The 104612-nt window shown below is 46.8% G+C and overlaps 2 protein-coding genes across 3 annotated transcripts; both read left to right on the top strand.

The window, feature by feature from the left end:
• The first annotated feature begins 27059 nt into the window (after positions 1 to 27059).
• LOC100080880 (transmembrane protease serine 11G-like) lies at positions 27060 to 47665 on the top strand. Its single transcript, XM_029073694.2, has 8 exons — positions 27060 to 27198; positions 29269 to 29387; positions 32662 to 32729; positions 33757 to 33920; positions 40916 to 41093; positions 42805 to 43064; positions 44261 to 44403; positions 47504 to 47665. The coding sequence occupies exons 1-8, from the start codon at positions 27060 to 27062 to the stop codon at positions 47663 to 47665; spliced, it is 1233 nt and encodes a 410-aa protein (XP_028929527.2).
• Positions 47666 to 62499: 14834 nt separating this feature from the next.
• Positions 62500 to 101695, top strand: LOC100081021 (transmembrane serine protease 11A). Of its 2 annotated transcripts, XM_029074004.1 has the most exons (11): positions 62500 to 62651; positions 70643 to 70764; positions 72414 to 72532; positions 82588 to 82655; positions 83953 to 84116; positions 91366 to 91404; positions 92665 to 92836; positions 93843 to 94102; positions 96156 to 96298; positions 96715 to 96903; positions 101089 to 101695. In XM_029074004.1, the coding sequence occupies exons 1-10, from the start codon at positions 62641 to 62643 to the stop codon at positions 96874 to 96876; spliced, it is 1260 nt and encodes a 419-aa protein (XP_028929837.1). In that variant the 5' UTR covers positions 62500 to 62640; the 3' UTR covers positions 96877 to 96903; positions 101089 to 101695. The 2 variants fall into 2 exon arrangements, with proteins under 2 accessions (XP_028929837.1, XP_039769239.1); XM_039913305.1 differs by lacking the exon at positions 101089 to 101695 and having other exon boundaries at positions 96715 to 97023.
• Positions 101696 to 104612: the final 2917 nt, after the last annotated feature.

The following is a 104612-nucleotide window of genomic DNA, read 5'->3' as shown; positions in this document are numbered from 1 at the left end:
ACAGCGTGCGCACACACGCACCCAAACATACACACGTCACCTCTGATTACTCTCTAATGATGCTTGTAAGCTCTTTTCCTGCCTCAGAACAGCAGAGACGCTACTGGGATGGATCCAAGACTCCCTCTTCCCATCTACCACGCCCCAGTTCTTGTAGGACCAAACCCCCAACGCTTCCCAATTCTAGCAGCCCAACAACTGGCTCTCTTGGAAGCCCATTAGTGGACAGCGATCAGGTAGACAAACAACACCGTCCTCCATGGATCGAATGTGGAAGCTGAAAGCCGAGACCGAAATGAAACATGGCTTCAACCCTCGCGGTACCGACAGCACTTAACTTTCAGGACATGGAGATATTTAATTATTTGAAACTGTTCGTGTGATGCTGACGTGTTTGGTGTTTCCAAGACGGCTACCCCAGCAACCACCCACTGGTCTGAGGTGGCCAGCACTGGTCTTCTGCGATCATCCTTTCAGCTGGAAATGGGTTTTTGTACGGAACGTTCTCCTGGGCACTTTGCAATGCACTCCATCTGATCTCCTCCTTGCGGGTTGTACTCGGCAGGCACAACCGACGGAAGACGACTCTACAAGTGGCTCTGAGCAAACCGTTATCTCAAGAATCCACTCCACCCTGGCAGTTCTCAGTCTTCAGATTTTCGATACACGACTCTGTCGTCGCTGAAATCATTAGCGTGTTGTCAACACGTATTCGTTCCGCTCCGGTCTAGGGCTACATTCCTTCCTCTCAAGGATGAGCCCACATCCACTCAGACCCATCACGTCATCACTCGGAAGATTGCTGGAGGAAAAGAGAGTTGGTAGAGTGGGATAGTCACGAGGAAGAAGGTGCTCACGGCAGAAAGACCGAGAGGAAAGGAAAAGACCGAGGAGAGAGCCATAGATTGGCCAAGAGCCATTCTCAGAGATGTTCCTTACAATTGCCCACAGAGGGAATGACATTCTCCTTTTCCGTTGCTATATGGCGAGCAGATTGGGTGATAACCCCAGAATTCTCGGTTGAAGCTTGGGCTGCTATCGGTAACCGGGAACCCTGGGCAGGGCGGTCCAATCAACCTCTGCTTCCGATGGGATAGAGAGTTGGGTGGGGTCCAAGGGGCAGAAGCACTTTCCAGGACTATGGTACACCCTTCTAACTGCCACGACTGGGCCCACTTCATTCATTCAATAGTATTTACTGAGCACTTACTATGTGCAGAGCACTGTACGTACAATTCGGCAACAGGTAGAGACAATCGTTGCCCATTGACGGGCTTACAGTCTAATCGCGGGATGTCCCACCTTATGGTTGGCTACTCTGGGTGAGATGGGGGCCTTCCCCTTGGCCTAGATCCTGGGCAATTGCCCCCACCCATGCCTATTTGGGCCCTCCCATTTTGGCAGTCATGATCCAAGATGCCACTAATGTTCAGTGAATTTGCCGCCCCTTGCCAAGATCAGTAACCGTGGGAATGTTGGGCAGGTCACCTTCTTCTCGATTTTTCTGCCCCTCTCACACCCTTGAGAATCACCAGGTTCTTTCCAGGAAAATTCTATCCTTTGAAAGTGTGGCTTAAAGAAAGGATTTCTGTCAGATGGAGGGACAGAGGGACACTGCCACTTCAGTCCAGCCCTAAAGAGTTTTGGCTTGATAATCTTGGAAATGCAGTTATCTGAACAGTTATTCCCAAGGGGAATTTTAGATCTCTTTACTTTTTTTTGTTTATAAGTTGTGGCCCTTTCAAAAACGTTTAGATTGTTTGACATGGAAGTCTTTCCTCTTGTCAGCAGGAAGTCAGGTTGTGCGGAGCACCTGGATGCTGATTATTGTCTGGCCTAAATCTCGGTCCTGCAGCTCCCTCCCACCTCGTCCATGATGCCCGTTGCCATGGGGCAGTGTCCCGTCAAGTCTCTTCACCCTCCAGAGTGGGAACCTAGAAAGAAAGGCAGCTCTGCCCTCGTGCCTAACTCAGGGACTGATCTACTAAGCACGGTCATTTGGAGCTGGGAATTTCAGGTGAAGTGACAGACCGGTGTCTCTCTGTGGGAGTCTTCTCCTCCCAAAGAGGCTGGCGAAGCCGTAGACAATGGCCACAATGGGCCATGAAGGGGAGGTGAATATGAATCATATTTATTGAGTGCTGACCATGTGCAGAGCACTGTACTAAGCATTTGGGAGAGTACACTACGACGAAGTCGGTAGACACGATCCCTGATCGCAGTGAGCTTACAGTCTAGAGGACTGTAAGCTAGGTTGTGAAGTCTCTCCTTGGCGGGAGTGGAAAAAGAGGTCAGAGAGGGACAGCAACTCAGTCCACTAACGTACAATTTAGAGTCTCATTGAAGCTGCAGTGTACACAAAGATTCTTTAGAGACTAGAAAGGTTATCGTACTGACTTAGCTCCCAAATTACTGGTGGGAAGGGAGGGATTCAAGTGCATGAGTACTGGTATAATAATAATAATAATAAATGACCAAAAGAACTAAATTGGGAAATTGGATCATTTTAAAAGCATTGTATTCTACACATTCTCTATGCTGTAAGCTTCAGTTAATCGTGTTTATTCCGTGCTTACTATATACTGACCACTGTTTTAAATGCTTGGAAGAGTATGCCATAACAGAGTTGGTAGACATATTCCTTGCCCACAGTGCGCTTACAGTCTAGAGGGGAAGACAGACATTAATAGAAATAACTGAATTCTAGATATGTATATTGTACTCTTCCAAGCTCTTCATACAATGTCCTGCACCTTGTAGGTGCTCAATAAATACCACTGATTGACTTTCATCAGGAGGGTACTTTCACTACTTTCCATATTGAATACATAGTGACATTTTTGAGCTATTTCCTTGTGAACTGTGGCCTCTCTTTGTACCCCCAAGTTTTCCAACCGGGATTTTATATTGGTAAGATGTATGCAAGAAAACAACCCTATGGTGTTCCCAAAGAAACTTTGTCAGATGACGTTCAGAAGTTACTCAACAAATACCACCGGAAGGAGCAGAGCGAACAGAACATAGAAATCACAGAAATGCCTCCACTGTTTCTGGTGAGAAAAATCTTCAGGAAGTCTGAAACGTCGTTATCATCAGTCAGTGGAATTTATTGAGCATTTGCTGAATGCAGAGAATTGTACTAAGTGCTTGGGAGGGTATGATACGATGGAGTTGACAGACACATTCCTTGCACGTAACGAACTTGGTTTATTGATTGATCATTCAGTATCGTCCTTTGAACACCTGCTATGTGCAGACCACTTAGTGTTTGGGAGAGTAAACTTAAATTAGAAGACACAATCCTGCCCACAAGGAATTTCAGTAACAACAAATAACCCAGTCACTAAGCCACTCAGCCTGTGAGCCCCTCACTGAGACAGGGACGGTGTCCAATCTGGTTTTCTTGTATCTACCCCACAGAAAGCTCTCAAGAAAAGCAGCGTGGCTTAGAGGAAAGAGCCTGGGCTTGGGAGTCAGAGATCGTGGGTTCGAATTCCGGCTCTGCCACTTGTCAGCTATGTGACTTTGGGCAAGTCACTTAACTTCTCTATGCCTCAGTTACCTCATCTGTAAAATGGAGACTAACACTGTGAGCCCCACGTGGGACAACCTGATTACCTTGTATCTACACCCGTGTTTAGAACAGTGCTTGGCACATAGTAAGCGCTTAACAAATACCGCTATTAATGTATGAATGAATGAATATGTAGCCCAGAGTAAGAATTTAATGAATGTCACGATTATCATCCTTCTTAGAGCAGGCAAGAGGACTGTCTGTGGAAATCTCTATTTCCCCTGATTTCCATTCTGGGCAGTTCTGCTGGTTCTCAAATGAGGGCTTGTTTTCTCTCATCTCACTCTGGGATTCCACTTTTGAAAAATTCAAAATCCACCAATATGAGGAGGGAAGGTTTTCCATTTCAAAGTTTGTGAAACTAAGGACATTGATTTGCATCCTTCTAACCCATAAAGCAATGTAACACAATCCTCACTGGAAATGAAAGAAATGAAATTAAATTAAAGCAAATAAAAGGGAGCTTAAATCTAGAATGTAAGCTCATTAAGGGCAGGGAACGTGTCTGCTAATTCTGTTGTTCTGTACTCTCCCAAGCGCTTAGTACTGTGCTCTGCTCTAAGTGCTCCGTAAATACCACTGATTGCTTGATTGATAAATCTGAGGATTTCCAAGAGGTTTTTTTAAATTATTTCTATGGTATTTGTTAAGAGGTTGATTTAGGCTATCGTGATTTACACATCAGATTTCCGGTTTTGTCTCCGATTTATTAAGTGGAATTGTGCAAGCCATTTAATATCGCTTCACCTCAGTCTCACTCTCTGCCAGTGGGAATTATTGCTGAGCTACCTCATAGGATTTTTTTGAGGCTTTTTCTTATGTTTATTAATGGATGAAGGTCTTTGAGAGTTTGGAGGAAAAGGGACTCTGACATCCAAAGCAGAGAGGGCTCCTCCATGAGTCTGTGGCTTCAGGTTTTAGTGTTGGTTTGATACGGTGTCAACAATTTTTATTTCATCTGCAGTGCTGCTCTGTGTATTTTGCAAATGTATTTATGGAAATAAAACTGGGCTCTGCCTCTTGTGTAATGAGCACAGGAGTGATTATTCCCATTGTTGAATAAAAGTCCTGCTCAAATTCACTCTCTCTGTCATTTGTTCTGTAGACAGCATAGAGGGTTAATAATGATAATAATAATAATGGTAGTTTGTAAAGTGCTAACTATGTGCTAGGCACTGTACTAAGTGCTGGGATGGATAAAAGGAAATTGGATTGGTCATATTTCCTGTCCTAGATGGGGCTCACAGTTTTAATCCCCATTTTACATTAACTGAAGCACTGAGATCTGAAGTGCTTGCTCAAGTCACATAGCAGACAAGTGGCAGATACAGGATTAGAACCCAGGTCCTTGAAACTCTCAAGCCCATGCTCTATCCACCAGGCCATGCTGCTTCTGATTAGATGGTGATAAATGCAGTGAGAGCAGTGTGAGGTAGTGAAAAAAGCCAGGGGACTTGTAGAGAGTGAGGGAGTAGGATAGAAATAGTTAAAAAACCCTAAAAGTGAACAACTCATACTGCACACCAAGAAATCCAGGTAGTCAGGATACAAGGAACCCAACCTTCCCAGGAACCTCCTTTCAATGTAGAGAACATATATAGCTAAACAAATGAAATATTAATGCCTGCTTCCCATTCCAGACTGTAAGCTTGATGTGGGCAGGGAACATCTCTACCAACTCCGTTATATTGTTGTATTCACCCAAGTGCTCAGAATGGTGTTGAGTGAACAGTAAGCACTCAATAAATGCCGTCGGTTGAGAAATATCTATGACCTTTTGCTGCTTTTTTTTAAAAAAAAATGCCATTTATATTAAGCCCTCACTACGTGCCAGGCACTCTAATATGTACTATGTACAAGCAAATTTGACTGGACACAACCTCTGTTCCACAGGGGACTCACAGTCTTAATCCCCATTTTACAGATGAAGTAACAAAGGCACAGAGAAGTTAAGTGACTTGCCCAAGGTCCCGCAGCAGACCAGTAGCCGAGCGGGGGTTAGAACTCAGGTCCTTCTGACTTCCAGGCCCATGCTCTATCCATTAAGCCACGCTGCTTCTCTTTCCAATAGATCCCAAATGTAAGGAGACAGAGGTGGAGAAGAAAGCCTGGGAAGCAAGATAAAGTCAGGGAGTAAAGTGAGAGGAGAGTTAGAGAGCAAAGTTTGAAGGTGGAGGGCCAAACCCAATCACCATAGCCAGAAACGTTTGTGAACCTGGCACTTTTCCACTGTCCTGGCTGTAATAAGTCATAATTCTCTCAGAAGCTTTCCATACTCGGAGCCAGCTTCCCAGGACGGCAACTTTGTCGACAGTCTCCCCCTGTCCCTCTCCCTTCATCTTCATCCCGACTTGTTCCCTTCATTCATCCCCCCTCCCAACCACAACACATGTCCATATCTGTCATTTATTCATATTAATATCCACTCCCCCTCTAGACTGTGAGCTCATTTGGGGCAGAAAATGTGTCAGTACAGTACTCTGCACACCATAAATGCTCAATAACTATGATTGACTGATTTCTTAATAAGACATAATCTCTCTTAATCCTGTCTTGTTCTCCCTTCTGTGTCATCTACACACTTAGATCCTGGGGCTGGATATTTGATATTCACCCCAACCCCAACTCCACAACACCTATGTGCACATCTTTAAATTATATACATTATTCATATTAACGTCTGTCTCCCCCTCTAGACTATAAACTCACTATGGACACGGAATGAGTCTGCTAATCATGTTGTATTAAAGTCCCCAAGTGCTTAGTATAATTATCTGTACATAGTAAGAGCATTGATCGATGGAAATCATAATAATGAATAGTGGCCTCGGTTAGGCAACTACTATGTACCCAGCACTGTACTAACAACTGGGCTAGTGGAGAGATAATCAGGCCAGATGCAATCCCTGTCCCATTTGGGGCTGATGGTCTATTGAATCCTCCTTTCACTGATGAGGAAACTGAGGCACAGGAAAGTTTTGACCTGACCAATGTCACACGGCAGGCAAATGGCAGCTAGAACCCAGGTCGTCTGACTCGCAGTTGTCCTCTTTTCAACTGACCAGCTCCTTACATCTGCCAAGGGGGATCTTTGTACTACGCCAAAAAGTAATCACTTTAGCAAGTGCAATAAATAATAATAATTACAACAATAATAATAAGAGTAATAAAAAACATTGCTTGCTGGCTCTTGCATAGCATAATCCTGTTCACGCACCCAGAATATTATTGCCATGTTAGAGCTCAGTTGAAGTCATTTCATTACTGACTCATCTTGTTGACTCATTTCCTACTAGAGCTCTTGGCCTTTTTCGGGTGTAATTGTGCCCATCGAGGTTTGAGTTATTTGTTCGTGAACAGCTAGACACATGTTCCTACGGCATTTTAACGTGACTTTGTATGATCATTTGAATTTGATTTTTGTCTTCCAAAGAGCCCAGTGATCGCTGCTCTTTTCCAGGATCGGTGACCGCCACGGCGTTTGAAGAGGAGCTCTTCGGGAAAGTTCCTGGTAGTGCTGAGGATTTTACTATTCTGGGAAGACAAGGTGGCTATCCCCAGTTGTACTTCCAGTCGCACAACCATTGTATAAATCTGAGAAGACGAGGGAACCCCCCTACCCCCTCCAAGACCGAGCGGCACAAATCCGGCAGTCATCCGGCCGTGCCCATCTTTAGAACCTGTGTATATATATTCGGTTGTATTTCCAATATTTTGCTTTGTCTATTTGTCAACGTTTTCGTGTCTGTCTCCCAGCTTAAGCTCCTTGTGGGCAGGGAAAACCCCTCTTCTTTGTGACGTCCTTTTCGAAGCATTGGGTGCAGTGTACCATGACTACTGCTGCTCCTGTGGCAGTGATTTGCATTTGGATTTCTGCTCTAGGGAGTTCTCCAGATATATAATGACTGCCGCTCCCACCCCACCTCTGAATCCCACTCAGCTCTGGTGCTTGTATGTCAGCCCGGGGGGGGGGTCCCACTTCCTCTCAAAGTGAAGGCCGTCACCAAAGCCAGCTATTGCGTTGTTGTGGGTTTGTTGCAAAGGATTAGCAACCCCACCCAATTCAGTGTCGCTACAAGCGTGATGAGCAGACATTGTGTTAAGTTGTTCGTCGACATTGTTTTTTTGAACTGGCCCATCTGGATTTGGGGGAGGGAAGGAGTGCCCCCCACTGTGCCCCCCACAGTGATTTATTGGAGAATTGCAATGGGGATAGGGGGCTGGCAACTGAAGAGATGGGTGTGGCTAACTGAGACAACCTCTTCCCTGAAATCATGCCAGCACTATCAGCCCTATCCTCCTCTTCTCCTAGGCACTCCCCCACCTACTCATCCACTCTTGTTCCTGGTTGTGCCAACCCCTTTGCTTTTTCCCTATCTGCTGTTCCCTATCATCGCCTCTTCTCCATTCTCCTTAGCCCACACTGTAGATAGATGTTAGCTTAGGTCAGAGACTGAGCAACTTCCAAGTAGGCAAAGCCAAAAAAGATATACCTACTTCTCTCTCTTTAACAGCTTGGGGGGTTGGAATGGAGACTGAGAGGATATGAGAAGGTTGGAATATGAAAATATCTGAGAACTATTACTCCTCAGATAATTTTGCACAACTATTCTGTTCTGTATTTGTGCTTCACACAGCTCTCAGAAAATAGAACAGGAAGCAAAACCATGGTTTTCAATCAATCAGTGATATTTATTGGGCAACTACTGAGACGCATGAAATAATTGATCCATCAGTGGTATGTATTGAGTGCTTAGTGTGTGTAGGAACTGTACTAAGCACTTGGGAGAGTATAACAGAAGCTTGAGATGTGTCCCCTGCCCTAAGGGATACTTCAATCAAATAGGGTTTTTGTGGGCTGAGCTTGATAAAAATAATAACTACAGTATTCCATCAGTGCATGCTATGTGCCTACCATCTCTGTTGAAAAAACAGGATAGAAAAAGTATCGGTTCTTTTGAAATGTGGTGTTGTAGTAGGGTTTCGCGCATACCATGGGCCTCCCCAAAAAATGAACAAATGGATTTTGGAGCAAATTAAGCCCAAAAGGTCTTTGGAATGCCAAATGACTTAGATTAGCATATTTTGGACACAGAATCAGGAGGACTGATTCTCTGGAGAAGACACTAATGCTAGGAAAAGTCCAGGGAAACCGTGAAAGAGGCAGACCGGGATCTAGAGGGTTAGAGACCATGACAGCGCTAACAGAAGAACTGTTAGAAGGGTTATAGACTATGGTAGCACAGGACACTCTGGAGAAAATATATCCATAGAGTCTCTGTGAATCAGAAATGACTTGACAGCTCTTGATGATAATAATAATAATGTGCCACCTGTTATACTTGATATTGGGATAGATACTGGATATTTAGAGCGGGCATACTTCATCCCTGTCCCACATAATAATAATAATTATAGCCTTTATTAAGCACTCACTATGTGCCACACACTGTACTAAGCACTGGGATGGTTACAAGCAAATCGAGTTGGACACAGTCCCTGCCCCATGTGGGGCTCACAGTCATAATCCCCATTGTACAGATGAGAGAACTGAGGCACAGAGAGGTGAAGTGACTTGCCCAAGGTCACACTACAGACAAATGGGAAAGTAGAATTAGAACTCAGGTCCAATGTATGATGACAGAGCCCTGGGTGGTTAAGTTAGGGAAACACTTACTAGATGGGAGGGGCTTGAGGGAGGAAAGTACAGAGACAGGCAGAGACAGGACTGACCCAAGGAAGAGGAAGATAGTAGGGAATTGTATTTATTGAGCACTTAATAAATCAAATTAGTCAGGAGGAAATTCCAACAGAATTTCACACCAGCATTCACTGGACGGCAGCTAAAATGGTTCTAAACTATTTCCACTTAGGCCTAATCAATCATTCAATCAAATGTATTCATTCAATCAAATTTATTGGGTGCTTATGGTGTGCAGAACACTGTACTAAGTGCTTGGAAAGTACAATTCGGTAACAAAGGGTCTCTGTCAGCAGCAGAAAGAGGACCGATGTCCAACGAAGGGGATTTTGTGGCTCTTCTCTGCCTGGGGCTGCAGCCTGGTGGCAGATTCTATACTAATCTGATTCTCCCTCCCTCCCATTTCAGGGGGTCAAAGTTGATGCCGCTGCTGTGAATGGGTGACAGAGTTTCTGGATCTAGTATTCCAGCCCCCAGTCAATCAATCAATCAAGCAATCATATTTATTGAGAGTTTACCATAGGCAGAGCACTGGATAGATTGGCATTAGAGGAGCGAAGGGCTGAGTCAGAGTAGGAGGACAGAGAGGTAAGAAAGGAAGGGGCAAGGTTATCGAGTGATTTAAAGCTGATGATGAGGAATTCCTGTTTGATGAGGAGGTGGGTGGGCAACCACTGGAGGTTCTTGAGGAGTGGGGAAACATGGACTGAACTGTTTTGTAGAAAAATGATCAGGGCAGCAGAATAGAGACTTTGCATGATGGCCTGCCCCTGGTCACCAAAGCTCTATTACCATCCCGCTCAGCTGGACAGCTCAGTGCTATGAAGAGGTGTGAGGTATTTATTAAGCACCTACTAGATACCAAACACTGTGCTCAACGCGGGGTAAGGGCAAGCTACTCAGATTAGACCCAGCCATGGGGCTCATAATGTAAGCAGGAAGGAGGGCAGGGAGATTATTCCTTTTTTCAAGGGAGGAAACGGAGACCTAGAGAGTTTAGGTGGACATTTAGTTTAGCAGGACATTTGGAAGAGCTGGGATCCGAATTTGTGTACCTTGCTATCCAAGCAGACAAGCAATTTGACCTAGTGGAAGGAGCACAGACTGGAATTCAGAGAACCTGGTTTCTACTTCCAGGTCTGCACTTGCCAACTCCGGGACCATGGGCGGATCATTCAACCTCTCTGACCCTCAGTTTCCTCATCTGTAAAATGGAGATTGAAGGTCTGTTCCCCCTCCTTCTTAGACTGTGAGCCCCACGTAGGGCAGAGAGTGGGTCTGACCGATTACCTTGAAGCTGATTTGCTTGTATTCAACCCAGTGCTTAGTACAGTGCCTGACACGTAGTAGGTACTTGACAAATACCACGGATACCACGGGGGACAACCCGATTAACTTGTATCTATCCCAGCGCTTAGAACAGTGCTTGACACATAGTAAGCGCTTAACAAATGCCGTCATGATTATCATTAACTTCTCTGTGCCTCAGTTAAATCCGTAAAATGGGGATTAAAACTGGGAGTCCCACGTGGGACAACCTGATCACCTTGTATCCCCCCAGTGCTTAGAACAGTGCTTTGCACATAGTAAGCACTTAATAAATACCACCATTATTATTATTATCTGGTTCTTTTCCCTAATTGGCATCCTGAAAGGAAGGTTTACAGCTCCCTTTTCTTTGTAGTAGTAGGTCTCTCGATTTTAAAATTTCCTAGAGAAGCAGCAGGAGGTTAGTGGAAAGAGCACAAGCTTGGAGTCAGAGGAACTGGTTTTAATCCCAGCTCCGTCCCTTGCCCGCTGCGTGACTTTGGACAACTTCACTTCTCTGTGCCTCGGTTTCCTCATTTGTAAAATGGGACTCCAATACCTGTTCTCCCTCCTAATTAGACTGTGAGCCCCATTTGGGACCTGATCATCTAAGCCCCAGAGCTTAGTACAGGATTTAAAACAGTGTTTAAGAAAACAACAACAATAATAATGGTTATTATTATGGTTATTATTATCATTGTGTATTGAGAGCACATTGGCTGGGCAACACACTGCATTAAACACTTGGGAAAGAACACCTGGCCCATAATACTCAGCTGGGGGAAATAACCTGTCCATTCTTACCTCCCATCCAACTGCTGCAAACCCCCCTTCTAGAATGTAAGCCCCTTGTGGGGAGGGATTGTCTCTCTTTATAGCTGAATTGTACTTTCCGAGCGCTTAGGACAGTGCTCTGCACACAGTATGCGCTCAGGAAATATGATTGAATGAATGAAAGAACAACAGATAGAGGAGGTATGTTCCCTGCCCACAAGGAAGGAGCTTACGTGGTAATGGGGGAGACAGAAGTGTTTATGAATTGGGCAATCAGAATAAAGCATAGGTTGTACGTGACTATGAGTAGAGACGTGAGAAAAGGTAGCGAAGAAGGATATATGTGGATGCAGAAGTTTAAAATGGCTGTGAAATTGGAGTGACTCGGGTGGAATTTTTGAGGTAGTCTTCAGCACACGCTAAAGAAGATACTCATAAGCTGGCTTTTCCTCGTAAGCTACTTATGGTATTTCCGCAGCTTTTGTCTCCCTTGTTTCCAAGCACTAAGTACGGTGCTCTGAATGCAGCAGGAGCTCGGTGAATAGTATGTATTGTACATGGGGATGGATTGATTGATTGAGAAGTCATGAATCACATGTACAAAACTAAAAAGAAAGGCTTGGTAGATTTTCCCTATTTTGAAATCCAGGAAAAGTGTGGGTTTCTCCGTGATGATGAAGCACAGAGTAAACCTCCCTAAAATAATCCCAGTTTATTATAGTTCATAACTCAAAGGAAGCGTTCAGGCCCTGCCAACCGGAGGCTGGGCTTGGCCGGGAAATATTGGGCTCGGTGCCCAGTCCGGTCCCTGCCCATTTTTTCTCGGGACTGGGCCGGGTCAGCTAGGATCAGGGTGGACATTTGCTTTTTATGTTATTTGTTAAGTGCTCACTATGTACCAGGCACTCTACTAAACTCTGGGGTAGATACAAGTTGATCAGGTTGGACCTAATCCCTTTCCCACATTGGACTCACGGTCAATCCCCATTTTGCAGATGAGGGAACTGAGGCCCAGAGAAGTGAAGTGACTTACCCAAGGTCACATGGCCGACAAGTGGCGGAGCCGGGATTAGAACCCAGGTCCTTCTGACTCCCAGGCCCGTGCTCTATCCACCAGGCCAGGAATTGGGTAATCGACGAAGGAAGTGGTAAGGCCGTACATAGGAGAAGGCAGTTTTCAGCTGACCTGACCTCGGCCCGGTTCTGCCGTGGTGGTGGACATTTTCCTGCCTGTCACGCTCGCTTTCATCTCGCAGCCTCCTTCCTCTGTGGCTCCTATCTCTGACTTCCGTGGCTCACCTTTCCAGTTCCCCGGGACATGGCAGGGAAGCAAGAACACTCGAGAGCCAGTAGGGGTGTTGACCGCCCTCTCTCCCCACACCAAGAATGGTCATGGTTTGGGGGGACTCAAGAAGACTAAAAATCACTCGTCTTTACTGAGCGCTTACTATGCACAGAGCACTCTACTAAGCTCTGGGAGGGAGATTGACCCCAGAGAAACATGTGACATCATTTGTACTTGGTAGGGTGTCTGCATGTGGCATCACTGGCCACAAAACATCCAGATGTAAATTGGGTGGGGCCATGACCCTTGCCCGAGACTGGATGTTACAGTGGGTCAGTGGTCTATCCTAAATCCCCCCAAACACATCTGGCTTTTGCCGACCCAGTGCAAGTCCAAGGCCCTGTACCTCACACATACTTTGGCGGGAACCTCATTTCTTCACCCCTCCCCAGCGTGGCAGCATATATGTACGTACATAGAGAAGCGGCATGGCCTAGTGGATAGAGTATGGTCCTGGAATTCAGAAGGACCTGGGTTCTAATCCAGACTCCACCACTTGTCTGCTGTATGACCTTGGGCAAATCACTTCACTTCTCTGGACCTCAGTTACCTAATCTGTAAATTGAGGATTAAATTTGTGAGCCCTAAATGTGTGTCCAAGCTGATTAACTTACATTTATCCCGGTGCTTTGTGCAATACCTGGCACAGAGTAACTGCCTAACGAATGCCATAAAAAAAATGCATGTCCTTGTACTGGGTTGTTTTCTGTACCTGTAATTTATTTTAATTGTCCATCTCCCCAACTAGAATGTAAACTCCTCGAAGGCAGGGATCACGTCTACTCTTCTGTACTCTCAAGTGGTTAATGGAGTTCTCTAGATACAGTAGGCAATCAGCAAATGCCACTGACTGATTGATTGATTGATTGCTCTCGCAGAGCCCTCGGACTGAGTCTGGCAGGGAATGTGACTGTTTATTGTTGCACTGTACTCTCCCAGGCATTTAGTACAGTGCTCAACCCACAATAAGCTCTCAGTAATACGACTGAATGAATGAATGAATGAATGAACGCTTCCTGCACAGCACCATTTTGTTTTTCCCTAGTCAGGGAACTCAAATTCTCCTTCCAGTCTGTGTCCGGTTAAATGTGTTTTCTAAATCCTGATGGGGACTCTATTTCCACCAAACTTTAATGAATTTAGAAGCCGCGTGACCTGGCGGATAGAGCAAGGGCCAGGAAGTCAGAAGGATCTAGGTTCTAATTCTGGCTCTGCCATGTGTCTTGTGTGTGACTATGGACAAATCACTTCATTTCTCTGTGCCTCAGTTACCTCATCTGTAAAATGGGGAATGAGAATGTGAGCCCCATGTAGGACAGGGACCGTGTCCGATCTGAGTAACTTGTATCTTCCCCTCTCTGGCACATGCTCAACAAATACCATCGTCAACCCACTGAGAGAAATTAAAAATAGAGAGGGGCTAGAGGTAACATTCACCCAACCTCAGCAATACATCATCCCAGGTAAATGAAGAAATATCAGTTTAAGAATTATAGGTCCGAGGCAGAGAGGTTGAAGACAGCCAAGGAACAAACTGAATCCTCAATCTTTATCCCTGCCCTCATTTCCTCTTTAATGACTGCACGATCTGAGCCGAATGACTGAACAAGAGGAAGAAAAGAGCAAATGCCACAGAAGAGACGTCTATTATCTGTGAAGCTATTATTACTAATAATGGTATCCACTGAGGGCTTAGTAGGGGCCCAACACTGTGTTAAGTGCTGGGGTAATTAAACAATGATCCTAATGGACACATTCAGGCTTTATGAACCTTCCATAATTTGATCCAATGAGCCTCACCTTGGGAGAAACTAGTCCATGACCGGGCAGTGGGGACCCTAGACAGACGCTGACTCAGACCGGAAATAACTTCCCCTGAAACAGAAATATGTGACTTCCCGAAGCATCACAGGGTGTTTCTCTAAGGTCTTTCCTCAAAGTGGCGAGGGTTGTTTTCTCGTTCGTTGAGCCAATTAAGGCCAAAACAAAGAACTTCTTCCTCATCCGCCAAACTCTTATCATGAGATTTTTTTTCCCCCTTGAAGCACACACCGTAGTTGGCCATTTCAGACTCGTTCAACTAGTTTGATCTCAAATCCCTCTTAGGCTTACAAGCCTCAAATCGCCCATGAGGCTGCAGTTTGTTTGACTTGAAAGTTCAGCGCGGGACGTGGGTGGAGAAGAAGGCTTGTTCTCAGCAGAGAAGGATGTATCAGTAAGTCTCGTCTTGTTGAATTTCTCGGGGGTTGGTTGGCTGTGGACTACAAAGATGCACAAGACAGGAACCTTCTCCATCGCTGACCTCTGAAGGGAATTGGTTCTTTTGATGCTTTCCTGTGTGTTTTACGATTATTCTCCTGGAAAAGGATTCCCTGTCTCTCGATCTTGTTTCTGACTTCAGGAATTGGGGTCTGGAGTTTGATTATTGGACTTTGGAGTCCGGAATGTGGATGTGAGGAAAGGAGGGAGCAAGACATGAAGGAAAAGAATGGGGGAGAGGCTGCAAGGAAGAGAGAGAGAGGGAGAGAAAGTAAGAGAGAAGAGAAGCCTGAATTTGTGTGGGTGTGTGTGAGAGTGTGAGAAAACATGGGTCTGTGTGGGTGATAAAATGTTTGTGTTTGGGGAGAAAAGGAAGAAATGACTAGGATGAAAAATCTTTGACTTCTTTAAAGCACACTGGAGAACAATATCAATGGACTTGTGTGTTTTTGTCAAGAAATAGTCTCTTTCACATGCTGAAAATGATATGCAATGAGGAAAAGTTCAGTTATTTTAAATGTTGTTGCATCTTAATCTGTGTTCCATGATCCCAAACCATTATGGAACCTACAGACTCAATCAGTAAGCATCTAAGAAATACAGTGCCTTACGATAAGCACTTTGCTTTTAAAATTCCAGTCCTCAACAGCTACAAATATCGAATTCTTTTCAGCTCCAAAATTGGGAGAAAGAAAATTGTAAGCTCCTTGAGGGCAGGGATCCTTTCAACCTACTCTACTGCACTCTTCTCTGCACACAGTAAGTGCTCAATAAATACCACTGATTGAAAGGAAGAAAATGCTCCATTCTCCTCCCTCCATTTATAAAACCACTTAGAGGGAAACCTTTGAAATTCCTATTTGATGCTTCCCCAGCAGAACAAGAGGACTTAATTAGGAGTGACTTTAAGGAAGGGCAGGTCTAGGTTGCCTGGAGAAGGCACTCAAAAGAAACAACAAAAAAACAGATCCCTGATGACATCATCCGGCCGCCTTGTTTGCGAAGTTCCCCCGACTCCATCCAAATCTGCCTGAACCCAGCGTGCTTTCTCAGGTTACCCTGAGCCCCCGCAAACTGCTCCAGATCCATTGAGTTTCCTTTGCGGAAACCTTCGAAACCACCCGCCCCTTCCAGCCTGTAGAATTTGGTGGAATGAGTCAGTAATAATAATTTTGGTATTTGTTAAGCACTTACTATATGCTAGGCTCTGCACGAGGTGCTGGGGTGGATTCAAGCAAATCGGGTTGGAAACAGTCCCTGTCCCACGTGGGGCTCACGGTCTCCATCCCCCATTTACAGATGAGGTAGCTGAGGCTCAGAGAAGTGAAACGACTTGCCCGAGGCTACACAGAAAACATGTGGTGGAGCCGGGATTTGAACCGATGATCTTCTGACTCCCAGGCCCGTCTTTTGTCCGCTATACCATGCTGCTGCAACTCTAAGCAAAGGGGGAGAAGAGTTGTCTGGGTCCCTCTCCCACCTACGCTTGTCTTTCTACGCCCACTCACCACATTCCATGTTTATAGATAATCAATAGTATAACCGATATTTATTCTAATTACCTTATTTGTCAACATTGCCATCTAGACCGTAAATTCACTATGGACAGGGGGCATATCTGCTAATTCTGTTGTACTCTCCCAAGTGCTTAGTACAGTGCTCTGCACATGGTAAGTGTTGGAAGTCAGGGGACCTCAGTTCTCATCCCGGCTCCATTACTTGTCTTCTGGGTGGCCTTGGGAAAGTCTCGACTTCTCTGTGCCCCCGTTTCCTCATCTGTAAATGGGATTTGAAATCTGCTGCTTCTCAATATCAATAAACCATATTTACTGAGCGCTTTCTGTGTGCAGAGCGCTGCACTAAGCACTTGGGGCGGGTACAGTATAACAGAGTTGGTAGACGTTCCCTGGCCATGAAGAATTTATAGTCTAGAGGGGGAGCCAAACATTAATATAAATAAACACATTACGGATAGGAACATGAGTGCCGTGGGGCTGAGAGTGGGGTGGATAAAAGGTACAAATCCAAGAGCCATGGTGAAGCAGAAGGGAGAGGAAGGGGAAATGAGAGGTTAGTTGGGGAAGGCCACTTGGAGGAGATGAGATTTTAATACGGTTTTAAAGGAGGGGAGAGTGATGGTCTGTTGGATATGAAGGGAGAGGGTGTTTCAGACCAGGAGCGGGACGTCGGGGAGGGGTCGGCAGCGAGAGAGACAAGATCGACAGTGAGTAGGTTGGTATTACAGCAGCGGAGTGAATGTCCTGGGTTGTAGTGGGCAGCCGGCAAGGTAAGAGAGGAGGGGGCAAGGTGATTGAGTACTTCAAAGCCGATGGACAGGAATTTTTCCTTGATGTGGAGGGAGAGGGCAATTACTGGAGGTTGTTGAGGAAGCAGCATGGCTTACTGGATAAACCATGGGCTGGGATCCCAAAGGGTGTCGGTTCTGATCCCTGCTCTTCTACTTGTATGCTGCGTGATCTTGGTCGAGTCACTTCATTTCTCTGTGCCTCAGTTATCTCATCTGTAAAATGGAGATTAAGACTGCAAGCCCCTCGTGGGCCATGGACCTGCTTAGCTTTTCTCTACTCCAGCGCATAGTAAAGTGCCCGGCAGAGAGTAAACACTTGACAAATGCCATAAGAATTTGGAAACGTGGACTAAATCTTGTTTTACAAACCAATCGGGGCAGCAGAGTGAACTATGGATTGGAGTGCGGAGAGACAGGAGGCAGGGAGATCGGCAAGAAAGCTGATGCAGTAAGTCCAAGGAGGATAGGATAAGTGCTTGGATTAACATGGTAGCCATTTAGGGAGAGGAAAGGGTGGATTTTAACAATGTTCTGAAGGTGGAACCGACAGGATTTGGTGACAGATTAAATATGTGGATTGAATGAGGGAGCTGTGTCAAGGATAATGCCCAAGTTAAAGGCTTGTGAGTCAGAGAGCATGGTGGTGCTGTCTACAGTGAAGGTTTGGTCTAGTGGAAAAAGCACGAGCCTGAGAGTCAAAGGACCCAGGTTCTAGTCCAGATTCCTTCACTTACTTGCTCTGTGACCTTGGACAAAACACTTAAATTCTCTGTAACTCAGGTCCCTCATCTGTAAATGGGGATTTTTTTAATGGTATTTGTTAAGCGCTTACTCTGTGTCAGGCACTGTACTAAATGCTGGGGTAGATACGAGCTAATCAGGGTGGGCACAGTCCATGTCCCACGTGGGGCTGACAGTCTTAATTCTCATTTTACAGATGCGGTAACTGAGGACAGGAAAGTTAAGCGACTTGGCCAAGGTCACACAGCAGACAAGTGGTGGAGCCGGGATTAGAACCCAGATACCTCTGACCCAGGCCCATGCTCTATCCACTAGGCCAAGCTGCTTCTGTTGAGTCAATCCCTGTTCTCCTTCCTACTTAGACTGTGAACCTTGTATGGGACCTAAATATCTTATATGGATCCCAGAGCTTAGTACAGTGTTTGGCCCATAGGAAGTGCTTCACAAATACTACAGTACAGTAATAAGAACGTCAGGGAGAGGACGGGGCTTGGGTGGGAAGAGAAAGGGTTCCGTTTTGGACACGTTAAGCTTGAGGTATTGGTCGGACATCCAAGTAGAGTAGGTGTAAATAGGAGCTTGTGAAGAAAGAGAAAGATCAGGACTGGAGATGTAGATTTGGGAATCATCTGTTTAGAGTTGGTAGTTGAAGCTGTGGGAGTGAATGAGCTCTCCAAGGGACTGGGTGAAGATGGAGAGTCAAAGGGGGTTCAGAAATGAGCCTTAAGGGGCTCCCACAGTAAGGGGGTGGGAGACATAGGAGAAGCCCATGAAAGAGACTGATAAGGAGTAGCCAGAGAGAGAGGAGGAGAACCAGGAGAGGACAGTGTCAGTGAACGCGAGGTTGGCTACCGCCTCCAGGAGAAGGGGTGGTCCACGGTGTCGAAGGCTCCTGAGAAGTTGAGGAGGATTAGGGTGGATTAGAGGCTGATGGATTTGGCAAGAAGGAGATCCGTTGTGACCTTCAAGAGGACAGTTACCATGGAGTGAGGGGAGAAGAAGTCAGATTGGAGAGGGTCAAGGAGAAAATTGGAGGAGAGGATATGGAGCCAACAGGTGTAGACAACTCGCTCAAGTAGTTTGGAGAAGGCTAGTAGCAGGGAGATGGGGCGATAACTGGAGAGAACCATGTGTTTTGGAAATGGCTAATATTTGACCTTCTCAGAGTTTGATTTATGAGGTCGTCCAAGTCCAGTGAGCAGAGGATGGAGCTGAGGAAGAGGGAGTTGAGGCTTTCAGTAGAGTTGGGGCGGAAGGAACCCAGGTTGCCTATGGGCACATGCTCACTTTCCTCCAAAGCCCAAGTGTGTGTTGGCGCACATGGGGCTGACTCCCGTGGCAGGGGGGAACCCAGATTAGTCCAACAAAGCTGGGGATCTCCCAGCTCCTGGAGAGGGTTCGTGCTGCTGGAGGTCACCAGCCGGAAGCGTGCAAAGGACCTGGGGAGGGGAGGAAGCCGGAGCACGCGGAGAGCTGTCGATGGTTCTGCCTCCGTGCCAGCTTTGAGGTGGAACGGAGACCCCTGTGTACGAGGCCGGCTGGGGACGGGGGCGTGGGGCAAACGGAAGCCAAAAGCATCCCTTGAGAAGCCTCATTTTTCTTTTCTTTTTATTTCAAAATCAATAATGAATAACTTTTTTATGGTATTTGTTAGGCACTTACCATGTTCCAGGCAACGCATGAAATCGCGTATTTTCCCCTAGAGTTTTAGTACTGGGTTCATTTCATCTCCTCTCATTACTGAGACAGGAAAGAATACCAGTGGTCTCACATCTGGGTTCTCCCTTTAACTCTACTTATGGTTTCCCGTGGGACTCTGAGCAAGAAGTCACTCTGCCGTTCCGGATCTCAGTTTTCTCACATGTAAAATGAGAATAACTGTAATAGCTGCCCCTCCTAGTTTCACAGGGATGATGCGAGGAGTCCTGGAAGTCAAAAGCACCATTCAAATTATTGTTATTGTTATTGTTATGATTCTTCTAGCATCCTGCTGAGGGAGGAAGTGGCAATCATCCTTATTCTGGTTTTCTGATTGGGAACTAAATCCCAGAATATGGCAGTGATTTGCTTTCACTCCCACAAGACTCCAGAGGCACTGGGAAGTGGAGAACTAAGACAGTGACCTGGACCATTCAAGGATTAAGTGTTTGATTTCCCTGAATCAATCAATTATATTTATTGAATGTTTACTGTGTCCAGGGCACTGTAGTAACTACTTGAGAGAGTACACTATAACAGAACTATAACATTCCCTGCCCACAATGGAGTTATAGTCTAGAGGAAAGATAGATATATTAATATCAATAAATACATTACGGATATGTACAGAAGTACTGTGGGGCTGAGGGAGGGGTGAATAAAGGACACAAATCCAAGCTGAATTTACTCAGATTCACATCCCTGTGGGACTTCCTAACCCCCCCATTTGGGTGCTTTCTGGGACGGGAGATAGTGTAGGCACATGTCTCTCAAGCTTGCTGTCTCCTTATCTAACAGAGCATTTGGTCCCCTCACTAGGTAGAGCCAAAGAAGGAGAGATCCAGAGCGAAACAACCCCAATACAGTCAGGAAAGTGGGGGTACCTAAGCTAATCGGAAGGCAAGGCATCCAAGGTGGCTGCCGATGGCACTTGGGGGGACCCACCCCTCAGTGGAAAGAGCCTGGGCTTCGGAGTCAGAGGTCATGGGCTCGACTCCCGGCTCTGCCACTTGTCAGCTGTGTGGCTGTGGGCGAGTCACTTCACTTCTCTGGGCCTCAGTTACCTCATCTGTAAAATGGGGATTAACTGTGAGCCTCACGTGGGACCACCTGATTACCCTGTATTTACCCCAGCGCTTAGAACAGTGGTCTGCACATAGTAAGCGCTTAACAAATGCCAACATTATTATTATGACCCACTAGATGCTAAGTACGCTCATAATGCTTATTGGTGGGAATAAAGTGCTTCAGTATGGAGTGTGGCCATTAGAGTGAGGCCACAAGTTCATTCATTTAATAGTATTTATTGAGCGCTTACTACGTGCAGAGCACTGGACTAAGCGCTTGGAATGTACAAATTGGTAACAGACAGAGACAGTCCCTGCCCTTTGACGGTCTCACGGTCTAATCGGGGGAGACGGACAGACAAGGACAATAGCAATAAATAGAATGGAGGGGAAGAACATCTCATTAAAACAATAGCAAATAAATAGAACCAAGGTGATGTACATCTCATTAACAAAATAAATAGGGTAATGAAGATATATACAGTTGAGCGGACGAGTACAGTGCTGAGGGGATGGGAAGGGAGAGGGGGAGGAGGAGAGGGAAAGGGGGAAGCAGAGGGAAAGGGGGAGCAGAGGGAAAGGGGGAATCTAGCAGGGAAGACTTTCTGGAGGAGGTGGATGTTTCAGGGCTGCGGCCTGTCAGATATAGAGGGAGGGAGTTCCAGTGCAAGCAACGGGTCGAAGGGGGGAATTGTCGAACGTGAGGTACAGTGAGAAGATCAGCTTAGAAGGAGTGAAGGGAGAGAACTGGGGCATCGTAGCCAGTGAAGAGAGCCGGTACCTAATATGGGAAGAGGTGGTCAGTTACCACTTAAATGACCACTGTGGTATTTATGTTAGGCACTTACCACGCTCCAAATACTGTACTAAGCGGATAGATCCAAGCTAATCAGCTTGGACACAGTCCCTGACCCACCTGGGACTCAAAGCCTAAATCAAAATCTTGAATGAGGTGAATTCATGTATTTATTCAATCATATTTATTGAGCGCTTACTGTGTGCAGAGTACTGTGCTAAGCGCTTGCACTGAAGATAATCACAGGTGATCGGCTCCTGGCGGTCAAGAACAGTTCCAAGACAAGTTTACGGTAATACATCGTGCTAATAGTTGGGAAAGCGAAAGAGCTGGGAGATCTGAGAAGCAGCGTGGCTTAGTAGCAATAGCCTAGGCTTAGGAGTCAGAGGTTGTGGGTTCTAATCCCGGCTCGGCCACTTATCAGTTGTGTGACTTTGGGCAAGTCACTCAACTTCTCTGTGCCTCAATTACCTCATCTGTAAAATGGCGGTTAACACTGTAAGTCCCACGTGGGACAACCCGATAGCCTTATATCTACCCTAGCGCTTAGAACAGTGCTTTGCACGCAGTAAACGCTTAACAGATGCCATCATTATTACTAATGGAGAAGCAGGGTGGCTTAGTAGAAATAGCCCGGGCTTGAGAGTCAGAGGTCGTGGGTTCTAATCCCGGCTCTGCCACCTATCAGCTGTGTGACTTTGGGCAAGTCATTTAACTTCTCTGTGCCTCAGTTACCTCAGTAAAATGGGGATTATGAATGTGAGCCCCAGGTGGGACACCCTAATTACCTTGTATCTACCCCAGTGCTTAGAATAGTGCTAGGCACATAGTAAGCACTTAACAAATACCATCATTATTATTATTATATGGACCTTGTCTTTTCTATCAAGAGGATGATTCCTCCTCCTTTCAACCTAGGAGTCGGTGTCATGTGGCCTCAGGACAACGCCCTGGTTGAGCCAAAGGATTTTCTAATGAAGGGGAGCTGAATGGCTCTCTGCATGTCACATTCTCCCTCCAAGTCAGTTCTCTCCAAGATGGAATCGAGAGAAGAGCCAATATTGGATCCTGGAGATTTTGTGCTCATTGGACACCTGTGGCAGCAGAAGGAGAAAGGCTCTGGACGACCAGGGAGAAGCCCATCCCTAAAATCACGATCCATGTGGTTGAGGCCCACCATTCTGTAGCCACTGTTGGAGATATGAATTAGCCACTGGTCGGGCCCATTTCTTCTGTGAGATTCTTATGCTCTTAAATTCCAGTTTCCAACGTTTTAGATTTACTATCCTGAACTTCCACACGCCCTTCCAAACAACAGAGAACCGACCCCCTGGACTGAGGCATTTTTCGGGCCTTAATCGTTCCCTTTTGAGTTGGTTCCTGCCACCAAGCTAGGGCTGTCTGCGTTGTATTTCAGTGATGAAAGCAGCCACCTTTCCTGGGATGACATCATGTGTTTGTTCACTTTGAATAATGTAGAGCTCTGCTATGGAAACCCTATACAGAACTTGCCAGAACACGCAGTGTAGCGAAAGATAAAGATCTTAGGGTAGTTTTTTAAACAGAGCTATGTCAAGCAAAATTTTGGCTCGTCCTGAGGTCTTCAGAACAGTCTGCCCCTCGTGGAACTCCGAGGTCCTTTTAATAAATAATAATAATACTGATGTGTTAATGCCTGGAATGTAAAAGAGACACTTTATTTCTAAGAGCTTAGAGAGATTGACATCATTTATGCCATTTTACCTTCACTGGACTTTCTGGATACAAAATCTATCTGCCAATGATTGTAAGATTCTGAAGGGCAGGCGTCCTGTCTACCAACTCTACTTTAGTGTTCTCTTTTAGGAGCTTAGTACGGGGCTCTACACACAGTAAGCACTCAATAAGTACCGGTTGTTGATTGAGTGGTTGATTGGTTGTTCAAATTTCTCCCGTGTAAGATCAGAGCAATGATATTTGTGGCTTAAAAACTCCCTCCCAACAATCATCTTGGGATTAACTGCCAATATGAGAAGCATCATGACCTAGGGGATAGAGCGGGGGCCTGGGAGTCAGAAGGACCTCTTTCACTTGTGTCCTGGGTGACCTTGGGCAAGTCGTTTAACTTCTCTGTGCCTCAGTTACCACAGCCGTAAAATGGTGATTAAGATTGGGACCCCCGTGTGGGACAGGGACTGGGTCCAAACTGCTTAGCTTGTATCTACGCCAGAGCTTAGTACAGGTTCTACCACATAGTAAGTGCTTAACAAATGTCATTTTAAAAAAGAAAATATGAGCCATATTAGGTTATTTGTGAAGCACTTACTATGTGTCAAGCACTGTTCTAAGCAATGGGGAGGATACAAGTTAGTGCCTGTCCCTCCTGGGGCTCACAGAAGGAGGGAGACCAGCTATTGAATTCCCATTTTAAAGTAGAGGAAACAGACACAGAGAAGTTAAGTCACCCGCTCAGGGTCACACAGCAGGCAGAGCTGGCATTAGAATCCAGGGCTTCTGACTCCCAGGGCCAAACTCTCTCCACTAGGACATGCTCCTTCCCAGTGTGGCCTCGGTTCATCCTAAATAATCCCTCCACTCTCCCTGTCTAGCCCACTGAAATGCCTGAGCCCAGACAGGATAGTCTGGGACAGCTATGGGCTCTGACACTCCCGCTAAACCTTATCAGGCCAAGAGTTCAAGGATACTCTGTTAATCCTCAAAGGGCAGCAGAGTGGGTGACTGGACACAACCACTTCCCCAACTTTTTCTTTATGCTTGGGGTCCCTTCTACCTCTCCCCTCAGTTCCTGGCTTGGTGGGTAAGCGTGCAGGGCCTAGACTGAGTTCAAGAGATTTGATGGCTCAAAGACTGGACTGAAACCATAAACTTGTTGTGGGCAGGGATCACATCTACCAACATCTCCAAGCATTTAGTACGGTGTTCTGCAAACGGTAAGTGCTCGGCAAATAGCACTGATTGATTAACTGACTTTGAGGCGGCCACACAGCATTCGTTCAATCATTTGTATTGAGCGCTTACTGTATGCAAAGCACTCTACTAAGCACTTGGGAGAGTACAATATAACGATAAACAACAACATAGGCAAGTCATTTAACTCCTCTGTGCCTCAGTTTCCTCATCTGAGTATTGATTCTCCTTCCTGTTTATACCGTGAGCCCCATGTGAGACAGGGACTGCATCCAATATGATCCATCTGAACCTGCCCCAGCCCTTAAAAGACGGCTTGGAACACAGTAAGTGCTTAACAAATAACACGATTATTATTATCATAGCTGATAAAATCCATTAAAAAAACCAGAGAAACTCATCCCCGTCATTTGAAGAGCCAAGGAGAGAGAAAGGAAACTTTTCAAAGTTGAGGGGAGCAGAATTTGAAGCCCAATTTCCTTCCCTTGGAGAGTCATTTGAAAAGTCATTAATCGGGGAGAATCAGGGCACGAGTTCTTTCAGATCATCCAGGGTTCAGATACCCGAACAAAAACAAGTCTGGCCGATCACCGGTTCGGGTGTCCAAGCTCATATTTCTAAACTTTAGCCTTGGTTCCAGCTCCCAGAAGTGTGAGCGATCAAGCTCCGTTCTGAGTGTGACAGAGAGAGGGGAAGTTTCAGGGTGGGATATTTGGGAGAATATGAGGAGATTTGAAGTGGCCTTTGGATTCTAGTTTCGGTTTTGAGCCGTCCTCTTTTCAGCGCTGAAAGAGAGCAGGTAGGCAGGATTTTCTGAACCTGTTTTCGAAGCTGCTTTTAGGGCTGGGCCAGTGACAATAAGGAGGGAACCTCCTTGGCTCGGTGTCCCTTGGTCATCCACTTCTCAAAAGGGTTTTCATATCTGTGCCATTGCTCACACGTCTGCAGGGTGGGGCAGGATGGTGCATCTGAAACAGTTAAGCCTCTTCCTTGTGAATGAGGGGGTGCCCATCCCAAACGGACAGACTTACAATAAATGAATCCAGTTCCTCGCATCAGGAAGAAGGAAACAGAGGCTTTTCATGGGCCTTTTCATCTTTAGGAAATTTTAAGTTCCCGTCTCATATGATGGATAGCTTTTTCTTCCTGGCCCTGTGGTTTTACCTATTTCAGACCATTACATCTTCCTACCAATGAAGTCCGTTCCCCAACGGGTTCTGCCCTAGTTTTATGTTCAGATCTAATGTGGGCAGGTGGATGCCTTGGAGAGATTCACATGAGAGAAGTCAACACTTAGAAAGAAAGGGAAAAGTGAAGAGAGGAGGTTTTTTAGGTAAAAGCCACCCTGTCCCACCTCTAAGTCCAATGAACGTTGTTGACAGTTTCCCAAAACCAATTTGTAAAAACAACCTCACCGAGGCTGCTGGTTGTCTCGCTTGGAGCTAATTCCTCTGCCAGCTAAATAGTAGCTGAATGACGGTGATCATTAGCCCTTCTTTTCCCAGTTTGGAGCATCCTCTCCCCCGACTCCCCCACAACCAAATCAGCCAGACCCTCTTCTAAGAATCGGCCCTTGATTTGTTCTCAACCCCGCTGCCCACCCCTCCAAATGGTATCACCCAATAAACACTTTTTACATTTGTTACTATTCATTATTATTTATTTGATTTATGGTATTTGTTAACTGTCAACTGTGTGTCCGGCGCTGTCCTGAGTGCCAAAGTAAATACAAGTATATCAGGTTAGACTCAGTCCCCGTTCCCTAAGGGGCTCATGGTCTAAATAGGAGGGCAAACAGGTTTTGAATCCCCATTTTATATTTGAGGGACCTGAGGCACAGAGAAGTTAAGTGACTTGCCCAGCCTCAGCACATGTGGATAAATACGTATTCAACTGTACATTCAATTATTAAGTGTGATGTTGTATTCACAGTAAGCTCTATAAACACCAGTTGCTGATATTTTATCCTAATGCAGTCACACGGTTTTATTCTTGTATTTCCTCCGGTTCCCACTAATTGCAAATCATTTTTAACTAGTCCATCTCCCTCATTAGGTGGTCACTCCAGAAAGTGAGGTGAATTTTAATAATAATAATAATAATGTTGGTATTTGTTAAGCGCTTACTATGTGCAGAGCACTGTTCTAAGCGCTGGGGTAGACACAGGGGAATCGGGTTGTCCCACGTGGGGCTCACAGTCTTAATCCCCATTTTACAGATGAGGGAACTGAGGCACAGAGAAGTTAAGTGACTCGCCCACAGTCACACAGCTGACAAATGGCAGAGCTGGGATTCGAACTCATGAGCCCTGACTCCAAAGCCCGTGCTCTTTCCACTGCGCCACGCTGCTTCTCTGAATTTCTCTGATTCACTCTGAATCTCGCTGAATTTTCAAGTCAGCCTCCACACCCCTGCATACACTTTCCCTTCTCCCCTTCTTTCATTCATTCAATCGCATTTTTTGAGTGCCTACGGTGTGCAGAACACCTTCACCCCTCCAATCTCTTATTCTGTTCAGACTCAATTCTGAAATCTTTAAGAGCACAGGAAAGACACTGATGACGCGTGATGTGCAGCTGACATGCTTTCCTTTCTAAGTCCAGCTAGATTGGGCCCAGGCACGAGACCTTGGAAGCCATGGATGATCCTTCTCATTGTTCTGGCAGTGTCGCTGGTGGTGGCTCTAGTGATCGGGCTTCTGGTTTATTTTTTGGTGTATGGTAAGTACCTCTGTAGAGTTACATTTTCCCTTCTAAGTCTGTGGTTTGGATCATTTTACATTTTCAGCCTTTTTTTTAAATGACTGTCCGGTCTTACCCGAAATTTACCTCATTTATGAAGGGAAAGGACAAGAGTAACCTTCCGTTTGGTTCATGTTTCATTCGCCGCTGCCTGTGGAATGACATTCATGGGCCATCACCCTCTCCGTGAAGTGTAGAAGAAATTGGGATGTAATTGAGATTTTAGAAATCTGGCTATTTCCCCTCTCGCTCTCAGACTTGGGCTATGATGCTCTATCTTTCTGAGACATTTATAGATAGGGAAAATATAATCCATCTAGATCATGGAACTCCAGAGGGCAGGGGAAATATCTTCTAACTCTTACTGTACTCTGCCAGGCACTTAGTTCAGAGTAAGTTTGCAATAAATACCATTGATTGTTGTGACTGTAAACTCAGTAAATGGCTAAATATTTCAAAAAAAGGAAAGCACAGCTCTCTTGTTCATGGTTTCCTTTGGCAGAGCAATCCATGCTGGGAGTCATCACTGTTTTCGCACGGCCCTGATTCTCCATATTAAGCTGATGTGTATCAGACTATTTCAGTTTGAGCTCCTGCCTCAATCACAGCATTCCAACTCAAGCTGTTTCTTAAGAGGACAGAGATTTAATGCTTGTCCTAAGAGGGCATTAGCCCTCAGAGGGCACAGTTTTCTTCCCAAGAGAAGCGGAAGGGCGCTTCACCTCTCCATTCTCTCTTTGTTATCTCCTCCATAATTGATGGTATTTATTAAGCGCTCCTTCTGTCCTAAGCACCGGAGTAGAAACAAGACAATTAGATTAGACAGGGCCCTTGTCCCACACTAGGCTTATAGTTGAAGAGGGCAGGAGAACAGGTATTTTGCTCCCTTTTCATAGATGAGGAAACTGACTGTAAGCCTGGTGTGGGCCGGGATTGTGTCTCTTTATTGTTGAATTGTACTCTCCAAGAACTTAGTACAGTGTTCTGCACACAGTAAGCACTCACTATATACAATCGAATGAATGAATGAATGAATGAGGCCCAGAGAAGTTAAGTGACTTGTCCAAGGTCACACAGCAGCCCAGTGGCAAAGCTGGAACTAGAATCCAGGTCTCCGAATTTCCCATCCTGTGCTTTCTGGTCCCGCTCTCAGTCCCTGGAGGCTACCTTGGATTCCCAAGTCAGTCAATCATATGTATTGAGCACATGCTATGGCAGGGCGCTGTAATGATAAGAGCTTGGGACAGACACATTCCTTGCCCACAGTGAGCTTACAGTCCCCTCGGTTCACTGCCCATTGATAGATCAAATAATAATTATTACTGGACTATCTGTCAAGAGCTTACTCTACAGCGTGGCTCTGTGGAAAGAGCACAGGCTTTGGAGTCAGAGGTCATGGGTTCGAATCCCCGCTCGGCCACCTGTCAGCTGCGTGACTGTGGGCAAGTCACTTAGCTTCTCTGTGCCTCAGTTATCTCATCTGTAAAATGGGGATTAAGACTGTGAGCCCCACGTGGGACAAGCTGATTCCCCTGTGTCTACCCCAGCGCTTAGAACAGTGCTCTGCACATAGTAAGCGCTTAACAGATACCAACATTATTACTCTATATACTGTAGAGTCCTATATACAAGATAAGCAGGCTGGACACGTTCCCTATCCCACACCGGGCTGACAGTCTAAGTGATTGATCAATCAATCATTGGCATTTACTGAGCGCTTACTGTGTGCTAAGCACTGGACTAAGTGACTGAGAGAGGACAATACAACGAAGGTAATAATAATGATAATAATATCTGTGAAGCACTTTGTGGCCATATGGGACTCACGGACTAAGTAGGTAGGAGAGAGGTATTAAATCCCCATTTTTCAGATCGAGTATCTGAGGCCCAGAGAAGTTAAGTGCCTTGCTCAAGGTTGCACAGCAGGTTTGTGCCAGAGATAGAAGTAGCACCCAGGCCCGCTGAATCCCAGGCGCATGCTCTTTCCACTAGGCCAGACTTCTCTGAATAGGACGTGATTTTCCATCCTTCTTTTGCTCTCCTTCCCAGTTCAGAAGCCACACTATTATGAAGTCACTTTCAAAATCCCAAGCATCAGTCACAGCGGTGAATTGCAAGAAGAAAACTCCCAAGCTGTTAGAGATCTGAAGCTAAGGATCACAGATCGGGTAAAGCAAACTTTTCTTTTCTCCTCTCAACTCTGCTCCGGTGGATGCCCAGATTTCAATCAATCAGTCAATTGTATTTATAAAGTGTTTATTGTGCACCGAGCACTCTATTAATCCCTTGGGAAAAGACAACACAACAGATCTGGTACTCAATCCACAGCGAGCTGACAGCTAAGACGGGGAGACGCAAGAATATGAATAAAAATTGTACGGATTCATTCGTGGTAGGGGCCGGCTGGTGTCGAATCTCCGCTGAAAACAAGAGGGTAAAATGCAAGAAATAGCGTGGCGTAATGGAAAAAGCCCGGGTTTGGGAGTTAGAAGTCGTGGGTTCTAATCCTGGATCCCCCACTTGTCTGCTGTGTGTCCTTGGGCAAGTCACCTAACTTCTCTGTGCCTCAGTTACCTCATCTGGAGAATGGGGATTAAGACCGTGAGCCCCACGGGCTCTGATTACCTTGTATCTACCCTAGTGCTTAGAACAGTGTTTGGCATATAGTAAGTGCTTAACAAATACGGTCATTATTATTGAAAAGGTCTGAAGAGGCGCCCCTGCCTTGTTGATGAATTCACTTCCCCATGTCTCTTCCTCCCTAACCGTAATCACTCCTCGCCTTTCAAAAAGAGTAGATTTCTGAGGTCTTGGCAGGCAAGCCTGATGAGACTGTAAAAATAAAAAATAAATGGTGGTATTTGTTAAGCACTTACTATGTGCAAAGCACTGTTCTAAGTGCTGGGGGATACAAGGTGATCAAGTAGTCCCACGTGGGGCTCACAGTTTTAATCCCCGTTTTACAGATGAGGTAACAGAGGCACAGAGAGTAAGCCCGTCAATGGGCGGGGATTGTCTCTATCTGTTGCCGACTTGTACATTCCAAGCGCTTAGTACAGTGCCCTGCACATAGTAAGCGCTCAATAAATACTATTGAATGAATGATGACAATCCGACTGCTCTCTCTAGCCCCTTATCTAATCAGCCTTCTGGAAAGGCACTGAGCTGTGGGTTCATTTGAGGTTTGGCACCCGATCAGTCATTCGCCCCCAGGCGAGCTTGACAAGTTTGAATGTAGAACCACAGGTTACTACAGTGACTGTGGTGTTTGGACAACACGGTGAAGGGGCATTTTATTTCCCAGAAGGAGTATCCTCAGAGGAAAATCAAACAGCAAGACCTAATGTCTCATTCATCCATTCAATCCTATTTATTGAGCGCTTACTCTGCGCAGAACACTGTACTAAGCACCTGTAAAGTACAATTTGGCAACAGACACAATCCCTACCCAACAACGGGCTGACGGTCTAGAAGCGGGGAGACAGATAGCCCTCTTTTCCCCCTTTCCCTCTGCTCCTCCCCCTCTCCCTTCCCCTCCCCTCAGCACTGTCCTCGCCCGCTCAACCGTATATATTTTCATTGCCCTATTTATTTTGTTAATGAGATGTACATCACCTTGATTCTATTTATTTGCTATTGTTTTAATGAGATGTTCATCCCCTCGATTCTATTTATTGCCACTGCTCTTGTCTGTCCGTCTCCCCCGATTAGACCGTGAGCCCGTCGAAGGTCAGGGACTGTCTCTATCTATTACCGATTTGTACATTCCAAGCTCTTAGTACAGTGCTCTGCAAGTAGTAAGCGCTCAATAAATACTATTGAATGAATGAAAACAAGACAAAACAAAACAAGTAGACAGGCATCAATAACATCAATATAAACAGAATTATTAATCATAAACATTAAACATTATTATAAACATTATTAATAATCACCTGTCTCCTTTTAATAATGTTGGTATTTGTTAAGCGCTTACTATGTGCCGAGCACTGTTCTAAGCGCTGGGGGATACAGGGCGATCATGTTGTCCCACGTGGGGCTCACAGTCTTAATCCCCATTTTACAGATGAGGGAACTGAGGCACCGAGAAGTTAAGTGACTTGCCCAAAGTCACACAGCTGACAAGTTGGTATTTGTTAAGCGCTTACTATGTGCCGAGCACTGTTCTAAGCGCTGGGGTAGACACAGGGGAATCAGGTTGTCCCACGTGGGGCTCACGGTCTTAATCCTCATTTTACAGATGAGGTCACTGAGGCACCGAGAAGTTAAGTGACTTGCCCAAAGTCACACGGCTGACAGGTGGCCGAGCCGGGATTCGAACCCATGACCTCTGACTCCAAGCCCGGGCTCTTTCCACTGAGCCACGCCGCTTCTCTCTTTTGTGATTTAGTCATTTGTAATTAGGGTGTTTATTAAGCTCTTACCGTGTGCTACTCTGGATCTCTCCTACCCATAGTTTATTTTAATGTCGGTCTCCCCCAGAGGCTCACGGGGATCGAATCTAACAACTCTATAGTTTTGTCCTCTCCCGAGCGCTCCAGTGCTCGGTTCAGTGCTCGGCAAACGGTAAGCACTCAAACAATTCCACTGATCGATGGATTGAAGGAGATACAAAGATTCAATCAGATCAGTCTCAGGCCATGCCCCACATAATCTAAGCGGGAGGGATAGTAGGAATCTTCTCCCCATTTTTACCGCTGGGGTAGCTGAGGCCCAGAGGGGTTAAGTGACTTGCCCAAGGTCACCCCGCGGGCCAGCGGCAGAGGAGGGACTAGAACCGGGTTACCTGACTCTCTTACTGGTGCTCTACCCACTAGCCCATGCTGTCGTTAGGCCATTTTTCACAATTCTCACTACCGAATCAATTCTCCATAGTGATGGATGTGTAGACAAGTCAGGGAGTGCCAGTCAAGGGAAATTAAATTCCAGGTTCATAATGGAACGAGAACGGTAAATACTAATCGCCAGGGCCTTGGACGAGGTTCTCGAACGGTGTATCGTACTCTCCCAGATGCTCAGGACAGTGTTTGTCACACAGTAAGCGTTCAGAAAATACCACCCGTGGATTGTTTGATTGCCCAAAAGACCCTCCCACTTGGTCCAAGAATTAGAGTCTATTCCAGAGTTTATCGTGGTGAATTCTCTGTCTCAGAAGCCCTAATATGGGACCTCCATTCCAGTTTAGAGGAAAATATCAACCCCGTTTCGCTATGCGATAGGTGACCAACGAGTCACCCCCCTCCCTTCTTTGGGGACGCAGGCCCTCGGGAGGACAGTGGTGTGTCCGGACTTCAAATTCATTTTCAGAAACCAACCCCATGATGCACGTCTCAAGGTTTTCTCTGCTCGAGTCGTTTTAGGACAAGAACTATTTTAGGGAAAGGGGTCATTCGAAGTCACCGGGAAATATCTTCCTCACAGTCTTTTCCTTTCTTTCTCCAGGTCGATAAAGCGTTGCAGGAGTCGAATGTGAACGCGCACTACCTCAATTCACACTTGGTGAGACTGAGGTAATCTCAAATGATTGGTTGGCAAGTTCCAGAGGAAACTCTGGGGGCTGGGTCACATTTAATAATAATAATAGCAGCGTGGCTCAGTGGAAAGAGCCCGGGCTTGGGAGTCAGAGGTCATGGGTTCGAATTCCCGCTCTGCCACTTGTCAGCTGTGTGACTGTGGGCAAGTCACTTCACTTCTCTGTGCCTCAGTGACCTCATCTGTAAAATGGGGATTAACTGTAAGCCTCACGTGGGACAACCTGATTATCCTGTATCTACCCCGGCGCTTAGAACAGCGCTCTGCACATAGTAAGCGCTTAACAAATACCAACATTATTATAAGCATGTAGAGATGCTTCTAAAGATTTCCATTGTGTGGTTATCATTTCTGAAGATTAATTCACTTATTCATCCACTCCTCTGGATAAATAATAATAATAATGGTGATGATGATGATAATGACAATAATGATAATAACAATAATAATATAATTTACGATGATAGCGGCATTTGTTAAACATATATTATATACCAAGCACTGGAGTAGGTACGATATAATCAGATCAGATTCAGTCCCTTTCCCACATGAAGCTCACTGATTAAGGAGGAGGGAGAACAGATATTTAATCCCCATTTTCCAGATGAGAAAACGGAGGTACAGAGAAGTTAAGTGGCTTGTGCAAGATCACAAAGCAGGCAAGGGGCAGAGCTGAGAATAGAATCTAGTTGTCCTCACCCTTAGGCTTGAGTTCTCTTGACTAAACTACGCCGTTTCTGGATTACAAATTGAAGGTCCAGTGAGGGAAGTTCATAGTAACGGGCATTTTAGCGGGTCTTTCGTTACCTTCCCCAAATTTCCCAGGCGGGAGTTAATCCGACCACGGAGACGTGAACCACAGCAAGGAAGGGAGGAGTACTGCCTCTCCATTGGGCATGCTCTGGTTCTTGGGAAGACTCCAAGCCATAGGCAAATGCAGTAAGAAAAGAGGCAGAGCCGTCGCTCTAGCTGGTATCTTATTTGTCCGTCTCGGTGGGGTTTCAGGCCAAGCGGTGGCGGTGTGAAAGCAGACGTGTTGCTGAAATTTCAGTTCGTCTCCGCTGACAATGAAGCTGCAGTAAAGAAGAGAGCCGAAAACATTCTAAATCAGAAGCTGCAGGCGGGCCCTCATTTCTTGGAAATAGACTTTGAATCACCTTACTTTAGAGGCAAGTGACTCTCAACCTTCTCTCCCTGCTTCCCTTTGACTATGGTAAATGGACTATGTTCAAGCTCTTCGAACTCTCCTTGGCTTCAAACGAGGCCTTCTCCAACTAAGCCCACGTTGCCCTACTCCCTCTCCCTTCTGGGTCACCTTTGCATTTGGATCTGTGCCCTTTAAACACTTGATGATAATAATAATAATAATAATAATAATGACAGTTATGATATTTGTTAAGCACTTACTATGTGCTAAGCACTGGGGTAGATACAAAGATATTCAGGTCCCACATGGGGCTCACACTCTCAGTCGCACAGAGAACAAGTATTGAATCCCCATTTTGCAGATGAGGGAGCTGAGGCGTAGAGAGGTTAAATGACTTGCCCAAGATCTCATAGCAGACAAGTGGCCGAGCTGAGATGAGAACGAGGGTCTATGATTCCTAGGCGTGTTCTTTCCACTAGACCATGCTGCTTCTCTGAATATCCCCTCAGCCTCACAGTCTTCTGGTACATATCCGTAATTTATTGTAATTATATTCATATTTTACTCGTACGATTTTATGTTTATTATAATAATTTATTAAAGTTCCAGTCTCCCACTCTGGACTGTAAGTTTCTTCTGGGCAGGGAGCGTGTCTCCCAACTGTGTAGCGCTTAGTACGGTGCTATTCCCAGAGTAAGTGCTCAATAAATACCTTGCATCGATCGAGTCCCTTTGGAAAGGGAGCATCTTCCGGGTGTGAGGAGTTTCCATAATAATTACAGTATTTATTAGCTGCTTACTGTGGACCAAGCCTGGGATAGAGGCAAGATAATCAGATCGGGCACAGTCCCTGTCCCACAGGGGTCTCACAATCAAGAGGGAGGGACAACAGGTATCTCATCCCCATATTAGAAGTGAGGGACTGTAGCACAGAAAGGTTAAGTGACTCCCCCAAGGTCACACAGCAGGCCGGTGGCAGAACTGCGTTTAGAGACTGTGTCTAGTCCCTGGCTGTTTCCACAAGCCCACACTGCCTTCCTTCTCCTTGATCACCGTGGAAATAATTACATGATGATAATGGTATTTTTAAGACCGATTTGGTATTTTTATGTGCCCAACACTCTGCAAAGCAGTGAGTAGCTACAAGATAATTAGGGCAGACACATATCCACCACACAGTCTAAATAGGTAGGAGAAGAAGTAACTAATCCTCTTTTTACAGATGAGGAAACTGAGACCCAGTTCGGCCACTCAGCAGGTCAGGCTAGTGGTGGAGCCAGGATTAAAACCCAGGACTTCTGACTCTCAAGCCCCCGATCTTCCCACTTGCTCCCCTGTGTAAGGAGAGAAGCGTGGTATTGTTGGTATTAATGGGCTGAAATCGATTTCTTCCCCATTTCTCTTCTTTTTGGGGTTTGGTAGAGATCTGTCATGGCCTCTTGAAGGCTCCCGGGGAAACGATCTTCTCCTCCCCGAGCAAGCTGGACTTGCCATTCATGTGAAACGTTTCACCCATGGAAAATCCACAGGACCGGTAATCAGGAGACCCAAACTGGAGTCCCAGATCTACCACTGGTCTGCCTTGGAATTTGTGTCAAATCACTTAACCTTTCTGGACTTCATTTTCCTCATCTGTGAACTGGGTACAAGACGGATTGTATGTCCCATGTAGGATAAGGACTGCATCCAATCTCAGAACCCCTTATGTACTCCAAGGTTTAGCCCAGTGCTTGGTACATAGTGCTCAATAAACGGCATTATGTTATTATTATGCCTCAGACTCTCACCCACAAACCGTAATGGAGAGGGGGTGGGCGGAGAAGCAGACGGCAATGTAGATCTGGGGAGGTGAGGAGCAGATTGCTTTGCCTCGGGGCAGCGGGAAGCCAGGTATTGCCAGAAATGCTCAGACTCCCATCTCTTCCCTCGATGGACAGGGAGTGAAGGCAGCCTGGCGCCTTCTTTTTTTTCCTCTCAGATAGGAATAGATAGCTGAGGGAAGCCCGGATAATGATGGTCAACTCTGTTTATTATCATTCCCAAGATCAGCACTGCCCCGACGGACTCACTTTGAAGCTGCTGTATTTTCCCAGCCTTCCGAACTGATGAGGTGGCGAGCTGAAGTAGCCCACGGCAGCACTGAGGAAGCGGGACGTGCTGAATCCAGTCAGTCAGTCAATCGTATTTATAGAGCGTTTACTGCTGCAGAGCACTGTACTAAACACTTGGGAGAGTACAATATAGCAAGAGACACATTCCCTGTCCACAACGAGCTTACAGCATAGAAGGGGAGTCAGACATAAATATAAATAAATGAAATACAGATATGGACACTGGGAAGCTGGGAGAGGGATTAACACAGGGAGCGAGTCAGAGCGACTTAGAAGGGAGTGGGAGAAGAGAAAAGGAGGATTTAGTCAGGGAAGGCGTCTTGGAGGAGACGGGCCTTGGATAAAGCTTTCAAGTGGGGGAGAGTAATTTTCTGTTGAATGTGAAGAGGGAGGGTGGGCCACCTGTGAGGAGTTTAATCCCTGCCCTTCATAGGTCCCTGGCGAGAAGATGAGGGTCATTCTTCTCCATCTCTCCAGAAAGGACAGTACTGAGTCATAGACTTGCCCAATCAATCGATCAACAGAGGGTGTTTATTGATCGCTTATGGGGTAGAGTGCTCTATGTTAAAACACTTGGGAGAGTTACCATACGACCGATTTGGTAGCTACGTCCCCTGCCCACAGTGAGTTTACACTCTGGCCCAAGATCCCACACCAGCAGTTAGGACTTGGTTTCAGTATATTTTTAAGAGATTACTCAGGGCAAAATAAGTGAAGTATGGCAGTCCCTGTCTCTTGTGGCACCCACAGTTTAAGAGGCGAGGAGAACAGGTATTTTATCTCTACTTTAAAGATTAGCAACGGTGGCACAGAGAAATTAAGTGGTTCTCCTGAGGGTCAACCATTAGGCTGGTGGAGGAGTTCGGATTCGAGCCGGAGTCTTCTGACTCCCAGTTCCGTGGTTTTTCCACTCTACCCTGCAGCTCAGTCTCTCTATTTTATTTATTAAGCATTTACCGTGTGCAGAACACTAACCACTTGAGAGAGTACAGTGTAACACTATGATAGACTGCCTGCCTGCATCGAATATACAGCCTAGAAGGGGAGATGGAAGATGATAGGAATAAACGAATTACAGATATGTCCGTAAGTGCTGTGGGGCTGGGAGGGGGGATGAATAAAGGGAGCAAATCAGGATGACTCAGAAGGGAGTGGGAGAAGAGGAAAGGAGGGCTTTCCTTCCGCAGGCAGGGTTAAGATCAGCTCTGGCAGCCTCCGATCGTCCAGGTCCCTGTGGCAATCGATCAGTCGGTCAATCGATCGTACTGATTGAGCTCTTACTGTTCGCGGAGCAGGTACTGAGCTCTTGGGAGAGTACAGTGTAACAGAGTTGGTAGACATATTCCCTGCTCTCTGGCAGTATGATATACTTGGGTCTGACCCTTTAAGCACTTGATAATAATAATAATAATGTTGGTATTTGTTAAGCGCTTACTATGTGCAGAGCACTGTTCTAAGCGCTGGGGTAGAGACAGGGTCATCAGGTCGTCCCACGTGAGGCTCACAGATAATCCCCATTTTACAGATGAGGTAACTGAGGCACAGAGAAGTGAAGTGACTTGCCCACAGTCACCCAGCTGACAAGTGGCGGAGCCGGGATTCGAACCCATGACCTCTGACTCTCAAGCCCGGGCTCTTTCCACCGAGCCACACTGCTTCTCTAATGTGCTTGATATGTACTTGATGTGTACCCCACAGACTCAGTGAACATAAATAACCCTACTGTACCCTGCCGCTTCCTCCATCTGCAATTTATTTGCGTGTCTAGACTGTGTGCAGAGCACTGTGCACTAGAGTGGGTAGAACGATCCCTGCCCATAAGCCTTATTGACTAGCGTTTTAACACTCGGTAAATCATTTCACACCTCTGTCTCCCTATTAGATTATAATGTTGGTATTTGTTAAGCACTTACTATGTGCAGAACACTGTTCTAAGCGCTGGGGTAGATACAGGGTAATCAGGTTGTCCCACGTAGGGTTCACAGTCTTAATCCCCATTTTACAGATGAGGTAATAATAATAATAATGTTGGTATTTGTTAAGAGCTCACTATGTGCCGAGCACTGTTCTAAGCACTGGGGTAGACATAGGGGAATCAGGTTGTCCCACGTGGGGCTCACGGTCTTAATCCCCATTTTACAGATGAGGGAACTGAGGCACAGAGAAGTTAAGTGACTTGCCCACGGTCACACAGCCGACAAGTGGCAGAGCTGGGATTCGAACCCACGAGCCCTGACTCCAAAGCCCGTGCTCTTTCCACTGAGCCACGCTGCTTCTCCTCATTGAGGCACAGAAAAGTTAAGTGACTTGCCCACAGTCACACAGCTGACAAGAGATTATAAACTCTTTGCGGACAAGGAGGGTGTGCTTTGCTTCTGTTAAACTTTCCCAAGCGTCCTGCTCAGTGCCTGCACTCAGTAGGCACTCAGTAAACATCCACGGCCGATGGTTTGATTCGAGGATACCGATTCTGTTATACTATACTCTCCCAAGTGCTTAGTACAGGGTGGTGCTAATTTCTGTGTCTCGTTTCTCTTTCAGCTATGGGGAAGGTACCAGCAGAACACCTAATCCACAGCGGTAAGTCCCGGAACACCGCACTAGGGCTCAGACCGTCAAGTAAATGCCCCCTCTGGGCTCATTCGGGGTGTTTTCTCAGAGAACACGATGTTGAGGGTGGAGAAAGCCTTAGGGGTTGAAGCTTGCTTAGTTGGAGTCCTTCATGTTTCTTTTCTTCCTCTCTCTGGACATGCAAGGTGACCATTTATCAGGCTTGACAATGGTCGGTTCAGTTTTCAGCTGGACTGTCTCCCGTCTGGTGTGAAAATGGCATCTGATGAATCCATCAATGGTACTTACTGAGCGCTTACTGTATGCATTGCAGTGTACTAAGAGCTCGGGAGAGTACAATCCATAGTCACTTAACTTCTCGGTGCCTCAGTTCCCTCATCTGTAAAATGGGGATTAAGACTGTGAGCCCCACGTGGGACAACCTGATTCCCCTGTGTCTACCCCAGCCCTTAGAACAGTGCTCGGCACATAGTAAGCGCTTAACAAATACCAACATTATTATTATTGTGGTAGACACCTTCCCCGCCCACAATGAGCTCGTCGCCTTTGTATCCGTTATTCTAATTTTCGGCACTCTCCTTCCCCATCTGCAACTCCTCCGAACGGATTCCCAGGTTTAGAGAGACCGGGGAGGGAAATACAGAGGCTCTGGGGTGAGATGGGAGAAATGCACAGATTTGGGGGATTTCTACCAAGAACTTTTTGAGTGCCCTTAGGCTGCCATTACACTGTGTTGTAATGCTGCAGTTGGCTTGACAGGAAGGCGTCCAGGATTCTCTCCTGCCATCAGCAGCCACCTAATGTAAGGCCCTCAAGTTCCAGCCAACTGTGGTTTCATATTCCTGTTCCCTGCGCTCGTTCCTTCCCCTCCTCGTAATTTATTTTAATGTCTGTCCCCTCACTAAATTGTAATCTCCTTCGGGGTAGTAGTCACGACTTGTAGGGACACCGCACTCTCCCAAGCGCTCAGTACAGGGTTCCACCCAGAGGAAATGCTCAAATATAGCATCGATTGATATTTTTAGGGTAGGTATTGGGCGCGCGTACCGGGCGCCGTAGCGAGGACTGGGATAGATACAAGATAATCCGTTTGGATTCGGTCTCCGGGGCTCGCACTCTACATTGAAGGGAGGAGGATCGAATCTCCGTTTTACGGAAGTAACTGAGGCCTCTAGAAATGATGTGACTTGCCCGAGGTCACACGGCAGATAAGCGGGGGAGCCGGGATTAGAAGCCGGGTCCTCTGACTCCAAGGCCGTGCTCTATCCCCTGGGCCGCACTGCTTCCTTTGACGGGTCTTCCCTACTGGATGTTGGTCTGGTACGGCTCCAGTGACTGGGCTCCTTAACTCCACCCACTGCTAGCCACCCCAACCAGAGCGATGCACAGATTCCCCACAAAACCCAGAGAGAGCCCTCTTGCCACTCGCGTGTCACACCGGAACCTCAGCCTGGTGGGAGGGCACAGATCTGGGAGTCCTAAGACCCGAGTTCTAATCCCTGTTCCGCCACTTCTCCACTGAGTGATCTTAGGTACGTCATCCATCACTTCTCTGCGCCTCAGTTTCCTCCACTGTAAAATGGCGATTAAAGCCTAGTCAGACTGTGAACTCCCTGTGGGGACGGGGATTGGGTCCGACCTGATTATCTGGTATCTACACCCCAACACTTAGTAGAGAGAAGTGGCGTGGCGTAGTGGAAAGAGCCCCGGCTTGGGAGTCAGAGGTCGTGGGTTCTAATCCAGGCTCCGCCGTTTGTCTGCTGTGTGACCTTGGGCAAGTCACTCAACTTCTCTGGTACCTCATCTGCAAAAATGGGGAATAAAAAATGTGAGCCCCACGTGAGACGATCTGATTATCCTGTGTCTACCCCAGCGCTTAGAACAGTGCTCTGCACGTAGTAAGTGCTTAACAAATACCATAATTAATTATTATTATTATTACAGAACTTAGGGAACTCAGCACTTAGGGAAGCAGCATGGCTGAGTGGCGAGAGCACGGACTTGGGAGTCAGAGCAAGTGAGCTCTAATCCCGGCTCCCCGACTTGTCCGCTATGTGATCTTGGGCAAGCCACTTCACTTCTCTCTGCTTCGGTCACCTCATCTGTAAAATGGGGATTAAGACTGCGAGCCCCGCGCGGGGCAAACCGATCACCTGGTATTTACTCCAGAGCTTAGAACTGTGCTTGGCAGGTAATAAGCGCTTAATGAATACCATAGTTATTATGGTTACTATTATTACAGCGCCCGGCAGAGTAAGTGCTTAATGAGTACCGTACCTATCATGACGATGGCTAGCACGGCGTTTCCTGGCTAGTAATGGCCCATCTCTCCTAGACTGCGGGATCCGCATGGACAGCACCTCGCTGACCGACCGGATCGTCGTGGGCGGGACCGCGGCCAAGGAGGGCGACTGGCCCTGGCAGGCCAGCCTGCAGCTGAACGACAACCACCTCTGTGGGGCCTCCCTGCTCAGCGACACCTGGCTGGTCACTGCCGCCCACTGCTTCGACAAGTACGCGCCCGGCCCGGACGGGGCCACGTTAGGACCCCCCTCCGCCCCCAGATCGAGCCGGAGAGCCCGGCCCGCAGGTTCCCCAGCCTTCCCAAGGCAGCTCAGAGCTAGTTAGGGTTCAAAAGCTTGTGAGGTGTCAAGCGCTGTGGTGAGCACTGGGGTGGATGGATCAGAGGCAGTCCCCGCTCCACACGAGGCTCCCAATCTAAGAGGATTTTTATCCCCATTTGACAGATGAGGGAACTGAGGCCCAGAGTGGTTAGGTGATTTGCCTAAGGTCACACAGCAGACCAGTGGCAAAGCTGAGACTCAAAATCTTGGTCTCCTAATAATAACAATAATAATAATAATAATAATGACGGTATTTGTTAAGCACTTACTATGTGGCAAGCACTGTTCTAAACACCGGGGCAGATACAAGTTAATCAAGTTGGACACAGTCCCTGCCCCACATGGGGCTCGCACCCTTAATCCCCATTTTACAGATGAGCGATTGAGGCCAGAGAAGTGAAGAAGGTCACACAGCAGATGTGGCAGAGGGGGGATGAGAACCCAGGTCCTTCTGACTCCCGGGCTCTATCCACTAAGATATCCACTAGGGAAGCAGCGTGTCTCAGTGGCAAGAGCCTGGGCTTGGGAGTCAGAGGTCGTGGGTTCGAATTCCGGCTCTGCCCCTTGTCAGCTGTGTGACTGTGGGCAAGTCACTTCACTTCTCTGTGCCTCAGTGACCTCATCTGTAAAATGGGGATGAAGACTGTGAGCCTCACGTGGGACAACCTGATTACCTTGTATCTACCCCAGCGTTTAGAACAGTGCTCTGCACATAGTAAGCGCTTAACAAATACCAACATTATCATTACTAAGCCACACCGTAGTCCTAAACGTTTTAATGCTTAAGAGGTGCTAAGCACTGGGACAAATGCAAGATAATCAGATTAGTTGCAGTACCTGCTCTGTATGAGGCTCCCCATCTAAGGGGAATTTTACCAGCATTTTACAGATTTAGAGAACTGAGGTCCAGAGCGGTTAGGCAATTTGCCCAGGGTCACACGGCAGACCAATGGCAAAGCTGGGATTTTGAACCCAGGTCGCCTGACTCCCTGGCCTGCGGTCTTTCCATTAGACCCCAGTTCTTCTGCCCTGGGACCAGTGGTGTCCCCAGGACCTGAAACCTCTCACCACAAGGAGAACTCAATATGTCCTGGAGTAATTTGAATTGTTTTCTCTAAGAGGAACAGATTGCTCCCATATCAAAAGCGATTTACCGTGACAAATTATTTATGCCTTCAGAATGTCTGCCTCCGAAAAGTAACGAAAGGATGGAAGCAGCAGGGCCTAGAGAATAGAACGCGGGTCTGGTAGTCACAGGGACCTGGGTTCTAATCCCAGCTCTGCCACTTATCTGCTGCGTGACCTTGGGCAAGTCGCTTCACTTCTCGGCCTCAGTTTCCATCTCTGTAAAACGGGGATAAAGACTGTGAGCCCCACATGGGACCGTGGGACAAACCTGTCTCCACCCCGGAGCTTAGCCAGAGCTCGGCACGTAGTAAGCACTCGACAAATGCCACTATTAACGTTATTGTTATTGGAAACCTGTTAAGCTAAACTCACCAAATTGGAGGCTTGGAACACCGTGTTAAGGCTCTCTCTCCGACCCTTACTGAGTTAGAGCTGAGGAGGCTCTAACTGTAATCTTCTTCATCCCGGGCAGTAATAGAAACCCACGCCAGTGGTCGGTCAGTTTCGGGACCACCCTCAGGCCGGCCAAGATGAAAAGAAGAGTGAAGCTGATTATCATCCATGAGAGTTACAGGACCTACAGCCACGAGCATGACATCGCCATGCTGCAGCTCTCTCTGCCCGTCACCTTCAGCAGCGACGTCCACCGGGTCTGCCTCCCGGAAGCCTCTTACCACATCCCGTCCGGCTCCACCGTCTTCGTCTCGGGTTGGGGAACTTTCAACACCAACGGTGAGGGATCCCGTCCGGCCCATGGGTTGGGAATGAGGAGATGAATGGCGGTGGGGCGATGGGCGGGGCTGAACTGGGGCTTCAGTTAGGTAGCTGTGGCATTTAATCAGGATGGTAATTGTAATAGTGATAGTATCTGTGAAGCCCTCACCGTGAGCCGGGCGGTGTTCTGAGTGCTGGGTTAGAAACAAGCTAATTACGTTGGACACAGTCCCTGTCCCATATGGGGATCAAAATCTTCACCCCTTTTTTCCAGATGAGGGACCTGAGGCCCAGAGAAGTGAAGTGACTTGCTCTAACTCACACAACGGACAAGTGACGGAGCTGGGATTAGAACCCAGGTCCTTTTAACTCCCAGGCCCGTGCTCTATCCGCTGGGCCACGCTGCATCCCATCGAGCAGTCATCATTAAGCGCTGATTAAGTGCCAAGAATTGTGCTTAGCGCCGGGGTGGATAACCCGATAACCCGATGATCAGATCCGATATGCCTCCTATTCCAACTGGGGCTCACAATCTCGGAGGTAGGGAGATGGAATTTTTTATTTTTTAGCTCCGTTTTGCAGATGACAAAACTGAGGCAAATACAGATTGATTCTCCCTAGGTCACACAGCAGGTCAGTGGCGGAGTCAGGATTAGAACTCGGTTCTCCTGACTCCTGGGTCTCCTGCTCTTTCCACAAGACCAACTCCCCCAAGAGGTACATCACTCCTTCAGTTACATTAATCAATCAGTGGTATTGATTGAGCACTTTCCGTGTGCAGAACACTGAATTAAGCGTTTGGGAAAGTACGGTAGCCACGACCCCTGCCCACAAGGAGCTTACAGTCAAACTAATCCGGCTCTTCCATGGGTCTGCTCTGTGACCTCGGGCAAGTTACTTAACTTCTCTGGGTCTCAATTTCCTAATTTGTAAAATGAGGATTAGGCGTGTGAACCCCATGTGGGACAGGGATTGTGTCCAACCTGATTAACCTGCATCTACACCAGAGCTTAGAACAGTGCTTGGCACATAGTAAATGTTTAACAAGTGCCATAATGATTATTATTATTAAATAAATAACATTTAGAGAATGAAGCAAAGTGTAAGGGTATGGACACATGTACATCCCCGGCCAACAGTGAGCTTACGCTCTAGCGAGGAGCTTACCGTCTTTTCCTCTTCCTCTTCCTCCTCCTCCTCCTCCTCCTCCTCAGGACACATGCCAAATCGTCTGCGCCAGGCCAGGGTGAAAACGATAGACAGGGAGGTGTGCAATAGGCCGGAGGTGTACGGCGGGGCCATATCGTCGGGAATGCTGTGTGCTGGATTCCTGTCTGGGAAGATCGACGCCTGCAAGGTAGGCCGAGCAATACCCGTCAACGAGGGAAGATGCTTTCCGATCTTAGGGACGAATCCAGGGCACGGCACCTGAGGAACTGGGGGACACTGGGGCTATGCTCCCTAAAAAGGGGAGCCTTCTCCTCACCCCAGCACCCTCTCTACTCCCTTGGAGACTGTAAGCTTGTTGTGGGCAGGGAATGTGTCTGTTATATTGTTCTCTTGTACTCTCCCAAGTGCTTAGTACAGTGCTCCGCACAAGGATTGATTGGTCCTTCAATCAATCAGTCAATCAATCAGTTGTATTTGTTGAGCGCTTACTGTGTGCAGAGAAATGTTTAAACACTTGGGAGAGTACAATACTAGTCAGGAGACACATTTCTTGACCACAACAAGCTTACAGTCTAACTTATAGTCCTTCCCCAAAACCGGCTCCTTGAAGATGCTGACGGCACAGCCCGGGGCAGGGCTTAGGCGATACGGTATCAACGTGCGGGACTCATCTGGAGTTGATTTCTGATTCGACCTCAAAGGGCAGTCTGAGACCGATAAAGTCCTTGCCAACCAGACAGATCCAGCTCCGCCGTCATCCTCACCGCCACAACGTTCACTGAGCACCTAATGGTAATAACTGTGGTATTTTTTAAGTGCTTATTGTGTGCCAACCACTGTTGTAAGCGCTGGAGAAGATACAAGATCATCAGGTCCCACACGGGGCTCACAGTCAAAGTAGGAAGGGGAACGGGTATTGAATCCCCACTTTACGGATGAGGGAGCCGAGTCACAGAGAAGTGACTCGCCCAAGGTCACACAGCAGGCGACCGGCAGAGCCGAGATTAGAATCTGGGTCCTCTGACTCCCGGGCCCCTGTTCTTTCCAAAAGGATGTGCTGCTTCCTATTCACAGCACCGATCTGATGTTGAGGAGAACAGAAGGAGAACTCGGAACCAAGAGAAATGACTGATGGAGCTAGTGGTTGGCACGATGCCACTCACACTTTCCCATCCCCACCAGGCAGGTCCCCACTGAGGCAGGCCCAGGATGCCCGACAGGAAACCGGACGGGCTGGGGGTTCGGTGCACGAGGATGCGCAGCTGTGGCCTCTGCCTTCGTAAACCAGCTCCAGGAGGAACCCGATTTCTAATTCCCAGAGCCGTGTCCTTTCCACTGGACCGACAGCCGAGTTAGCACCGTCCCGGACGCTCGGCGGACACACGGAAGGGATGTGAGTCGTGGGACCTTCCGATCTAATGGATCTGGGAGTTAGAGGCCCGGGGTTCTAATCCCGACACCGACACTTGTCTGCTGGGTGACCTTGGGCAAGTCACTTCACTTTTCTGAGCCACCTCAGTTCCCTCGTCTGTAAATCCTACTTAGAATGGGAGCCCCGTGCGGGACCTGATTATCTTGGATCCACCGCAGCGCTTAGTACAGCACTTGACACACAATAAATGCTTAATAAATGTCACAGTTATTAATAGGGAAAGGAAGCTGACAAAAACTGAAGAATACATAGTATATATGCATATATACTACATATATATATGTACATACAGTCTTGTCTGATGCTAAGTAGTCTCCAACCCTTAGCGACACCATGGATACTTCTCGCCTCCATCTGCCATCGTTCTGATAGTGAATCCATAGAGTTTTCTCGGTAAAAATCCCGAAGTGGTTTACCACTGCCTCCTTTCCTGCAGTAAACTTGTGTCTCCACCGTCGACTATCTCCCACGCCACTCTTTCCCAGCACGGGGGAGTTGGGAGAATATACACATATATCTGAAGAAGTGAGGAACGTATCACTGATGGTGAAATTTACCTTTGTGTGCATGTGGGATTTTGTGTACACAGCATGAGATTAGATGTGAATAATCAACACAGGTGAGTAAATAATTCCAAAGCAAGTAAAATAAACAGATAGCGCCTAGGAGGGATGAGGTGGCTGAGGAAGAATGTGGAGGTAGAAAAGTGTTGGGGGTGGAAGAGTTAATCACAAAATTGCTTCACAGAAGCAAAATATAACTAGCGATACACCCGCAGGCTTCCATTAATAACAGGTTTGGTACGGTACTAAAAGAAAGACGATCTGGTCGGGAACAGGACCTGTCCCATATGGGGGTCTCAGTCTAAGATACCGAATCCCCATTTTATAGATGAGGAAACTGAGGCATAAAAAACTAAAGTGAGCGGGCAAGCCGTAGAGCCGAGACTAGAGCCCTGGACCCCTGACTCTGAAATTGTAAGATGTTTGTGGGGAGGGAATATGCCTGTTATATCATGTTGTACTCTCCTAAGCGCTTAGTGCAGTGCTCTGCACACAACCGATTCACTGACTCCATTTTCCGAAGTCTCTCCCTTAGGCTAGTCCGCTTCTTACTCTGTTTCTGAGCAATCCCAGGGCAAACCAACTTTTCATTATGCACGTTGAAGCAGACAGTACGAATAGGGACATCGAGAGCTCCCACCTTAATCATGTTTCTCTTCTGGGTGAAAGCCACCCTGTTTGTAAACTACAGGCTGTGCTTGTGCCTACTTGCCCCATTCTCTCTACCGGCCAGCTAGCCGGAGCACTTTTGGGATAAGAAGAACAAGACTGAGCCATATTTCAGTTAGCCTGAGAATTTCCCTTTTCCCTTCCAATTCTGAGAGAGACTTGTTCATTCCATCAACTGTAGTCATTAAGAGCTTACCGTGTGCAGAGCACTGTAATAATAATAATAGTGATTATGGTATCTTTAAGCACTTACTATATGCCGAGCACTGTTCCAAGCGCTGGAGTAGATACTAGGTAATCAGATCATCCCGCGTGGGGCTCACAATCTTAATCCCCATTTTACAGATGAGGTAACTGAGGCACAGAGAAGTTAAGTCACTTGCCCGAAGTCACACAGCTGACAGGTGACGGGGCAGAGATTAGTACCCACGACCTATGACCGTGCTCTTTCCACTAAGCCACGCTGCTTCTCACTAAACTGTACTAAACGCCCGGGAGCGTATTATGTAATCGAGTTGGTAGACACGTTCCCCGCCCGTCCTCAGGGAGTTTACAGTCTAGAGGGAGAATTGCTATTTCTCGGTGACGTCTTCCCTCGAAGACGCGGCCCGTTCTTTCCGCAGGGGGACTCCGGAGGGCCACTGGTGCTGCAGGACATCCGAGACGTCTGGTACCTGGTGGGGATCGTCAGCTGGGGGATCGACTGCGGCAAGGAGAACAAGCCTGGAGTTTACACTCGCCTGACGGTTTATCGGAACTGGATCGCCTCCAAAACTGGCTTATAGCACCCCACCCCCGTTGGAGTTCAAGCACCCCGGGCGGGTGTTGGCCAGCCAGGACCGCCTTTCCCGCTCCCCACTTTTTATGGGGATGGCTCCTGCTGCGTTTGGGCTAAGTACGGCCTATATTATAGCTTGTTCCTCAGGAATCTTGAATATTGCTTTGGTGACCAGCAATTCATTCATCTGTTCCTCTGCTCTTGAAAAGACACACACGCACACACTCCCACACACACGCTCTCTCTCTCTCTCACAGACATGTTCACGTGCACACACACACATGCACACATACCTGAGGCAGTGTGTCTTAGTAGAAAGAGAACGGAATTAGAAGTTAGAAGGACCTAGGTTCTAATCCCCGTTCTGCCACTCGTCTGCTGTGCGACCTTGGACAAGACACCGAACTTCTCTGTCCCTCAGTTACCTCATCTGTAAAGTGGAGATTAAGCGTGTGAGCCCCACGTGGGACAAACTGATTACCTTGTATCTTCCCCAGTGCTTAGAACAGTGCTTGGCATATAGTAAGCGCTTAACAAATATCATCGTTATTATTCCACGCAGGCCCACATTCACACACACTGGACACACGCATCCAAGCATGCACACAAATACACACATCCACACACGATCAAACATGTAGTCTGCCATACCCGCAGACAACCACACACACGTCCTCTGATCTCTTTTCCAAACCATGACACCCAAGCTTTCTCCACCCCTTGTTCTCCTCAAAGAGCCTGGCCCTCGTCCACTTTCACTCGCCCCTTCTCCCGATCTCATCAGCGATTCGTTCATTGATTTACTGTCATCTCCCACTCAAGCCAGCAGCCACCCAACCTGAACTTCCAAACGGATGAACGCAACTGGTTGGCTACGGCTTCGGTTCGCCGAGCCTTCGGACTTTGTCTTGTTCTTTCCAAGGACTTTCCCGTTCCTTGGATGTTATTGGCATTAAATTGGGTTGATCCCAAACTCACATGCACACACACACAAACACACACACCTCGACTGTCTGGACGTATATTCATAAGCACCAGTGACCAGTAAAGGTGAGCAAAGAACTGCCTACTGTGGGACAGTGGAAATTGCAGGCATGAAGTCCTGTCACGCTTCTAAGTTATTTTTCGAAACTTTGACCAACATTTGTATCGGAGGGTGTCAGCGCTGCCTTGGGACACCCATTTTTACTCTGCAGTGTGTTCAGTTGTGACTACTCTATAGCACCGAATGGTTTCTTAGAGCTTCTGGGGGTTAGTTTCAGAAGAGGTCAGAAGACTCATATGATAATGCGACCGACTGATTGATTGACTAGCGGAGAGTTACGTGGCTGCCTGGATGTAAGAAAGGCTGGCGGAACCTCAGAAATGAAAGCCAGAGGGCTGTGGGAGGAAGGGAAGGGAGATCGAAGAGCTAGTTCGGGTCACAGGCGAAGGGAGAGTAGGTTTCAACATGCAGAGATTGGCTTTGCTAATGCAGATGCTTTTAATGCATTATATTCCGTTACATGTGACTTCATTCTTTAAAAGCCCCTAATGCAGCTGTCTTCCAGAACATTTTACCCATCAGAAAGAAAAAAAATTACGGAAATGCCAAGGTGTCAAGTTGTTTTTACACGATGCGCTAGTTGGAGTTAGTATTTGGAACTAGTGGCCACAGGAATTCTCCAAGGACGCCCCAAGGCAGACCAACCGCAAAGTCTCCTTGTTGACTTTGGACTTAGTTGCTCGTAGGATATTTCCCTTATATTTTGATTGCATTTTCGCCAGGGGCTACAGTAGTCTAGGCCAGACCCTAGGCGCTCATGCTTTGTAACTCTGCAAAGGCACACACATTCCCTGAAGCCTGACCCCAGTATTGCTCCAGAAACACACCTCCCGACGAATTCATCTCATTGCGATTTTACTGAGAGTTTTACGCCATGCCCAGTATTCGTATTTCCCACCACCATTGCTCTGTGTGTTTGCAAATATATTTATATGGAAAAACTCAGTCTCTGAGTCGTGTAGTGATTTCCAAGGTTGGGATGTAGGGCCGGAAAAAAGAGCCCTGTTCATGATCATTGCACTGGACTCACCTTTAGAATGCAAAAGACCCCAATCCTCAGATAACCCAATAATGCATCCAGCATAGTTTCCTGTCCCAGCCAACTCAAAGGAATCTGGGTTTGTTTGTTTTTTATGGTATTTGTTAACCACTTACTATGAACTAAGCACTGTACTAAGCACTGGAGTAAATAAAAGGTAATCAGGTTGGACATTATCCCTATCTCATATTGGGCTCACAGTCTTAATCCCCATTTTGCAGATGAGGGAACTGAGGCACAGGGAAATTGAATGACTTGCCCAAGGTCACACAGCAGAGAAGTGGCAGGTAGGATTAGAACCCAGACCCTTCTGATTCCCCGAACCGGATTGTCTGGTCACTGTCCCAGTGTTGAGTACAGTGCCTAACACATAGAAAGTTCTTAACAAATATCAAAGAAAAAGAAAGGAGGTAAGTAGTAGGAAAATGGAAAAAACAAGTTGTTTGGAGGTGGACTGTCAAGAGAGCTGCATTTAATTAGGATTTCAAGTGAATAGTTGATTGCTTTCTCTCTTTTCAATATGGGGTTTTTCTTGATTTTGTTTTTAAGGGCATTGATTAAGCTCTTACTATGTGTCAAGCACTGTTCTAAGTCCTGGGGTAAATGCAAGTCATGAAGAAGATGGGCAGAGCAAACAGAGAATTATTGGTTGACCTCTTTCCTCGTGGGAAGGGAGGCAGAATGGTCCAGCATCCCTAAGCTTTCCCTTCTTCACCTCCAATCTCCCTCTAGTAGCGTATCATAAACTGATCAGCCAATAATTTATCTAAAATCCTCCTGAAATTTTCAGGTATTTTCTGCCGACACAACCTCCTGTGTTAAAGGATTCCGGAGGTTTCCACACACTGTGGAGAGTGGTCCCTTGTGTTTGCTTGGAATCTAGCCCCTTCAAGTTTCCAAGACATCCCCTCATGTCCCCAGTCGAATGATTGGTGAACATTAGTAATTCTCTACTCGCTCTGCCCATACCCTTCATGGTTTTTTAGACTTTAGTCATCTTCCTTCTCAATCTGTGCCATTCCAGACTGAAAGATCCTACCCCTTTCAGTCTAACCGTGTAAGACAGCTTCTCCTTGCCTTAGGTCCCCCTGGAGATGCCCAGTAAATTCCCATGTCTTTGGCTTTCCCTCACATCCCTAACATTTAATAATAATAATGGAAATAATAATAATAACAATAACAATTATTGTGGTATTAAAAATGTAATAATGTTGGTATTTGTTAAGCGCTTACTATGTGCCGAGCACTGTTCTAAGCACTGGGGTAGACACAGGGGAATCAGGTTGTCCCACGTGGGGCTCACGGTCTTAATCCCCATTTTACAGATGAGGGAACTGAGGCACCGAGAAGTTAAGTGACTTGCCCAAAGTCACACAGCTGGCAAGTGGCAGAGCTGGGGTTCGAACCCATGACCTCTGACTCCAAAGCCCGTGCTCTTTCCAGTGAGCCACGCGTGCAGGGCATTGTCCTAGGTGCTGGGATGGGTACAAGCAAATCGGGATGGACACAGTCCCCGTCCCAAGTGGTGTTCACAGTCTCAATTCCCATTTTACAGATGAGGTAACTGAGGCCCAGAGAAGTGAAGTGGCTTGTCCAAGGTCACTCAGAAGACAAGTGGAGGTTCCGGGATCAGAACCACTAGCCACTACGCAATGCTGCTTCTCGTGAAGAGAAACAGTGAGGCCAAGTGGAAAAAGTACAGGCTTAGGAGTCAGAGGACCTGGGTTCTAATACTGGTTCTATCACTTGTCTCCTGTGTGACCTTGGGCAAGTCACTTAACTTCTCTGATTCCTCAATTTCCTCAACTTTAAACTTGGAATTCAATGCTTAAATTGTGAGCCCTATGTAGAAATGATAATGATGACGTCTGTTAAGCGCTTACTATGGGCAAAGCACTGTTCTAAGCGCCGGAGTGGCTACAAGATGATCAGGTTGTCCCACATGGGGCTCACAGTCTTACTCCCCATTTTACAAGTGATAGAGGACTGTACCTGATCTGATTAACTTAACCTAACCCAAACATTTAGAACAGTGCATGATATTATTATTATCATTATTGTTATTATTATTGTTGTTATTGTATTTGCTAAGTGCTTACTATGTGCCAAGCACTGTTCTAAGTACTGGCGGGGGCGGGGGCATACAAAGTAATCAGGTTTTCCCATGTGGGGCTCATAGTCTTAATCCCCATTCTACCGATGAAGGAACTGAGGCCCAGAGAAGTTAAGTGACTTGCCCAGAGTCACACAGCTGACAAGTGTAAGAGCTGGGATTAGAACCCATGACCTCTGACTCCCAAGCCTGTGCTCTTTCCACTAGGCCATGCTGCTTCTCTTGATACATGCTGCTTGATACATAGTAAGTACTTAACAAATACCTTCGCAAACAGAAAAAATAAAATAAAATTGCACATTAAAAAGAGAGAGCAACCAAATGTTCACTCATAGTCCTAACCAAATATGGTTCTCTCGACAATCCAACCGTAAACAACTTCCTTTTTCCAATTTCCTCTCATTTGTCTCTTTTTTTTTTTTGGTATTTGTTCAGTGCTTACTATGTGCTAGGCACTATACTACGCAATGGGGTAGATTCAAAATAACCAGGGGGGACAAACCCTTGTCCTACATTGTTCTACACAGTCTATCATCCCCATTTTACAGATGAGGTAACAGGCAGTAAGAAGTTGAGTGACTTGCCCAAGGTCACACAGCAGACAAGTGGCAGAGCCAGGATTAGAACCAAGGTCTTCCGTCTTCATCGTCTTCAGCACTAGGGCTTTTTAGCTCTTACTATATCTACTCTTACTATTGTGCTGGCTGATCAGAGGACATACAGAAGACCTTTCAATCTAATGGGAAGATGAGGCCATAAAAAGTGACCCAACGATAGGTCGAAGAGGTTGAGTGGCTAAATAAATCAATAACTAATAAGCACAAAAGAATGCTGAAATGGTTGAGGAGGTGACATGACCTAGGAGGATTAGTTGAAGAAAGCCTGCTAATCTAATTCTCTTTTTCCTCCTCCTCCCAGTCTTCCTCACCTCTGCCAATTCATTCCCAATCTCTGCCAATTTCCCCACAACATACAAATAGACAACAATCTCCTGCACTGGTGGAGTTGTCTTCTTTTTGACTTCATTTCTAGTGAGGACGCATGAGAGGTTTTCACAGACCACAGTTACTCAGCTTGTCATCATTTCATTATCGCCTCAAACTCAGCTGGAAGAGGGGGATCAGTATTTTTCTGGGCTCGTGGATGAAAAATGAAGACACTGAGATGGGCCTAAGGTGACATTTCCTAATGTGATAGGTAAACCAGCCAGGAAAGGAGGGGAGTTTAAAAAAAAGGGGGGGTTGGGGTGTAAGGGAGGAGGGAACTCAAAGAAATGTCTATTTTGCAATCTAACCTCCTCTTTCTCTTCCACTCTTGTCTCTTCTTCCGTCTTTTTCCTCTCCTCTCCAACCACAGGAGATTCTGTTCCTCTCCGACGTCTACCCTCCTGCCCTGGCGTAAAGGTGGCTTTAAGCCAGTGGTGGGGCAGAGGGGGAGGGAGAGGTGTAGCTTCAGGGTGTGTGGGGTGACAGATTGTTCCCGTGATACACTTCCCTTCCGCCCACACAAACCCTTCCCGTACCTTCTTCTTTTTCAGTGGCTAGTCATCCAGCACCCCGTGACTCCTCTCAGAGAGGAGTTGGGGAGCGGTTCGGCCATCCTGAGGTGAAGAGGAGGAATCGGTCTCAGATCCCGTGGCCCAAATCTCAAATCTTTGCTAAGGGGCATTCGGGAGCTTGTGGGCATTCGGAAGCTTGTGGCTACAGCGGCCCCCGCTTAGATTGTAAGCTCCTTGAGGGCCGTGAAGGTGTCTTCTTCTGGTTCGCTCTGTTTCCCATGTCCCTCATTCAGGGCTCTAGTAGATAGTGATAGTAGAGGCTCTTCATCTATCTTGGGGCTACTGGCTTTGGTAATCCACATCCTGAGCCACTGGGATATTGGGCTGGAAAATTATCTGAGTTGGGCTCCACGCTTCTGTACCTCCACTGCCATGTCAGCTCTTACATGTCACCTCAGCCCTTGGGATCTTTCTTTTTCTTTCTCTCTCTCTCTTTCTCTCTTTCTCTTTCTCTCTTTCTCTCTCTCTCTCTCTCTTTCTCTCTTTCTCTCTTTCTTTCTCTCTTTCTCCCTTTCTCCCTTTCTCCCTTTCTCCCTTTCTTTCTCCCTTTCTTTCTCCCTTTCTTTCTCCCTTTCTTTCTCCCTTTCTCCCTTTCTTCTTTTCCTTCCCTCTTTCTCTCTCTTTCTCTCTCTCTTTCTTTCCTTCTTTCCTTCTTTCTTTCTCATACTTATTGAATGCTTACTGTGTGCAAAGCACTGTACTAAGCTCTTGGGAGGGTAAAATATAACAAAAAAAGACACATTCCTGCCCACAATGATCTCACAATCTAGAGGGGAAGACAGACAATAATATACATATAAATGAATAAATTACAGCTATATACCTATGTGTTGTGGGGATGGGAGGGAGATTCTTACCCTGGCCACTCTCCTTAGCACTTTTGCACCAATCTGCATTTCCTCCTTTCAGTGAGCTGGGCTGTAGGCTCCTTGAGGTCAGGGATATCTACTAATTCCATTGTACACACTTAAGCACTTAATACCTTGACCCACTCCGGTCTGGCTTCCAGCCCTTTAAATTCCACAGAAACTGCCCTCTCGAAGGTCACCACGAATCTCCTTGCCAAATCCATCAGCCACTATCCTCCTCGACCGCTCAGCTGCCTTCGGCTCTTTGGACCACCCCCTTCTCCTGGAAACGTTATCCAACCTTAGCTTCACTGACTCTGTCCTCTCCTGGTTCTCCTCTTATCTCTCTGGCTGTTCATTCTCAGACTCCTTCGTGGGCTCCTCATCTTCCTCCCATCTCCTAACTGAGGGATTCCCTCAAGGTTCAGTTCTGGGTCCCCATGTATTCTCCATCTACCCCCACTCCCTTTGGAGAACTCATTTTGCTCCCATGGCTTCGACTACCTCCTCTACATCTCCAGCCCTGAGCGCTCTCCCTCTCTCCAGTCTCGCATCTCCTTCTGCCTTCAAGACATCTCTATTGGCTGTCCTTCCGTCACATCAAACTTAACATCCCAAACAGAGCTCCTTATCTCGCCACCTAAACCCTGCCCTCCCCCTGACTTTTCCATCACTGTAGATGGCACCTCTTTCCTGCCTCACAAGTTCATAACCTTGGTGTTATCCTTGACTTCTCTCTGTCATTCCACCCACATATTCAATCCATAACTAAATCCTGTCGGTCCCACCTTCACAACATCGCTAAAATCCAACCATTCGTCTCCATCCAAACCGCTACCAAATTAATACAATCACTCATCTTATCCCCCCGGATTACTGCATCAGCCTCCTTGCTGACCTCCCAGCCTTCTGTCTCTCCCCACGCTAGTCCATACTTCACTCTGCTGACTGGGTCATTTTTCTACAGAAATGTTCAGGACATAGCATCCTACTCCTCAAAAAACTCCAGTGTTTGCCCATCCACCTCTGCATCAGACAAAAACTCCTCACCATTGGCTTTAAATCATTCCACCACCTTGCCCCCTCCTATCTCACCTCACTTCTCTCCTGAAATCCAGCTTTCACGCTTCACTCCTCTAGTGCTAACCTTCTCACTGGGCCTCTGTCTCACCTGTCTTGCCGCCAACCCCTAGCCCACATCCTGCCATGGCCTGGAATACCCTCCCTCCTCAAATCTGACAGACAATTATACTCCCCCGCTTCAAAGCTTGAGGGCACAACTCCTCCAACAGGCCTTTCCAGACTAAGCTCCACTTTTCTTCATCTCCCACTCCCTTCTGTGTCACCCTGACTTGCTCCCTTTTGTTCTTCCCCTCTCCTAGCCCCACAGCACTTACGCACGTATCTGTAGTTTTGTTTATTTGTATTGAGGTCTGTATCCCCCTCTCTAGACTATGAGCTCTTTATGGGCAGGGGATATGACTGTTTATTATTGTAATGTACTCTTCTGAGCGCTTAGTACAGTCCTCTGCACACAGTAAGTGCTCAATAAATACGACTGACTGAATGAATGAAATGCAGTGCTCTACACACAGTGGGTGCTCAAAAAGCAACATGGCCTAATGGAAAGAACATGGGCCCTGGACTCAGAGGTCCTGGGGTCTAACTGTGGTTCTGACACTTGCCTCTGTGTGACCTTGGGCAAGTCACTTCACTTCTCTGTGCCTCAGTTTCCTCATCTGTAAAATGGGGAGTCAATACCTGTTCTCCCTCCTACTTAGACTGTGAGCCCCATGTGGGACAGGGACTCTGTTTGACCTGATTATCTTATATGATCTTGTCTTATGAGAAGCAGCATGGTGTAATGGATAGAGCCCGGGCTTGTGAGTCAGAAGGTTATGGGTTTTAATCCCGACTCCGCCACTTGTCTGCTTTGTGAACTTGGGTAAGTCACTTCACTTCTCTGGGCCTCAGTTCCCTCATCTGTAAAATGGGTATTGAAACTGTGAGCGATTGCAGATGGAGGTGGGGCGTTCTGGGGGAGTTGTGTCCGTGGCGTCGCTATGGGTCGGTGATGACTCGACGGCATAAGACAAGACAAATCCACGGAAGCGGTGTCGCCTAGTGGATAGAGCAAGGGCCCGGGAGTCAGAAGGATCTGGGTTCTAATCCCAGATCTTATGTGTGACTCTGGGCAAGTCAGTTCACTTCTCTGTGTCTCAGTTACCTCATCTGTCAAATAGGGATGAATATGGTACATGGGCTGTGCCCAATCTGATTAGCTTGTATTTTACCCCAGTGCTTAGTACAGTGCCCGGCACATAGTAAGCACTTAAAAAAAAATAACAAATGCCAATACCACAGGTTCCACCGAACGGGCCAGTTCTGCCCTGGCCTCTCAGATTTAGATAGAAACCCCAGGCTAAACAGCACCCAAGAACCTGAAATTGGGTTTTCCAGTCAAAATCATGACTTTCGAGGTCACTAACTGATGAAGTGGTTCACCTCTAAGAAACCAACATCAGGACTTTCTTGAGAACCAAATAACAAAGTAGTTCACCTGTGAGAAACCAATATGGTGGCCACTTAAAGCAATGAATGTTTTCGTTGCAGCCGAGAGAGTCTGTTATTAGAAATGAAGCTTCAGCCGATGATTTGCTGAGCCAGGGGTGAGGCTAAGGCGCAAACAGGGTTGCCCAATGTTCTGACGTAATTTCTCTAGGGCAGGGAAAATGGGTCCCTGCTTATAATCCCCACTGGCACTGGAAGTCAAACCAAGGCTTCCTGCTGCCCTCTCCTGGAGAAGCAGCATGGCTCAGTGGAAAGAGTCCGGGCTTGGGAGTCAGAGATCATGGGTTCGAATCCCGCCTCTGCCACTTGTCAGCTGTGTGACTGTGGGCAAGTCACTTCACTTCTCTGGGCCTCGGTTACCTCATCTGTAAAATGGAGATTAACTGTGAGCCTCAAGTGGGCCAACTTAATTACCCTGTATCTACCCCGGCGCTTAGAACAGTGCTCTGCACATAGTAAGCGCTTAACAAATACCAACATTATTTACCCTACCAGCGTGGCACATCGCGGGAGTCTGTCGGGATTCCTCCTCAAGTGGCCCGTACCACAGCTGTATGAGGTCGGGAGTCAATCGGTCAATCACTGGTATTTGTTGAACACCTACCGTGAGCGCAGGGCACTGTACTGAACACTTGGGAGAAATCAACAGAGTTAGAAGACAAGCTCTCTGCCCTCAAGGAGTTTACAAACTAGCAAAGTTAAGGGTGGTATCCAGTCAGAGGGGAATCGAGACGGTCTTGTTGGTGCAGTTTGGGGGAATAAGGACTTGGGGGGCGAGGGGCAGTAAAGGAGAAGCTGACCTCACTACTACATGAGGTCAAGGCTCCAGCTTCCCCTTTTTTATGGTATTTGTTAAGCACTTATTCTGTGCCAAGGACTTTTCTAAGCACTAGGGTAGATACAAGTTCATCCGGTTGGACACAGCAGTCTCTGTCCCACATGGGGCTCACAGGCTTCATCCCCATTTTACGGATGAGGGAACTGAGACACAGAGAAGTGAAGTGACTTGCCCAAGGTCACACAGCCGACAAGTGGTGGAGTCGGAATTAGAACCTAGGTCCTTCTGACTCGCAGGGTCTATCCACTAGACCATGTTGCTTCTCTGAACCTTCTTCTTCACCACCCTGATGGCCGCTTTCTCCTCCTCTGTGAATACCATCCGGAATACCTCAATCCGAGCCTGACCCTCCCCCACAGCCCCCCACTGGATCCATCTCATCGCCACTCCAATAGTTGCCCCGGTTTTCCACCAACTGTTCCCCAGGAATACATTACTCCAAAAATCTTCCCACAAATGGCGGTCCCTAGGGACAAAACAACCCGGTAGGTTTTATGGGTCAGTGCATTGGACGATCGTTCTAAAATAGCAGTTGGGACAATATGGAACACCCTTGAAAAATGAGGATTAGTTTTGTACAGTTATCTTAGGGAGCCCGTCTGTAATCCGATGCTCGGCCTAATGCCTACTGTGGTGCTCAGCCTAGCACTCATCGTAGTGCTCATCAGTCGATCGAATTTATTGAGTGTTTACTGTGTGCAGTAAACTCATCCTAATGTTTATTATGGTATTCACCAAGGCGCTCATCCTAATGCTTATTGGGGTGCTCGTCCTAGTGTTCATCCTAGTGCTTATCCTGGTGTTCACCCTAATGCTTATCATGGTGCTCATTCTAGTGATCATCCTAATGCTCATCGTAATGCTTATTCTCGTGCTCACTGTCTATTGCTCACCCTGGTAAATCTCGTGGCTGACCAGTTTTATCTCCACAAGGCGGGGAGGGAAAGCATTAGTACACACAAGAAGGACATGAGAAGCAGCATGTCCAAGTGGCTAGAGCACAAGCCTGGGAGTCAGAAGGATGTGGGTTCTAATCCCGGCTCCACCACTTGGTCTGCCTTGTGACCTCGGGCATGTGGCTTCATTTCTTTGGGTCTTAGTTACCTCACCTGTAAAATTAGAATTCAAACTGTGAACCCCGTGTGGGAAATGGACTGTGTCTAACCTGATTAACTTGAGAAGCAGCATGGTTTAGTGGATGGCACCCGGGCCTGGAAGTCAGAAGGATCTGGATTCTAATCCCAGCTCCACCATTTGTCTGCTGGGTGACCTCGGGCATGTCACTTCACTTCTCCGTGCCTCGGTTAACTCACCTGTAAAAGAGGGATTAAGATTTTGAGCTCCATGTGGGACAGGGACTAAGTCCAACCTGATTAATTTGTGACTACCCTTAACTTGTAACTACCCCAGCGCTTAGAACAGTGCTTGGTATAGAGTAAGTGCTTAACAAATACCATCATTATTATTATTATTATTACCTACCCCTTCACTTAGTACAGTGCATGACAGATAGTAAGTGCTTAATAAATACTGTAAAAAAAAAAAAGGCCATAAGCAATACAATTTCTGCAGCAGCCAATGGTTCTCCCGGGCCAACATTCTACCTCTCACAGTAAAACTAAAAAATGAATAGGGGAACAGTGTGCTAGATGCCTTCCTGACATCCATCCTCGTGGTTATTGTCAAACCTACTAATGCCCTGAACTATTCTCTCTCATCCAGAACTTTCCTCACTTATGGACCTTTCATGCCTTAACTGATGCAAATCTTTCTTGACTCAAGTATATTTTCTGTCTGCATGACTTCCGAGGATAACGGATCTGTCATGCTCACCACCCACAGTGGAAATATGCTTCCTGTTTGTTTTAAACCTACCACATCTAAGAAGAAATGAATAAATACATTTTTTGTCCTGGTGTTGTGGGATTTGGGGAACAACAGTTCTGCGTTTGCTCCGTTGGCCAGTCTAAACTGTCATGCTCCAAAATGGCCACCCCACCCTTTTTCCAAAAAGGGTCAGGTAGACAAGGCTGCGCTAGGTAAATAATAATAATAATGGTACTTGTTAAGGGCTTACTGTTCTAAACACTGGGGTAGATACAAGGTTGTACACAGTGCCTGCCCCATGTGAGGTTTGCCTTCTTAATCCCCGTTTTAACAGTTGAGGGAACTAAGGTCCAGAGAAGTGAAGTGACTTGCTCAAGGTCACACAGACGACATGTGGCGGAGCTGGGATTTGAACCCAGGTCCTTCTGACTCCCAGGCCTGTGCTCTATCCACTAGGCCACGCTGCTTCTCTAGGTTGTTCTGAGAAGACCTCCGACAACATCTGCTGGGATCACATGGGTGATGGAGACAATCAATCCCTCAGCTCTTGAGCTAGGCTCGCTCAGCCCAGCTGTCTGGCAAACTTCTCATCAGCATTGAAAAGATTCAAGACGGCAAGTTCCAGCCTTATAAGCTGCTTGCTGAAGCTTGTCCGGTCTCAGCTGTCATTCCCCCTACAACCCTCCACCCGTCTCATGCCTCACTCACAACGTAACATTGGAACCCATGTCAGGGGACAGGTATATGTTAATCAAAAATTCAGTTGAATTCGTCACTCTGAATATACTTCTGCGTCTGTTCCATTAGAATATAAGCTCCTGGTGGTCAGGATACCTATCACTTGCTTGATTTGAACAATGCATTACACCGAATGGGTGCTCAATAAATGCTATCATTACTAACTAGAAATGATAGTATCGTTAGCTTACATAAGCTAACAACGGACGCTCTTACCCCTGTGATAAAAATGACATTCAAAAAGTTCTCCCTCCTCCTTAGACCTGATTAGCCCGTGCCCAATAAAACCCACAATTATTATTATTATTATTATTGTTATTACTGCTATTACCAAAAAGTAGTTTACACTTCCCTCACACACACTTTTGCTGCCATGAGAAAAATGACAGTCTGAAAGACATTTTACCCTTCCCCCAAGAGTAATGCCTTTCTATTGCCTTAAGGAAGTCTCTGATTCCGAGGTGATATTTTATTATAACACCACCTGTGAAATTGTGACATTATTTAAACACTAATATGTCAACTCCAATTATGCTGACGAACCATTTATCATTATTAAGGGTGGCTCATCTGTGACAGGTTTTCTCCTAAGAGGTTACAAGTTCAGGCAAGTGATGTTTACCCTCGCGATCCTTCAAACCCCTTCTCCAGAGACTCTCTCCACAGAGAATGGTCGAGGGCCAAGGTCTAATTGCCGTATCGTCCCTAGTGAGGGTGCTGGAACTCAGTACTCTCCGTCTCACCACTCGAGGGGCTGAAGATCGTGAAGGCAAGAGGCCGTCAGTGGTGACTCTTTTGACCAGGTGAGAAGAAAGAGCATCTCAGTCAGCAGCTGCTGGACGTGGCATTAAAGCCCGGGATCTTCCTGATCCTTTCACGTACTCAGAAGAAGAATAAGTAGGGTGTTTATTAAGCACTTGACATGTGCTAAACATTACCTTAGGATTCAGCTTGCGCTCAGTCTCTATCCTTCGATTTTGAACTTCACGAGGGACAGAGACCGTGTTTAAATCTGGCTTGCGTATTTTCTCCCAGCTCTTAAGGTGGTGCTTATTTACCCCTCCCTCTGACCCTATATCTTATGTATAGATCCATAATTTATATATTTATATTAATGTCTGTCTCCCCCTTTACACTGTAAGCTCACTATGGGCAGGGAACGTGTCTACCAATTCTGTTATATCATACCCTCCCAAGTCCTTAGTACAGTGTCCTGCACACAGTAAGTGCTCAAATATGTTTGATTGATTTCAGTGCTCTGGAGTTATGCTCTTAATATTAATTACGTAGGGTTCGGCATTTAAGAGGGAGGTTGGGCAGCGATTTTTCGCCCATTTTACGGACGGGGAAACTGAGGCCCACACAGTGGGCCAGTGGTAGTGTTGGAACTAGAAGACAGGACCTCTCAGTGTTCCCTATTATATTGGATTCTCCAAAATGCTCAGTACTTGCGGTGCGCAAAGCACTCCATTCATTTCATTCATTCATTCAATAGTATTTATTGAGCACTTACTATGTGCAGAACACTATACTAAATGCTTGGAATGTACAATTCGGCAACAGATAGAGACAATCCATAAATATTACTGATTGATTCATCGCAGACCTGTGCTCCTTTCTCTAGGCCACGCAACATCTCAAGTCTTTTGCAGGGAGGAAGCCACAAATCCGACTTCCTCCTTCTCCTCCGTTTTCCCCCCTACACACACACACACACACACACTGTAGAATTAAACTGTTCTCCCCCATCCTACAAAAGAATCATCCTCAGAGGGCAAAGCTTAAAATTCCTTTCTCGGCCCATTTCTCTGATTCAATTATCTGTTTACAGGGGAGAGGGTGAAAGAGGATGGAGAACTTTTTGCAAAGGGAACGGATTTCTAGCACCTCGGCAATGTGCATTCAGCTCAGAAATCAATAAGAAATAAATAGTAGGACATCCCCAAACCATAAAAAATCCTTCTGGCACAGAACGATAGAAAATTCGGCCTCTTCCCGCTTTCCGTCGATGGCTTCTTGCGGAGTCGTGAGTACCTATATTTACTGGAAGGATTTTATTTTTTTTTTTCATTCTTAATCTGGCTGCATTCCTTTGCGTCTCTCATGTAAATCCTTAAAACGAGTTTCTTCTCCCTTTTTTTAATTGGCCAATACAAAGAGATTCTTCTGCTCTTACTGGATCTCTAATACCTCTCCTGACAGCTTCCTTCAGGTCCCTAGGACTGGTTCAAGCTGCTCTGTCCAGACTTGTTAGACTCGTTTTTATCTCAACTCCTTGTGTCATTTCACCTTTCCCTCCTTCCCATCGACAGATCTTCAGGAGATACCAAGATGCCACCCGTCTGATCGGGAAACGGATAGCTGTGGGGACACGGAAGCCTACATCTCCTCCTCCCTGACGGAAGATGATGTATAGGTAAGTTTGCTTTTCGCCTCTTTGACTTTGGATGCCGTCATGGGCCCTAGGGACCCGAGCGGCTGGTTTTAAGACGCATCACTGGTCTTGCTCCGTGGCGCTCCCCATTCCGCGACATGAGGACCTCAGCTCTCGTGGGGTGACTGTGGAGCTGCTGCTCTTTAGCGGGGATTCTTCCCTTTGTCAAAATCCTCCGAGGAGCCATGTTTCCACCGGAAGACTCGCTCCCATCGTGTTTTGTGCAAGCTTTGGTTTGGGTCTGCGTTACATTTATTTTGGTGCCAAGAACCCCTCTGCCATTTGGTTAAGGCTTCCGGACTGCCCTCTCTTCCTTGGTTACACACTCCCTCTCCTTCAGCTCCCTTCCCTTCTGCTGCGGCTCCTGCACCGAATCTCGACACATAGCAAGACCTGGGACTCTTTTGGACCCTTGGAGAGACAGTAGGATAAAAGCGAAAACTCTCTCTGGCTTTTTTTCTGGATGCAAAAGAGAGAAAGAGAACTGTGAGTTGTTACTGAACGTTCTTTGTGAAAGAATCTGCCTGGACACAGAGAGGGTGTGCAAAAAGAGAGGAAGAAAGAAGGCAGGGAAGCTTTAATTCTGATCTATTTATACAGCTCTTCCGTGCTCTGTATAATATTCACAGAATCAGTGGCTCTGTGTACCTGTTCAGAGACTGGTAACCGCAGCTTTCCTGTCACCTTCTCTCACCGGACTGTGGTTCTCCCTGCTTATGTTTCTTTGCAGGAACGGTGGAGCATTCATGGTATTCTCTCTCCGGGGAGGTCTCACTCCCTCTCCACCTCCAAACAACCAGCCCTGGATCTGTTTTCTCCAGAACAGAACTCTGGACTAGCACTCTCAAGGGTTGTCTTTTTGATACTATGTTCTATTCCTGAGGAAGTCATTTCCTTCCCCTCCGTGGGCCTCTGTTTGCCCGGTTGTTTAATGGGCAACTGGGCCAGCTGCTTAGCTACCTCCCAGGCGTAACTTGGGGTTGAACCGAGTCGCTGTCGGTCGCCCTCTCTCTTGGGCGAACGGCGAAATATTCCAGAAATGATTTTCAGTCAATTTCCATTTGTGGAGTAGAATTCCGGAGCTAGAAAACAAGGACTCCTTTCAAAGAGCCCTGTGGCTCTGGAGAGAAGCTGATCAAAATCAGAAACAAGATGCCAGGGTCCTCAGTCCCCATCGTCTCCGCTCTTTCTCCTCTTAGTCGCCTCTCTTAGATTTCTCCCTTTTTCTATGGGACCCCGAATGACTTGAGTCTCCTTTCTCCACCACCGCTTCTCCTCCTTCCTCAGTGGTGATCTTCCTCTCACTCCCTTCTCTCTTGCTGACCCCACAGTATTCATTTCACACTCCCTTACTCTTTTCATTTCTCAGGTCTTAGTGGCTTATCCACTTTGAAGCCCCAATTATCATCTTTAGGTAATTAACCCCCAATTGACTTCATCGCCCTTTCCTCTCCCGCCTCCTGCCGGGTAGTTTCACGGAGCTTCTCCTGCCAAATGTCTCATCCCCATTTTCAGCTTAACTCGGTAAATACCAAACACCTCATCTTTTCTCCCGAATCCTCCCTTTTCTCCAAGCCTGAACTTCTGGGGCCTGGATCTCTGACTCTCGATTGCTCTCTGATTCTCTTTTTCTCTTTCTCCCACGGCATCCAACCAGCTTCTTTCTCTACCGTTTCTTCATGTCATACCCCACCCAGAAACTCCCCCGCAAAAAGTCACTAACTTGTTCAAGGGTAGAGAGACCATCCGTTCCTCACTAAATGGGGCAGTGTTGAATTTTGGGGTCCCTTCCACCATGGGGCAAATGGCTGATCTCACTCTCAGAGAGATCAGGAGCAAAGAAGTGAAGGAAAAAGAGGAGAGGATCCCTTCCTCCTTCCTCTCTTTCTCCTGTCTTCTTCCTCCTCATCCTAATGATGATATTTGTTAAGGGTCAAACACTATTCTAAGTGCTGGGGTAGATACCAGTTAATCAGGTTGGAGACCGTCCCTGTCCCACAGAGCGCTCGCAGTCTCAATCCCCCTTTTACAGATGGGGTAACTGAGGCCCAGAGAAGTGAAGCGATTTGCCCGAGGTCACACAGCAGACAAATGGTGGAGCGGGGATTAGAACTCATGTCCTTCTGACTCCCAGGCCCATGTTCTATACACTAGGCTGTGCTGCTTCTACCTAGGCCATGCTACTTCTCCTCCTCCTCATCCTTCTCCTTCCCCTCCTCATCCTTGTCCTTTTCCTCCCCTGCCTCTATAGCTACCACAAGGCTGCTTCTCGGTGCAGCTCCCAAAAGTTATCTGGTGTAGCAGGAACTGAGTACTCTCTAGCCTGTAACCTCGTTGAGAGCAGGGAACGTATCCCCCAGATCTCTAAGATGTACTCTCCCAAGTGCTCTGCACACAATAAGAGCTCAATAAATGCCATTAATTGATGGACTGATAGGCAGACACGCAGAGAACCTCTGCAAACTCCAGCGCATGCATGGCCTGGTGGCTAGAGCAGGGGACTGGGAGTCAGAAGGACCTGGGTTCTCATCCCAGCCTTGCCACTTGTCTGCTCTGTGACCTTGGGCAAATCACTTCACTTTTCTGTGCCCGAGTTCCCTCACCTGTAAAACGGGGATTATGACTGCGAGTCCCACGTGGGACATGGACTGTGTCCAGCCTGACTAGCTTGTATCTACTCCAGTGCCTAGTCCAGTTCCTGGCAGATAGTATCCACTTCAAAAATACCAAAAAAAGGTAGCCAGGACAGTCTGGGTGTTGAAGGGGAAGCAGCAAAGAAGAGAGACCAAATATATGAAGTTTGGTAAGTCTGGGAAAAGAGGAAGGCTCGCCTCTCCTCTCTTTTCTTACCTGATGTTACTACTTAAATCCCTCCTCTCACTTTTACTCTGGGTGAGTGTGTGTGTTTATTAGACTGTGATCCTTGCTCCAGGTTTCTCTCTCTCTTCCTCCCCCTCAACTCCTTCCTCTCTCTCTGTTTCTTTCCCTTTCTGTATCATCTTTCTCTCTCTTCTCCTTTGCTTTATGCCTCTGTTCTACTCCCTACCCTTGAGGGCCCATCCTCTAGACTAATCTCCACCCACTGCCCTGCTTTGTCCTCCAGGGTCCTGTAGAAAAGAGGAAACCCTTGCTAAGTTCCAGCTTGCTTGTGTCCCTTCTGAAGTGGGACTTTGATCGTCTAAAGATCTCACAGCTGGAGATAGCGTCCACGTGGGGTTCAGTCAAGACATATGGTCCACAGATCCAGCTGGACCGTGTGTCTGGGTGTCCCTGCCCCTCTGCTCCCTCCCCTTCCGCTCCCGCCGGCTAGAGGGACGCCCAACGATTTCCATGTGGGACCGCGGGATATTCCTGCCCCCCTGCCCCTGCCCAGGGCCACTGGCCCAGATCCACTCCTCAGAGTAGAGCTCTAAAAATGAGCCACAGCAGGAGACCCAGACAGCTGCCTGCTGAATGGACAGTTGAAACTGGGAAAGCAAAAGCAGAGAGGGCAGAGGAAAGGTCTTATGGATGCAGTAAAACAAAACCTCAAGACAATGTTGCATCCCAGCTGAAAATTGGGAGTCACTTACGGACGATAAAGCAGCGGAGCGCACTACCGTCGACAAAGGACCTGTTCTTTTTGAGCAAAACTTCATCAGGAATGAGAGATAAGAAGGGAAAAGGGAAAACAGCTTTCTGTGTGCTACAAACTTGAAACATGACAATACAAAGGACAGCCTTTTGTTTGCCTCGTGTGACTGGGATTGGTGAGTCCCACATTGACCTTTTCAGTCATACACACACAACGCAAATACACACACGTGAATTTCACCGTCAGTGCTATCTTCGGATATGAAGAACAATCATATCATTGTACATGAAGCATGAAGAGGCAGCGGGGAACTCGAATGGCCCCAGTCCATCTATTGAACATAAGCTTTAAGGGAAATAATGGTGGAAATCCATCAGTGGTATTTATTGAATGCTTACTGCGTCCCTGCCCACAATTAGCTTACAGTCTAGTGGGGGAGACAGACATTAAAAGAAATTACAGATTGTGGAAGTGGCAGAATACAAGTGATATAATATGGATCATAATAACTGTGGAGTTCGTTAAGCACCTACTCTATGCCAGGCACTGTACTAAATGCTGGAATAGGTACAAGGTAGTCTGGTTGGACACAGTCCCCATTCCACACGGGGCTCACAGTCTTAATCCCCATTTTACAGACGAGAGAACTCAGGCTTAGAGAAGTGAAGCGACTCGCTTGCAAAGGTCACACAGCAGACAGTTGACAGAGCGGGGATTAGAACCCAGATTTGGAAAAGGCCCGGGCTTGGGAATCAGAGGTCATGGGTTCGAATCCCTGCTCTGCCACTTATCAGCTGTGTGACTGTGGGCGAGTCACTTCACTTCTCTGTGCCTCAGTTCCCTCATCGGTAAAATGGGGATTAAGACTGTGAGCCTCACGTGGGGCAATCTGATTACCCTGTGTCTACCCCAGCGCTTAGAACGGTGCTCTGCACATAGTAAGCGCTTAACAAATACCAACATTATTATTATCCTTCTAACTCCCAGGCCCATGCTCTACCCACTAGGCCGCACTGCTTCTCTGTTATGGGGCTAGGGTGAGTGTCAGAGTTCTTTAGGGGTGCAGCTGCAAGTACATAGGCAACGTGGAAGGGAGGGAAGGCCTCTTGGAGGAGATATGGTTTTGATAGGGCTTTTAAGGTGGGGAGAGCGGCCAGTTGGATAGAAAGTTCCAGGCCAGAGGGAGGATGTGAGCAAGTGTTGATGGTGAGAGAGTCAAGATCAAAGCACAGTGAGTAGATTGACATCGGAGGAGCAGAGCGGGCAGACTGCGTTGTAGTAGGATATCGGCGAGGTAAGGCCAGAGGGAGAGAGTTAAAGCCGATGGTAGGAGGTTTCCGTTTGCTGTGGAGGTTTATGGAACATCCCTGGAGGTTTTCAAGGCATGGGAAGAGGCGATCTGAATGTTATTTTAGAAAAATGATCTGGGCATCAGTGTGAACTATGGACTGGAGTGGGGAGAGGCACGAGGCGGGCAGGCCGGCGAGGAGCCAGATGCAGTAGTCCAAGTGGGATGGGATGAGTGCTTAGATCAGCTTGGAGAGGAAAGGGCAGATTCTAAAGGTGATGATGACGATGATGGTTTCCGTCAAGTGCTTACTCTGTACCAGGCACCGTCCTAAGCACTGGGATGTAGATCTGACAGGATCTGGTGACAGACTGAATGTGCTGGCTGAATCACAAAATAAATAGAGAAGCAGCATGGCTGAGTGGAAAGAGCCCGGGCTTGGGAGTCCGAGGATGTGGGTTCTAATCCCAGCTCTGCCACTTGTCTGCAGTGTGACCTCGGGCAAGCCACTTGACATCTCTGTGCCTCAGTTACCTCATCTTTAAAATGGGGATTTAGACCGTGAGCTCTATGTGGGACGACCTGATTCCCTTGTATCTACCCCAGCGCTTAGAACAGTGCTCGGCACATGGTAAGCGCTTCACAAATACAATCATTATTATTATTATTATTATTAGCAGGGGCCGTAGCCAGAGGCGGGATGAGGCTGGGGGGTTAAATGGGAAAAAAAAAGTGTTCTGGGCCATTCCCAAAGTGGATGAAGGGCAGACAAGGAAAGCCCAATGGATAGACCGCAATGTCCTTGCCAAGCATCTCAGGACACCCCCCCTCCCCACCAGGGCACATCAGGGTCCCCACAGGGATCATGAGGGGAATCCAGGAGCTCCAGCAACATGGCGCTGGGGATCCTGCCATCCTTCTTCACGATAGTCAGAGCCCAGCAGCCTGTCCTCTCTGCCCGTCACCCCGAGGCGGCCCACAGGGACCTTTCCTCCCTGTCGCCCTCCCCAAGGTGTGGGTACCCCCAGTTCTGGGGCCCCATTCCTCAGAAGAGGAAACTGAGGCACAGGCACATAGTGCAGCTGGGATTAAAATGCAGGTCACTTGACTCCCAAGTCTAGGCTCTGGCTCCTAGGCCCTTAGCACTAGATGTGACTCCCCTCCCGTCAGCCTCACGGCACTCATGTACCTATCCGTCAATTATCTTAATGCTCGTCTCCCCCTCAAGACCTAAAGATCCTAATTTTTGTTTATTTTATCCCTAGGATTTGTTAAGTTTTCACTGTGTGTCAAGTGTATTCTAAGCTATGAGGCAATAATAATTATGGTATCTGTCTAGCGCTCACTATGTACCAGGCACCATAGTAAGCGCTGGGGTGGTTACGAGCAAACTGGGTCGGACAGAGTCCCTGCCCCACATCGGGCTAGATACAAGTCGATCAGGCCAGACACTATCCACTTTCCACAAAGGGTTCACAGCCTAAGTAGGAAGAAAAACCGGTTTTCCATCCCTATTTTACAGTTGAGGAAACTGAGACACGGAGAAATGAAGTGACTTGCCCAGGGTCACACAGCAGGCGACTGGCAGAGCCGGGATTAGAACCCAGGTGATCTGACTCCCAGACCCGTGCTCGTTTCACATTGGGCCACGCTGCTTCCCTGTGGGCAGGTAACACGTCTACCGACTCTGTCACGTTGTACTTTCCCAAGTGCTTACTATAGTGCTTTGCACGTAGTAAGAGCTAAATAAATACCGTAGATCTATTGATTGACTGATAGGCCCGTGCATATGAAAGTGAGAGCTTCTTCAACATTTTTTTTCTTCTCTTCCTCATCCCTCCTTCCTGCCCAGATTCAGCAGTTTGTTTTCTCTAGTGGGATGCTAAGTATTAATCTGTAATCACCGGGACACATTGTTTAGAGTTGGATAGAAATGGAAAATGGAGCGTTTCAGCTCAGTTTCCTCATCTGTAACATGGGGATGAAATACCCCTTCTCTCTCTGTGAGCCATGTGGGACAGGGACTGTGTCCATTCTGATTAACATGCATCTACTCCAACGCTTAGAACAGCGCTTGACACACAGTAAGTGCTTATCCACTGCCGTAATTATTTCCAGCTGGTTTAAAAGGGGTTAGGATCAATTCCTAGATGAATTCTTGAATGGAAAAGGCACAGGCCTAGGTGTCACAGGACTTGGATTCTAATCTCAGCTCCACCACATTCCTGCTGACTATCCTTGGGCAAGTCACTTAACCTCTCTGTGATCTCAGTTTCTTCACCTGCCAAATGCGGTTGCCATACCTGTTCTTCTTACCTCTTGGACTTGGAGCCACATGTGGGGAAGGGAACATTTAATAATAATAATGATAATAATCGTGGTATTTGTTAATCACTTATTTGTGCCAGGCTCTGTTCTAAGCACTGGGATAGAAAACATAATCAAGTTGGACACAGTCCCTGTCCCACAGAGGGCTCACGGGCTTCATCCCAGTTTACAGATGAGGGCACTGAGGCACAGAGAAGTGAAGTGACTTGCCCAAGTTCACGCAGCAGACAAGTGGCGGAGCAGAGATTAGAACCCAGGTCCTTTTGATTCCCAGGCCTGTTGCTCTATCCACTAATAATAATAATGTTGGTATTTGTTAAGCGCTTACTATGTGCAGAGCACTGTTCTAAGCGCTGGGGAAGATACAGGGTCATCAGGTTGTCCCACGTGAGGCTCACAGTTAATCCCCATTTTACAGTTGAGGTAACTGAGGCACAGAGAAGTGAAGTGACTTGCCCACAGTCACACAGCTGACAAGTGGCAGATCCAGGATTCGAACCCAGGACCTCTGACTCCCAAGCCCGGGTTCTTTCCACTGAGCCATGCCTCTCAATTTGACTACCTCGTAACTGCCTCCAGCACTTGATCTGGTACTTGGTAGATAGTAAATGCTTAACAAATACTCATTATTACGATGATTATTATTATCATTGGAAATTAGGGATGTTAAATGGTCTATATTTACATTAGGGCTCCTATTGGAGGCAGAGTTTCTAACTAAACTCTCATGTACAGTAGTTTCTTGTTAGGCCATGAGATTTATGGGTGTTTCCCCCTTTCTAGGCCAGTAAGACTGGACGCAAGAAGGAAGACTCTGGAGCCATGGATGACAGCTCTCATCGTGGCGATAGTCCTGGTCATCATAGCCTTGGTCATCGGTCTCCTCATTTATTTTCTCATCTTCCGTGGGTATCGTTTTGAATTTATCCTCTTTGAATTTTTCTTTCCTCAAAGTTCTGTTTTCATCCACGAAGTATAACGATATTTTGACAAAACCATAAAGCACAAGGCTCTGAGTTCTAATCCCAGCTCTATCAAGTGTCTGCTGCGTGCCCTTGGGCAGGTCACTTGCTCTGTGCCTCGGTTACTTCATTTGTAAAATAGGGATTAAAACTGTGAGCCCCTTGTGGGACAAGGACTGTGTTCCACCCGATTAGCTCGTATGTGCCTCAGCCTTTAGTACAGTGCCTGGCACACAGTAAGTGCTTAAAAATATTTTAAAAAGAAATCTACTTTTCCACCTTGTGACCCCGCCCCCTCGGCCCCCCAGCACACCCAGCCTGTCCAACCTGATTACCTTGTACCTACCCCAGCTCTTAGAACAGTGCTTGGCACACAGTAGGCACTTAACAAATACTATTATTATTATTGCATATCTGTAATTTATTTCAATGTTTATCTTCTCCTCTAAACTGTAACCTCACTGTGGGAAGGGAACACGTCTACTATTTTGTATTGTACTCTCCCAAAGGCTAAGTACAGAACTCTGTAAACAGTGAGAGCTCAATAAATGCCATGGATTGAATGATTAATTGACCACATTGAATTTTATATTGTCCAAAGTGCCTTTGCACCACTAATCTCATTTTGGCACTTATGACCGATACTTGTTTCCATCGCCCTGTGCCTAAAAAATTCAGGGGTCGGTCAAGCTTAGGGGTGAAATGAAGTGATGGTATGGTTACTTTCTATCCACATCCAGGACTGGCATTTTCTGACAGCTGCTTACCCTGTGGTCCCCTTGGGTGGAAAATCAACTCATTTTCTGCACTAAATTTTGCCTGTTTCTAAGAAAATCAAGGAGAATCTTGTCTACCACTTCTGCAAAATGCATCTTAAAGATTTGTATTCTGTGCGCCACCTTTCTCCAAGGAGTTGAAAAACACAGCCGCTCTCTGATTTCTGCTTCATCAATCGTATTTATTGAGCGCTTACCGTGTGCAGAGCACTGCTAATGAAGTGTTCGGGGGAGTACCATATAACAGAGTTAATGTTGGTATTTGTTAAGCGCTTACTATGTGCCGAGCACTGTTCTAAGCGCTGGGGTAGACACAGGGGAATCAGGTTGTCCCACGTGGGGCTCACAGTCTTCATCCCCGTTTTACAGATGAGGGAACTGAGGCCCAGAGAAGTGAAGTGACTCGCCCACAGTCACACAGCTGACAAGTGGCAGAGCTGGAATTCGAACCCATGACCTCTGACTCCAAAGCCCACGCTCTTTCCACTGAGCCACGCTTGGTAGACGTGTTCCCAGCCCACAAGTGAGCTTGTCGTGTGAAGGACAAGCTCACAGTGAGCGGGTCGGGAGGCGGGGCGGGGAGCAGTCTGTTGTGGAACAAGGGGAAAGAGGTTATTTCCACCTTGGAGAAGGCACCGAAAACCTGGAAGAAGTATTTGGGAGTCAGTATCACATTCCGGTTTTGAGTTTAAATTGCTGAATGGTTGCCCAAGGTAAGTGGTAGAACAGGAACGTGTGTCATTCATCACAGAGCCCAATTACAAGCCGCTAATCCTCCTTTTCCTCTTTTTCTTTCCCTTTTATCTTTCCAAACAGATGCAAGATTGGAGTACTATCGTGGGATCTTTGAAATATATAGTGTCCAAGTCAACGGTAAAAATGAAATGACATCATCCTACCAGAATAGTGACCTGCGAGGAATGAGTGAGACTTTAGTAAGCCGAGGTTTTTCTCCTTCCAGCAGTTTATTTTTTTATTGGTATTTTTTAATAGTATTTGTTATGCACTTTCTATGTACAGGCACTGTTCTAAATGCTGGGGTAGCTACAAGATAATCAGGTTGGGCCCACTCCGTGTTCCACCTGGGGCTCACACTTGCAATCCATCTTTTACAGATGAGGTAACTGAGGCACAGAGAAGTGAAGTGACTTGCCCAAGATCATGCAGCAGACAAGTGGCAGAGCTGGGTTTAGAACCCAGGCCTGTGATCTCTCCACTAGGGCTTACTGCTTCTCATCTGCTTCTAAATCAGCGTCTTGGGAAATCCTGAATTAGTATTTATTATTATTATTATTATTATCATTTATTATAGGAGTTATTTATTCCAGGGAATGGATCTTCCCGTGAAGCACGTGATGGGGCGGCAGGTCCAGAAATCGTTGTCCAAGTTCTTTCTTACCTGCGCTTAGACCTTGAGCAGGAAGCTTGAATAATGCTAAACTTTAGTACTAAGCTCCCTGATGACTTGAGGTCGTTGCGGGAAGGGAACATGTCTACTAACTCTGTTGTATTGTACTCTCTCGAGCGCTTGGCATGGTGCTCTCCACACAGTAAGTGCTCGATAAATACCACTGATTAATTTATTTCCCTCTCACAGTCGCTCTATGATGCCTAGATGTTTGCCGGTTGGGTAATGTTCTCCTTCTTGATGGATGTTTTCGAGAACTGGATTGGGAGTTTGGGTTTGGGCCTGGGAGTCGGTAGAATTGGTTCTGATCCCAATTCTTCCACTTGCCAGCTCTGTGACTCTGGGCAAATCACTAATAATAATCATAATTATGGTACCTGTTAAGTGCTTACTATGTGCCAAGCACTGTCCCGAGCGCTGGGGTAGATACAAGTTAATCAGGTTGGACACGGGACCGGTCCCACGTGGGGCTCAAACTCCTAAACCCCATTTTACAGGTGAGGGAACTGAGGCCCGGAGAAGTTACGTGACTTGCCCAAGGTCACAGAGCAGACCTGGGGCGGGGCAGGGATTAGAACCCAGGCCCTCTCACTCCCAGGCCCGTGCTCTGTCCACTAAGCGAGGTTTCTTCTACACTGAATGAATGAATGAATGTGGATTAAAGGGAACCTGGCTAATAATGTTGGTATTTGTTAAGCGCTTACTATGTGCAGAGCACTGTTCTAAGCGCTAGGTAGACACAGGGGAATCAGGTTGTCCCACGTGGGGCTCACGGTCTTCATCCCCATTTTACAGATGAGGGAACAGAGGCACGGAGAAGTGAAGTGACTCGCCCACAGTCACGCAGCTGACAAGTGGCAGAGCCGGGCTTCGAACCCATGACCTCTGACTCCAAAGCCCGTGCTCTTCCCACTGACTGTCTACTAACTCTGTTGTAGCTTGCCCTCCCAGAAACTTTCCCTTTCTCTATGTCATCCCCTTAATTTCTCAAATAGGATAGGGTAGACAGCTCCGCGGCCAGTGAGAAACAGTAGAGATGGCAGTGTGTGGAGGGCAGGGCTGAGAAGTTGTAGCTAGGTCTGAAAATGATTCATCTGTTTTCCTAAGTGGAAACTGGGCGACGAACTTTTGACCCTGGGGTGGGCCAGGGTGTGTGTGACTATGAGTGTGTGTGTGTGTGTGTGTGTGAGAGTGTGTGGGTGAGCCTATGTCCTGAATTAGGGAACATCCGCGTGCGGGTGTCACTAAAAAGCCAAATTCAGATTTCCTCCCTCTAGCTGTAGGAAGATGGCTCTTTGCTGTCCACCTGCATTCACGCTCTGCGGTGTCAAGTGCTGCGTTCAGTTCTTCCCTTTAATTTCACAATAATTACAGCAGTGACGATCATGATACACACACCAACAATAATAACACAGATAAAGATCATTATGGGATTTGTTAAGCACTTACTCTGTGCCAAGCACTCTGGCGGAGACAGACGTTAATGTAAATAAATAAAATCACAGATATCTTTGTAAGGGCTGTGGGGCTGGGAGCTCATCCTCTAGACTGTGACCTCATTGTGGGTGGGGAATGTGTCTTGTTTATCGACTCCCAGCTCTGCCACTTGTCAGCTGTGTGACTGTGGGCGAGTCACTTAACTTCTGTGTGCCTCAGTTACCTCATCTGTAAAATGGGGATTAACTGTGAGCCTCACGTGGGACAACCTGATTACCCTGTATCTCCCCCAGGGTTTAGAACAGTGCTCCGCACATAGTAAGCGCTTAACAAATACCAACGTTATTATTATTATTATATTGCTCTCTCCCAAGCATTTAGTACAGTGCTCTGTGCCTAGGGCTCAGTAAATATGATGGAACGAGAGGAGGGGGCCTGGACTCCTTTACTATCCATCACCTAATCCAGCGGATCTGTCCCCTCCTGTTTTCCTCTCAGGATGGGAGTCACATGCGGACTGGGAACTGTGACTTACACTCACCTGCTGTGTTTGAGCTTGTCACACAATTGCTTGACTTTAGGTATCAGTTTCATCATCTGTAAAATGGAGATAAAATCCCTGTTCTCTCTAGGAGCCCCCTGAGGGACAGGGGCTGTTTCCGAGATGATTATCCCGCCGCTCTGACAGCATTTAGTACACAGCAAGTGCAGGATAAATACCCTCATTACTTCTAAACCTCTCCCCGAGGCAGTTCTTTGCACATAGAAAGAATCCAGGAAATGTTGTTATCACTACTCGCCCTATGTTTATTCAATTATTCATTCAATTATTTATTTAGCTTACTCTATAAAAGCTTTTCTGCCTGTTTCCTCCATTAACTAGAGTGTAAACTCCTCGTGAATTTATGTCACTTGCTTTTTCTGTTCTTCCCAACACTTAGTACATAGTATTGTGCCTATTCTGTCTCATTTGATCTACTAATACTACTAATCGATCAGTGGTATTTATTTTTAAGCGGTATATGCTAAGTGCTCACTATGTGTCAGGAACTGTACTAAGTGCTGGGGGAGATATAAACTAATCTGGTTGGACACAATCCTTGTCCCACGTGGGGCTAACCATCTTAATCCCTATTATACAGATGAGGTAACTGAGGCACAGAGAAGTGAAATGACTTGACCAAGGTCACTTACTGTGTGCAAAGCATTATGCTAATTACTTGGGAGAGTACGATACAACAGAGTCGGTAGGCGTATCCCTTGCCAGCAACAAAATTATGGCCTAGAGAGAGAGAGACGGAGATGAAGGTAAATAAAGAAACAAATACTGTTACCACTAGCCCTTCGACTAGAGCTACTATTACTATCAGTAGTTTTATAGCTTGGAAATGGTTCCGTAGAGATTTTGCTTTCAGTTTCCCCACTTCACTGAACACACAGTAGCTACTGGGGTATCCTCAGCTGGCAGTCCCAGCGAAACGGCATTCTAACAAATATTGCTTGGTCTTTTCTGTGGAATGAACACATTCCAGGATCTCCTAATATACAATTCTTTCTTGTCATCTGGCGTTACGACACACTCAGAAGACGCTGCCGGAATTGCCCACGGAACTGGATGTGACACCTAAGATCCAGCTCTCGGTGCCACATAAGAGATCGGAGCTGACGACTCTTACTTTGACGATCAGTTTGTTTCAAAAATTTGACCCTCGTGCGGAGTCGCATTCTGACAGGTTCACAACTGCCCTCTTGATGTTCTACATCCAGTTTCTAATTTTTGTCTGTCTGTGCATCATCGGCTCTACCCACAGTAAGGGCTAGATAAATGCGACTGATTGATTTTTTGATAGCGTACTGCCTAGGTAGCAGAACGGATGGTCAGCATTCAGCTCCGAACGATGGATGAAGATCTTTAGCAGTGGAAAGAGCGATTTCCCAATACGGGCTGCAACAAATTTGGGTCTTCCTCAAACTAACTGTTAATCCATACGGTTTTGCTGAATCTGAAGCACGGTTTCTAATCCTACGCCTGTCTCCTTGGGCGTGTGTTTCCCAAGCACAGTCATCAGCCTATAGCAGCTCCTCGATGACTGATTCGAGGACTTTCAATAAGCGCTCACAGCCTACTGTTTTTGAGCAGGGTCCTGGAGGATCAGAGGGAGGAAATCGAACAGCGGCTTCCACTGTCTTTCCTGCATTCTTAAGAGGGTCTCAGCACAGTAATGTACCACGTGGGCTAACAATGTCAATATCTGTAGAGTATTGCAAACACTTTTTAATGGTATTTGTTAAGCGCTTACTACGTGCCAGAAGCAGAATAAGCACTGGGATCGATAATCAGGTTGGACACAGTCCCTGTCCCACGTGGGACTCACTGTCTAAGAGGGAGGGACATCAGGTCCCTATTTTATCCCCATTTTACAGCTGCGGCAACTGAGGCACGGAGAAGTTAAGTGATTTGCCTAATGTCACTAGCAGCAAGCGGCAGAGCCGGGCTCACTCAATCGATCAATCACTGAATCGCATTTATCGAGCGCTTACTGTGTGCAGAGCACTGGACTTGGGAGAGTACAACAGAGTTGGAAGTCACGTTCCCTGCCCAAGACCAGCTCACAGTCCAGGTCGGACTTCCAGGGTCACGATGCTCTTTCCACTAGACTACACTGCTTCTCTATGTCTTTTGAAGGTAGTATGAACCGGAGAGAAAAGTAGAAAGGACACAGAAGCAGCGTGGCTAGAGACTGGACCAAGTCTCATCCTCTCAGTGCGTCACCCTCCATTGTACTTCCCTTTTTTAAATAATTCAGCTTTTACCAGAAAAGAAAAGGTTTGTCCTGCCAACTTTTTCCGTGTACTGCTGGTTAACAAAAATTTCTGAAAAGAACTCTGCTCACTTCTTTCCACGTAAACCAAGTGTCCATGGGTAGGCAGAACAGCAAAACAGTTAGAAGGCTGTGCTGCTTTCAAAATTGTGCCCCAGAATGGCTCCACGTTTTGCTGGCACGGAGCCCTGAGGAACTTTAATCCGGGATTTTTTTTTGTTTCATCTTTTCATATTCCTGGCCTAATGCTTGTTGTAGGAACAGGGTCTCGGGAAACTTCAATCTGAGCCAATTTTTTGCTATGATCTTTTCATGCCGGATCATTCCTCCTGTCCCGATGGTAGTAGAAGAAAACAGATTTGTTCCACCCTGCTTACTCGGAATTCATAAACTCCACAGTGAAAATGCAATCAGGGGTGAGAGTTTGTTAGTCGGTAATAGTGTGAGTTGTGGACAGAGATCAAGTCTACCAACTCTATTGTACCGTAGGTTTCTGAGTGCTTAGTACAGTGTCCTGTATATAGTAGGCTGTCAATAAATACCATTGATTGATTAATGAGTGGGCAGGGAATCCCTTTTCATAGTAAGGGTGGGCGGTATTCCCTCAGTTCAAATCCCACAGAATAGAGGGGACACAGAACTGATCCTTGAGGGACTCCCACAGTTCGAAGGAGTTCTTTGAGGCTCACTCCTGGATCCCCTTGTATTCTCCATCTACACCCACCCTCTTGGAAAACTCACTGACTCCCATGGCTTCCACTACTGTATATCTATACGGATGATTCTCAAATCTAATAATAATAATAATAATAATGTTGGTATTTGTTAAGCGCTTACTATGTGCAGAGCACTGTTCTAAGCGCTGGGGTAAACACAGGGGAATCAGGTTGTCCCACGTGGGGCTCACAGTCTTAATTCCCATTTTACAGATGAGGGAACTGAGGCACAGAGAAGTTAAGTGATTCGCCCACAGTCACACAGCGGACAAGTGGCAGAGCTGGGATTCGAACTCATGAGCCCTGACTCCGAAGCCCGTGCTCTTTCCACTGCGCCACGCTGCTTCTCCAATATCTATATCTATATCTACAGCTCTGATCTCTCTCCTTCTCTGCATTCTCACATCTCCTCCTGTCGGCAGGACACCTGTATTTGGATGTCCTAAAACTTAACATGTCCAAAACAGAACTCCTAATCTTCCGACCCAAACCCTGTCCTCCCACTGATTTTCCCATCATTATAGACAGCACCACCATCCTCCATTGTCCGTAACCTTGGCATTATCCTCGATTCTTGTATCCCATCCAACATATTCAGTGTGTCACAAAGTCTTTTCAATTCTGCCTATGCAACGTAACTAAAACCTGCCTATTTCTCTCCAACTGATTGCTACCACATGGATCTAAGCACTTATGCTATCCTGCCTGGGCTACTGCAATAGCCTCCTTGCTGACCTCCCTGACTCCTGTCTCTCCACATTTGAGATCATACTTCACTCTGCTGCCTGGATCATTTTTCCAAAGGATGTTTAGTCCATGTTCCCCTACTCCTCAAGAACCTCCAGTTGTTGCCCGTTCACTTCCATCAAGCAAAGTCTCCTTACAATTATCTTTAAAACATTTAATCACCTTGCCCCCTCCAACCTTAACTCTCTGATTTTCTACAGTAACACAGCCTGCACGCTCCGGTCCGCTAAAACCAACACACTCACTGCACCTTAGCCTCATCTAAGTTCCTCCTAGGTAGGGAAAAGTTTCTACCGATTTTGTTATTTTGTCCTCTCCCGTCTGCTAAGTAGTGTTCTGCACACAGTAAGTGCTTAATAAAGACAAGTGAGTGATTGATTGATATCTGATGCTCAAGTCCACACACTTCCCACTAGACCATGCTGCTCCCCTTAGTGTTTTGAACTTGGTTTGACCTGAGGGAAAAAAATTAAAATCCACCCATCAGTGGTATTTAGTGAGTGCTTATTCTGTGTGGGGCATTATAGTAACCGCTTGGAAAAGTACAAGAGAACCGAGTCGGCAGGTGGGTTCCCTGTCCGCAATGCACTAGGGGAAGCAGCATGGCCTAGTGGGTAGAGCACGGCCCTGGGAGTCAGGTCGACCTGGGTTCTAACCTCTGTTCTGAAACTTGTCTGCTGTGTCACCTATAAAACTACTGATAGTAATAATAGCTTTGGTCTTTGGCCTAATAGTAGCAATATTTATTTCTTTATTTATATTCACGTCTGTCTCTCCCTCTAGACCATAAATTTGTTGTGAGCGGGGGGCACGCCTGCCGACTCTGTTGTATTATACTCTCCCAAGCCCTTAGTACGGTGCTCTGCACATAGTAAGCGCTCAATAAGTCACCTTGGGCAAGTCATTTCACTTTTCTGTGCCTCAGTTACCTCATCTATAAAATGGGGATTAAGACTGTGAGCCGCACGTGGGACAGGGACCGTGTTGAACCCGATTAGTTTGTATCTACCCCAGCGCTTAGAACAGTGTTTGCCGTGTAGTGAGTTCTTAACAAATATCATTAATTATTATCATTATAAATGAGCTTACAGTCTAGAGGGGGAGACGGATATCGCTATAAATCAATCAACTGCAGGTATGCACACAAATGCTGTGGGGCTGAAGGTGGAGTGAATGCCAAATGCCAAAAGGACATAGGACGATTTTGGGAGAAACCAGGGATCGAGTCTGGTCCACTCCAGCTGTTGCTGACTTGAATGCTACCTTGGACCTCTATCTTCTTGGAATTAAACCTGGAAGAGGACCCCTGATCTTTCGGGAATGACTTCTAACTGCCCCGGAATGATGCGAGAATTACCCCAGAGAGATTAGATTTCTAAATTAGATTTAGATTAGGGAAAATCTGCACACCTTTGCTGACACTGAGGGTTTTATGCCAGCCCCATGTGGGACGGGGGCTGAGTCTGATCTGCTTATAGTGTATCTTCCCCTGTGCTGGGAAGCACTTAACAAATACCACAGTCATTATCAGGATTATTATCCTTTCATTATCATAAGAATCGAGCACGCCATAAGATTTCCGAACATAGTGTCAATAGCTATTCTTAAATCCGTGACAAAGACCTCCAAATCCCTGAGGTTGAAAAAGTTCGCTGGGGACCATGTGACTTCCTGCCATTCAGTCTGTGCCCTGATCTACCCCGTTCTGAGCCTCCTCACCCTCCTCCCTGGGGCCCAGGTACAATTAGCTTTGGGCTCAGTGCTCTTTCCGAATAGTAAGCTTGGCAGGTGAAGGACTTCATCGGATGAGTCAAGGGTTTAATCCGACAACTTCTTCAACAAGTCATGAACTGCTGCATGATTCGCCGTGGGAGGAATCTCTCTGAGGAAGTTTACAAACCGGCTGGTCTTCTTTTCTCCCTCTGTGTCTTCCTCTCGTCATCGTGGTTTCTTGTCACCCTTTTTCTTTTCGCAAATTTGGGACGATAAGAATGGAGCTCGGGGAGGGCGTGGGCATAAAGAAAGCAACCACGTCTCCTTCCCCCCCCCCCCAGATATCCACACAAGAGGCAGCGTGGCCTTGTGGAAAGAGCATGGACCTAGGAGGCATAAGATCTGAGTTCTAATCCTGCCTCTCATACTTACCGGCTGTGTGACCTGGGGCGAGTCACTTATCTGCGTCTCAGGGTCTCCGTCTGCCAGCGGGGGACAGTTCTTCTCTCTCCTTTTTCGGCTGTGAGCCACATCGGGGATTGTGTCCAACCAGATTACCTTACCTCTACCCCATTACTTAATGCAGTGCTTGGCACAGAGTAAGCATTTTAACAAATACTACAATTATTATTATTATTATTATTACTTCTAATCCCTTCTGAGCCCAGTGCAGCTGACCTAGGAAACTCGGCTTCCCTCACCTGTTTCTTCTTCTTTCGGGGCACGGGCGAAATAGCCACAACTGATCTTTTCACATGACCGATGCTAACTGCTCCTTGGTCATTTTAACTCTCGTGGGGAGGAGCCATTTAAACCACTTACAACTCTTGGTCCCTCTTTAAGAAATGCCGCCCTCCACCCTTCTGGAGCACACTCTAGTGCCCTGGGTGGAGTGAGATTCACTCCGAAGGGACTTTATTTGGGAGGAAGGGGGAGGTCACATGGAGGCCACTGACTCTCAAGCTTACACAATGGTTGTGTGTCGCAGACACTGAGTAGGTGAATCAGAGAGGGATGTACCTTGTAACGATGGTATTCTTTGAGTGCTTACTGTGTGCCAGCCACTGAACTAAGCGCTGGGGTAGATACGGGATAATGAGGTTGGCCCCTCGCCCACGTGGGGCTCCCTGCCTCAGGGGTAGGGAGGGAGACTTAAAATAGGTTGGGCTCTCCGCTTATTTTCCTCTCTGAGTGACAGTTGTATTCCCTCCTCCCAGCGGTGGCATAACACGCAGTGACTTTTCCTATCACTCGTTCTCGCTCCTCAGCACACCCACTGGCCCCGCTCCATGTTGAGCAAACTGAGAATTCTGCTCTTTAAGGACTTTTCCGAAGCGTGGGAGCCCATCGCAACCCAGAGTTCATCCCCTCCGGGGTTCTACGATTAAAGCATCTCTAGGCCCCGTCTGTGGCCTGCAAATAGAGGAAACCGTTTCCAGATCCCCTTCTGGGCTCTCTGAGAAGCCGATAATTTAAGGGGGTATGTTCTCATGCCAACGGGAGCCGCGTGGCCCAGTGGAAAGATCACCAGCTTAGGGATCGGAGGGGTTGGGATCTCATCCCGCCTCTGCCGCCTGCCTGTCGGGTGACTGGAGACAAATCACTTGGCTTCTCTGTGCCTCGATTTCTCCGACTGTAAAATGGGTATTCAGTTCTTGTTCCGTCTCCGGGTGGGATGCAGACTGTGTCTTATCTGATATCTTAAATTTACTCCAGCCTATAATACAGCCCTTGGAAAATAATGGTTAACAGATTCTGCAATTATAAATCATATTTTCTGAGCACTTAACTGGGTGCCGAGCATGGTGCTAGGCACTTGGGAGAGTGTCTTCCTTCTCTTGTACCTTGTCCAATCTGGGCTGTCTGAACTGTGCCCAATTTGCTGCATTCGTATCTACCCCAGCTCTTGGCACAACAACTCAGTAAGCCCTCAGTAAATAAGATTGATTGAGTACGTGTTTAATCGACACCATTACTAGTTTTTAGCTCATTAGGTGCTCAACAAATATTCCGATCCACTGATCGAAACAGAGCCCCTGCACACGGCAGTGTTGGGATGGTCGCCTGTGGAATTCTTCTTCAATTCTCTTTTAATTAAGAGACTTTTCTTACACTCGACGTTAAAGATTTCCCTTTTTCATCTACAGGTGGATGAGATATTTCTGGAATCGCCCTTGAGCAAACAGTATGTGAGGAATCGAGTGATCAGACTAACGTGAGTATGTGGAGGGAAACAGTGTGGCCTAGTGGAAAGAGCACAGGCCCGGGAGTTAGAAGATCTGGGTTCTCATCCTGTGTCTGCTGTGTGACCCCGGGCAAGTCGCTTAACTTCTTTGTGCCTCAGTTCCCTAGTGTAATAATAATGATAATGATAATAATTCTGGTTATTGTGAAGCATTTACTATTTATCAAGCACTGTCCTAAACGCTGATACCAGGTAATCCAGTGGGACACAATCCCTGTCCCACATGGGGCTCACACTCTAAATCTGTGTTCAACCCAATTTGCTTGTATCTACCCAAGAACTTAGTACAGTGCTTGGAACCTAGTAAGCGCTTAACTAACACCGTATTTTTTTTAATACTCATTTTGCAAATGAGGTAACTGAGGCCCAGAGAAATGAAGTAACTTGACCGAGGTCAAGCAGCAGACACGTGGTGGAGCAGAAATTAGAACCCAGACCTTTCTGACCCTTAGACTCATGCTTTTTCCACTAAGTCACGATGCTTTCATTTGTAAGAGGGGGATTACATTTTATTCCCTCTTTCTTAGAATGTGAGTCCCATGTGGGACAGGGTCTGTCCAACTGGATTGCCTTGAATCTACTCCACCACTTTTTTATTTTTAATGATATTTATTGAGCTCTTATTACGCATCAAGCACTGTTCTAAAAGCTGGGGTAGGTACAAGTTAATCAGGTTGCACACAGTCCCTCTCCCTCAAGGGCCTCACAGTCTAAGTAGGAAGGAGCAAAAGGTATCAAAACCCTATTTGCCAATGAGGAAACTGAGGCACAGAGAATGTAAGTGATTTTCCCAAGGTCACTCAGCAGGCGAGTGTTTTGTACATCCAGACCTGGATTTTCTTTTGAATGCATTCAGTAAGAGCCCCACCCATTTTACTGGGAGGAGAACTAGCAGCAGTCAATCATCCACATCTTGGGTTCTTAGTCAAACAGAGGGATAATAAATATCTAACGCAGGCCCCAGCCGGCCGACGTTAGCTGGGGCTCCGGGGTTCCAACCCGGAGAGCGTAGATGGCTGAGTTAGGGGCTCCCACCCCAATCCACTCCAGCCCAATTCCAAGAGAGGGATGCCGTCGGCAGTGACGGTGGAGATCCCCCTCACAATCGACAGCGGACGTCAGTCCAATCGGGAAGTCTTCGGGCCCGAGAGCCTGACAGGAGGAGCTGAAGGTGGTGCCGGGGGGCATGGGGAGCGGCCGGGGGATGTCGTGAGGGACCGCGGAGGAGCCGACATAGTGAGCCTCAGTGCCCCGTTGTGTCTTGCAGCCGAGAGCGAGGTGGCGTCAAAGCTGATGTCGTCTTGGTGTTCCGCTTCACCAATACCGAACCGAGAGCCGTCAGAGTCATGAAAATTCAAAACATTCTATTTCAGAAGATGAAAAGAGACACGAGATCTTTGAATATAAACCCTTCTTCTGTCCACGTCAATGGCAAGTACTCGTTTGGGAAGCTATTGGCCGATTATATTTTACTTCGCACTGTAGTCTAAAATGCAGTTTCAGTTTTATCGGGACCAAACTGGGTTCAGATGAGCTGAAACAGAGTTCTAAAGAGACTTTGAAATGTCCCATTTTTTCTGCACCTGTCTTTCAGCTCACTGAAGAGATTTCCTCTTGGGGCAATGGAGGCGGTTGGGCAGCTTCTTTCCCCCTAAAATACGAATCAGAGCATTGCATAGAATGGCCATTCACCTGACGTTTCATACTGAGCGGTCTGGTTTTCAGCGGCCCCGTCCCCTGTTCAGTACGGAGACGACACCGGTTGCCTATGCAGCCGGAATTCTGACTGTATTTTCAGCCCCCAACCCCACTCCACTTCGACTCCTGCCACCGGATTCTGTGGCTCAGAAGCGGAACGTGTGGTCGGAGGGAACTGGGAGGGGGTATGCAATGGCTCTGGAGCGAATCGGGGGGATCAGGACCTTCTCCAGGAACTAACTCTAGATTTGGGGAGGACTCGGGAGGACTTCCACATAACGTTATATCGGGTGTCTTTGCATCACGCTTCAGGTCTAGCATAACACGTGCGTCTCGGTGCCCGATAGTCACTGTCAACGTTCTGAAGTATCTGCAAGCTGGCACTATCTCCTACTAGACTTTCCAGGCACCCTCTTTTTGACTAAAATACCCACAAAAAACCCCTCTCGGGTCACGTAATCATGACCTTCTGCTCAGGGTTTCTGTATTGGACTCGTTATGTGGGAGAGAAATTGATGCTTTAGAGTTTGTTTGTTTCTGAGTTTTGGGGTGTTGTTTTTTCACATGGAGAACATTTTCCAAAGACGGCGAAATGGCAGAAGGCTAGGCTCATCAGAGGAACATTAGTGGTATATGTTGGACCAGGACGATTTCTTTCCTCATTAGAGAGAAAGTCCTCTGTGGGCAGAGAACACATCTTGTGCTCCTCTTGTATTTATCCAAGCACTTAGTATAGTGGATTCGCACTCTTTGAGAGCTCAATAAATGACATTTTACTCCTCCTCTGACAATTACTGCAGTCACTGATACTAATACCATGCTCATCTGAGCAGGAATTATCCCAGGCCATAATAGCGTTCCTAGATTTCAGGGTTGAGTAGGGAAGGTACCAGCTGTTATTATGTAGAGCAGGCTTCAAGTACAGAACAATGAAGCCTCCCCTGCAAGTACTCCTTCCTGAGAAAGTGGACTAAGGCACTGAAATAAGGAACCCATAGAACTGATAATAATAATAATAACAATGCTGGTATTTGTTAAACGCTTACTATGTGCTGAGCACTGTTCTAAGTGCTGGGGTAAAGATGATAATTGTTAAGCACTTGCTACGTGTCAAGCACTGTTCTAAACACCGGCTTTAATATAGGGTAATCAAGCTGGACATAGTCCCCGTCCCACACGGGGCTCGCAGTCTTAATCCCCATTTTCCAGGTGAGTTAACTGAGGCAACTGAGAAGTGAAGAGATTTGTCACACAGCAGACAAGTGGCAGGGTTGGGATTAGAACCCAGGTTCTTCTGACTCTCAAGCCCCTGCTCTATCCACCGCTTCTGAGTTCCTGGCCACGCTGACTCACAAAAGCAGCCGTCCAAACAGCTCTCTAATGGGATTCCACTCCACAGCAGCCCTCCTGCTTTCTCACAGGACTGATGACGCTTCTTTCTCACAATGTGAGAGGAGGCAATAGGGCCCGGTAGAGAGAACACAGGAGTGGGAATCATGAGACCCGGGTTCCCAACCACCAGCTTCCTGTGTGACCTTGGGCAAGATACTAAACCTCTCTGGGCTTAGGTTTTCTCCTCTGAAAAATGGGGATAAGATAGATTGTGAATCCTGTGTGGAACAGGAGCAGGACAGCGGATGGGGAACAGGAGAACAGAAGACAATGAGCAATAGTTAACCATCCTGCCAGCTCTGTTCTTTCTTTCACAAGGTGGTAATGGGGTGTTTGGAAGGCCAGTGTGGAGGTTACTCTTTTTAACATCCATCCCAATGGTTATAAATGTTGCCAAAATTCCTAACTGATCCCGCTGCATCCCTAGCTGTCCTTCTGGTAGCTCATAATGGATGCGCTTAGTACAGTGCTCTGCACACAGTAAGTGCTCAATAAATGTGAATGATGCCCCGCCTGAATTTATCCCAAATCCTCTTCCGATACTTTTGGCTTGCAAAGCTTCCTGTGGTAATATATTCAACATCTTAACTACTACCCGTTACTCTCCCAGGATATGAAGAAAGGTTTTCTTTTTTCTTCTACCCACCACCGGCAAATCGATACTATTGAATGGCCCCTGGGTGCAGATCCCTGTACTCAGTGCTTGGGAGAGTATAGTGAAAATAATGGTCTTTGTTAGATGCTTACTCTGTGCCAAGCACTTTTTTATGCTACTTGTTAAGCACTTATTATTTGCCAGACGCTGTTCTCAGTGCTGGGGTAGATATACGTTAATCAGATTGGACCCAGTCCCTGTCCCACATGGCACTTACTGTCTTAATCCCCATTTTACAGATGAGCGAACTGAGACACAGACACGTGAAGTAACCGGTCCAAGGTCACAAAGCAGACAAGTGGCAGAGCCGGGATTAGAACCCAGGTCCTCCTCTGACTCCTAAGCCCATGCTTTATCCACTAGGCCATTCTGCTTCTCTAGATAGAAGGAGCTTCAACCTTCAGGGGGCTCACAGTCTAAGTAGGAAGGAGAACAAGTACCTAATCCACATGCGCTCGGTAAATATTGTCGATTGAATATAAGTTGAGGAAACTGAGGCACAGAGAAGTGAAGTGACTTGCCCAGGTCACACAGCAAGCGATCGGCAGAAGCGGGATTAGAACGCAGGTCCTCTGACTCCCAGGGCCATGCTCTTTCCACTCGGCCACACTGCTTCCTTGTGCTACCGGGGTTGTCCTGCATTGACTGCTGGCATTTGGCTGGACATTTCGGCTCTCACTTCACTACGAAATGAGAAGCAGCGTGGCTCAAGGGAACGAGCCCGGGCGTGGGAGTCAGAGGTCATGGGTTCTAATCCCAGCTCTGCCGCTGGTCAGCTGTGTGACTTTGGACAAATCACTTAACTTCTCTGTGCCTCAGTTACCTCATCTATAAAATGGGGATTTAAACTGTGAGCCCCATGCGGGACAATCCGATCACCCTGTATCCCCCCAGCACTTAGAACAGTGCTTTGCACATAGTAAATGCTTAACAAATACCACCACCCTTATTATTATTATTATTACTATGGTCCCACAAGGCTGAAATCACTGCCCACCCTGACTCCGAGCGAGGCTTAAGCAGGAATGAGGAAACGCTAATGCCCGCCTGGAAAAACAAAGAAATTCCTCACCACACCTAGACGGACGAGCTCTCTCTTCCCTCAGAAAATGAGTCGGAGTCTTCCAAGATGCTAATTCCTCCCGCGTTGTGCCATCTCTGACTAACTGGGCAGTTTCTGAAAGGAGCAGCTGATGCAATGTTATTCCAAAGCGAGAGGGAAGAACTGCTTGCTAGGGTGGCGAGAGCTGGTCAGTGCTCTGGAGCACTGAATATGCTGACAAAGTGCCGGGTGTCCCCGGGGATGCTCCCAGTGAGAGCAAGCGATGACTTGAGAGATCATTGCCCAGAGAAACGATCTGGTTCCTTCTAAAACAGAACAGGGCCGAGGGCAATTTTCAGCCCAGTAAACTGTTCTCTTCACCCTTAGTCCCCCGTGGGAAGAGACATTCAGACCGAGTAAGACGCCGGCACCAGCCCGGCCTCTCTGGCCAGTTTGTGCTGGAAGGTAATTACCGTTCCCTGTCCCAAAGGAACGGTGAAATTGAACCAGCTGACATTTTGCAATGGACTGTTCTCGGATGATCGTCTTGTCCCTGAAGGAGAAAGGAGAAAAGCTTCATGTGGAAGGAGAAATGGGGAGGAGAAAAGAAACCGGTGCCAGGCGCTGCGAACGGTAGACCTCAAATAAGGGAAGGAAAGGGTTTTTATTAGGGTCGGTCAGTATATGCCAGGTCCTTGGATCTTTCGTTGGTCTTTTTGGCCACTGATGGTCCCAAAGGGGAACGTCACCATCCCCCACTAAACTGTAAGCTCACTGGGTGCAAGAGATGTGTCTGTTTATTGTCCTATTGTACTCACCCAAGCGTTTAGTACAGTGCTTTGCACACTGTAAGTGCTCAATAAATATGAGTGACTAGGTCTTGATTAGTGATGTGTTCTTCCAGTCCGAAGGACAACTCTACTGACTTCCTGCTTTCAGCCTGGAAGAAGAGGAAAAGCCTAGAAGAATCTGCCTTTTGCCTGTCATGTGACCTCGAGCAAGTCACTTAACTTTTCTGTGCCTCAGTTTCCTCATATGTAAAAGGGGGATTAAATACCTGTCCTCCCACCCTACTAAGACTGCGACCCCCATGTGGGACAGAAATTGTGTCCGGTTTGATTAACTTGTCTCTGCCCCAGTGTTTAGAATTTAGGCATATAGTAAGCCCTTAACAAATATCATATAATCGTTATAGAATCTTTATTACCTGGAGGGGGGATGGAGGAGGAGGTGGGAGAAGCAGCTTGGTCTAGTGACTTTGAAGTCAAAAGATTCTGGGTTCCAGGGCTGGCTCCCCTACTTGTCTGCTCTGTGGCCTCGGGCAAGTCACTTAACTTCTCTGTGCCTCACCTCATCTGGAAAATGGGGATGAGGACCGTAAGCCTCGTGCGGGACAGGGACTAAGCCCAACCCCAGCGTTTAGCACATAGTAAACTGCTTAACAAATACCATAAAGAAAGAGGACAGTTGTCCTAACAGGAGCAAGAGCGTAAGAGAAATAGCAGTAGGAGCAGTAGCGATATTAGAAGCAATACTAATAGCAGTAATTACATTTATTTATTAAACCCTCACTGATGAGCCATCAGCATGTATTCCCTTCAGTGATGCTCAGCTCCCTGAGGTCTCTCGTCCTTTCCTAGACATGGGGCTCAAGGATGCAAAAGAGTTTTGGTGGGGTATTCATCACCCCATCTCCATTTTGGATCTTTCCACCACCCCACCTCTTTTCAAAGGCTCTGCAGTGATCACACTTGATGTCACAGCACCTCCAGCAAATGATGTTTAGCGACCACACATGCAAAACTTTCAGCAAGTTACCATTCAATATGGAAACCGCCCTCAGGGCCTACTGGATAAAACCAAAAAACCCCCAAACAAACCAAAACGAAGGCCTGGAATCAGTAGACCTGGCTTCTAGTCTGCCATATGCCTGCTGTGTGACCCTGAGGAAGTCACTTAGCTTCTCTGTGGCTCGGTCTCCTCCGTTGTTAATGGGAATTCAATATCTTTGCTCCCTCCCCTAGACGGTGAGCAGAGTGGGACAGGGACTGTGTCTGATCCGATTGAATTGTAACCACCCCAGGCACTCAGCAGAGTGCTTGGAACCGAGTGAGTGTATCTGTTAATTATTATTTAATTGTTGTAGCCTAACACACTAAGCTTTATAGAATCAGACACCAACACATTTTTTTTAATGGTATTTGTTAAGCGCTGCTCTGTATCAAGCACTGTTCTAAGTGCTGTGGTAGATATAAGTTTCTCAAGTTGGACACAATCCCTGTCCCACAAGGAGCTCAAACTCAAAATTGGAGGCAGAAGGATTTATTCCCCCTTTGACAGATAAGGTAGCCGAGGCACAAAGTTAAGTGACTTGCCAAAGGTCACACAGAGCAAGCAGTTGACAGAGCTGGGATTAGAACCCAGATCCTCTGATTCCCAGGCCCATGTTCTGCCCATTAGGCCACACTTCTTCTCTCTGACTCATTAGTTAGGTGGAGCAAATAAACCTTATCGTTAGGGACGAGAAGTGATGGCCTGGGTTGGACTGGTAACTTTTCATGGGGAAATATGAGATTTCAGGAGGTCTTGGAAACGGGGAAGGGAGGAGTTGTCTGGCCATAAGAGGAGCTTAGAAAGTGGTGTGAGTGAAGGCTTGGAACTGGAATAGAGGAAGTTGCAAGAAGCGAGTGGTTTGTAGGTGTGGATTCAGTGGTGTGAAGTATGTAGGCAGTAGACTAAGCTCAGAAAAGCAATCAATCAATCACATTTATTGAGCTCGTATTCTATGTGGAGCACTTTACACTAAGCATTTGGGAGAGTACAATATAACAGAGCTGATAGGTGCATTCCCTGCCCATAACAAGATTACAGTCTAGAGGCAGCGAAAGAAACCCGAAGAGGATGTGCGATGTTTCTTTTCCTTAGCAGACGGCCTTTCAGTAGGTTTTCCAAAGCACTCAATAAGTGCCAGTAACTGTTTGATTGATCAGAGCTACACTGAGTTCTTTGGTATCGGTGGTAGCTGAGGAACAGAATACAAATCAGCAGAATTCAAATACCTGCCAACAGACACCGCGGCTGGAAAATCAACGTCAGGAAGCCAAGCCCTGAAATCAACGGAATCGACCAGAGCCACGTAGTCCTGAACCCAACCCTTTAAACCCAGCCCAGGTCACGATTCGACTCGGGAATAGGTTGGACAATCCCTCTTGGATTGTGGAATTTTTCTCATTCGTCCGTTCCCGGAGGGGAATACGATTCACTGCCGACTATCCGTGTTGAGGATTATCTATGCTGTCGGTGGTAGAGCGCGGTGAGATAGTTGACTAGATCGTTGAATTAGAAATAAATATGCCTATGCGTATGAGTACCGGGATTGAGAAGAGGAGTTCTTCACTTTGAAAGAAAGCCCGAGAAGCCAGACCGGGATGTGGGCTGGTAGGAGGTAGGGTGGATGGCCAGAAGGAATAGAGAGACGTGACGGGGAGACTATAGACTCCAAGTTCGTTGTGGGCAGGCAATGTGTCTCTTTATTGCTCTTTCATAGTCTCCCAAAAGCTTAGCACAGTGCGTTGCCCACGCTAAGCTCTTAATAAATACGAATGACTGAATGAATCTCCTTTATTAATCAATCAAATTGATTGAGTGCCTACTTTGTGCGGAGCCCTGTACTAAGCGCTGGGAGAGTACATTAGAGTCGTAGACATGATCCCTGCACACAAGGAGCTTACGATTTAGTATCTACCAACTCTACTGTACCATCCAAAGTGTCTCAGTGTACTGATCTGCGCTGCTCTGCACGCAGCAAGTACTCCAACAGTACCACTGATTGATTAATGAAAAGCGAACGCATCCTCCCACAGCTGATGCTTTGCTTTCTCTTTTCGTTTTAGCTTTGACTTCATCATCAGGCTCACTCACTGTCCAGGCTTGTAAGTGGAAGACGTTTGTTCAACGGGACTATTCATTTGATAACGATTAAAAGTATCCAAAGAGAGTCTCCATGGCCTACCCTTCCAATGCATGCGCTTTGTAATGAACGAGAAAACGGTCAGGGTAGTGGGTTACGAAGTGTCGGTCGTATGAATTTCTTAAAAACATGTTCCAAAGGCAGCAGCAAACTCTAGTTAGATATGTGAGGTTTAAACCTTTGATCTCCTAACTGTTATGAAGCAAAGGTAGTGGTAAAACGGATTATAAAACGGGAATCTTGGTGATCTCCCGTGCTTCCTAAGAGTTTAAAATACAGCAATTTTCCAAAAATCTGGAAATTATGCTCTATATTAACCTCTAGTGGAAGCAGCACGGATCTGAGGTTCAGGAGTCCTGGCTTCTAATCCCAGATGAAGCACTTGCCTGCTGTGTGACCACGGGCAAGTCATTTAACTTCTCTAAACCTCAGTTTCCTCACCTATAAAACGAGGATGTAATAGATGTTCTCGCTCTTCCTTCACACTGTCAGCCCCAGGTTGGACAAGGACCGTGTCTGATCTGATTGTATTGGTATCGACCTCAGCTCTTAGCTCAGACTGTGACACGTAGTGAGTTCGTAACAGATGTCATTATTATTATTTCTTAATTAGGAAACTCTGAATTGACGTAATAATAATAGTAACTGTGTTATTTGTTAAGCACCGACTATGTGCCGGGCACTGTTCTAAGCGGTGGGGTGGATACAAGCAAATTGGGTACAGTCCCTGTCCACATGGGATTTCACAGTCTCAATCCCCATTTGAGAGATGAGGTAACTGAGGCACAGAGAAGTGAAGTGACTCGCCCGAGGTCACACAGCAGACAAGCAGCAGAGTGGGAAGTAGAACCCAGGTCGTTCTGACTCCCAGGCCCATGTTCTATCCACTAGGTCACACTGCTTCCCTTATGTGCCACAGTTCGGTAAAGGGGCAAAATTTGAGTTTTTTGGTTTTTTACAACATTCTGAACAGTCACCCACCTGTTTTGCTGCCGTCACCACATTTGAAGAGAGTGATGGTGAATTCTTTATAACCCGTTATCTAACTATTGTACCCTTCCAAATGCTTAGTTCAGTGCTGAGCACTCAGTGGATCTGCCCGACTGATTGACAGACTGAAGGGAAAGTGGACCGTAAGGTCCTTCCCAAGTCGTAAGCCCTGGAGGGCTGCTTTGCGCTCATGACGATGTTGTCCCTTGAGACTCGATGATCTGTCTTCCAGCTTGTGGCAAACGATTGGTCCCGCTAACGCTCGGCAGGATAATAAACCCAGAGTTTGCGGTAAAGAACAACTGGCCCTGGCAAGCCACCCTCCAGCGAGACAGAGTGCACCAGTGTGGCGCCACCCTGATCAGCAACACGTGGCTCGTGACGGCAGCGCACTGCTTCAACACGTACGTCGCCAGCCTCGGGCCGGCCCCGGCCGGGACGAGGGGGTCTATAGTCCCAGAGAGACGCCATAAGGGGTTAGGCCACCAGCCCATTCGGCCCGGGATCAGGTCTTCGGCAGGGGCACCAAAGGATCCGATTAGACCGTAAGCCCGTCAAAGGGCAGGGACCGTCTCTATCTGTTACCGATTTGTACATTCCAAGCGCTTAGTAAAGTGCTCTGCACATAGTAAGCGCTCAATAAGTTGAATGAATGAATGGGATCCATCTTCCTGGTTGTGTGTGGATAATCCACCGAGTGGCCTTACATTTTCCTCTACCATCCCTAACTCTCCCTCCAGGAAAACAATTCCTGGCTTTGCTATAAAGCCCGAAGTCTGAGATCTGGGGTTGTTCTGCCCTCCGATCCCCAAATCCCCCTAGGTCGCAGTGGGATTCTCCTGTACTATTCTCTCAGGACGGTCTGTTATTTTCATTTCAGAACATTTCTGAGGGTTTTCTCTGGCTACGTCCATCCTTTCAGTACCATCTAACCATCTGCCCTCTAAAGAGCGCAGGCTTGGGAGTCAGAGGATGTGGGTTCTAATCCCCGCTTCGCCGCTTGTCTGCTGTGTGACCTCGGGCTAGCCGCTTAACTTCCCTGGGCCTCAGTTACTTCATCTGTAAAATGGGGTTTAAGTCCGTGAGCCCCTCTTGGGACAACCTGATTAACTTGTACATATGCCAGGGCTCAGAACAGTGCTTAGCACATAGTAAGCACTTAACAGATACCATCATTATTAATAATAATAATCTTTTCTAACTCAAAGATTAGGGATCAGATTTCCCACTCCGATTTCCAGTCCAGGTTTCAGTGATAGGCTCTGGTGGAGCGTGCTACGATTCGGGACACTCTCGAAAGGAGGAGAAAATGTTTTCTGGGTCCTTAATACGTGAGAAGCCCTTGGGATTTGCTTCACCCTTCTCTTCAGGTTATACATTTCTAACAACACCGAACGAATCCTTTTTCAGAGTGAGCGATCCCCGCCGGTGGACCGTGAGCTTCGGGATGACCATTCAACCCGCGCTGATGAGAAGGAACGTACGGAGAATCATCGTCCACGAAAGCTATCGCTGGCCCAGGCATGAATACGACATAGCCGTGGTTCAGATCTCCCCCGGCGTCACCTTCACGGAGGAAGTCCGCCGGATCTGTCTCCCAGAAGCCTCTGAGAACTTCCCACCTAATTCGACTGTCTACATCACGGGATTCGGAGCCCTTTACTATGGGGGTGGGTGTCTCTGAAACTCCTCTCCCTCCTCGGAGGGGGCGGACCTGCCCCCAGGTGGGATTTGACGCTCCAAACCAAAGTATTAATGATAATACTTGTTAAGTGCTTATTATGTGCCAAACACTCTTCTAAGCCCCGAGGTAGATACGAGTTAATCAGGTTGGACACAGTCCCTGTCCCAGATGGGGCTCATTGTTTTAATCCCCATTTTATGGATAACTGAGGCCCAGAGAAGTAAAGTGATTTGCCCAGGGTCCCGCAGCAGACATGTGGTGGAACTGGGATTAGAACCCAGGTCCTTCAGACTCCCAGGTCCTGGACTGTCCACTAAGCCACACTGCTTCTCAATAAGCTCTAAGCCCTCTCTTGGTTACCAGCTTCCGGAGAGTGTCACCCATCCACGTGGCCCCTGCTTTGCTGAGTTTTCCTGTCATGATGGACACCTCCCTGTCCAGTCTTAATACAGCGCTCTGCGTGCACAAAGTAAGCACTCAATAAATACCAGCGACTGATTGAGTCTGACGCTGGGCTGTTCAGGGCAATGAACATTAATAGAAACCGTCCCCACCAACTTAGTTTATTCCACCATCTCCGTGTCCCAGCTGAACCCACTAGCGGAGTAGGGAATCTAAGGGACAAAATGCCTGAAGCAGCGTGGCCCAGTGGAAAGAGCCCAGCCCTGGAAGTCCAAAGACCTCAGTTCTAATCCTGGCTCTGCCACTTACCTGCTGTGTGACCTTGGGCAAATCACTTACTTTCTCTGGGCCTTAGTACCGTCATCTGCATAATGGGGATTCAATACCTCTTCACCCTCGTACTTAGATTGTAAGCCCTGTATGGGAACTGATTATCTCCTCTCTATCCCAGCTCTTAGTACTACTTGGCACATAGTAAGTGCTTAACAAATACCACAGTTAATTATTATTGCATTAAAGACAACGTGAAAGCCTAAGGCAGAATCCCACAGTTACTCAGGAAATCTTCAGCCTCACCACACTTCTAGACTTGAATCTTCTTGGCTCAGTGGAAAAGAGCACGGGCTTTGGAGTCAGAGGTCACGGGTTCGAATCCCGGCTCGGCCACTCGTCAGCTGTGTGACTGTGGGCAAGTCACTTCACTTCTCTGGGCCCCAGTTACCTCATCTGTAAAATAGGGATTAAGACTGAGAGCCCCACGTGGGACAACCTGATTCCCCTGTGTCTACCCCAGTGCTTAGAACAGTGCTCTGCACATAATAAGCGCTTAACAAATACCAACATTATTAGTTCTTCCAGCTACTGTAATAGTAGAGCAGTGCACTCTAACAAAACAGGCTTCTGTTCCTTACTACCCTGATGCTGTCCTTCCCAAAACGAGGAGTAAAAATGCACGCTAAGGTAGAACTGGGTGTTTGAAGATATCCCAACCAATGTACAGATTGTGCCATCCCATTGTCAATCAGTCAATCAACCCATGATATTTATTGGACGCTCTCTGTGTGGAGAGCACTAAGCACTTGGGAGAATGCAGTTGATAAATACAATCTCTCCTCACACGGAGTTTCTCCGAACATTTTCTCACCCAAGACATCCCCAACACTAAGCTCCCTGAGAACAGCTAAAGTAGTTTTTTCTCTGCCTTAGTTTTCCTGGTGACTTCAAACTATAGTAAGCCAAGTGTGGGAAATCGTTTTTTCTAGAGACATCCATGGGCAAAATATAATGTTGCCTTCTTATGCTTGGCATTTCTCCTACGCTATGTCTTGGAAAAGTGCCTGATAACTTCCAAATCCATTTCCAACAGGGGTGTGTATGGCCTCTTACAAAGAGAAATGCATCCTGGAGAAAGTTTGGGCTCCAGGGTAAATGACTCCATTGGTCCCAAGCCAATCGACTGTCTTCGGTCCACCGCGCTCCCACGGCTTATCTCTACACTGTAAGCTCTGTTGTACTCTGTTGCACTGTACTTTCCCAAGTGATGAGTTTAACGTACTGCACGCAGTAAGGGCTCAATACATACCACTGCTTGATTGATTATCAAGGGATGCTGGCTAAAATCACCCATTTTTCTTTAGGGGAATCCCAAAATGACCTCCGAGAAGCCAAAGTGAAAATCATCAGCGATGAAGTCTGCAGGCAACCTTACGTCTACGGCAATGAAATCACGTTTGGAATGTTTTGCGCCGGATTCTTGGAAGGCACTTTTGACGCCTGCAGGGTAGGTGGGGTGACAGATCGTTTGTTGACCAGTATCGCTATTAAAACCGTTATTTGCACTTTTCGCACCGCTCTTCCCTCACTCATCCACCCTCCCCACATACCCACGAGAGTTGGGTTGGGCCTGTTTATCAATCAGTGGTATTCACTGAGTGCTCACTGTGTGCAGAACACTGTACTAAGTGCTTGGGAAAATGCAATACAGTAGAGTCGGTAGATGTGGCGGAGAAGGAGCGTGGAGCAGCATGGCCCATTGGATAAAGCCTGGGCCTGGGAGTCAGCGAGACCTGGGTTCTAATCCCAGCTCTGCCACTTGTCTATTGTGCGACCTCTATCCCGAGGCCATTCAGAACTGCTTCTCAATTGGATCAGGGATGATCGGTCACTCTTTTATTCATATTTCTGTTTTCCCACTAGGGTGACTCTGGAGGGCCTCTAGTTGTAAAAGACTCTAAAGACACCTGGTATCTCATCGGGATCATCAGCTGGGGAGATAACTGCGGCCAAGTCAACAAACCTGGCGTCTATACCCAAGTGACTTACTATCGCAACTGGATCAATTTAAAAACCGGCCTCTAGTTCCTCGGAGGAGCCCAAAACAAAAAGGTTGTATGTAGATCTCGTGGCTTATTCAGTCAGTGTTTATGGGGTTCCTTTGTAAGGTTGGTTTTAAAAGCAATGGAGCAGGTTTGAAAAATACAATTAAACTCCCTGATTTGAAACTGATTAGAACGTGTTGTGAAGGTTGGTCAAAATGGAGTATCAGAAAAACAGCGTGGCCTAGTGGAAGGTGTCCGGGCCTGAGAGTCAGAGGACCTGGGTTCTAATATTGGCTCTACCGCATGACTGCTGTGTGACCTTAGGCAAGTCACTTAACTTCTCAGGGCTTCACTTATCTCAACTGTAAACTGGGGATACAGTCCTCCTCCCTGCAGTTGAGATTGTGAGCCCCATGTGGGACATGGACTGTGTCCAACAAGAGTCCGGGCCTGAGAGTCAGAGGACCTGGGTTCTAATATTGGCTCTACCGCATGACTGCTGTGTGACCTTAGGCAAATCACTTAACTTCTCAGGCCTTCACTTATCTCAACTGTAAACTGGGGATACAATCCTCCTCCCTACAATTGAGACTGTGAACCCCTATGGGACATGGACAGTGTCCAACCTGATAAACTTGTGTCTAACCCAGAGTTTAGAAGGCTGCTTGACACCGTAAGCGCCTAATAAACACCATTTATTGGGAAAAAAAATCAATGCCATAGCTGGTAAAATAGTTAAAACGTGGCTTGTTTCAGTCACACAGAAAGGTCATGGTCTTGATTCCCCATTGAATGAGGAAACCCTCAGAGTGCTCACACCAGTATGCATTCTTGTACGGGATTACCTTAACCGGGCAGGATTATGATGTCGAAGCCATAAAGCCGCTTCTTCTCATCCCCTGTAACTACTCCTGTTGCCAGATACAAATCACGGCCAACCTCCCCGAACTTGAACTAGGCTTGACGATTCCTTTTTCAGGGAGGAAGCAAACCACTGAACGGCCTCCTAAGACTTGATCCTCTAGCGATCGAAGAAAAGAAGTGTCACCTTAGTGACACCAAGTGACACCTGGGAATACGTCTACAGTCTGGGCCCTATTTTTCCCTGACTAGTTAGTTGACGTTAAGGATATGACGTGCTGCGGTCAGAACCTAAGGCGAATCTCTGTATTCCTGAATTGGTATGCTCAGGATCGCAGCTGGAGAGTTTCCAGTCCTCTACCAGTCTCGGCTATGAGACGGAGAGTCGAGCAGAGGCCCGTCCGTTCCATTTCTAGCTTGACCAGGGGCTAGCGAGTGGAAGGCCATCGGCTACAAACTCACCCGTGCTGGGCAGCCGTGACAAGGGAGAGAGTCAAGGGCGGAGACTCAAGTTTACTGTACTGAAAAAGGCAGTGGTAAACCACTTCCGTATTTTTACCGAGAAAACTCGAGAGATACACTACCAGAACGTTGGCAGATGGAGGTGTGGCGTTCTGGGAGAGTTGTGCTTGTGGAGTCACAGTGGGTGGGAGGCGATTCAACATCATAAGATGATGCTTGTGAGAAGCAGCGTGGCTCATTGGAAAGAGCCTGGGCTTGGGAGTCAGAGGTCATAGGTTCTAACCTCGGCTCCGCCGTTTGTCAGCTGTGTGACCTTGGACAAGTCACTTAACTTCTCTGTGCCTCAGTTACCTCATCTGTAAAATGGGGATGAAGGCTGTGAGCCCCACATGGGAAAACCTGATTACTTTGTATCTACCCCAGCATTTAGAACAGTGCTTGGCACATAGTAAGCACTTAACAAATACCAAAATTATTATTATTATTATTATCATATCGATCTGATGGATAGAATACTTGTTGACCCCCCCCCAATTAGACTGTGAGTCCCATGCTGGACAGGGACTGTGTCCAACCTGGTTATCCTGTTTCTTTCCACCCCAGTGTTTACTATAGTGCTTGGCAAATAGTAAATTCTTAATAAATATTATTACTATGATTATGATGATGATGATGACAGATGTGAACAAATTAGGACCCCTCATTCTCAAGAGAGGAAGGCCGAGAGGAGGAGACATGATTGAAGTCTACAAAATCAGGACCGAGGTGGGGGGAGACCAGGGGAGGGCCAGCATAGAATTATTTTTCTCCAGGTAATATAATACAGTGCGGGGTTGGTTAAAACAGATTAAAGAAAAGCATTTCTTTTTTTCCACACAGCTGGCGTAAGCAAATTGAATTTGTTATCCAAGGGCGTTCGCATGAGTCAAAATACCAACAGCTCGAAAACAGCGTGCCCTAGGGAAAAGAGCACAGGCTTTTAAATCAGAGGACCTGGGTCCTAATACCGCACCACTTACCCGTCATGTGACCTTGGAGAAGTCATTTAAATGATCTGTGCCTCCGTTTCCTCATCTGTTAAATTGAGATTCAATATCTGTACTCCCTCCTACTTAGACTGTGAGTCCTAAGCAGAGACTGTGCCCAATCTGAGTGTCTTGTATCTATCCAGCCTTAGCAGGGTACTTGGTAGATAGTTCGCCTTAACGATACCACAGTTGCTATTATTATCATTGTTATTATTGTTGTTTTTGTTATTTTTAAAGGATTAGGATCAATTCATAGGAAAGAGGTCCACGCTGGTTTATTAAGGAGAAACCATGAGCTGTTATAGAACACATCCTTGAAAGTACATGAACAGAGCCCTGGTCCATTTGCATCCTAGAGCTAACCCTGGAGTCTGTGTTCTAGTTGGAAACAAATCAGTTTTCTTTTTAACATCGTCGCCGGTAGATGTCTCAATCTATCAATCCGTGGAATTGGGAGACTAACATTAATATAAATAAAAGAAATTGCAGAGTTGTACATAAGTGCTGGGGGAGGGGAGGGGCGTTGAAAGAAGGAAGCAAGTCAGGATGATGAAGAAGGGAGTAAGAGAAGAGGAAAGGAGAGTTTAGTCAGGGAAGGCCTCTTGGAGGAGATGGGCCTTCAGTAAGACTTTAATATCTGTCTCCCCCTCTAGACTGTAATCTCGTTGGGGGCAGAGAATGTATTATATTGTTATATTATTCTCTCTCCAGCACTTAGTACAGTGGTCTGCGCACATTAAGTGCTCAGTAAATCCAACTGATGGTTATATAATACTCTCCCAAGTGCTTAGTACAATGCTCTGCACATCGCACTCAATAGTTACCATTTATGACACTCCTTTCCACTAAGCCATGCTCCCTAATTGATAGCACATCTCAGTCCTGCCCAACCTCATGTCTACTTACTCTATTGTACTTTCCCAAACACTTAGCGCAGGGCTCTGCACACAGAAGGCACCTAACAAATACAACCAAATGATGACAAATACAACTCTCAGCTCTTTGGCAAAGAGCATTTTCCATTCCTAGGGAATCATACTCTAGAAAATGCTTTGTTATAATCGCTACCTTTACTAGCCTCTAAACCCGGGGTACAAGAAAGAACACATTCCTTCAGAACTGGGCTTTCCCACCTAGGGGGTTTCACCTGACATTTGGCTTGATCTGTATAGTGAAATACAGATTTGCCGGATATTTCTTGCTCATTTTCAAATCTCTCATTTCAAAAGGCTGAGTAAGAAGACACCGAGAGAGAAAAAGGTTCTGGCTTGGAAAATGAGGGTGCTGATAAGACCTTTTTAGTGCTCTTCTATAGGCCAGAGTCCACGCTCGTTTGGGGCAGGGAATGTGTGCGATGTACGTTCCCACAATCTTAGTACAGTGGTTTGCGCACAATACTTGCTCAATAAATACGACTGACTGACTGAATGAATTCTTGAATTCTCGATTCTATTTATTGCCATTGTTCTTGTCTGTCCGTCTCCCCCGATTTGACCGTAAGCCCGTCAAAGGGCAGGGACTGTCTCTATCTGTTACCGATTTGTACGTTTCAAGCGCTTAGTACAGTGCTCTGCACATAGTAAGCGCTCAATAAATACTATTGAATGAATGAATGAATGAGTGAATGAATGGAACCCACCTTCTCAGTACAGAGGCTTTTGGATACCGGTCATGTTCTGACCCAGATATGTTAAAGCTGTTCTGGACTAATGATGTTGACTCCCTTTCTAATCTGACTAGGCCTACTTGAACTCCCTTCTCTTCTTTTCTTCCTCTGTTCCCTTTAGGAATACGTGTGGACAAATGCTTGAATACCGCAGCCAAATTATCCCAAACTCTTAAACTATGTCAGTGGTACTCACCGATTCTTTACTTTCATTTCTCTTTTTTTTTTATTATAGATCCTCTCATAAATGTAACCGAATTTAATAGGAAAACCGCAATTATCATGAACATCTGCTGGACTCGGTGTCGTTCTCAAGCTCGTGCTTCTCGATACTAACGGAAGGACCGGACTCTTAACTGCTGTAGCAAGTTTTGTATATTGTTCGTACGTTTGTCTCGTTTCGCGCTGCTAGATTGTAAGCTCCCCGAGGGCAGGAATCATTTCAGTTTGTGAACGTGTGGTGGTGATGATATCACGATCTGCCCCATCTCTCAAGCTGGCAATCTTGGGGTTATCTTAGACTCCTCTCTCTCCTCTCTGTATTTCAGCCCCTGTATTCTGTCTGTCCCCAAAACCCGGTGGCCTTTCTCCACTTCATCTCCAGAATCCACCCCTTCCTCTTCAGTCAAACTGTCAGCACGCTGATCTAAACACTCTTCATATCCCAGCATCAGCCCTGTGGCTGACCTTCCTGACTCCTGTCTCTTTCCTCTCGAGCCTAGGCTTCAACCTATTGCCCAGATGCCCTAGTGTATTGTTCTGTGCAGTTCTTTCCCCCTCCTCAAAAGCCTCCTTCGCCTTTCACCTTGAGCAGAAACTTCTGACAACTCATCAGAAGCAGCCTGGCCTACTGGAAGGAGTACAGGCCTGAAAGTCAGGGGACTTGGGTTCTAATCCTGGCTCCACCATGTACTCGCTGTGCGATCTTGGGCAAGTCACTTAGCTTCTCTGTGCCTCAGCTTCCTCAACCGTAAAATGGGGGTTAAATACCTGTTTTCCCTCCTACTTAGACTGAGAGTCCTTTGTGGGACAGGGACTGTGTTCACTGACTAATTTGAATCTAGTACAGGGCTTGGCACATAGTAAGCACTTAACACATGTCATTATTATTATCGTTGGTGCTATTATTATTAATAATAACTGGATTAAAGACAATCAACAGCTCTCTCCTGGCTACTCCTTTCTCCCGACAAGCCAGCTCTCCGACTTCATTCTTTCTCAGGACACTGGGCTAGTCTTGACTTTGTCACTACTGACCTCTTCCTCGTATCCTCCCTCCTGCCTGGAATTCCCTCCTGCTTCAGACCCAGCAGACCTCTCCTCTCCAAGGTCTTGGTGAAATCACATCTCCTCCAGGAATCTTTCCCACATTCTCATCTCCCCACCCTACTTCCCCGAGGACTGTCACTTCAGCACTTCTGCATCTCCTTTCCTTGTCATTGCACTTATGTAAATAGGTTTTTTGTTTGTTTTATGGTATTTGGTAAATCCCACATAGGGCTCAGGGTATTAATCCTCATTTTACAGAGGAGGTAATTGAGGCCCGGAGAAGTTAGGTAAGTTGTCCAATGTCACAGCAGGTAAGTGCAGTGATGGGTTTAGAGCCCAGAACCTCTGACTCCCAGGCCTGTGCAATTTCCACTCTTTTCCCCTATTTTATAGTGCATTGCATCCTTCTACCTGTAATGCATTTTAGTGCCTATTTCCCTGGTGGAATGAAAGCTCCTTGAGGGCAGAGATACTGTCTACTTGATTATATTCTCCCAAGCTTTTAGTTCAGTGCTCTGCACAGAGCCAGTGCTTAATAAATACTATTGATGGGTGGATTTATCGATGAACCGACGAGCATTTGCTTTAATGTTACAACCATAACTAAATGTTGTGCTTTTTCTCAAGGTCTATGCGATGTTTTTCAGACTGTGGTCCAGGGGTTATTTGTGATGCGGCAAAGATCTCTAGTGAACCTCACCATCCTATTGGCTGAGAAGCCAGGCTCCGACCAGAATCCAGAATGTTCCAATATTTTCTTGGAGGGGAAGGAAAGGGGAAAGTAATATTCGTAATATTAGTAAAGAGAAGTAAAGAAAGTAATAAACTTTCCCGCAGTGTCCCTGCCAATCTGTAGCCTGCTGTCTGAGACAGAACTGCCAAATATTTAATTTTTCTCATCTGTTTTTAACCCATCAATCACTTTCTGAAGCCAATTAGAAAAAAGGCCAAGAAAAGGGCAGAGAGATGGTGAGTCGGTGAAGGACAATCCCTCATCTCTCAACCCACGTATTCAGTGTCAGTCACCAAATCCTGTCGGTTCTACCTTCACAACATACCTAGAAATCAATCAGTGGTATTTATTGAGCACTTAACTATGTGCAGGGCACTGGACCAAACTCTTGGGAGAGTATCACAGGATCTAACAGACATGTTCCCTTTCCACAACGAGCTTACGGTCTAGAGAGGGAGCCAGGAATTCCAATAAATTCTGGACATATACGTAAGTGCTGCGGGGAGAATGTCAAGTGCTTAAGAGGTACAGAGCAAAGTGTGAAGGCAATGCAGAGCAGAGAGTGGGTAAGGGAAGGATAGGAATGGTTTCTGCCAATAGCATTGTGCTTTCCCGCATGCTTAGGACAATGTTCTGCACCCAGTAAATCCCACTGAGTGGGTAATGCTAAACCCTCACCCCTTTTAGAACATTCTGGGAGGAAGCAGACTCTTCAGCTAATAGAGAGATTCCCACACCCCAAGGAGCGCAGCCTTCTCCTCAGGGAGAGCTGGGCACGAAGATTCGGTAGAGACCTTCCTGTGCTGTGCTTGTCTGCTGGCTCTCCTGAAACCCAGCCAGAGGAGATTTCCAAATGGTAAAGTATTTCCCTCTGATTAACCTTCCACCCAGAGTAAAAAGAAAGCTAGAATCAGTTCACCTGGGAGGTATTTTTATACTAAATCCATTTTTCTGCCACTTCCCCGAGCGATGAATGCAGGCTCGCTGCATGGTGGAGCCAACGGGAAGTCTCCCTGTTGTTTCTCAGATGACTGTACTCAGCCGTGGATGTTTTCAATCTCTGTGGGTTGCGTTCTTATTTTGTCATTCTTGACTTTGGTATATTCTATCGTTTCAGTTTAAATCCCGACTCAGTCTTGGTTAAATCAGACTCTTGTGGTTCTGTTCTTATTTCTAATAGTCTAAATAATGAATCATCTAATAAGTCATCTTAAAATTAAACTACTTAAATTCTATCCTATTCAGAAGCCTCAAGTAGCCGAGATCTGCCCCAGACATCGATGGGAATCCTAGAAAAAGAGGAAGACATCACATTACATTTTATCACAAACTAGTTTTTCAATTAGGTTTTCTTGGCAAAACCAAAACATTTCTTCGCATTTAGTAGACTTTTTAAATGGTGTGAAATTTCTGCAAAATAGTTTCAATAAGGGGCTCCGTTGTGCCTGATCTGTGAATGGGGAGAATGGAAGTTCCAGCTGTGGATTTGCAGGGAAGAGAGAGTTTGGGGGTAGGAAGTCTCGAGACATAGAACGCCGGGGAGGAAAGGAAGGGGTGAGGGGATGGGGCATCCTCAGATTGAGTTGTGGCCTGCATTTTGAAAGTTGACAGGAAAGGGCGTTATTGGCGGGCTTTGGAAAGGTGACATTTGGGCATGTATTACATCTTATTTGGAAGAATCACTACAGGGGAATAGTCCAGGCTCTCTCGTCAGTCGGTTGTATTTATTGAGCACTTACTGTGAGTGGTACACGGTA

This window comes from Ornithorhynchus anatinus, chromosome 10, assembly GCF_004115215.2.
Source record: "Ornithorhynchus anatinus isolate Pmale09 chromosome 10, mOrnAna1.pri.v4, whole genome shotgun sequence".
NCBI lineage: Eukaryota > Metazoa > Chordata > Mammalia > Monotremata > Ornithorhynchidae > Ornithorhynchus > Ornithorhynchus anatinus.
The sequence above is the reverse complement of the archived record's forward strand: the minus strand, read 5'-3'. Positions and strand labels throughout refer to the sequence as shown.

Coding starts and splice junctions, on each gene's coding strand:
- LOC100080880 (XM_029073694.2), top strand. CDS start 27,060: ATGCTTTCCTTTCTAAGTCCAGCTAGATTGGGCCCAGGCACGAGACCT. Junction 27,199..29,268: donor GGTTTATTTTTTGGTGTATG/GTAAGTACCTCT, acceptor TCTCCTTCCCAG/TTCAGAAGCCACACTATTAT. Junction 41,094..42,804: donor GCCGCCCACTGCTTCGACAA/GTACGCGCCCGG, acceptor CATCCCGGGCAG/TAATAGAAACCCACGCCAGT.
- LOC100081021 (XM_029074004.1), top strand. Junction 72,533..82,587: donor GAGGAATGAGTGAGACTTTA/GTAAGCCGAGGT, acceptor TTTCATCTACAG/GTGGATGAGATATTTCTGGA. Junction 94,103..96,155: donor CGGAGCCCTTTACTATGGGG/GTGGGTGTCTCT, acceptor ATTTTTCTTTAG/GGGAATCCCAAAATGACCTC.